The sequence below is a fragment of the Podarcis muralis genome, chromosome 8 (assembly GCF_964188315.1).
Source record: "Podarcis muralis chromosome 8, rPodMur119.hap1.1, whole genome shotgun sequence".
Classification (NCBI taxonomy): Eukaryota; Metazoa; Chordata; class Lepidosauria; order Squamata; family Lacertidae; genus Podarcis; species Podarcis muralis.
The window spans coordinates 43,179,432-43,323,610 of NC_135662.1; the positions used below are offsets into that span (position 1 = coordinate 43,179,432).

Sequence of the window (144,179 nt, forward strand, 5' to 3'; positions counted from 1 at the left end):
AGGCTACACAAGAGCCTGTGACAACATACCTAGACAGTGCTCTAGCCATGTCCACCTCTGATTTTGTAATAACTATGGCATTCAACTCTTCAAAATTATCTAAAAATGTAATGCAAATTGGTCACAGTGAACATCCAAGTGTTCTACAATTGTTCCATTGGGCCTGCATAAAAAGGCCTTCGGCCACTTCAAAAATCTCCACTGGACAACATCCAGATGCAATGGTGGAAAGGTTTTCTGTGAGCCATCTCAGCCACAGCAGGCCCTACAATAGAACCTCATCAGTATTTGGTTGCATTTGCCAAAAGTCTTGTGCTATCAGTTGGCCATCTATTTCACTCCCCTCAGCTCCTCAGAATATGAAGCAGCTAACATGATGAAGTGGTTAAATTGCGGTCATTTGGGAGTGATCATCTGAATGGCCAAAAATCACCCCCATATTCTAAGCAGAGATCTGGACCTTGGCAGGGTCATTGGCCAAATCTACAAGAAAACCCTCTGAATCCATCAGCCTCTGGTAGTGTACCACTGAAAATGGTGTATTCAAAGCCACCAGTCCACCATCTGCACATGTAATTACCTTCTGGAATCCATCAGAACATGTTTTGATGTCACCCACCTTAAATAACTCTCCTCAAGGGCACAAGGGAGTAACGAAACACTGTGTGTAAGGAAGATTGCAGTTACTACTTCCATGTGGGGCAATTGTTAAAAGATTGTGGTTTACCATTCAGAGAATTTACAGCTGAGTTGAAGCTTGATCTATGCAATTCCTCTTCATACCGCAAGTTCAGCACACACTACACTACAGCTCTTGGGGAACATCTCAGGACTATCCATTTAGGATTTTCTTTTAGGGCTAAGTGAGTGAGTGAATGATTTATTAGGGTTGAATGGAATGGAAGGATGGTGAAGTTTGTGGGAGCAGTATATCACACATAAAATCTCCCCCTTTTGGTGACAATCTGAGAGACTTAAAAACATGATGCAACAATTATCCTGTTCAATGTGGGAGCAGGAACCACTGCCCTAAATTCACTTTGGCTTTGTGATGATGCCACATAGGTGGGGATTTGACCTTTACACTAGGTACATGATCTGTAATTGGTTGGATCATGCAGCCAACATAAGGAGGAATTCACCAGAATAGCAGCTAAAAAAAGCAGTGAGCAAGAATGAAAAGGAGCAAAATTATATCCCCCCCCCCAAAAAAAAGGGAGAAAGGTATGAGGGGGAGAGATATATTTCAGACAATATTTGGTGTTTGTGTGGAGAATCCTTTTTTCCCTTTTCTGAACTGAAAATGTTCACCCACCTAAATGCGGCTCAGCCCTAGAATTTATTTTTGATGGAAGAGTGGAGGAGAAGTGAGATAATCATGCAAATGTTGGCTCCATAACTTTATTATACCAGACCTCTGCATTGCATTTTAGAAACTTTTCCAGGGCAAATTATTAACCTTTCTGGCTATCTGAAAAATGAGTTTAATAGCATTTTTCTACCTCAAAGGGATATTGTGTCGCTAAATTAATTAGACTCAGCCAGGATCTTATTTTGCATCTGTAGTAAGAATAGTGCATCAGCTCTAGGGGGTTTCCCTCCTACAAACACCCCACACACCCCAATAAGAAGAATGGAAGAAGAAGAAAAAATAGCCTCCAAATGCCATGTCCAAATGACCACAATATGGAAACATCCCCTACAAATTATAATATTAGAAATGAAATGAATCCTGTTTGGCTTTGTCTGCAAAAATGCAACCATCCTCATGCGAATTACATTTTTAAAAGTCACAATTACATCTGTAAGGCACATAAACATTTTTTTAAAAGCTCTTTAGAGGAAGAGCATTAGATAAGTATTGATTTATGACCCCAACTATATGTGTTTTGTGTGTGAGAGAGAATGGTTTATATGTGGGATTTTATGGGTCATTGTAAATAGCTGTCTCTACCAGTGTGGAAAGATAATAAAAAATGAAAAATGATTTTTAAAATACCTAATTCCACGGAGACTGTAAAAAGGAGTGAAACTTCTTCACCTGTTTGACCTTTAAACTATGTAGATGTTTCATCCTGTGGCATAAAAGCTCTTTGTAATTTAAAAACAGGAAAAGGACGAATGGAGCAAGCTCAGACTTTCTCTCTTCTCTCTCTGCTTCTTTTCTTTCAACTCATTGTGGGCAGTTAAAATGAGGTTGCTGGTTTAGTTCAAAATACACCCACTGAGATCAAGACTCTGTCCTGCTGCTAGACTATGAGCAAAAGCAAAATAGGATTAAACTGGATAAAGCACCTTTCTAATTTATTAGCCTCAGACTTCAGGTCTGAGAGTTTAGGTGAGAGACCAATGGAACATTGCTCTTATTCTCCCCATTGGTTGCTGGTTTCTTCCACTGTTCCATTGCAGAATATGATCCATTCCCTCCCTTGCAGAGGTTCATTTCACCTGAATGCTTTCATAACAGCATAGCAAGAAACTGCTGTATCACTCCAGTGGCCTATCCTGTTCTCAGCATCCTGGGCATTTAGAGGAGAGCTTGTAGCACCCTGCTTGTGGTTAACGCTTAGCTGGAATGAAATATTCAACGCAGCAATAGAGAAATTAAAATAATAATTTATTTGTCAGACAAATAAATGAGAGGCACAGTGGTATATGGTTACCAAGCTCTGGCCTGGCCTCCTGCCATTATGGCCAGCACTTATATTCCCTTAATCCAGCCCCCTTTGCTCCTCCTTGGGCTGCATCTGTCCAATCAGCCTGGTTGGATTTCCTATTGGCTGCCTGCTATAACCAATCCTAAAAGATACACCCACATCCTCCTGTCCTTATATGGAGCACAAAGAGCTATATATTGTTACATCTATAAATGACAAATAAGTAGTAATATATCTTACATGTGTCTCAACAAGGAATATTAATTACCAGCTCACCTCTTGCCCTATTGCCCTATTGCCTTCTAAAACAAATGGTTAATCTTAAATTTTTATCTTAAACATATGTCAAGGATCTTGAGTTTCACATCAACATTGAAAGATCTCCTTCATTTTGAAGGTTTCTAAACAAATGTCTGACAACTATATATCAGGAGCGCCCAGATGGCGTCTTCTTGTCTGACAGGGGGGGGGCTAGACTGGTGGCTGACTTAATTTCAGGATAAATACAACTCTTACAACTATATGAAATAAGAATCTAGCATTTCTTAAATCCTTTGCATAATTACATTTAAGCCAATATATTTAAGCTAATATATTTCATACATTATCATAGGTAACCTTTTAAAAGAATAAAGCTTCTCAAAGTAGAAAGGAAGGAACTCAGTAAAAAATAGCTTTTAAAAGGAACCTCTTCAGTTCACCCCCCCTTCAGCCATCTGCTCTCCTCTTTAGCTGTTCCCAATATTTATTGCTCTTTTAACTCTCTCAGTTTAAGAAAGAAACTGCCTTTAAAAAAGACTTCCCAGAAATGCTCTTTTTCTGCCAGCTAGATGCTTCTCCATTGCTCTTGGCCTTAGAAAATACAGCTCAAGGTTTAAGAGAGGCTCATGGTATCATTTTACTCATTCCTAATTATGTTTATCTGAGTAACCTTGTTCTCAGCCTGTAATTGACTTTGAAAGTTGTTTTCTGCTATAAATCAAGGGGGCCCCTTGTCTTAGGAGAATGGCCAAGGTTTTCTCTAAGCAGCTGGTCTCCTGCCTGGCATGAAACATTTGTGAATTCAAGCCCTTTTTAGACTTTATGAACCTGATCAAGATATAAGCCAATATAAGTCTTGATTAAATGCAGTCTATATTCAGATGCCACATTCCCCCCTTTCAAGCTCAAGGACCTTCATACCAAGTGTCCTTGATAGCTTGACCTTCATCATATTCCTGAGGTAAAGCTCTGTATAGGGCCATGATATGAGGTAGAGTTTCATTTGAAACCATCTTGCTAATTGTACTTCTAAAACATGAAATGATACATGGCATCATACATAAAACCATTACCACTACTGTCAAGAAAAACAAGCAAGACAATAGTATCCCTTTGAGTCCTGCGACATTAGGTAACCAATTGGTGAGCCATCCCATATCCCATCCTTCCCATGTTTGTACTGGGACATGTGCTATATTCTCCATCTTTGTAGCCAACACACGGATTGCCTCACCATTATCAGAAATGTTAAAGCAACAGGCATTCCCTGTCAAGTTCAAGACTCCACATAGGCCTCCCTGCCTGGCAAGTACATAATCCATTCCCATTTTCAGCTGCAAAATGGCGGCTCTACTTTCATCCAACTGTTGTGCAATAAGTCTCAAACTCTGGGCCGTTGCATTGGTTACCAATTCCACTACTGCTTGCAATCGAATTATTCTGTTTAGATTATAAATAGGATCCCGTGCCCCTTGTATGAGCTCACCAGGATTCCAGGAGGCAGGATCATAATAAGCTATAATGCGCTCTGGTGGCCAATCATCAGTACCGCTCCAACTTTGGGTACTTCCTCCTGCTATACGAGAAATATCAGCATTCCTTCGTGTTCGCTTGGCCGAACTAGTGGGCATAATCCACATTGGTGGTAATACCCATCCCAGGAAACAAGTCCCACTCCATTTGGAAGGGAGTTTCTTGTATGCCCATTCTCCACATATCCACCACAACCATCGGGTCTGAGGTTTTTGGTACGTGGAGTACAGAAGGAGAAATATCAAAAGAGGTAGAGAGTTCACAGTGCAGTATGTTAGATTGCCTTTTTCTGTCACAGTTATGTTCCATACCACTTTCCATGCATGAATAAAAGGAGGTGCACAGGGCAAGGTATTCCGAGTTCGATAGGTAGTACCGTGTGCCCAGGTATGACTATTCTTAAAATAATCCCAAGTATAGTGACAATGAGAAGAGCCTATCATGGTAGAATCAGCTGCATCTGATGATTTATGTACACAGAATTCCCCTTGTACAGGTATAACTCGTAATGGTTTAGTTGAGTTCCATCCGGGGAAATTCTGTATTTCTGTTTGGTGTGGCATTTCGCTTACCATACCAATGGCATCTAATGGTATCGGTAATAAGGGCATACCTCCCTCTGAATCATCTGGCCCAAGAGAGCAAACAAGGCAATTGGTCCTATTTGCAACATTGGCTACCATTTCAGCTAAACCTACCCACATATTGTGGTCATGGCTGAATCCATATTTAGCAAATTTGGTCAGATTCAAGGACCCTTCCCCTTCCCAAGGGATCAGGATTAATAATAAAATCATGTTGATGTCTAGCATATGCATTCCTTCCACAAAAGATTACCTTATTGTGATAGCATAAAACTATTAGTCCCAATATAATTCCCCCAGTGACAGAAATGGGGAACCACCAAGACCAAAACATATATCCCGAGGATCCCCAGTGAGTAATATCTCTGATAATTGTTCCACAAGGGGGGGGGCAGTCAATCAATTGTATTAGAGAATCTTCCCTTTCACAATCGCTGGTTCAGATGCTCCTCAAGCTTCAGGCGTGCGCAGGTCAGCCAGCTTCCAGGTTGTGGCTGCAGCAGGCCGGTCGTCTAATGTTGCCCGTGACCTAGCCCGTTCCCGGTAGGGCTAGATACAGGGGTTTTTGGAGAGAGTCAGTTTTAAAGGATTAGAGGGGTCACCTTTGCACGTCCAACTGCCTTCGGACTTCTTCAAACGGGAGTGATGAATCCAGGGGGTCACCTCAGCTACCTTCACCGCTGTTGGAGTAGAGAGCAAGATGGTGTAAGGTCCACGCCACTTAGGTGCGAGTGGATCACGTTTCCACTCTTTCACCCATACGCTATCGCCAGCCTGGAACTGATGAATCGGCTCGGCAATGCTGCACGGCGTGCGCTCGAGGACCCACCTGTTAAGAGAAACAAAAACACGGGAGAGAGATTGCACTTGTCCCTGTGTCACATGGTCTCCTATTTGTTTAAGGTCAGCTGGAATATCCTGAACAAAGGAGGGCGGTCTCCCATACAGGAGCTCAAAAGGTGACAACTTAAGTCTTTTTGTGGGTGCACACCGAACACGAAACAGTGTTATGGGTAACACATCTACCCATCCCAATCCCGTTTCCTGGGTTAATTTTGCCAATTGGGTTTTCAGAGTCCGATTCATTCTTTCAGTTTTCCCCGAACTCTGAGGCCTATATGCTGCATGCAGTCTCCATTTCACTTGTAGGACTCGACATACTTCTTGTACTACTTGATCAATGAACGCTGGCCCATTATCACTTCCAATGCATCTAGGTAATCCAAACCTCGGGATCAATTCAGTGAGGAGTCTCTTAGTTACCTCTCGTGCCTTTTCAGTCCGGGTGGGAAAGGCTTCAACCCATCCGGTAAGAGTGTCTACAAACACAAGGAGATACTTGAATCCCTTAGAAGGGACCAGCTCTGTGAAGTCCACAATTAGACTTTCCATGGGGACATATCCCACATGTTGGATTCCAGGAGGTTGTACCGGTCCCTGCCTGGGATTGTTTTTAGCACAAAGAACACATTTCTGTGAAATGCAAGTTGCTAATTGTGATAGGTTAATAATATACAACTTCCGACTGAGACTCTCTCTGGTTGCAGTACCGCCAAGGTGAGTAGATTCATGATAATTTCTTACAATTGTGCCTGCTAGATGATGAGGTACATAAATCCTATTGTCCGGCAGGATCATCCAACCGTCCTTCACAACTGCTCCTTCCTGTTCAGCCCACTTCCTCTCTTCTGGGGTATAGTGAGGTTTAACTTCTTCTGGAACTACCTCTGGTATGAGGGCTGCTATAAATCCTCCCACAGGCTTTTGGGCTGCCTCTCGGGCTGCTTTGTCAGCCGCATGATTTCCTCTGGTTATTGGATCCCTTCCACGTCCATGACCTTTGCAATGCATTACAGCAATCTGTTCTGGAGCCCATACTGCTTCTAACAGGATTTCTACTTCAGGTCCATATTTCAAGGCCTTCCCGTGGGCTCCTATTAGACCTCTTTCTTTCCATAGAGCTCCATGTGCATGCAGGGTTAAGAAGGCATATTTAGAATCAGTATAGATGTTTGCCTTACATCCGGCTGCCAATTGCAGAGCTCTAGTTAAACCTATAAGTTCAGCTTTTTGTGCTGAGGTGCCGGCAGGCAAAGCTTCAGCTTCCACAACTTCCTCATTGGTGACCACAGCATATCCTGCTCGTCTGGCACCTTCATGCAGGTAACTGCTACCATCAGTATAATATACAACATCTGGATTTTTCAATGGTTCATCTTTCAGATCGGGTCTACTGGAATAAACTTCATCCATTACTTGGAGACAATCATGTGATTCTTCATCATCTACCTCTGGTAGGGGCAGCAAAGTCGCTGGATTGAGCATATTCACTACTCGTAGATGAATCCTGGGATTTTCACACAATAGGCCTTGGTATCTAGCCATCCTTGGGTTCGTTAGCCAATAACTACCCTTATATTCCATGAGTGTCAGAACAGCATGAGGTACATTCACATACATCGTCTGGCCGAAGGTAAATTTATCAGCTTCTTTGACAAGGCTTGCAGTGGCCGCTACTGCCCTTAGGCATGGAGGCCATCCTTTTGCTACTGAGTCCAATTGTTTTGACAAATAAGCTACTGGACGGTTCCAACTTCCTAATCTCTGGGTCAGGACTGCCGCTGCAATCCCATTCTGTTCATGTACATACAGCTGAAAGGGTTTTTCCGAATTAGGCAGTCCAAGGGCTGGGGCCTCCATAAGTCGTTGTTTGATAACTAAAAAGGCTTGTTGCTGCTCAGGTCCCCATACGAATGGGTCCTTTTCTGCACCTCGAGTGCTTTCATGTAAGGGCTTGGCCAGACTGCTGAAATCAGGTATCCATAGTCTACAAAACCCTGCTGTTCCCAGGAATCCTCTAAGTTGTTTCCTTGTGGTAGGTTCCTTGATAAGGCAAATAGCTTCTTTCCTCTCTGGTCTCAATGCTCGTTGTTGGTGTGAGATGTCAAAGCCCAAATATTTGACCTTTTCCAAACATAACTGTGCCTTTTTCTGGGAAACTCGGTAGCCAGCTTGCCAGAGCAAGTGGAGCAGTTCCTCTGTCCCTTCTTTACAGGTATCAAAATCCTTTGCTGCTAGTATAAGGTCATCTACATATTGCAGAACCACCTTTTCTCCAGGTATTGAGGGATAACTTGTTAGATCCTTCGCCAAGGCAGTGCCAAATAAAGTTGGGGAATTTTTGAATCCCTGGGGCAATCTTGTCCAGGTTAGCTGGCCTTTTGTTCCTGTTAAAGGGTCTTCCCACTGGAAGGCAAATATAGGTTGGCTCTGTGGTGCCAGCCGGCAACAGAAGAATGCATCTTTCAAGTCCAATACAGTAAAAAATGTTGCTTCTGGTGGGATCAAACTCAGCAGGGTATATGGGTTTGGTACATTTGGGTGCAAGGTCTCGATAGCCTGGTTTACGAGCCTCAAGTCCTGCACCGGCCTGTATTCATCTGTCCCAGGTTTCCGAACAGGCAAAAGGGGTGTGTTCCATTCTGATTGGCAGGGCTTAAGCAGACCATATTTTAATAGGCGGTCCAAATGTTTCTGGATGCCCTCTGCTGCTCGCCGGGGTAAAGGATATTGCTTTACAGATACAGGGGTAGCCATAGGTTTTAAGGTTACTACAATTGGAGCTATATTCTTGGCCATTCCTGGTGGGCTATTTTCGGCCCATACTCCTGGTGGCACCTGTAGGGTTCGGAGGAGCTTGTTTAATTCTGTATCCAATGTGGGTTGGACTTGCAAGGCTGACATTAGGCGCCATGATTGTTCCTTAGGTACTGAGAGGGTAATTATTCCTGCTGCCTTTGATGGCAGTTTCATTTCTGGACCTCGAGGAGTGAAGGTGATTTGGGCCTGCAGTTTGGACAGCATATCTCTACCTAAGAGAGGTATTGGACACTCAGGTATATACAAAAACTGATGGGTTAAACGATGTCCCCCAATCTGGCATTCCAAAGGTTGGAGGAAAGACCTCTTAGCTGACTGACCAGTGGCACTTTTAATGACTACACTTTTGGATGCCTTTTTCTGCAATAGTTCTGGGAGTACTGAGTATTCAGCCCCAGTATCAATCATAAAGTCTATTAAATGGCTCCCTAATTGAATCGTGACCGTGGGCTCCTGGAAGCCTAACTTTATGGAGTCCGGTCGTTCCTAGTCTTGGGTAAAATCCTCCTCTGCCAGTCCAATGAAATTGTCTCTACTCTGTCCTTGTCCAGGTCTCTGATATCTTCCATTTCGGATCATTCCCCGTCCCCGTCCCTGGTTTCTTGGGCCGGAGCCTGGGCCTGGGCCTGGGCCTGGGCGTACTTCTTCCAACCTCAGGGGTTCAGGACACTCCCGCTTCCAATGACCCTCCTTCTTGCAATTCGCACATTGATTCCTTCCCAGTGGTGGATTCCTTCCCCGCCCTCTTCCTCCATTTAAGGGGCGGTAGTCTTGCTTCACTGCTGTGGCTAGCATTACCATCTTTTCCTTCTGCCACTTCTTCTTCTCTTGCTTCTCAGCCTCATCCCTATTCCGATAAACTCGGCGTGCAATGGCCATAATTTGGCTCATCAGCATCCCTTCCCATCCTTCTGATTTCTGAATTTTCTTACGAATGTCAGAAGCGCACTGGGCCACAAATGTAGCAGTAATCATTCTACTGTTTTCAGGGGCTTCAGGGTCAAAAGGAGTCCATATACGATAGGCTTCCTGCAGCCTCTCTAAAAAGTCTCCCGGACTCTCATTTGGTTTCTGTTCTACTTCTGAGACTTTAGACATATTAGTGGGCTTCTGGCATGCCCTGCGAATACCTTGCACAAGCGTCTGGCGGTAAGTGGTAAGTCTGGCCAGATGAATTGCATTGTTTGGATCCCAATTAGGATCTTCCAAGGGAAAGTTATCTTGGAGATGACGGTCAATATTAAAAATATTTCCCACTCTGGCCTGCTCACGCAAATATATCTGTGCCTTTTCAATTATGTCTCTTCTTTCCTCAGTGGTGAACAGAGTATTCAGAAGCTGGCGACAATCTGTCCAAGTAGGACTATGAGTATTTACTATTGAAGTCACCAAGTCCATCATAGCCTGAGGTTTTTCTGCAAAAGATGGGGTGTGTGTTTTCCAATTCATCAGATCCGTAGTTGTGAATGGAATGTACTGAAGGGTCGAAGTTCGAGGTGGCCTTGGTCCGAGTTGCCCGTTAACCAGCACAGGCTCCTCAAGTGCATCAAATACTCTTCTGAGAGGGGCTACTACGTGATCTTTCTCTTCGCTTTGCTCTAGGGGCCTCAAATCATAGGGGATGGTATTTGTCCCAAGGCGTTCTTTTAGCAGCTTAATACGCCTGGCTGTATTGCTTGCTGACCGATTAAGGTCTCCCTGTAACTTCTGTAATAATTCTCTAGGACTTGGATGTACAGGGGTTTGGGGTAGGCAATCAGTTGTTCCACTAAAAGAGACTGTAGATGGAGTTCTACTGGGACTCACAGATGGAATAACCACTTCTGCTTGGGCTTCGTTATAGGACTCCAATGCCTCCTGAATATATTTATCATAATCTATCAAGGAGTCAAGTTCTGTGTCTCTACCCCCATTATTCGTTCCACTTTCTTGCCTTGGGGTTACAACTGGTGGAGGGTTTGGATTAGGCTCCCTTCGATGTGGAGCATAGGGTGGAGGTGGAAGCACCTCTTCCTCTGGTCCCTCAAAAATGGGTTTGAGTTTATTTGGCAAGATTCCTTTCCTAGCTTCGGCTTTTACAGCCAATAATTTGCATCATTGGACTTTGCATTCCCTTATCCATGGAGGATTTTTATTTAATGTGCTCAGCCAGGAATCTATATATGAAAATTGTTCTGGGCACCCTCCAGTTTCTTTGGTGATGTTAGACCAAAGTTTGCTTACTAAATTTATATCAAAAGTTCCCTGAGATGGCCATCCAGTATTTTGTTTTGGCCATTCTAGTTCACATAACGTTCTCAAGCGCTCTGGCGTCATTTTGACTCCATATGCCCCTGAGAAGGCTTTCTTAAAATTATTTAACATACATTCAAGAGGTGTATTTCCCCCCTTTGAACCCCCAACTCCCATTGTATGGCCCTGTGAAGTATCCACTCAGTCACTCACACACACGCTTCGTGGGTTTCCTTGCCCAGATGGAGTCGCCTCACTGGGAACCGAAGTACTACCCACTCCACACTCAGGTCAGCTACAGATTGCTCTGTACTTTCTCACACATACAATGCGCAAGATACTTCACCACACTCTACCTCCCAATTTCCCTTTTCCCCCACCAGACCACCATCTGATATACCCAACCACCTAGCGTACTCAGTTCCCACTTACTGAGACGCAGAAGTTTGATCAAGACTTCTCTTCCTCCCAATTAATTGGAGGGCCAAAAATCCCTTTGTGCACTTACCCCTTGGTTGGTTCCGTTTCCCCCCGGTCCGTCGCCGCCAGTGAGCAGGGTATCAGACAGACGAGACTTCTGCGTTCCCCCTGGAAAAATTTATCCAGTGCGCGCTGGGTAGCAGTTTAGAAATCCTCTCTCTTGTACCCTGCTCAGTAGAGCGAAGGGGCTGCGTTCCAGCAGACCACTTATCCGAGTCACGGCACCATAAAATGTAGCACCCTGCTTGTGGTTAACGCTTAGCTGGAATGAAATATTCAACGCAGCAATAGAGAAATTAAAATAATAATTTATTTGTCAGACAAATAAATGAGAGGCACAGTGGTATATGGTTACCAAGCTCTGGCCTGGCCTCCTGCCATTATGGCCAGCACTTATATTCCCTTAATCCAGCCCCCTTTGCTCCTCCTTGGGCTGCATCTGTCCAATCAGCCTGGTTGGATTTCCTATTGGCTGCCTGCTATAACCAATCCTAAAAGATACACCCACATCCTCCTGTCCTTATATGGAGCACAAAGAGCTATATATTGTTACATCTATAAATGACAAATAAGTAGTAATATATCTTACATGTGTCTCAACAAGGAATATTAATTACCAGCTCACCTCTTGCCCTATTGCCCTATTGCCTTCTAAAACAAATGGTTAATCTTAAATTTTTATCTTAAACATATGTCAAGGATCTTGAGTTTCACATCAACATTGAAAGATCTCCTTCATTTTGAAGGTTTCTAAACAAATGTCTGACAACTATATATCAGGAGCGCCCAGATGGCGTCTTCTTGTCTGACAGGGGGGGGGGGGCTAGACTGGTGGCTGACTTAATTTCAGGATAAATACAACTCTTACAACTATATGAAATAAGAATCTAGCATTTCTTAAATCCTTTGCATAATTACATTTAAGCCAATATATTTAAGCTAATATATTTCATACATTATCATAGGTAACCTTTTAAAAGAATAAAGCTTCTCAAAGTAGAAAGGAAGGAACTCAGTAAAAAATAGCTTTTAAAAGGAACCTCTTCAGTTCACCCCCCCTTCAGCCATCTGCTCTCCTCTTTAGCTGTTCCCAATATTTATTGCTCTTTTAACTCTCTCAGTTTAAGAAAGAAACTGCCTTTAAAAAAGACTTCCCAGAAATGCTCTTTTTCTGCCAGCTAGATGCTTCTCCATTGCTCTTGGCCTTAGAAAATACAGCTCAAGGTTTAAGAGAGGCTCATGGTATCATTTTACTCATTCCTAATTATGTTTATCTGAGTAACCTTGTTCTCAGCCTGTAATTGACTTTGAAAGTTGTTTTCTGCTATAAATCAAGGGGGCCCCTTGTCTTAGGAGAATGGCCAAGGTTTTCTCTAAGCAGCTGGTCTCCTGCCTGGCATGAAACATTTGTGAATTCAAGCCCTTTTTAGACTTTATGAACCTGATCAAGATATAAGCCAATATAAGTCTTGATTAAATGCAGTCTATATTCAGATGCCACAAGCTAAACAAATAAATAGTAATGCATCATTCCTTGTTTCTTTTTATCACCATAACAGAATAATGAACTATGGGTTGCAGCCAATGTTACTTCTACTCTGAGTAGACCCATTGAAAATAAAGGGTCATAGTCCATACGTCCATTAATTTCAATGGCTCTGCGACTAACATTGGATAAAACACTACATCCCAACTTTAATCTAGCAGTTTTGTACCGAAGGCACTGCAAAATATATGAACTTAATGCATTGTGCTTCCCCTAAAACATGTGTAGCTTGCACTTGCACAGAAATTGTAAGAATCCAAATTTTCAATCAAGCAGAAATATCTTCTGTGTGTTCCTTTTGAAATTTGTTAAAAGCTGTGACCTCAGGTGATACTAGTAAATAAAGTACAAAAAAAAAACAAAAAAAAAAACAAAAAACAGCAAGAGACGAAGGCATCATTTTCAAACCTGAATGATATTTTCCATTCCATTGTTTTATTTTAGGTTACATCTGCCATGTCACATTTGTATCATGGCGTCTCTGAAGACTACAACCAAAGATCTCCTGGCAGAGGCTATGAAGAGATGTGTTTTAATTACTGAATTCCTTCTCTGCTGTTAGGAGACAGCAACCCACTCAGTTGTGTGGGTAACAAGGGCTGTGATGAGGTTACTCAGGACTTCTGACTCAGTGGCAATTGACCCTGTGACTGAAACCAATTTGAGTTTATTGCTCATTTACAGTGTTTTCGTCTGGTCCCAGATGGGCAATTTTCACATTCTGTGATCAGTGGCTGCCCCACTGTAGGTCATGCATGACAGGCGGCACACAGACAGAGTCCACTTTGCATCCTCCCGCTAAGAATTCCACTGTAGCTGCATAGTGCTTAATGCCTGACTCACAGCGTGGGACCATGGCTTGGCAACTTCAAGTGCTATTATCTCGCTTTTCTTCAACAAAACAGAAGCACACCTCTCCTGAGATACAATGGGAACAAAGCAAATCTCCTGCTGCTTTGTTCTGATACTGGTAAGATTGCCAAACTATTGCTGCAGGTAAAAAAAACAAAACACCCAGCAAAACTTTATCTGGAATGAAGTCCAAATTAGCTAGGTTACCCATTAACTTCATTCATAATGCTATTCCAATAATTTTCTCACAACCATCACCACTAAAAACAAAAATTTCAAACTTAAGGTCCAACTAAGATGACCACAGCAATGCCAGAGCTTACACCAGTATATTTAGTTGATATGCTATGCTCAGCAGAGAGTTGTAGCATCTTTGAGGATGAACAGAAGCATGGGGCTCCTTTTATCGGGGAGGGGGGGGACAGTTTGAAGAGGAATGGGTTGACCTTTTCCTGTGCTGCAGTTCTAGTTTAGGCCCCTGCAACCATGTAGAGTTGTATAGTTCCATCTTTCTGCTGTGCAGATTCATGTGGCAGCAAACTAGTTAAATAACGCTTCCAGATCCACTGTTTCCAACTCATGTTCCGGCAATCTGAAAAAAGAGGTGAGCATAATTCCTTGCATAGAGTGGGATAATATCTTTAATTTTGTCTGAAACTGTCATTCAGAAATATTGTATATTTGGACAAGACACAAATGAAGGCACAAAGTCTCCCTATTTCTGAAAACAGAGAAAACAAAGCATGTCCAAGAGATCTGACAAATGCACGACAAGGAACCCCTGCTTCTGAGTTCTGCTGAATGAGTGGGGTGGATGGCTAGTGCCAAGTAGCCCTGAGGGGTTAGCATTCTCTGTATGTCAGGTGCCAAGAACACTTGGCCATCTATATGTTGTTGGGCTCCCACTCCCATCAGCCTCTAATGGGCAGGGATGGTTAGTGTTGTGGTTCAGCAACATCTGGAGACCCTGCTCATTTCCTCAATGTCCCGTTGAGTGCATTCTATCATTTCGTATCTGTTTCCTTAAAATAAGAGCAAAGCCAATCATGGGGAAGGATGGTGCTAGATCTGAGCATGGTTGAAAGATGAGAGGGCAGCCTACAGAAAGAAGGTCATGAAGATATGTAAGATACGTTTCCGAGCACAATTCAAAGTGTTGGTGCTGACCTTTAAAGCCCTAAACGGCCTCGGTCCAGTATATCTGAAGGAGCGTCTCCACCCCCATCGTTCAGCCCGGACACTGAGATCCAGCGCCGAGGGCCTTCTGGCGGTTCCCTCATTGCGAGAAGTAAGGTTACAGGGAACCAGGCAGAGGGCCTTCTCGGTAGTGGCTCCTCCTGCCCTGTGGAACGCCCTCCCAGCAGATGTCAAAGCAATAAACAACTATTTTACTTTTAAAAGTCATCTGAAGGCAGCCCTCTTTAGGGAAGTTTTTAATGTTTGATGCTGTACTGTTTTTAATATTCAGTTGGAAGCCGCCCAGAGTGGCTGGGGAAACCCAGCCAGATGGGCGGGGTATAAATAATAAATTATTATTATTATTATTATTATTATTATTATTATTATTATTATTATTATATGCCTCTTTCATCCCAGATTACAGTGCTATGTCACCAAGCAACTCAAGGGGTGGATAAATCATTTTCTTTACCTGACCACTGGAAGACAGAGGTCAGGTAAATTAGAATATCCAATGCTATTTTGTTATTTAGGCAAAATCATTTATTCAGAGAAAGAGGCTCACCCTGGTTGTCCTGTTTGATGGAGGTACACAAAGCCGATTCAGGTAATTCTTATTGACAGCAGAGGGTCATAGCACTTGGAGCTGAGATGAAGCTGACTGATTTAACTCAGCCAACAGGCCACATGAGATTCCACTTGAGCACTGACTCTGTTATTTTGTTGTTGGGATGAGGGAGGAAAAGGAGTCTTTCTTTCCTTCCCTCTCCATAAAACACTATGTCCAACTTTCTTCTTATGTGACAGTGGATGTTTCTATGAAGAATGAACTCTAGATGGAATCATTGGGGTTGTGTCTTTTTTAAAATAAAGCACAACAACACTGTTGTTGTTTTTAATGGGAAAGCTGTCAAATATTTATCAAGGAAAGAAATCCAGAGGTGAATTTAAACCGATTGAAATACATCAAATAAATGGGCAGACTTTACCTTGCATTATTGGGATCATTTGTTTCAATAGCAGTTGGTTTCAGTCTTGTAAACAAGCTATCTGTAATGGAATGACCTCTGGGAAGCAAAACACACACACACACACACACACACACACACACACACACACTTCATTCTTTAGTTTCATTCTTTTTCATTCCAGAATCTAGCTCTCTTTCATGATACAAAGTGTTCCCATCCTGTTTGATATCTTTAAAAATGATACCGGGTACCAGATTAAAGAACAAGGAATGTTGTACTCAGAGCTTGGAGAGTTTGTTTTAAACAGAAATCAGTTCCTACCTTAAGCTCAGTATGTCCAAATAGGAACTAATTCCAGTTCATGTTCATTTCTTTACAAAACAAACCAGTTTGGATCATGTTCAATTCAAGTTCATCTATATAGATCCTCAGCAATTTCCCCCCAGCATCTGAATATTACAAGCTGTTGTGCTAAAGTATAAAATATAGTTAAGAAGACAAAGGAAACAGCAAAATACACTCAGTGGAATTTGAATTGTTTAATTTATTTCCCCCAGCAATTATGATCTTTAAGTTTAAATTTCTGAAGAGTATAAAGAGTAAAAAAAAAAAATGTGTAAGAGAATAAACTTGAAGATGAACTAAAAATCATTAAGAGTTCTAGCTTACCATTCAGCAAACCCAACAACTGTGGGAACTGCTTTCAGGTGTAGCTCAGAGATTTTTGAACTTTATTCCATGATCTTCATTAAACTGAAAAGCCAGGGTAAAGAGGTGTATCTTCTATTCAGGCTTTTATAGTAGCTCCATTGTAACAGTTTCAACCATTATATTGTAATTATTTTTCTACAATTTACTGTTTATTTTGTAACATTCTTTCATGGTTGTGAATGAACATTTCCATTTTTTCACCGATTATCACTTATTTTTAATGCAGTTTAAATTGACTTTCTTTTTGGTGCAGTTCTGGCTGTCTACCCATATGCTCACTGGAGCAATGTATATAGATTGAATTGAGAACCCTTCACCACCCCCAACAGAGAACACAGTGCATGAGGAGGGGAGATTTAACCCATATGTCTACAGTTATGAAGACAACTGCAATATTTGATGTGACTTCAAGGAAAGGTATAGATAGTTTTTGAGAATTGTGCAACAGTAATCATTAAGTGGGACATGGGTGGCGCTGTGGTTAAACCACAGAGCCTAGTGCTTGCCAATCAGAAGGTCGGCGGTTCGAATCCCCGTGACGGGGTGAGCTCTCATTGCTCGGTCCCTGCTCCTGCCAACCTAGCAGTTTGAAAGCATGTCAAAGTGCAAGTAGATAAATAGGTACCACTCCGGCGGGAAGGTAAACGGCGTTTCCGTGCGCTGTTCTGGTTTACCAGAAGCAGCTTAGTCATGCTGGCCACATGACCCGGAAGCTGTACACCGACTCCCTAGGCCAGTAAAGCGAGATGAGCGCCGCAACCCTAGAGTTGGGTGCTTCTGAAAGCACATAACTGAGGTCTTGTGTTGACTGTGGGGATATTTTTTCCAATATGTTTATTTAAACATTTGAATTTTGCTTCGCTATGTGAACAATAAAAAGATCCCTAAGCATCCAGATTCAGCAAACACTATCATACATTAAAAGCAATTTTAAAATAAACTATTTAAAGAAACAACAGCTATAAAAGTATAAATAAATTGATAGCCCAAATTCAATACCCAAGCATCTTTTGATCATCTTTCCAGAAATCATGCACTATCCATGTGCAGAACACATCTAGACATATCGAGCCTATTTGGATCTCTGAACCTTGGCTCTAGAAGAGTTATATTGTTCTTATGATGTTTAAGTTGATATATGAACTTTTCACCAAGGTATCATTTTTAGAAAGATGATGCATTTACAGAATACAATGCAATATTGATGTTATCAGCCATGTATTAAAACTTGTGATAGTCTGTACTTATATCATGATGAAATACGTTCAAATACCATACCTTTTCAAGACAGCTTGGAAAAACAAAATATACGGTAATCTTTGCAATCCTCTGCCAAAATGGATTGAGAAGTGAATGTTAATAGGTGCTGCTTAATTCTGGGCTATCCAAAACAAGTTTGAAATCATTTGTTAAAGATAAATTGGAGTTTTTGATGTTCAAAAAATTGATCATGCAAATAAAGGCACTGAAGCCTTTAAAGACAACCTCTTTTGTGATCTCGACAAGAGATACTCTAACAGTCATAAATTCATCAGGGAGACTGCATCTCTAGCATAAGCCATTTGGTTTTTATAGGGAGCACATTGTAGGCACATTGTTGGCCCATCAATTTTATTTGCTGTGAGTAAAGGAAAGTCTAAACAGAACAAACTAAAGGGAGACTGTGCTTCTGAAAACAGCCTTTACACTGTTTAAATGAAAACATTACTTTACTTCTTGTGGCACAAAACAAATAAAGAAGAACAAAAGTAAACCCAAGAGGGACATCAAGAGATTTTAGAAGTGACCTCTATGGTGACATCTTTTATTTTCAAGGATCAAGATATGGTACTTGAATACTTCATGGAATGCTAAGTGGGGGGAAAAGGAGATAGTATATACAGAGGAATGATAAGGAAATAACTCAAGCAAAATACTGACAGTTGTATATCTAGATGAAACCAATTAAAACAAGCATTCATCACTTCAGTCACAAGAATGTGCAGTTTAGATTTAATGCTTGCAGAAGCCGCTGATATTTCAACAGATAATAAACAAATCTAAAGGGTGAGCATAATTTTCTGTTTACATTTCAGCACCATGAACAATCACACATGTGATTCTCAATTAAATCTGTCCCACAAAACTATGCATACAGATTCAAACTCTCTCTCATCAAATAAAACAGTCCAAATAAAAATGTTCTGTGCTGCATGATCACAAAAGCTTTCATGATAGTCAGGCAGTGTGAGTTAGGCAAAGTAAGAACACTTCCATTGGCCTTCTTTTCACTGATGGATGAGAATGTAAACTTTGGAAGATCTTAATGTCTATGGAGGTTCATATGGCAGCAGCTGGTCCTTCAGCTACACAAGTTACAGGCTATTTAGTGATTGGACCCTTCTAATAGTGACAAGAGACAGCACTGCAATAGTAATACAGCACTATATTAGTTAATGAACACTAGCATCCAGGACAAGATGACAGCCTTATAGGGTCAAATCATGTCATTGGTTCAGGAGCTCAGGCATATTATTTTTTATGTTGTTCATTGTCTTTCTGAGATACTTCTGCTAATATAACTATTATAAATGTGCTGAGGAAGGCATTGCTCCCCTCAGTCATAACATCCTCTCTCAGCATCTTAATGGAAGATAACCTCAGCATAGACTTTTTTGGCAGATAAGGAACCATGTGTAATTATTTCCTCTAAACCTTCCCAGGCTTATTTTGAGGACTGGGTTCAGAGCCTTGCCATTCAATTAAAAACCACAACTGGAGACTCTAGTAGGTTTGTAAATTTAATTGTAAACAATGAAGAACATCTAATTAACCCCATTCAGTTTTTGTGCAATAATGGCTACATACGTTAATATGGACAGTTAACTCAGTTGGTTAAAGCAATGCCAAGGTTGCAGGTTTGATTCCCATATGAGACAGCTGCATGTTTCTGTATTGCAGGGGATTGGACCAGATGATCCTCAGGGTCCCTTCCAACTCTCCAATTCTATGATTCTGTCACTTTTACCTTTCTTTTACCTTTCCCCCCTCCTGAATACAGAATCTACTGTAAAATTGGGAACCCACTGAAGCTAAAGCTGTCCAAAAGAGTGTTTTTCACTCAGGGGACTGAAAAGCTTATTCTTATTTCTAGAATATTGTTATTGTTATTATTTATATACTACTTATCTACCCAAAGGCCACCGAAGAGAAAAAGAAGAAGAGTTTGGCTTTGATATCTCGCCTTTCACTCCCTTTAAGGAGTCTCAAAGCAGCTAACATTCTCCTTTCCCTTCCTCCCCCACAACAAACACTCTGTGAGGTGAGTGGGGCTGAGAGACTTCAGAGAAATGTGACTAGCCCAAGGTCACCCAACAGCTGCATGTGGAGGAGCGGGGAAGCAAAAAGGTGAGGAACTTATTTATATGACAGAAGATGCAGTAAAAATATGATAAAATCCAATGAAGAATCAACCAAACAAACATTACAAGACATCAACACTGCAATATAAGAGGATACGAATAAAAGGAAGCCTTCCCAAGCATTTGTGGTGTTGTAAGAATGCTGCTGCTTAGGCTTCTGCCAACTGTGGCAGCTGCTTCATCTTGCCTCATGGGTGGGCCGGCCCTGGCTTTTAGAACAAGCATTTACCACGCAAAAGTCCCACAATAGTTAGAAGTCCCACTATGGTGACTTTACAAGGTCAAAATCAATGCAAGAATTATTCCTAAGGTTTATAGATGCTGAAGCAAGATATAGTGATATCAACACAACATAGTTTTGCTAGTTTGGGGATGGAGTTAAATCTTCCCATTTGTCTGGCATACAGTGTTTATGTGATTGTTCAAAATGGCTGTATAACAATAGAAAAGCTGTTTCAAATTGGTTCATGGCCAAACCGAGCTACAGCCCTATTTAAAAGTTCATAAACCAAAATGGCTTTCAGGGTCAAGTAGGCTTGACTTTTCCTAATCTTTTGGGTGAATGATTAACTAAAGATCAATTCTGTTTCTTTGTTAGAAGCAGCTTGCTCACAAATGCTGCTTTCCCACAGCTATTTCTTCCATTTTCACCTTTCCTTACCTGGTTATTTTTGTGTTTTACATGATCTTTCACATGATGTAAAAGCCATTCCTGGAAATCTAGTGGGAGTCTGGTTTCATTTTCATGTTAACAGCTTCCTGGGGGGGGGGGTGCTTTGCAACCCTGTTATCCCAGAAGATCTTAGGGCAAAATTTGGGGTAGCATCCTGGCATATAGTTCCCCACTCCTTAATTTTAGCAGAATATGCAAGTATATTGATCAAGAAGCTACAATTTCATAATGACACTATGACAAAAGTGCCAGAATTATAATCAGGAAAACTAATGCAATAAGATCCAAGTCTGAATGCACCCTGGGAGGCTTTGATGCACAATACTGTTATTCAGAAGTCAAATGTGGAATTCAGCATAGTACTAAGCAGATAACTCCATCAGCAGAAAGATTTCCGCTTGCCTGGTGGAAGAATCTGTTCTCTCCTCCCCCTGCATGTTGTTCTAGATGTTCTCCCACCCCAACCTCCTGAGTTAGAATGGCGAGAGGGTGCAAAGACAAGGGGGGGGAGCATTCTGAGTGCACTTTAAACCTTTTTACCATATGAATACCCAAGGGGTATTATTTAATATGCTTGAATGTATGATGCATTTTGTTACCATTCAGAACAGATGCCAAGGGTAGCAGGCCTGCTTAGCACAACATTGTGAAAAAGATTCTGTTACTTGGTTACCCAAGTTTATCATTCGAATGCATCATGCTGCCATTTACAATGGTTCGAATATTTCTTGTAAAATGTATAAGAAGTAATTTGCTTGAAATTTCAAAGAAGCGCACACTGATGTTCACAGAGATTCAACAAACTACGCTGATGAAAGAAATCCTGTTTTCTTACATAAAAAGAACCCTATGGGAGAAAGAGAGGCAGTTTATTTACACAAAAATCAAAGCAATTTTGGCATGCACTGAGGCTGAATATATAGCTCTTGGGGAACTAAAAAAGAGGACTCTGGATTTCTAGATGGAGAAAAATAAAGCAGAATAAGCATAAATTCATTTGACCAGCAGGCCTTTTAGAAAGTATATTTATATTAGTATATGTGGATCAGGTCACCATTTTACAGGAATGAGTACTACCTGCTCTAGACATGGTTGCCTTCTCCCTTTAAAAAACTTGGAAGCATTCCTACAGCTAGCTTTGTCTCTAGAGGTTCAAGTGGTCTCAATGGCTTGGTGTACTTTTGGCCAACTTTCTTGGTTCATCATGTACCATATGTCACTAGTAGTCATGTGAATATTATGGAAATTGTCAGTGCTATTTTTCTGAAGACAGAGGTACCAGAACTCACCATGAACACCTCCCTTGTTCTGTTATAATGTCAATGGTGCCCACTTGAGAAGTGCCAGAACTGAATTTCAGTGTGTTCTGGCTGAAAAAAAGGCCCTGGATGTTGTAAATAGAAGGTGTTGGTGGGAGAATTGACCCTTTCTTCCTTCACCATGGTCTTCACAAAAATCCACAGTCCCTCAAAACTGCTATGAGCCTCAGGAGGGAAGTTTCTGTTGTCAACAATGGAAGCTTTCCTCCCAAGCAGTAGCAGCCAGTAGGAGGGGTCAGGTGGGGCTGCTTTGCTGACCTGCCTTCCCAGTGCTGCACATCTGTTGCTTACCAAAAGGGGGAGAGGAAAGGCAGCAGGAGCCTATTGTGGTCCTTGTCCAGCAGAGTAGCCAATCTGATGTTCGCTCACTGTGCCAACACCATGTCCACACCACACTGGCTTTCTACTGACTTACCCCTCTCCTTCTCCTTCTCAGGAAGTGGCAGCACTGCACAGCACTGGCAAAGCAGGTCAGTTTACACAGACCCACGCACACTGTCCAACTGGCTGCTACTTCTCCCAAGGCTAAGAAAACTCAGTGTGTGATATTTGGCAGGAACATAGTGCAGGGGACCATGTGCCACAGTCTTGATTGCCACCACTTCCTTCATGGTGCTTTGTAAGTTTGAGAAGGCTCACACATCTACAAGTTTAGCATTTTGTAAACTGCGACTCAGCTGCCTTGCTCTCCTAAGAAACTCCATCTGTTCTCCCACGCTTGCCCTGCATACCTGGAATAGCTCGAGGAGTCACCTTGCTTCACCTTCAAATCCTAGCTCAAAAACTGCCTTTTACAGCAAAGCCTTTGGCTTAACCTCTTCGTTCTCATCTCCAGCTGAAGCAAAGCCTGAGCACACCAGACTGCACCTGCTCTTTTACATCCCTGGTTCCAGCTGACTCTCCTTTCCTTACCATTTCTCTGTCCCCTTGTTGAAATAGAAATTGTAAGGTTTTGGGGGCTGGGACCTACCTTTATGAAATTCTCATAAAAAGAACCATATAGACTGATGACACCATAATGATAAAAATTATTAATACTGGGCCCACTGAAAGGAGGAACACATTGCAGACGTGTCTTTGCTACTCTAATGGTGCACTCGCTCATACACTCTGTTGGGTGTTTCTCTCTTTCTTACCGAGTGTTCGCCTGACAAGAAAAATATACCTTAAACTTGTTGTTCTGTAGCTCACAGGTGAAGATGAAATCAACTTGAAATATATAGAAGATGCTCTGAAAAGAAAACAATTTCACCAGTACAGGGAAGGGAAAGAATGTTAATAGTCCCTAGAAACATTTGGAACGATAAATAGAGGAGGAGAACAGATAAGGGTAGCTGGGAAAGTGTTTCTATTTTAGAAAAAAAAAGTTGCACATTCTTATCAACCACCCACCACATACTATAATTTAAAAGTTGTTGACTACACAGTATTTCTTTTACAGGCTTAAAACACTGTTGTGTGTTGTCCCAAAATACCTTGATTAGCAGTTGGCAGTTGAGCCAGGGGAGGGACCCCTGCATTTAGACAGGCAATTTACAAACTCCCCAAAGTCACTCCGAAGAGACAAGGACAAGAGGATTAACAGAGCAATTTTGTCTACTCAGAAGTAGGTGCCACTGAGTTCGATGGATATCCAGGTAAGTGGATATAGGATTGCATCTTTAGCAAAAGAAAGGGAGGATTAACCTTCAGGGGAAAAGGCTGTTGAAACAGTGAATGTGGTCTCCATCGCCACTGATCTCCTCAGCCCCTTTTAGGATTTTGATACGGTGTGTCAAATTTAGCCATTTAGGTGGCAGGAGATTTCTCAAGACACTTGTATCGTGTGTTCCGCCAGTGCACTTCAGTGAGAAAGTGACAGCTACAGCTGGAGAGAAGATGATGGCTTAATATTGTGTGTGTGCAACAGACTTCCCCTTCCCTAATTTGAAAACATATTGTATAAAAAGAAAAAGAAGGTGCACGCTTGTACTATGTAGCTGCACCAGGCAACACCCATCCATCTGGAGCCACACAATCTGATTTGATATAATTAAGAAAAGAAGATCTGGGGATATGCCTGCAAAATATGCACAGTTATTTTAGCAGAGTGACTAAAAGACAGAGCTTAAAAATAGGGAGCTTCTCTGGCCAAATCTTGCCTCTGCAGCTAGAGATGGGCAAATCTCTAGCTGTCATTTTCTGTTTCTCTCCCCCGCCCCCCAATTCTTAAATTCACTTCTTGCATTCCCCGCCCCCTTGTAGAAATAGAGCTTGCTGGAACAAGTGCAGAAAAGGGGAAGGAACATGAGCATGGAGTTGGACCAACTTCTCTACGAGAAAAAGTTACAGCATTTGAAGTTTTTCAGTTTAAAAAGACAAATAAAGGGGAACGTTATTTGGCAGAATGAGTTTTTGGTGGAAGGAGAAGTTCAGCAGAATGGAAAGAGTGCTGCCTGCAACAGACACAGAGCAGGCAGGAAATGAGTCCCTAACACACACACCCCAGTATCTCATGTAACTTTGCAAGCAGGATGCTGCACTAGAGAGGGCTTTCAGCTGATCCACCAGGGCTTCTTATTTGGGATTGTCCTGCCTCACTGCTCATGATTTTGGTTCTGCTTTTGAATATTAATTAAAAAGAGAAAGGCAGGAAGTGAGCTTTCCCACTCTCTCCATTTCTTTCTTTGTTTTGTCTGTCTGTCGTCTCTTTTGATTTGTCTGTTCATGTGCAGAATTTTAAGAAGTCATAATATATTATCACTGATTAGACAAAGAAGTTGCAGTGAATGTAGGTCTGTTTGATCAAGCATCTGTACTTTGATCGCCTAGTTAAACATAAAAGAAATCTAGCCTACAATTTACATAACATCATTATAAAAAAAGACACAATCATTGGATGCAACTAAGGAACAAACATTGCCTCTTGTATGAATCTGGCATCTGAAGGTGGTATTAATGGATTATTTCCACCCATGCGTGACTTTCTTTAACCCCTTTGTCAATGGTCAGTTGTACCAGGAGCTTCCTTCCGCAATATTGCTCTTATTACACTACTGCCAGAGAAAGGGACCAATGGGGCTTAGGGATGACAGAGGATTCAGATGAAAATGAAAAGGGTAGCAAAAATTGCTGTGGTTTGCATGTTTGTCTGTGGTCAGGATCAGGAACAGAAACAAGTCAAGCGGATATGATTGGTGTTCATTCACATTTTTGTGGGGTTTTTTAAAACTCCACAAATGATATGTAATTAATGACCTTTTTACATTGCTTTGATATTTCCTTTATATTTAAATGAGTATTATGTAACTTGCATAAATAGTTATGTAATTTATGTATGGATGTAAGGTTAAAGGTAAAGGACCCGTGGGTGGTTAAGTCCAAGCAAAGGCAACTATGGGGTGCGGTGCTCATCTCACTTTTCAGGCCGAGGGAGTCGGCATTTGTCCACAGACAGCTTTCCAGGTCATGTGGCCAGCATGACGAAACCGCTTCTGGTGCAATGGAAACATTCTGTATGTAGCTTAAGCTAAATAACAGGGAGACAAATAATGCAGTATTTGATGAACTACAGACTGCAATGGAAATCACTGCCTTCTTACATCCTTAGTGGAGTCATATGCTGTGTACAATTTTTTAAAGATACCAGAGATATAAAATGAAGTAACTATGTCCTGGAGGTATCAGAAATTCATATTGGAAAAGTAAAGTTGCTGGGTTTTTTCTTCGCCTGGCCTGGCACCTTTAATAGTTATAAGTCAAGCTGAAATTCAGCAGGTGTCTCCCTATGTTTGGAAAGAATCACCTCAGTTTTGGGCTGTCAGGCAGTCCCTCTTAGCTTCAGATTGGTCCCCTTGTCCTAGTTTGAATAGTTGGAGAGAGTTTTGTATTCACAACAATGGAGATTATTGGGTGACTTTGGGCCCATCACAATCTCTTTGTCAAATCTGCCTCATAAGACTGTTATTGTGAGGATAAAGGAAGGGGGAGAACCATGTATACCATACCAATCTCCTTGGATGAAGGGTGATATATACCTTATTTTTCGCCCTATAGGACGCACCTAGTTTTTTTGCTGCTCCAGGCAGCAGGCTGCTATCCGCAGCCTAGGGAGCCCTGCAGGAACTCCCGCGGGCTCCCTAGGCTTGCGGATATGTGCCCGAAGTGCGGGGCGCTCTGTTTCAGCGCGCCCCGTGCTCCAGGCAGCAGGCTGCTATCCACAGCCTAGGGAGCCCTGCGGGAACTCCCGCGGGCTCCCCAGGCTTGCTGATAGCTTCCTGAAGCCTGGAGAGTGAGAGGGATCGGTGCGCACCGACCCCTCTCGCTCTCCAAGCTTCAGCGAAAGCCTGCATTCGCCCCATAGGACGCACACAGATTTCCCCTTCATTTTTGGAGGGGGAAAAGTGTGTCCTATAGGGCGAAAAATACGGTAAATGTAATAAATGAATCAACAAACAGCCTTTGCATTTACCTCTCTTGATATATCTCTGACACCAAAAGGGGTTCAGTTGGTGAGCAAGAAAAGCCTTTTCTGTAGCAGCATCCTGGTTGTGGAATGTGAGACTAGCCTATCCCTGATGATGTTGGCAACCAATGAAAACATATTTATTCCACATAACTTTTAAAATATATAAATAAAAGATTTAACTCTGTTCCTTTTGAATTTAAGATTTTAGTTGTTGTTTTTTAATTTGAGGGTAATTTTCTTGGTTTTGCTCTTATATGTAAACCTCTTTGAGCTAAGGCTGTTAACAAGCTATAATAATTTATAAAATATAAATAATACAAACTGTCTTTCGCTTGTGGTATTCCTTTTGCAGTCAGACAATGGCCTTTTACAGTGGAAACTCAAGGAACACAAAAGTGGAAACTCACTGATACAAAAGAATAAGAACACATTGAAATCTGGGATGGGAACAACCATTTGCCTGCAATAAAACTTTTTCGAAATGACTAACATTTCATTTCCATGTATTTTCCCCACCACCTCCCCTTTTAGTTTTTACAAAGAGTTTTACAGGAAAGGTCCTAATGAAAATGCAATAAAGAAGAGGCCACTGCTATCTAAAAGATTTCATATGGGGCCAGCTTGCGAGATTAATGTACCCGCCTGCAGCTAATGCATTACTCTCACTAGCTTGCCAGAGATGAAACGTCATGTACGGCAACTCGTATTTTATTGCTTTTAATTTGTATCCCATTTTTGGAGCGAACAGTGAATCAATGTCCCTACTTTAGGCCCTTATGGTTGTGATTCTTCACTAGCATAGTTCCATCTTCAACAGACAAGCCCAATTACATCTCTGAGAGTGAAGGAATGGCTGCTGCAGGAAGGAGTGATGAAAGGTATGCCTTAATGTAAAGAAACCCCCAATTTCCTTGGCCTATTGTAAGTGGGCTTTTGACCCAGAATTCTGGGTACAGGTTACAGTGAAGGGGAAAGTCCCATTAATTGGTTTCATCTTTCCACCTGGCAGTGTCTGAAGCAAAATGGCATCATAGCCATGATGACTGTGCATAAGTTAAATGAATGACTGCATGGTCAACCAGCATCGCTCTAGTGCTGAGAAGCAGGCCCCTATGTCCTGTTTGCCTAACTATGTCTGCCCTTCTGTATCCACGCCTTTTTGGGTAAAAATGGTCCTTGTCTTTTGTCTGACGGCCCCTACTTTGATGGAGATTGTGGATGCAGTGTGCTGGTAGTAGTAGTAATAGTAGTAGTAATTTAGATACTGCTCTTTACCCAAAGATCCCAGGGTGGTATGCAAGACCAAAAAACAACAACAACATAATTTGCATAGCATAATAATAAAAGACAATAAATCATGGGGAGGATCATAATAGCAGGCTCCTCGCATTTAAAAGGCCATAGTTTGTTTAATGGTTGAAGGCCATTTTTGGAGTGAACAGTGAATCAATGGGTTAGTGTATTAATGGGGGAGGAAATTACTGGGGTCCATGAGTCTAGTGGTGTAGCAATAAAACTGCTAGCACCTTTGCAAAGGTAAGCAGAGTCTGGCATGGTTTCAAATTGGATGGGAAACAGTGTATTGTGATTCCTGCATTGGACTAGACACTCAGAGTATCTTCCAACTCTACAATTCTATGATTTTATAATTAGGATGAGGCAAGGTGTACAATGATTTCCACAAAGAAATGGTTCCTCAGCCCCTTAGCATTTTTCAGTGCCATTAGGATATTGGGAGCAAATGAGCTCCTGTCTTCCTTAAGTTTTGGTGATGCCATTTACTATTTGGTTGGACAGGTGGTTTGTTGGCAAGATTTGACTCAATTTTACAACCATCTTTACAGTATGCTCTACAAAAGAAAATAACAGTGGATTAATTTTTTTTACATTTATACTTCTTCTACAATGGAATTCAAGGCAGCGTATGCAGACTTCCCAAACAGCCACCCTAATGCTCTAGACCTGCTTAGCTTCAGCACTGTGGGGGCCTCAGACCATACCCCAGGACCCCATTTATTCTAATATGCAAATTACAAAGAGCTTCCAAATGAAAACGGTCCAGGAGAAAGCTATAATACAGATAAGTAAGGAAGCTCCTCTTTTGTTCTAGTGTGGATTATTAATTTTCAGTAAGCTCTGAATTAGGAGTCGTTCCCCAGTGCCTTCCCTGCTATTTCTCAGAGTGATACTTATTAGGAAAGGCAATTTATCAGATGCTTTCAAAATCTGCTGCTCTTGGATTCTGTCTGAAGTAAGGATAATTTGTGAAAAGTACTGCATGGCTCTGACTCTAGGTATGCTGTGTGTATGTGCACACTGAATTGGTCCCATTGGTTGTATTAGAATTTATTCAGAATAGAACTCATCATTATTTCCTTTCTCTGCAACATTGTTTCTGGGCCCAAAAAGTGTGACAATTGTTTCTTATGCTTAAGTGTGTGTGGTGTGTGTGTGGAATTCAGTTTTATAATTCTTATTCATGTATTTCCATTCCTGGAAATGAACCTTTGCAGTGGAAGTGAGAACTACTGGTAAATATTATGTGTATATTTAGTTCCATCGGTAAATCTTATCTTGCAACATGAAATGAAATGTCTGCAACTCTGCCATAAGTATCATATGCCTTCACTGGCACTCCTCTATCTAGCTCAGCATCATCTACAGTGTAGATTCTACATTAACTGCCAGCAGCTATCCAGGGTTTCAAGCAGAAGTTTCTCCCAGTCCTAGGTGGAGATGCTGGGGACTGAACAAGAGACCTTCTGCATGCAAAGCAGATGTTCTGCCACTGAGCTATGGCCCTTCACTACAAAGGTACAAGGCATGTTTTGTTGATTTATCAGTATTCTCTCTATTGTTATTACTATGTTGTTGTTGCTGCTACTGCTGTTGCCGTTGCCCTCCCTTCACAATGATGCCCCAGAGCAGGTTACAACAATTTAAAAATAGAACAGTAAAACAGTAAAAGTGGATTACTATCAAGAGAATGAGGTGTTTCCTAAAACATGTGTTTCCAATGTCAAAGGGCAGGCAGGGTAAAGCCATGTGTCTTCATCATATGGTGAAAAGTACAAACCCAGCCAGTAAGCTGACTGCTGCACTTTGGGCTAGCTGAAGTTTCTGAGCCATCTTCAAAGGCAGCTCTCTGTACAGTGTGTTGCAATAATCCACTCTGGAAATTAGCAGGTCTTGGAGTACCGTGGCCAAGTCTTCTATGTTCAAAAAAGGCCATAGCTGATCAGTGCTGAGCTGAAGCCCCATTGAGATTGGCTGCAGTCTTCCTTTGCAGCACAGTTTGAGTTCAAGCCTTCCAAGAGGGTGAAAGGAGCCAAGGCCTTAAAAGCCCTCACTTTGGGGTCATTTTGTCCCACTGGTCCACCCTTGGGTTAGAGCTTCACTGAGCTATTAGGGTTGCTGAGTGACAGGATCAAAAATGTATTTTTTTCTTCTTCTTATCGGCCTTAATTGGTACCTTGGTTGGTGAGGTTTTTTTTGCCTTTCTGTCTGTGAACTTATGTCAGGCATTGACAGTCTTTCTAAACTGTGAGTGGAAATGGCACAGGACAGGATCAGCATAGCAAAGGAGGGCTCCCTAAAAGGGGCCTGGGAGGAGAATTGGCCATGGCATGCCCAAAGTTCAGGTTAGGGACTCTGTCTAGCTAAAGTCTCTTATTGTGGTTGCTCAGTTAAACCCTGGATGCTTGGCTTGCAGCACACCAGGGTTCAAAGTTGAGCTACTCCCAGGAAAGGGGTTGGGCAGTTCCCAATGGTGACAAAATGTAATTATGTCAGCAGGGGCTGAATGAAATGAGAAAAATGAAAAATGACCACAAAACGCATGTGCTTGGACAATTTGCCAGCACCTACTTCCCATTGAAATCAATGGGACATGTTAGCCATGCCGTCTGACTAATTTCAGTGGAATGTAAGTACAGTGATGTTTCTGTGGATATGGGTCAACATATTTGGTGTTCAACAACTAACACAAAACATTTGTGAAGATAATGCTAAACTTCAGATATGAACAGATGGCTTAAAGTGTGATGATTTGATCCTTACATCAAATTTAGGAGGCAGAAAGACTGTCATGGGTTCTCTCCATAGATTCAGAGCTCCTATGCCAGATGTTTTAATAACATCCTCCAAATAAAGCCTTTTAAATGGGTCTGGATGAAAGAAATTGATTCACCGAGGTTTAAAAGGTTGAAGACACAAAAAAAGTTAAAGCCTTTTAAAGCAAGAGGATTAAGAAGGCTGCTTGTTGACTCTTTGGAAGATGATGGGGGAAATGATTTTACACCGTGCTTCATCTGGAATCGCAGAGAAAATATAATGAAGCTTTATTAATGCAATGCAGATTCTAAGAATGAATTGAGAAGTTTAAGAAGTAGCTTGTTGACATTAGCAGGCAAAACTTAGGAAGAGCTTTTACAGTAGGTGAACAAAACACATTTTGTATGCTGAAGTCTATAGCAGTCTTCACTAACCTAGTGTCCCTCAAATGTTTTGGTCTACAACTCCCATCCAGCCAAAGCTACTGTGAGGAGTTTGACTCAAGGACCAAATGCTTGCATTCTGCTCATGAGTGAATTAAAGCATGTCATAAAACAATGACTTACAAACTATGGTCTAAGAAACTCTTGTCTTTTGTTGGAGGCTTCTCGGAGTTCCTCAGTGAGAACATTTCCTGAAAGATAGCCAGCCCACCACTAGTAATTTTTTCCCTACAATGTATAGCCACAAGAGAAGCCCTGTCCACCCATAGACCAGTTTCTAATGCTGTCTGCCTCCCAAACAGCTCTCTTGTTGCTTGACCCCTTTTTCTCTGGCCTTGTGTTGCTGGTCAGCTTCTTCACAGAGCCTTCCCAGCTCTGATGGACTACTCTATTCCTCAGCCAGAAGACTGGGAATGAGGCACCACAGAGCATGGAGAACCAATGTGGTATCTACCAGAGGCCACTGAACTACACCTCCTAGCATCCCTTAGCCATGTCATTAGTGGCTTATGGGAGTTGTATTCTAACAGTCTCTGGAGGGCACTATGTTGGCTACTATTATCTTTAAGTTTCTGGTTGGATGTGGGTTTCTGACAGACTTAGTTTGTCATTGATAGGTGGGAAGAATAGTAATTGACAATAATACTTAATATTTACATAGCACTTTTCCTATAAATTATTGAATAAATCCTTAACAACAAAAGTTTTCTGGGGGGTGACAGAGAACCAGATGCAAGACAGATGTACATGTGACTTGACATGTGCAGTAGCAACATCCATATTCATGCCTAAGTGTTGTTGATGTATCATCTAAAGATCATGGAACTCAAAAATGTGTGTCACTAAAATGCAGTGCTAGGAACAGCCCAGAGAGCATATCTGTGTGACAGTAATTGTGTTCCTATCTTGCTTCTTATGCTGGATTGTATTAAAATTCTCCACAGCTTCAAACATGGTGTCTGTTCTCTTATCATAGTGTCAAGGGAGAAGGGCCCTGTTACTATATCTGGAGAAAAATAGAATATTAGCAACCTTCCCAGCAAGGAGAGGAAAAAGAAGTGAAATTAACAAGACTGAAGAGTGGTGCTAGCTGCTGGGTATCAATATGGCTGCTTAAGCATCCCTTTGAGGCTCTTGGCAAAGCAGATCATGAGGCACATGGGGTATAGCTATGTGGGTACTCAGAATAAGCATCATTCCATATATATTAATATATTGATTGTGTTGCATAGCCCTGCTTCAAAATGATGCCTGTTAATTCCTTAGTAGGTACTGTTCGCAAACTGGGTAGTCTTGAAGTGAATATGCCCTGTTCAGGAAAAATATGCTTTTAAAAATCTAAGCCAAGATTGTTTTGAATTTAGTCTCTGCTCCTAAATAAGCTCAGGCCATTCCAAGATGTCCCTGCTACCTTTCTTTTCCCTTTCTTTTCCCTAGAAACTACTTTCAAGCAGCAGTGGTGAGTAGGTGGCAAGGAGGCAAGCTGTTTCTTTTGTCTTCATTGGGTCTGAAAAACATACCAGCCATAGGCCTTGAGCACAAAGATTAATGGGAAATATAATTTGCTAGCATTTAAGACTGGGGACGCAAACATGACAGGCTACAATCCATAATGAATTGCTCTTCCTACCCAATTCCTATTCAATTCCTGTTTGCACTGGCTTGACTTCTCTTACGCTGAACCTGCCCCCTCAGGAATGCCCCAGCCTCATTGGATAGCAGGATTTAACGCCCATGCTTCTTCACATTTTGAACAGAGGAAAGGCACAATGGTGACTCTGCTCTGGCCAAATCCCGGGTGTACCCAAATTGGCCTGATTTGGTTTGGCGTTTGGGATTTGGTGGGCCAGTCCTGGTTAGTAGACTCCCTCTCAGTCCTCAGATGTTTCAACCACCAATCAGCTGTAGAATCTCTGGGATACTACATGTTTCCTCAGAAATAATTCCAGCCCTGACTTGGCTGCCCAAGCAGCTGTATTCTTAAGGATACTATCAGTGTGATTCAGAGTCCTCTTTGCTAGGCAGGCATGATTTAAATGGATGCCCCTTTCAAACTGTAGGCAGTGCATGGAGGACAGCTAACTCACTGCCCAGCTGCTTCTCTTGCATGTCATTTGAGGCAGGAAGAAAAAGTCCTGCCCTTGCCAGAAGGGTTATCACTTGGTGCTGGCAGGGGCACAGATGGACTGGGGTTGCACCTTGCTGCATCCTACAGCCTCTGACACCAGGATGTGCATTCAGCCTCTGCATTAAGCATCCCCCTCCCCATTATGTGTTGAATGCCCTCCCTGGTGAGATGTGTCTGTCTCAGCTTTTAATTTCAAAACATTCCTGCACACCCAGGCATTTGCAGACTGAAAGGCTGTTGCTAGCAACCTTGAAATTATTATATTACTTTCTTGTTTGCTGCCCTGGGCTCCTTTGGGATAAAAGGCAGGATAGAAATTTAATTAATAATAGTTTTTAATAATACTGTGGTTTCAAGCCACCTCATTATTTGGGTTCAGGGATTTTTTTTCCCAATTTAAAGACACCACCTCCAAATTAGGCAGTGGCATTCAAACCAAAATACATTATACATACTAAGGTCTCATACCATTAATAGCTTCCAAAAGATGATATTCAGATACATTGATAGCTACTGTGTTGATGATGAGAGGCCTGCAGCCAGTGCTTAAGTTTCATCCTGCCTCTCTATGAGCATATGCCAGAACGCTAGCTTGAGGCTTGATCCTGTGCATATTTGCAGTCATTCTACTGAGACAAGTGGGGTTTTCTTCCATGTGCCCAGGAACACAGCATTACTCTCCTGGGAAGGGGAAAGGAAAAGTCACAGAAGAACCCTACCCCCACATCCCATCCTTGGCATTGTGGCTAGCTTTGCAAATAAGACCATGTCTCATTTCATTTTCATTTACGTATTGATTTCACAATCGGGGGGGCAAGGCAGTTTGGACCCCCCAAAGTTCTTAAAGGAGTGGTAACATCGTTTGCAATGTCACACATGCCATGCCAGCACGTCATGTGGCTCCAGCCCCCTCAAAAGCAGGGGCTAGCCAGTGCCTCTGTTTCACATCTATATACCGATTATTGCAAACAATAAAACTTCAATGTGGTTTCCAATTTTTTTCCCAAAAAACAATAAAAAGTCTAAAAGCAAATCAAAAATAAATAAAACCAACAGCAAGCTAATACCAGGTTAAAACACATGACAGCTTCTGCATGTCTCGATAGGCTTGCCTATACAAAAGTATTTTTAGTGAGTGCCAGAAAATATACCACTTTAACAGTCATGGGACCCCTCCAAAAAGAACCTTGAGAATGGTAGTTTGTCCCAGAGCTACTATTCCCTGCACCCTTAACAAGCTACAGTTTCCAGGATTCATTGGGTGGGGGGAACACAAGACTATTTTAAGTGCTACAACAGTCCTTTAAGTATATGGTGAAGGTGTGACCTAAGTTGTTTGTCATTTACTTTAGTATCAGCTGCTCTCAAGTGAGAGCAAACCATAAAGTCTTGATGCATAAGAGTGTGCAACAAAGCTTCTTCTCCCTTTGCTTTCTGGAGAGAGCATGAGGTGTGCAAAGGTTGCCATCATGGGTGCAGGCAGGCCTTGCTAAACTGAGTGTTTCCTGCTTCTCTGTAAAGGATCAGGCTGAAATTGAGACTTGCTCTTTTTGGCTCTTGCACATATGCACATATCACACTCCAAGTTGCCTCCTAGGGAATGAGATGTGCACTGTTCACAGCAAAGTTTCTCCACTACAAGCACAATGCAACACAAGAGTGCTGTCTGCTCTTGGGCATTTACTTCTGCTTGTGCAGCAGCAAACAAATGGTTAACACTCTGAGTGGAAAAACACTGAAGTTATTAAAAGATTTTCTTATAAGAATTATTCAAAAATGAGATCTATTGTAAAATGTAAGGATTAATTTATTAATCAGAGCTTTCTGAACTCTCGCATTAAGCAGCTTTGTTATGCTAATTCCCTTATAAATGAATAATGGACTTATCCTCCCATTATTGCCTATCATTTAAAAAGACCCCATTTAGAAAATGAAGATGTCCTTTTCGCTTGCAAATTATTATACGTTTTAGGGCACAAGTTTGTTTTAAAATGAATACTAGAAAATACTCCCTGCCTGCCTTCCCCATCATTCATATTCATCAATCATTGTTCTAATCAGATTTGTCTGATCTTGAGCATTTATCAGAGACAAACCTTCTATGCTAATTAAACACAAGAGAAGGAAGAACTGTGTCTTAGCCAAGTTCTTTCTGATAAATTCCCTTCAAGTAAAAGGTTGCCTAGGCAGACATGCAACGGTGGGAAAAGATTGACAGCCTGCTCTGTTCCAAAGACTAGCTGTACCGGCATGCAAGAGTATACAATGATGCATGCTGAAAGCTTCACCACATCATGATTTGACATTTATATTAATTAATTAATTAATTTGGTGTTGTTGCTTTTTTTGTTTTAAGCCATGCTTCATCCTGACAGATTCAAGTGTGCTGTACAATAATGCAATGCTATGGCCCCATCTGCACTATACATTTGAAGTAGTATTATAACACTTTAAATAGTCATGGCTTTCCTCAAAGGATCCCGAGAAAGGTTTTTTGTTAAGGGTGCTGGGACTTTTCTAGGAACCCCTGTATTTCCTAAATTCCCAGCGTTCCCTGGCACTGAGGGATTGATCATTAAACCAACCTGGAAATTGTAGCTCTGTGACGAGCTGTTAAGTACCCTTAACAGGCTGTGGTTGCCAGAATTCTTTGAGGGAGCCATGACTGGACTTCTTGTAAGTAGGAAGGTATGTTAAGTATAATTTTTTAATTGACACTGAAATGGAGACTGACAGTGTATATTGCTGAAAAGGTTTAACAAGGGGAAATTCCACTGTATACTACGTGGTTTTTGAGCTCCTTGATGGGTTGATAATAATTGTTATTGTTCTCTGCTAGCTAACATGTGAGTGATTAACCTTAGATCACTTGGGCGGCTATTGAAGTAGAATTTGCCATCTTGGAAGTGTGGTGGCTTGGGTCCTTTGTTCCCAGGCTCTGTGGGAGTAAGGATGTAATGAAGCTCTCCTCGAGCACATAGCTTCAGGCTGTAAGGAGAGAGAAAAAAATATCTTTTCTTATAGATCTGTTTGGAATTATATTTTATTTCTAAGATGCTGAGCATGCACTGGACAGCACAAGATCTTGTATGGAATTATTTGGATTTATCTTTAATGTTTTTGTTCTGTTTTGAAGTAAGTTCTGCAAGTCAAGTTTTGAACAATCTTATGGGTCTAATGGCCAATATAGTGTACAATGCTTCATTTCAGAAAGGAGTCAGTTTTTCTGCATCCAGTCACTTCAAGTTGCACGATATTAATATCTGCAGTAAGGCAGGCAGGTCGGGGCTGGCTGAGGATACTGGAACAAGACTCTTATTTGTCCTAATGAACCAGCTTCCACTACAGCGACACCTGTAAAAGTACCTCTGGGCTTGTAACTTGGCTGTTCTACCAGACACAACATTTTTGTCAGCCAGCAGTTCAGTGGGGGAGCAATATATATGGTTGGTGTGATTTGTGCAATTTTGACTGCTTCAAAAAGTGCTACCCCACTGTGGGGCATTGCAGCAGCTAAGCAGACAACCCCTACATGGAGGTCCAGTTCATGCAGATGACATCTCTGCAAGGCTGTAGCTCAGTTGTCATTAGCACCCTATTTGTGGTCCTGAAATACACCTATGGGAGCCATTGGTAAGGATGAACCACTACCCTGTGTAATTGACAGTGGTTTTTCTTAAGCTGAGCATTAAATTCTGAACCATTCCCAGTGGATATTGTTCCAACATGTAAAAATAACAAACAAAAACCCTGCAAGAAACAATGTCCCAAAGCATATTGATTCTCTTTCCTACCCCCCCCCCCCAGTTCTGTATATCTAAAGATACGTGTAGTTTTATTTATGCATTTTCTGAGTGACAGTTTTGTTTGATTTTGCTTTCCACCTAGCTGTATTTCCACCTGCAGGACGCAGAGCGTTGGCACTGTTTGAGTGTCTGACCTCTTTCTGGCTGATGCAGCAGAAAACTGATTTAAGCTGGCAAAGCAATAAAGGCAAACAAAATAAACTCGCATTCTTGGCCTGTTTTGCAAGAATTCAAACTTAACTAGTATTTTAAACGGGCCGTTCTTTTAAAAAAACAAAACAAAACTCTGTCTTCTTCTGAAAAATGAAGCAGTAGCAGTTGTCACCGCTTTTCATGATTTCTGTCTTGCAATACTTTAAGCTTAACTGGTATTTTACACTGACCCTTCTTTAAAAAAGCTAAGCAAAACTCTGGCTTCTTCTGATAAATGAAACAGCAGCAGTTGTCGCCACTTTTCATGACTTTTGTCAGAAGAAGTAAAACTGCACTGTGCTTTAATACTACCAATATTATCCCCCCCCCGCCCCACCATTACAAATGATGCCTGACCTGCATTGTATTTCAAGCCTTTCACTCACATAGTTCATCTCATTTTTATTTCTCTCAGTGGAGTGAAATCACAGTATTTTAGGGGAGACAAGACAGCATAATTATCATGCTATGAAAACAGTTCATTTGTCGAGACAGAGATGAAAGATGAGATGGACAAACCCGAGGAAAGATTCTTTGCACACATTAGTGGTGTCAGCTGCTAACTGCTATTCCACTCATAAATGAATTTTCAATGGCACTGAGGGTTTTTTTTATTAAGTAATGCTGTCAAAGGTTTTTTTCAGAGTGTGAAAGGTGCTTTTTAAATAAATGTGTTCATTTTGGCCTATCTTTGGGTTGTAAATCAAACACTCTATTAAATTTTACTCACTACCTGCTGAAGAGCACCAACTGAAGATGAATCTTCACTTCCAATATGCTTTGTCTACTATCACACTCAACATTTTTAATAAGCAAATCATGCACTGCAACCTATTGGGTAGGCTGCTGTCTGAAAATACATCCTAATGCCAAGCATTAGACTTCAAAACTCAAAATGTTTGGGTTCTTAATGCACTTTAAAAAAAAGTTATTAGCTTGATTATTCCAAGACAATATAAGGATTTAAAAAACATAAGAAGAGCCCTAATGGATCAGACTAAAGGTCCCCTAGACCAGGGAGGAAGAACCTGTGGCCCTACAGATGTCATTGGATTACAATTCCCATTGGCCCCAACCATCAGGGGCAGTGTTCAGGGATGAAGGGAGTTGTTGTCCAACAACATCTAGAGGATTATAGGTTGTCTTCCCTGTCCAAGATCTTGCTTCGAACAGAGGGCAGCCACATACCTCTGGGAAACCTAGAAGCAGGACATAAAGGCAATAGATCTCCATCACTGTTTATCTTATACCAGCTTGGTAAACTTATCCTCCATGAATTTGCCTAATCCTCTTTTAAAGCCATTGTGCCATCACCGCATCCTGACAGGAAATTCCATATTTTAAGGCTGAATGTACCATTACACACTTAAAAAGCATGCCCATCATTCTTTTGCACAATTTGGATTGAAGATTGGGGTGAATGTATCAAAACACAATATTTCATAATAAACTATGGGATAAATATGGACACTGTGTCTTCAACAGGCCAACTAAACCAGGTGAGAGTAACCAATGGGCCTAGAACCCTCTGTGAGTTAGGGATTTCCCCTGCATGTGAAGACAGGTTCTGAGCGGATTAGACTAATAGTGGGTCCAACGGCGAAGAAGGTGTTTTCTGCACATGGTGCAGAGGGAAGTGAAGGGCAGATGGGGCTCATCAACCTGTGAAGGTAACTCATCCAGGAGAAGGAAAACTTTGATCCTAAACCTCTTGTGCTTTATAGGATATCTTCAGAAGAAGAAAAGACTAAGGAGTAAATGCTACACAAATCTGGAGCGGAGTCACTAAGATGGTTGGATGGCAACTCCTGCAGCCAAGCTGGTGCCAAACATATTGCTCTGCTTTCCTTTGGGCCACATCAGCAAGGCCGAGAGTGGGGGCTTGTCATCTGGGCAGCCCAGGACCTTCACACATACAGAGCTCAGGCTTGTGCCCCACGGAGGTCACTTCAGTGCTACTAATGCAGCAGTTTGACTTCAACCCTGGAAGCACATTCCATTGTCTTTCGAGAGAGATATATGTCAGCAGCACAACTACTTGCAGTTGGAGTAGACTGGATGCAGAGTAAACAAAAGTGTGGACTTCCGGGTTGACGCGATCGGCTAATGGCGGATTCCCTCCGAGCTCCGGAGGGAATCGGCTCTGCTGAGGACGGGTCTTACCGTGCCGGCGACGCGGGGACCCTCAGAAACCACAGGCGCGGATGCCTGTGGACTTGGTGACTCGGTGGGCACCTTAAACGCCCTCCTTGACAGTCGAAGAGCCTTTTTAAAGGCTGCGGAGAAGGTACGAGGAGTGGCGTGGTGCTGAGAGTAGACCGCTACCTCAGCGGAGCGAAGCCGCAAGCCATTGCCGGAGAGCGTCAACTTTTTTCCCGACAATTGGACTGGAAACAAATACCCCGTAAGTAGAACGAAATTCGGACTTTAGAAGAAATTAATATCCTTAATCTGGAACGAACGGGGGGGTAGTGCTAAAGGGAAGTCCGCACCCCCCCTTTTTCATGCAGATAATTGGAAGCAAGGAACGAAAACCTAAGATCGGATTAAAAAATCTTTTTGTGCCTTTTTGGACTGACAAGAGATTCCATAAATTTGTGAGAATAAGCTTTTACTTTTTATTTCAAAGCGGTGCTGGAGAGAAGAGGTGTTTTTTTTCTTTTTTGGAAAGTTTTTACGGACCCCCCCCCCCTCCGGGACCCTGGTGTGTCCTGTATTAACTTAGCGTGAAAGAACGGGAGTTTGACAGCTGTCAACTGAGCTGTCAAACGGCTAGATCAAGATAAGAACTGTATCCTTATATCTCTCTGACACAGAGGTGTTACATTTAACTAGAAGGGATTGGAAATAAAGTAACAACAAGTAACAATAAAGTACAGGACTGTTGGTGAGGAACTTTGAAAAATGGAAATCCCCCTAGGGGAAACCAGTGATATTACAATGGTTGCGGAAGGAAAACTACTAGCAGAAATAGAAAGAACTCTTTGTCTTGTGGGAACTCTACAAGAGCAAGAGATGGTTATGGAAAAGCAGCTGATGACCTTGATCTCTAAAATAAACAACCCTGCGGATGGGAGTGAGGACTTGACCTTGAAAGATTTTACAACTGAACCAGAAAAAACATCTTTGGAGTTGGTGGAAAAGGAGTCTGGAGGGGAAAAAGTGCAGGAATACGAACTTGTGCAGCCAGGGAACAGAGAACTCTTTTGGATTACAAGTTACAAGAGAAGAAAAGCAAAGGAGAAAGCCCACGGACATCATGGAGTTAAAGTCAAAGAAATAAAGAAACACAACTGGGACTTTCTCCTCTTTTCTGGCCTTGTTGACTGTGATTTCGAGGAACTTTTGTTAGAACTCTGGCAGCAAACCCGATTGGAAGGTGATTGGAGAGAAGGTGAAGAGACTGTGTTTAACATCCCTCGAGACTTGGATACCTACAAGAAGGACTACCAACAGAACAGGCGGAGAGAGACTCAAAGGGACTTAAAAGCCTCTGATGTGAGAAATCCGGGCTAAGAGTGCTACAAGAGGACAGGGATCTGGGAAGGGACAGATACCAGGGCGGGGAGGAGGGGGGGGAAATCTCACTTCATCTTATGATTTTTGGTTTTATTATCTTAATTTAGATTCTAATATGAAAAAGTGGAATTTATGGTATAAGAACCTGGATCGATCTTAGAAAATGGATTTAATGTATATAAGAGAACTAGATAATTAAATTGGGCCTAGCAAAGGGAATTAAGTTTAAGTATAACAAGAACAGGTTGAAGGAGTGAAATAAGAACTTGCTGAATTATACAGGAGAATTGGGATGCATGGGGTGGGGTGGGGGGAAGTCAAGAAAGAGGGTGATGAAAGAATCTATTTGTATTCTTCTTATTTTTTTTCTCTTTTCTTTTTTGTTCTTTTTGTTTTTGTTTTGTTCTTTTTGTTGTTATAAAACTCTGAAAACTCAATAAAAATTTATATATAAAAAAAAACAGAGTAAACAAAAGTGTGTATGCAGCTCTAGACTGTGTTCTGTGAAAGTGTTTGTCCATTTCCCTGCCTTGAATTTCATTGGAAGAACCAAAATTCACAGAATATGGGAGACAGGAAGAGAAATTTGGCCCTTTTACTGCCATCACATACTGAGAGCATGAACAGAAAACCATTCAATTCATTCTGTTTCCTGGTACAGTGGTACCTCTGGTTATGGATTTAATTCATTTCAGGGTGCCGTGCGCACCCCCAAAAATCCATAACTAGAGGCACCGGTTCTGCGCACACACGCGGCATGATAGAGTTCTTCTGCGCATGCATGCAGCACACAGAGACCTTCTGCGCATGCGCAAGCAGTGAAATATGGAAGTATACACTTCCGGGTTTGCCGCAGCTGTAACCCAAAGATTCCGTAACCCGGAGATTACGCAACACGAGACACCACTGTACATGATCCTGGTGCTGCATTTTATTTTATTTTACAGCAAGAAACTCTGCTCTTCCAAATTCTTACAAACTGTCTCTGGCTGTTGTAGACTTGTTGTGTACCTTTCTCCCTCTTGATGGTTAGAAAGCTTGTCAAAATCTTTCTGTTCTGCCAGGTTTTTATCTGCTGCTGGTTTTTAAACTGATGCCCTGATGCTGTTTTTACAGCTAGTGTACTCTTATGTTGTTTAGTTAACAAAAGCTGGGGAATCTAGTATGTGTTTTTATCTTGATTCCTGACTGCTAGATTGAGCCACTTTGATTGTCTAGTTATATGCACACTGTGTATGTGTGTGTGTGTGTGTGTGTGAGAGAGAGAGAGAGAGAGAGAGATTATTTACTCTATTGCTTTATATGCTTGATGCCCTTCAATGCCCTCAGAATACACCTTGCTTAAAAGGTAGAGGGACCCCTGACCATTAGGTCCAGTCGTGACCGACTCTGGGGTTGCAGCGCTCATCTCGCTTTATTGGCCGAGGCAGCTGGCGTAAAGCTCCTAGGTCATGTGGCCAGCATGACTAAGCCGCTTCTGGCAAAGCAGAGCAGCGCACAGAAACGCCGTTTACCTTCCCGCCGGAGCGGTACCTATTTATCTACTTGCACTTTGTCATGCTTTCGAACTGCTAGGTTGGCAGGAGCTGGGACCAAGCAACGGGAGCTCACCCCGTCACAGGGATTCAAACCACCGACCTTCTGATCGGCAAGTCCTAGGCTCTGTGGTTTAACCCACAGCACCCCCTTGCTTTTGTTGTTGTTGTTTAGTCGTTTAGTCGTGTCCGACTCTTCGTGACCCCATGGACCAGAGCACGCCAGGCACTCCTGTCTTCCACTGCCTCCCGCAGTTTGGTCAGACTCATGCTGGTAGCTACGAGAACACTATCCAACCATCTCGTCCTCTGTTGCCCCCTTCTCCTTGTGCCCTCCATCTTTCCCAGCATCAGAGTCTTTTCCAGGGAGTTTTCTCTTCTCATGAGGTGGCCAAAGTATTGGAGCCTCATCTTCATGATCTGTCCTTCCAGTGAGCACTCAGGGCTGATTTCCTTAAGAATGGATAGGTTTGATCTTCTTGCAGTCCAACACCTTGCTTAGGGGGTTAGAATACATAAAACAGAGGGAGCCACTATGGTGCCTACCTGTCAGGGGCAGGCTGGATGATGAAGAGTGGTGGGAGGCTCCTGCCCAAGAGAAGAAAAAGACACAGGCGAAGAAGACTTAGATCCTAGGTCATGGTGGTGGGATACTGAAGAGCAGTCTGGGATGAGCAGGGAGGTGCAAGAAGCAGGAGGTTTGAGCAATCAAGTGGGGGTGGGGAAACATCTGCAGAAGGAAGGCCTTCCAGGACAGGGTTCGAGGCTGAGAGTCACAGTGCGAGTGCGGACAGAGAGGAGTCAGCAGTTGCCCTTGCTACCCAGCAGCAGGACAGGACAGCAGGCTCTCCCCCCTCTGTCCTGACACCCCACTCAAGGAGAGTCCTGCACATTGCTTGGCTAGAAAGGCCCAGAGGAAGATCCCAGTCCCTTAACACAGCCTTTGCCTGCTTGGGAGTGATTCAGAGTGAGAGACTAGAGAGGAAAGGACAAACTAGAGGGCTCTGCTATGTCATTATTTTCTGTTAATAAAAAGCTAATTGCATTCCATGCCTCCTGTGCTTCCCTGTCCTGTTGTTGACCTGGACATGCTTCAGAGCTCCTTGACCCTTCCAGAGGTTTGCTGGACTACAACTCCCACCACCCCCAACTATGGACTATACTGGCTAGGGCTGATGGGAGTTGCAGTATAGCAATATCTGCAGGGCACTGCCTTGGTTACCCCTGAGTTCACACCTATGGTAGACCCTTTCTGAGCATCTCAGGAGTGAGCATGTGCTGCTACTATCCTTGCAATGGGGTACTACTCTTCTGGAAATACTGTTTTAGAAGATGTTCTTCTGCATGGGGCTTGTCTACATGGTGCAATCTGAAACCTCACAAATCATGACTGCTGTGCATATACACCTCACAAGGAGGTACCGCTATCCACATGGAATCTGCACATGAGCACTCGCCATAAATGTGAGCCTCTTCATAGTATTTTCAGGATGTTACCAGTTAAGAGAAGCAGGATGTTACTCACTCTCAGTTCCTTTATTTTTGCGGGATCCATGTGATAGCGTTGAAAGTCCGGCCAAGAAAAAAAATGTCTTCAGCTAGCCAATAAAACTGAGATGCTAGTTCCTTCTATTCATTCTGTTGAATAGCAAGCTTTTGATTTTCAGTTTCAAGCTGTTACTCCTTGCTGTTAAAATGTTAGGTATTTTGTCTTCACGAACACTAAAATTAGGGTATGCCGTGTAGAATCTGCAGAGAAACCATCAGATATATTTGTAAATACTTCAAATGAAATTCAGTGTTGCAAATATTTTGAAACGGATTCAAACAGATCACCACTAGGTTATGTTACGGCAGATGAAATTCTTTTAATTACATGGTCTACTGTTGGGATTTGAAAAGTATTAGGAATATCAAGCTTGCCGTAAATAATCCATTGCATGTCTATAGTGTCTCACACCTTTTAAGTGCTGAACAAATTAGCTAATTAATACAACAGCCCTTCTAACTCTAGTTTGGTGTGAAAGGCCACAATGAAAGACTCTGCCAACACATAGGCTAAATCCATCAGGCATATGCTTTGTACTGGTGTTAACTAGATGCTAGACAACAGATACCAAGGAAATGACTGGGAAATTTGCGAGTGTGGATAACAGAAGCGGCTTAAGCAATAAATGGGTTAGAAAGCAAAATTTCTGCAAAATGTCCATTATTGCTCACTGTTCTAGTCTAAATACCCCACTAGCTGGTTAACCTATATGGGCAGGTTATGGGCAGGTGTTAACCACTGTCAGTGGTTATTGTTTTATCCACTACGACCATTGGACTCACTATTGGTCTCATCCACTCAATCTGCTGGAACCTGTCTTTGTACACAGAGGAAGACCCTAACTCACTAAGGCTTTAAGACCCTTGGCTTGCCAACCAAAGTCATTCCTGGAGTGTGGCTCCTGTCACATACTGTCAGCTTCTAGGGGCCTTTGGTGAAGAAGAAGAGGAGGAGGAGTTTGGATTTGATATCCCGCTTTATCACTAACGCAGGTGGCACTGTGGTCTAAACCACTGAGCCTAGGGCTTGCCGATCAGAAGGTTGGCAGTTCAAATCCCCTCAATGGGGTGAGCTCCCATTGCTCGGCCCCAGCTCCTGCCAACATAGCAGTTCGAAAGGACATCAAACTGCAAGTAGATAAATAGGTACCGCTCCAGGAGGAAGGTAAACGGTGTTTCTATGCACTGCTCTAGTTTCGCCAGAAGCAGCTTAGTCATGCTGGCCACATGACCCAGAAAAACTGTCTGTGGACAAACGTCAGCTCCCTTGGCCAGTAAAACAAGATGAGCGCCGCAACCCCAGAGTCATTTGCGATTGGGCTTAACTGTCAGGGGTCCTTTACCTTTACCTTTACATTTATCACTACCCTAAGGAGTCTCAAAGCGGCTAACAATCTCCTTTCCCTTCCTCCCCCACAACAAACACTCTGTGAGGTGAGTGAGGCTGAGAGAAATGTGACTAGCCCAAGGTCACCCAGCAGCTGCATGTGGAGGAGCGGGGCCACAAACCTGGTTCACCAGATTACGAGTCTACCGCTCTTAACCACCACACCACACTGGTTCTGAGAACTGAGTGCAGGGTGTGGACCAAAGGTGGACAAAAAGAAGGAGCACAACATGTCCCCCACAAATTACTGCCCTTCCCCTAACACCCCATGCACCTCATGTGTCTTTCATTTCTACTTAAAAACAGGGGGGTAGGTTGCATAACGCTGACTAAAAATAAGCGCTAGATATTTTGTTCACAATCTACAGAAAAAGGTACTCTACAACTAAAATAAGAAAAAAGTTTATTTTGTTTTATTTTTAAAAGAACCAAATGGAATAGCAAACATTTATTTGACCTGCTGAAATCACATGCAGCTGAAGACTGCAAGTTATGCTAATAGAATATTCCTTGTAGCTGGAAAGAAGAAAGTGCACTTACCTGACCCCTGGATTTTTACATTTTTCCATTATGTAGATTGACTGTTTTGATGGGCTCAGGTGAATGTTGATATCTGGGTCTCAAGGTGGGAATGAATCTGATTGTCTGTGAATTGGTAGAGAAATGAATATGAGCAATTGCCGGTTACAGTATTGGCACTACATTAGCTGCAGATCAAATAAAGCTTTGAAGCAGCTAATCATTTTCGGAGTGGCCATCGAATGACAATATTGACAAAGCCGAAATACTCAAGAGCCAAAAGGAGAAAAAGTGAGATAGAAAAGCAATAATAAAAAGGCCTCTCTGATCAGTATCATTTTTTATTGTTCTGCTCAGAGATGAAATGAAATAAACTGTGCAGCAGAACAGACAAAAGGAAGAGCCACTCACACATCATCAGCAAACTCAGGTTCCTTGAAAGGTAAACTGTGTCCAATTTTATAAGAAGATCTTCCACATTCTTATTATTACCAGCACCAATGATATATAGGAAGCTTTGATTTTAACAACCCATGTTTCTATGGTCTCTCACGCAGCGCTGGATCGGGCACAAGGGTCCTTGTTCAAGGGGCTGTTACCTCAGTGAACTGTAGAAATGGGGCCACTTAAGCTTGGTTTGAGGAACTTCAATGGATGAAACTGCCAGTCTATAAGTGTGCCGGAAAATTACAGTGCATGCACAATTCTTCACTGTGGCAAATTACAGCTGCATCTCTGGCTTCATGTGTGTGCTTGACACATGCCCACTTAAGGCAAAGCTGGAGAGCTCCAAACTGAGGTAAGATTGAAGTGTGCAGGAGACTAATAGACAGAAACAGTCTGCAGCTGGCTCCCCAACAGGTTCCAGTGACAAGATACACTATGGGGTGCCAGGAGGGCTCTTCACAGGATTGTCTGGAGGAATGGACTTTACAGGATCCATTCTAGAGGGCAACAGCTGTGTTTCATCTGGGATATAAGGTTTCAGGCGGTGCTGAAGGTACCCTGAGCCTAAGTCATTCAGGACTTAGTAAATTAGGACAAGGACCTTCAGCCTGGCTCAGAAATAGATAGGCAACCAGTGCAAATGTTTTAAACAGTGGTGCCACATGCTGTTTACAGTATATTGTAATTATTTGTATGGTTTAAATAGATTTTATATAGAGAGAGTTTTACTTCTAACAATGTTTAACTGTTTTAAAATTATTCTTTTTTCTATGTTTTTAGCAGTTCTGTGTAAGCCACCTTGAGTCTCATCAGGGAAAAATGTGGTGTGTGTGTGTGTGTGTGTGTGTGTGTGTGTGTGTGTGTCTCATAATAATGTGCCCTCATCAGCAATCTGGCTGCTCCAGTTGGAGCTTCTGAACTAGGCCCAAGGGCAACTCCACATAGAACAGATTGGTTTTTAAATGTTTCCTCATCCCCCTTACCTGTTTTATGTAACAACTTGCCTGATAAGGAGTTCTGGAAGATCACATCATTGTGAGATTTTGGTTGCTCCCAGTAAAGGTATCACCAAGCTATGGATTTTTTTAAAAATTATCTTTAATGTGTCTCAGATTTGATCAAGGAGGAAAAGTGTGACGACTACCCTAAGTCTGGGAAATACAGACATATTTCCTGAATATGGAATAATGTAATGTAATGGTAATGAATTGCTGTGCGCTGGAGCACCTTCCAAGCTTTGTATCTTTCATCACATCCCTTTCTGTGCTCAGTAATCCCTAAACTTACATAATGCAGAGAAAATGGCATTCAAAGTGGTCTTTATGAACGTTTTTTTGTGTTTCATGGCTTGAAGATAAGAGTTTCTGTCTGCTGTAGAAAATCTCTGTCAACAGAATCTGCTTGATCAAAGCATCCGTTGTCAGTTATTAGTAGAAGGAGTGAAAATCCACGATACTGTGATGATCTTCAGCATTTTTCAGCTTGCCATTTTATTTTATTTCCCCCACCCTATTTTTATGCTTTCCAAATTGTAACAATAGTTTAACATTTCAGCTCATGATTTTGTCATATATCTGGAGGAGAGCAGGGAAAGGAAATGTTTTTCTTTCTCGCCTTTGGAGAATAATTGAGTCTTTTCTCCTGCAACACATTTTGACTTGCTTGCACAGTTCTTCATCAGTCCTGGTCTCCTAACTCCGATTTGTATGAATCATTAGCCATTATAGTTAAATGGGCTTCCATTGAGCCTCTCTGGTGAGTAAAACCACTGTCGTGTGCAGGACAATAGCTAATACATGATAAGGAAAGCTTCCCAATCTACTAAAAAGAGGAAACTAATCCACACTTTAATTGTATAAGGAAATAGCTCCTTGAAGGTATAATTGACAGTATGCAGAGGAATAGCCTTGCATTTCCCTTCCCTTCAGCTAATCCCCAACAGTGTTTCTTATATCCTTCATGAATTCTCTCATTTTAGAGTGAACTGTGTGATGCTTCCCCTTTGGCATGACCCACCTCCAGAGTTGGAGATGCCCCAAAGGAGTGAGGTGCCATGGCCATATCCAAAGGATTGTGGGACAAGCACTCCGTTGAACTTCCAATATGTGGAAGCTCCTCCCTCCTGTGCCAAAAGCAGCAGCAGCAGGAGCTCAACAACAAGAACAACAACAACTGACCTTTTCACTCCACTTTGGTCATTTTCAGGTGCAGTTTCTGTTTTCACTGATAAATGGAGACTGGTCATGAAATTTTCAGCACAGCACTAGTCTGATCTATTAGCAAAGCCATGTTTTGCTCATGCATTTCTTCTTTCCTTACCTTCTACAATTTCTGGTGTTATAACAACATGCTCGTGTACAACAATCTTTCCTTCTCCCTCCCCTCCTCCAGATTCTGCAGCTATATAAGCTTTGCCAGAACCAACTATTCCCTAGACACACTGATGCAGGATCCAAGGATGTCTGTTTGTCCCTGTCAATATGGCTCTTATGGCTCCAAGAGAAATGTGTGGCCTTCTCCAAGTGCTCTGGCTGGGCTGAAACAGGCACCCATGCTCAGTCTGTGATGCTGTCGGCAAGTATCTATGCCCTCATGTCTGGCAGTGGCACTTTGATGAGTGTCAATGCTTTGAAGTTCTTCATTTTAGAAATGGCTGTTGTTATTGTTGCTCCTAGTCCTGTTCCCCACTCTATGCAGATGCTACATTTGAACAGAACAGGCCTCAGAGGCCAGTTGCCCTTAGGATATGATACATTGACTGTAACACAAGCAGGAGAGATGGGATGAGATGGGAAATGTGAAACTAATGGTGACATAGTAAACTCCTGTCAGATCAAAGTTGGCGGGTGGTTGCCCTTAGGAAAAGGTTGCATGCTAGCAAATGGTGCGTTTTGCAAAAGTGTTGGTTGAAAAATAGTGTGAAGCAAGCAAGTGTAAAACAGTGTATTTTGCAAACGTGTTGAGTACAAAAAAATAGCATGAATCAAAAAAATGGCAAAATTAGGGATGCTGGATAATTAATACAGGAGCTCTGCTTAAAGAAGGGAAATCAGCTATCTTTGCATTCAGCCTTTTCCAGGTGAATGGAAACATAAACATTAACAACCTAATTCATAGCCATAAATATAGTGCACTTTACATTAGTATACACTTCTTTTTTCCTTTTCCTTTTTCCCTTTTTGCATATTACCTGGTTGGAGAACTGCATTACAAAATCCAGATAATGTGGTGTTTGAGGGATAGCTGTGTTTCGGTTCATATTCAAGTGAATGAGGTAAGTTCCTCTTCGGATGTGAACTGACTCAAATTTATCCCCCATTCCTATTCTCACCATTTCCCCTCTTCCGGGGAGTAACATTCAAGGACGGTGTGAGCATGCAAACCATCTGGTAAACATTAGGGGCACATGGACCAGCATGGCCCCACCCTGCCTGTTCCACTCCTGACCTTCCAAAGTTGAGAGGGCAAGTGTGAAGGGGATTTCTAACTGCATTCAGCTGAATGGGCTGAGAAGGTCCTGCAGTCCTTTACACTCAACCAGGAAAGTCAGGGGTGGCACAGACAGGCCGATGGATGCGCACCCCTACACACTTTGTGCCATTGTGCCTTTCTTTAAAAAAAATGCCTGAACAGGGTTGTTGCCTTCCTTAATGTTCTGACTAAATAATGATTCTGACTAAACATCAGGAAGAACTTTCTGACACTAAGAGCTGCTCAACAGTGGAACAGACTTCCATGAGAAGTGGTGGCCTATCCTTCCTTGGACGTTTTTAAGCAGACAGTGGATGGCCATCTATCATGGATGCTTTAGTTGGGATTCCAACATTGCATTGGGTTGGACTCAGGGTCACTTCCAACTGTACAATTCTATGATTCTAGGAATGGTTTGTGGATTGTTGTTGTTGTTTGTGGTGACTTCCCAGTAGCTGAAATGTCTTTGGCACGTATCTCCAATAAAATAAAATAATAAAATAAAATAAAATGAAGACTAGTCCTAGTCATTGCCTGTACGGGCTTTATCAGCTGCTTGCAAACATAATCAAAATTAGGCAGCAGGGAAGACTCCCACACCCTCCCCTCTAATATAATCTATGAGTTGAATAAACAGCCAGTGTGCTGACAAAACCTGTTTCTTTCTAACCTTTAAATGCTGATAAGTATTTTATATTCTGAAAAGTATAGAACTACCAAAAGAGATTAAATCAGAAAGAATATAAATAAATGTTCTGTACAGTGTTTTCAGTGTGCTGGGAAATTGGCAAATATACTCGGAGAAATGGTTGCATCAAATGAAAAATGGCATTTGTTAAAAAGGTTCGTGCCACAAAATAAAAGAGGGGAAATGCTGACAGCATTAGTCTGAAGCTAAATTTATTATTTCCACAGATATAAGATATACTTCTAGCCCCTTGAGTCTGACCAGTGCTGAACCTTATCAGACATACTAGAGATAGATGAATTACCTCATAAACACACCAGCATTTGTAATCGAAATAAAAATTCCAGACATCTGAACTTTTCTGTATTTACTGGATAGGCTTAACATTAATACATTGCTTCTCACTTCTACCACAAATCTCCAGAGCAAATCAGCTTGAAATTAATGGAACTTGTACAAATACCAAAGTTGCTTCAACCCCTTAGCACCCCAATTAATTCTGGCACAGTTTCACCTGCCTTCTACCACTGACCCTCTAGCTTCTTGGCTGGGCCAGCTGTTTTCTACCTCCCAGTCTTGTCCCACAGGTTCCTGTTTTGTTCTATTATATGGAGCTATTTGATTTCACCTTTTCCACAGAGCAGCTTGGTTCCCAGTAGCCCATCAACTTGAGGTGGTGGCTCACTTCAAATAGTAGTTTCAGTAATGAAGCAATTTGCTGGTCCTTTACTATCCATTATGTGCAGTTGCTGGTCCTTTATTATCCATTATGTGCAGTTGGATTATTATTCTTCCTGACAGATTCCTGCCCCCCCATCCCCAACATATTTCCGCACCATTTTGCACTCCCCCCCCCCCCAGTATTGCTTCTCTTGAAAATTGATAGCTAATTTCTCTTAAGAGACGGTGGAGTCTTGAATTCACATTGGTCATTGGTCACTATGGTCTTCTATTTTGGGCAATATAATTGCTGTGCCTCTGACTGTAATCCTATATCCGGCTTCTGAGGAATCAGTCCCATGGAAATCAGTGGTGCTTCCCTCTGAAAGTGAAGGAATGCACTGCACATTTATGTATACAAACACTGTAAAAACAGGAACTGTGAGTATACTAAACTTTAAGGAGAAATGACCCCTCTGCTCAGGAGAAACGACTCAAGGCTTCTCAAAGAGGTGTGTGTGTGGCAAACTCACCCCACCCCCAAGAGAGACAGCCACAATTGGGAAGGGGGGGGGGAGCACAGGCAGAGATAAAAATGTGTTTAACAATGACCAATAATTCAGAGCTCAAGCAACACATATAGCGTGATAAAAATCCAATTCGCTAATTCAGTCCACAAGTGATAGAATGGAACCTCTTGGTGTAATGTATCTGATGAAGTAGACCACATTTTGCAAAGACTTATTAAATTTGTTCGTCTTTAAGATGTCATAAGACTGTTGTTTTCGCTGCAGGAGACTAGCATGACTACCCCTGTGGAAATTAATGAGATAGTAGCAATTAATATTCATTTTAAAATAAAACTGGGTTTTACATCATCCACCTCTATAAATATATGATGGGATGTCGGTATGAGTTGCTAATGCAGTCTGCTATGTATCTTATAGACCTTTTCAATAACAGCCTATGGATATTAACCAAGTCCTCTACATCTATTGATTGAGGTGTTTATAAAATGCTAAATCATTATGTTACCTAACTAACATCAGCATAAATTTATTGGCCTAGCCAGACAATGTTTCTTCATTAAATAAATGTGCATTTTAACTACCACTAGGACCATATTGACATATTTACTGGACTTGAAACACCTATCTTAGATCCAGCATTCTCACTCTCTTTCCATAGCACAATGCATTTGTTTTTGTGAGTAAGAAGGCTTTGGGGAGGAGAGTCACAATTCCTTCCACTGCATTAAATTCACTCCTACTATGTAAAGATATTCATTCCCAAGACTGCCAGTAGCCAGGGGATTTACTTATGCAATCAAATGGCTATTTTTTTTTTTTGGGGGGGGGGGGGGTTACAATCATATTTCCATGAACTACAGTATTCAAAATGTCTGAAAAGTTTCCACCTCTCAGTAAAATGTTGCCTTGAGAGATGGTGAGCGCCATTTGCCAGATCTGATTATACTCATTAGGCATCTAGGGTGGTTGGGAAAATATATTTGCAAAGATGGTGATTCCCAAGTTTAAACCTGCAAGGGAACAGCTGGTTTTTATGTGATGACTTCCTTTGCCCTGCTGTGCTGCAGATTTTCCTGCTATGACAGGGCTTGTTATGGCCTGTAAATGAGATGCAACTTGCAGCAGGATTCTGTTAATATGATATCTGCAGGAGCAGTGGGGAAGTCCTGGGATTTTGAATTTAGAGACCGTTAAGTGTTGCAAGGATCTGGAATGAGCCATCCTGTTTTGAATTACAGTCTGAAATTCAACAGTGGTAGGTTTTGAGTTGTTAGCACTGTGCCATTTCCTCAACAGTAGCTGGCTTTGAATTTATTTATTTTTGAAACAAATGTTGCTCTATTTTCCATCCCTTGAATCCCATCTTCCATGTGACTAATATTTATTTATTTATTTAAAAGATTTCTCCGCTGCCCTTCATCAGAGGATTCCAAGGAGGTGTACAAAAGTGTCAATTAAGCTATTAACTCAAAGTATACGTACTCACTCAGGCTCACTTGCTTACCACCCCCACCTACTGCTGAAAAGCCACCCTCTCCCTTTGTTCCTTGTCAAAACCACTCTACCCCTTCACTTCATCCAAAGCTACACACACCTCCACACACATTACGGCTCACAAACCCCTTTCCCCTTACATCTCAACAAACCTCCTTGACCACCCTGAGGGAAGGCCAAGAAAGAATTCAGGCTTCTTCCTTGAAAAATTCAGTAGCAGCAGTGGATATGTGTGAGAGAGAAAGGGAGAGGTTTTCTCCCATTCATTCTCTTTCCAGCAGCAGAAACATTCTGACAGTAAGAGTTGTTTGACAGGGAGGTTTTTAAGCAGGAGTTGGATGGCCATCTGCCATGGATGCTTTAGCTGAGATTCCTGCATTGCAGGAGTTTGGACTAGATTGCCCTTGGGATCCCTTTCAACTTATGATTCTATGATTCCATGATTCTATGTACTTGATAGTATTGTGGTTCACAGAGCAGGCAGGTCTTGGCGATGTTAGAAGTAAATCTCAGTCTGGTAATGTTGACTGCTCTTTTCTTTGTGGTATCCAACATTTCCCAATTTTGCTGCTGCTGCTGCTGATTGTATCCATTGCATAAGCTTCCCCCCACCCTACCACTTCCATTATGGATTTATCTGTATAATATGCATTGCCAAATATATCCCTTTCCATTTGGACTGAGTGGTATTTGGCTGCTGAATAGAAATGTTTCACGTTAGATAAATGGTTTTCACAAATTGATATTTTTATTTGTGATACATATCATTTTCAATGCTATTGTTCCAGCCAGACATTATTTCTATCAACCACTCAGGACTTTGAAAAATGAATCTGTCAGTGCTAGCATCAATGTCAACTGATTCCTTACTAAGATGCATAAATATGCAGCAATAATCAATGTGTGCTGCTGTGGCAGCAAACACTCTAACTGGAAAGAAGGTTGCTAATTATGGACATTAACCTTTGGCACTAGTAAAGGTTATAGCTGAGCTGAATCACCAGGGAAGGTTTTCTCTAATGCAGAGCAGAATGCTCCTTGGAGCCTTGAAAGGAACATTCACAAAACCACTAAATTTAGACTCGTTACCCTGTGACACATTGTAACTAACCTTTTTTCGCATAAGGTCCAAACAGCTGAAATGTAATCAAAAGAATAGATTTCCCACCACATACACTTTAGGAAGAAAATCAGGGTGCAAGCCTACATGTGCTCACTAGCGAATAAGACCCTCTGAATACTATGGGAATTCTTTCTGAGTAAGCATGCACAGGATTTCACCGTTAACCAGTAAAGTGTTCCTAAGAAAGGAAAGCATTGTGGGTTGTGGGTGGCGCTGTGGTCTAAACCACTGAGCCCAGGGCTTGCCGATCAGAAGGTCAGCGGTTCGAATCCCCGCGACGGGGTGAGCTCCTGTTGCTCGGTCCCTGCTCCTGCCAACATAGCAGTTCAAAAGCGTGTCAAAGTGCCAGTAGATAAATAGGTACCGCTCCAGCGGCTTAGTCATGCTGGCCACATGACCCAGAAAAACTGTCTGTGGACAAACGTTGGCTCCTTCAGCCAGTAAAGCGAGATGAGCATCGCAACTCCAGAGTCGTTCACGACTGGACTTAACTGTCAGGGGTCCTTTACCAAACCTTTTCAAGAAAGGAAAGCATTGTGACCTCAAACATGGATCCCTTTGATTGACTTGCATTTGTTAGTCCAATGCTCTGTTCTCACATTGGCTAAGCAGATAACTATGGGAAGCCCAGAAGCAGAAGCTGGATGCAACAGTACTCTCCCTACTTTCAGTTCCTAGCATTTCCAACAGTGGAGGTAGAGCATAACTTTAGTCTCCATCAATTTGTCTGATTATCTTTTAAAGCCAAGTTGGTTGCCATCACTATCTTTTCTTGGATTCAGATTTCATCATTCTCATGGGCTCATTGAGTGACCTCTGTGGCAGGTCTCTCTCTCTCACCCTCCCATCTGTAATATCAAACTAATAGTGGCATACTTCATTTGGTGGTGATATGGACCAATTAGATAAGAAAATATTCACCCTGAAGAGCAGAGACAGCATGAGCTTTAAATCTAAACAAGAAGTAATTGGTTGTAAAACCAGAGTTAATTCATGCCGCATTATTTTTATTTTTAATTGAGCTTAATATTAGGTCTTAATAACATTTTTAGAAAATAGGATTTAGCATTTAAATAGGGTCTTAATATTCTCTTCACAATCCTCATAAATGCTCTAGAATTGACTAACCTTTTAAAAGTTTGAGCAAATTACCATGACCAAACAGCCATTACATTTGTGAATTGACTTGGGGCATTTGGCATGCTTGTAGGTGTCTTGAACCATTGTTTTAGCAACATGGCAAGACTCCATCTGTTTTTGGAAGCTTGGCAGTGATTGGACAACTGTGGGTTGAACTGCAAGGGAGATGGGTGTCAACTATTCCAAAGAAAGTGATCCACTCAAGCAACATTCTTAGTACATCAGTCTGACTGACCACCAGAATAGTTAAATGCACTTTAGTTTCATAAACTGGGCCTTAGGAAATTTGCTCTTTGGTTTAGAAATGAGGTTTTGATGTGACTTTTCATGGTTCAGCTACCTACAGGATCTTCTTATGTACAATAAAGGTTGAAAGGGATAGCTTTGCTTGTAAACAACATGTCATTTTTCAAGTTCTCAGATGAAAGCATGTAATGAGTTCAGCCAAATGATTTATATCTCCATAATGAAGCCAAACAATTCTTTCAAATTACCAACAGAAAATAATATACTTGGTTACATGATAAGTGTTGCTTGAAGGTCCATACACTGAATTCTTAAAATTGTTGAACTTTTTGCAGGATCAGAAAGAATGGGCCAGCAAGTGTACATAAGAAACTGTCTGTGATGCAGAGATTATGGCTGCAATTCTTTGTTGTCTTGCAGAACAAATGAAATGCATTATCGTGCTGTCTGTTTTAGATTATACACACATTTGTTTATTTTGGAACATTCAGAATTTTTTCTCCAAGCATTGACAAATGACTGTTTTTAGGAGACACTCCATTGTCCATGCACATGCAATTCATTGGTATCTATAAACTAGTTTTTGAGAATGAGTGTGTACATTAAAATGTCACTAGCTTTTAGCTGGTAGCCAACCTAGGTCTTTGGGTTCATTTCACCAGGACATGTGAACTTAAGTGACAATCTCACCAGGAAATGATGTGTAGACACAACTCTCAGCCACAGTGCCTTATCAAGCATGTGTTTGCTATTTAATCTTTACAGAAAATGTGTGTGATAGGTTGGCTGTGGAAACAGGGAGTCATCTTTCATTATAAGATGTGATATGGCCCTGACTTCATGAAGTTCTACTGTACAGCTAGCAAGTCCAGATTGTGAGGTCCTATCTGAATTACTGAACTAATATTTTAGATTCACATATTCGTTATCTTGCACTGCAACGTGCCTGAAAGCTTGGTGTTGCCCTTTGTTCTTGTGGTACCTCTATTGTTGTGAAGAAAATCATAGGGCCTGAGCTGTCCAGAAATCCCATGTTCCCCTATGCTGAATAGGAAAGATTCATTTTTTGATCCCCATAACTGTGTTTGGCTTTAAAATGGGAATTTCTGACTTTGTTAAGGTTTGCCAAGAAGAGGCTGAACTGTCATGAATTGTGCTCTGGGTTTTTGGTAATGAACTTTTCCTGCAGCTTTGCTAAATAGCTCTGCTCCTGTCACAGTGGGCAAAACTCTGTGGGTGAGAACATGGTTTTTGTGATTCACATGAAAGGTGGATACTGTAGTGAGTATGCTTTTGTCTCTGACAAAAAAAGTGAAATGTCAGATTCCTCTTGATTTTTGCTCTTTCTCACAAAGAAAATGAATATAAACATGTTCCCCTGACTCACAGCGTATGAATCAATGTCTTACATGTTCTCTCCATAATTGACACCACTCTAGCTTTCCAGTGCCCAGAAATTAGCATAGGGACTTGGGAGCAAAAGGGAAGAGAAGTCTACAATAAGCAACGTTCTATGGTAAAGGTCACTGGTGTTAAAATGGCTCTGAGTAATACAAATTGACTTGATATTAGCAACCAAGGAAATAAAGGTGGTCTAATAAATAAATGTGCTAGAGTAGCCTGGTTTACAAACATCGTTCTAGTGACATGATGAAGCAAGGCTAATGCCTCCATGGTTGTATCCCCAATATAGATCATTCTTAAATAAAATGCAGCAGTTGGTTCTTGGAGCATATATTTAGATATGTCATCCCCATCAAAAATCACAGTAGCTCAGAGCAAGACTATCCCAGTTTCAATTTGATAGCAAGAGTCCATTAATACAGTGTGTCATTCTATTCATTCCTAATAGTTCCCCTGTGAACTACTTGCTCTGCCAGGCTACAATACAGAACATCTTGATTCAGGCGATTGCAGCTTTTGAATGGACTTTTGACAGATGCTCATGAAAGCATTTATGACCAGAGTCTATCTTTTAAAAGACTGGGATTAGCAGCAGCAGCCTTCCCCATTCAGGTGCCCTCCAGATTCTTTTGAACTGCAACTCCCAACAGCTGGCTGGGGCTGATGGGAGTTGTAGTCATCAGAACATAGTTGCATTATGCTGATTTAGATCCTGGGTCTGCCTAGCTCAGTATTGTCTAAACCAGTGTTTCCCAACCTTGGGCCTCCAGCTGTTTTTGAACTACAATTCCCATCATCCCTGACCACTGGTCTTGCTAGCTAGGGATGATGGGAGTTGTAGTCCAAAAACAGCTGGAGGCCCAAGGTTGGGAAACACTGGTCTAAACCATGGGTAGGCAAGCTAAGGCCCAGGGGCCAGATCCGGCCCAATCACCTTCTAAATCCGGCCCGCAGATGGTGCAGGAATCAGCGTGTTTTTACATGAGTAGAATGTGTCCTTTTATTTAAAATGCATCTCTGGGTTATTTGTGGGGCACAGGAATTCGTTCCTTTTTTTCTTTTTTTTCCAAAATACAGTCCGGCTCCCCACAAGATCTGAGGAACTGTGTACTGGCCCCCTGCTGAAAAAGTCTGCTGACCCCTGGTAAACTGACCACTAGGGCCTCATCCTAGCCTTACCTGGAAGTGTCAGGGATTAAACCTGGGACCTGTATCTAATGCAGATGCCCTGCCGCTGTGACGGCCTCACCTCAAAACAGCTGGAGGGAAGCAGGTTGAGAACAGCTGTCCAAGAGCTTGTGCACAGCAGACACCCTAATTCCATGTCACAGTAGAATGCTTTAAAATCTCATTTGTGTTCATGCATGTGTGTGTATATACATGCACACCTGCTTTGCTCCCTCCATAAATGAGTTGTTTAATTTGATAAGTTCAAAAAACATGTTGCCAGTAACACATTTGTTACATCTCAACAACAAATTTACAATATGCCCTCACCTAGAAGCACTCATTATCCTCCTAAAAAGTGGTCATCTGTAGCTGTGTGAGGATTTGTACCCATACCTCCACATTTCATCTACTGCGCCGCATTGGCTCTCCGGTAAACAAGGTTAGGTGTTCTGTAGACCCACCCAGAAATCAAGGTTAAATCCAAACACTTTTATTGCAATATATCACCATAGCAAATAATGGGACCTTTCCTAGATGGCTGCACAATGAAATGCTACTATATAAGCAAAGCACTCCCAAAGTGCCTATAATACCTGAGAAATATGTTGTTTCACTGTAAATCCAGCCTGTTGCCTAGAACAAAAGTTTATGTGGATGCACTCTCAGTTCCTCTGCAAAGGGCTTTGACTTTTGGATCTGCATTGTTCTCCTTACCAGGCCTGCAGTTTGGGGGAGCCCCTGGACCTGGCATTGCTCCTGGATTCTCAGACAGGACTGTAACCAGGTGCTCCCTTCCCTAGCTTAGAATGGTGTGCTAAGCACACCCATTTTTCCAGAGGGCAGATCTGGTCATATTAGTTGCTGTGAGATTTGGCTGTTTGAAAAAAGGATAAACACAGTAGAAAGGGAGGGGTAGTATTACATGTAAAGAATGTGTACATACCTGCACAGAAATAATTGGATCAGAAAATAGTTCTATTGGAAGCACCTAGGTGAGGATAGGAGAGAGACAAGAAAAAGTAATGATATTGTGGCAGTAGGCTACAGATCTGGAACTGCTGAGAAGTGGAATCAGAGGGTACTGATGTACAGTGGTACCTCGGGTTAAGAACTTAATTCATTCTGTAGGTCCATTCTTAACCTGAAACTGTACTTAACCTGAGGTACCACTTTAGCTAATGGGGCCTCCTGCTGAAACCGCCATGCGATTTCTGTTCTCATCCTGAAGCAAAGTTCTTAACCCGAGGTACTATTTCTGGGTTAGCGGAACATTTGTACATGGCAAATTTAAATAACATGGATAAAACTCATGATTGTGGCATTTAAGAACAGGAGTTGGGGAGTATTCAACCCAGAAAAGCTCTGCCCAAACGTTTTCCTTTCGTCAGGTGAATGTCTGGAGTTCCCCCACTTCTCTTTTCAAAACTACATATAGGTATGTCAGCTTCTCCGATTTACTTTGGTTTATGCAAATAACTACATTCGTAATTAAATGTATGCTTATCTCCTCCTTGTTACATCAGTTTACAGGATTCAATATGACCCAGGTTTGCATTGATTCATAGCTTTGGTTACACCATCATCCCCAACACACACACACACACACACACACACACACACACACACCCCTATGAAATCAATGTGAGATGACAGAATGTGGGCTTTAGGAGAAGGATGAGTTGGTTGTGGGAGGCAGCATTCTAGGAAGCTGTGCATTACGTAGAGTGATTCTGATCTGACCTTTTTTGCCTTATTCTCAAGTGTCAAATGCAATACAGGGCTGTCAAGCCGTCCTTCCCACAGTTATTAAAGAGGTGGACCATTTCTATCTCTGTCCAAATGTGAGTCCCTCTTGCAATTCTTGTGACAGGCTGTCTCCCTTTCCCCCAGTCTACACAGATACATAGTTAAAAGTTAGTCATGCAGCGACTGCAGTGCTTAACTGTCCACAGAAATGACTTTATCCAAACTTCTGCAGTCTCTTCTTAACATTTTATGAGTGAAGGGGTGAGGGCATAGCAATTATATTTTAGTTATTTATGTTCATGGATAAAAACAGAGTTATTTATTCTCATCCTCACTGGTCTGCAGCTGTGGTAGTAGAAAATGGGTGTAGGCTGTTTGTGGCGGCAATTTCCTCCACTTTGAAGGCATGCAGGTATGCTTCAGTGATTTTCAAAGGTGTTCTGGGAAAGATCTATTTCTTAGACTGTTTTCTTTTTTTAATGCTCCTTAGTGGTTCCAGTGTTTAGAAATGACACACAAGCAGTATTCTCTTAATGCTGTGGAAAAGAGCCGTGAGCACAGAGCATGGAGGAAGCTTTTATAGGACTCTATTACAGGAACAGGTTTCAAACCTGCCCTGTAAAAGTGAGGTAGAAATGTACTCAAACACACCATTTCCCCAACCGCTAATGCAATAGGATAGTGAGTGAGACGGATCAGGTTCAGTGGGGAAGGCATTACCAAACCATTCTCAAATGAGAGCCAGATTAGCTTGGTCAACTCTTTTCATCAGATCCCTAAAAGGAAACTGGTTTGCAATAAAACTCTTTGACTCAAATGATGAGTCAGGGAAAATGTACAGAGGAAACAAAGGCAGACTCTTCAGTTGTATCTGAAGAGTGACATATCTCTCTATACTATATTTTTGCAAGAAAAATTGTCATCATGCTGTAGTTTGCATAGCTGCCAGTAGGCGGCCACTCCAACTGCAGTATGACGACAGAACAACAAGCAGGTGAGCAAGCAAGTGTCATAGGTGGCAGGCAGTGCAAGTGAGCTGATGAGGAATGAGTGATGCTCAAAGAAGAGTAGAAAGTGTTTCAGACAGCAGATTGGCAAACCACTCTCTGAGAAACATCCCCCCCCCCATTAAATGTTGCTGGAGCACATTTTGAGGAGGGTGTGAGGCACTTCAGAGATCAGTTTGGCACTCTCTGAAGCATCCCTCACATTAAACATTACTGGAGCAGTTTGGGATCACCCCTCCATTGAACATATTAACATGCTGTGAGGGATGGGGTGCCATATTTGGGGTGAGCTTCACAGGGGAGGGGTAGAAGGCAAGCTAAGTGAGGTGGGGTGAGCTGTGGGGAACAGGGTAGTAAGGAGTGCAGGTTTGGTCAGGTGTAAAGGGAGGGATGCCCAGGGGTGTGTGAGTGAGTGGGGTTGGTGAGTGGAGCAAGCAGGGGTGGGAACCCTCAGTTGTATATGAAATCTTAAACATGACAGATATTGGCAGCTGGCTAATTATCTTATACAGTGGTACCTTGGTACCCAAACGCCTTGGTTCCCAAATGCCAAAAACCCAGAAGTAAGTGTTCCTGTTTTCAAATGTTTTCCAGAAGCTGAACGTCCGATGCGGTTGTCAGCAATTGCTTCCAGGCACCTGTACCAATCAGAAGCTACGCCTTGGTTTTCGAACATTTCAGAAGTCAAGCGGACTTCCAGAATGGATTAAGTTTGGTGCTTTTGTTTTTGTGGCTTTCTCGGTTAATTTGTTTTTGTGACTGTGTGGGACCCAGTTCAGCTACTGATTGACTAATTGTGTGACTGCGGAAATGGATAAAAGCCCCCCCCCACCCACCCAAACAATGTCTATCATCAGTGCAGGTAAGGAAAAAAATTAATTTTTATTTTTATCATCTACAATACTGTCTTATTTATTTTATAATATGGTACATTGATTTTTGCTTTCATTTTATGGATCAATGGTCTCGTTAGATAGTATAATTCATGTTAAATTGCTGTTTTAGGGGTTGTTTTTAAAAGTCTGGAATGGATTAATCCCTTTTGCATTACTTTTTATGGGAAAGCGCACCTTGGTTTGGGAACACATTGGTTTTGGAATGGACTTCTGGAATGGATTAAGTTTGAGAACCAAGGTACCACTGTACAAGGTTTCCTGCTTTATTGCACAATTACCCAAAAGAGATAATTGTGCAATTGAATAGATGGCACCGTTCCTGTAAGAACCATGGAACCTACTTCCAAGGAGGGCTGCCCAAGCATCCACCTCAAATGGGTTGTGCTTTTTCATTTTTACAAGAAAGAAGATTCCACCTAAACATTAGGAAGAACTTCATGACAGTAAGAGCTGTTCGACAGTGGAATTTGCTGTCAAGGAGTGTGGTGGAGTCTCCTTCTTTGGAGGTCTTTAAGCAGAGGCTTGACAACCATATGTCAGGAGTGCTCTGATGGTGTTTCCTGCTTGGTGGGGGTTGGACTCGATGGCCCTTGTGGTCTCTTCCAACTCTATGATTCTATGATTCTATGATTTGCCTGAGAAACTCAGTGCACAGTTTAAGCACCAACAAAATGTGGAAGGTCATTCACAGAGTCCACTTCTGCTGCCTCACCTACCCACTTTCCCTTCCCTCTGAGGGCCCAGCAACTTACTGGGAGATGAAAGGAAAGGCAATGGAGCTGATATGCATGTTTCTGCTCCCCAGCAAAGCATATGTTCTCAACAAGGACAGGAGTAGGGCCCTGTCCCCAGAATCCCCTGGGGAAGGAAATGGTGCTATTCACATCCATTTCTGCTTGGGAGAAAGCTCTCTTCAATCTTTCTTTGTGTGTGTCCCATTCAAGGGTGGCAAAATGGGGAGACACTTTTCTTTGAGGATTTTTTTTGGGGGGGAAGGGACACAAATATAATGAACTTCTTGCTGTCAGCTTCAGCAGCGGCCAGGGAAGAAAAGAGAGATCATTGTAGTGAACTACTGCTTTTATTTTCCTCTGTTTCCAGGATGCTACATCTTCCTGTAGGAGACTCTTTCATTGCTGCCTCCACCACAGGTTAAAGTGAAGAGAAAGCTCTTTGCTGCATCAATTACTGCTGTGATTCTCCCACTAGAACAGGGCTGGGCAACCTGTGGCTCTGCATATGTTGTTGGACTCCAGCTTCTTCTGGCCCCAGACAACATGGCCAATGGTCCGGGATGATGGGAGTTGGAGTACATCAACATAATGAGTGGGAGGGATAGGTTCCCCAACCCTTCCTTAGAGCATTAATATGTAAAGACATAGTGACATTCCAGGGGAGGATAATCAGAAGGGGTTCTCTTGGTGCTACCGCTAAAGGTGGCAAAGTGTAAAAAATAACCAAATTGGTTTGTTACATTCATGTACCCTCCTTTCTCCATCAAAAGCTACCTCTCCAATTTGGGCAGTCCTTTCTGCACCCAGAAACATTCCACCCATGGACCAAAAGTGTGTCTGCATACTTTTCACTCTGATCAAAACGCCACAGTTTTATCAAAAAGCAGAAATAAACAAACATTCCTATGTTAGCAAAGCTTGGGAAGAACAGTTCTTCCATCGCTTCTCTGACATTTTTTTCTTTCCATTTGTAGAAAAATTCCTCATGAACAGTAGGCATTCTGTACACAGAGAATCCAATAGCTTGAAGAATTTTGTTTGCATTTTCTTAAGGACAGGCTTTCACACACATACCTCGCAGGTTTTGAAAGGAAAGAAAACAGCACCCTGGAACCCATTTATTTAAAAGCAATTCACTTAGCTAGAAGTGTGCTTTATTTCAGCTGATGTTATTAAAGATGCTAGTTTTTGAAGAGCTTTTTCTTTGAAAACCTGCACTTGCTTTCTGCTGAGGGAAGTCATAACCCTCCTGTTTATGGCACATCATTCTAGTGCTGCAGAAATAATTGCATTGCCAACAATGCTGAAGGGATCAGGAAGAGGATGACCTTTTTAATGCACCGAATACCCATTTGTAGAACAAGGGCAGGCTGTCAAAGTAGAGCCATTAGAATCTGCTCGTTGCACCAGTGTGCTTCATCCTGTTTTCTAATTCAGTGCGCTCAAAGCTGCATTTTGGAAAGCCCACTTTGAGGCTCCCATGTGCCTGAGCTCTCAAAAGTATGAAAACAAAGCAATTATACTATTAGAATGGGGATGGAAATTTCAGATAAGCCCCCTTTAGTCTTTCATTTTGTGAAGTTTCTCTACTGTATTTCAAAGACATTCAACACTAGCTGTGGATTGAAATCTTGGACATCAGCCATCAAAGGATGAAGTGTATATATGAATTAACCACAAATCTCTATATTATATGTTGCTGCTGCTGCTGCTATTATTATTGTTCTTGTGTATTCATCACCTTAATGGCCAGATAGCAACTCACAGCAAAAATAGCAAACAGGTACAAAATATTCCATTAACATTAAAACAAAGCAAAACTAATTATATCTTTTTAAAAAAAAAAAAAAGTTCTAAAACCTCATGAACCCCATAGCATCAGAGGATCATCTTAAAGCATACAGCCAGCAGATACCCCCAGAAAAATTAACAATGAAAGTACAAAGCATCACAAAGATAACCTCAGTGCAAGAGAGATCTCCTTCAGAAGAGCATTTAGAGGGCTACTGAAAAGTCTCTCTCACTCTCTCCCCCTCTACACTTCTGCTAGAAGGGGGAATTTGATGAAGGGTCTTCAGGCAGGCATCCCATGAGGTTTTGGGGTCCCAATCTCCAAATTATTTTTACTGTAAACATATGCAACCCAGTACAGCTGAGTCAGAATGGGCATGATATGTTCAGCATGGCTGATGCCACTCAAGAGTATGGCTGCTAACTCCTATACCAGCTGCAGTTTCAAGACCACATTTAAAAGAAACCCAATGCTTAGTGCACTGCAGTAATCTAACCTCAAAGTCATCAGAGCACAGACAACATCCACATTCAGATAGAAAGTAGCTGTCCCACCAGCTGAAATTGGCAGACGACACTCTGTACCAAAAAGGTCACTTATGTCTCCAGTGACACTAATGGATCCAGGAGCACCCCCAAGCTATGAACCTGCTCCTTCATGAGGAGTGTGATCCTAACTGGAATTGACTGAGCATCACCTTTCAAAAAAAAATAAAAATCAAGCCGTCTCTGCACTCCAAATTCTTCCATTGCAGCTTAAGCTTGAATTTTCCCACACCTGCCTTTATAGGACATCAGGCACGGGAAAGGTAAGCATAGTTAAATCCAAACAACCTGGCAGGCTTATGTGGTATAGGTTCCTCACCTCTGACATATCCAAGCAGAGGAAACATTCATCCATCCAGTCTGGGTTTACCTTTTCTTTATTGACCCTTATCCAGTCCATCACCATGGTTAGTTCATAGTTCAGCAGGTCCACCACCCCACTTGCTTTCAATGCAAAGGACATGTTAGTACTATGCTGAACCCCACCTACCATTCTCATTAAAGTTTTCCATTCTCAGTAGAAAGTCTTTGCTCTTGACAGAGTCAAGTGCCTGAATTTTTCCTGCATCTTTCACAAGAAAGATGTCTGCACAATTATTTCAATTCTGAAAAAAATAAAAAGTTATTGGTCGTTGATTTTCCATTACATTCAACTGGGAAAGCAATCCAAGACTTCAGAAAATGAACTCTGATGAGGCTACACTTTCTTAGTCAGCTGCCTATTTTGTATCTATTTCTTAGCTCCTTATCTCTCAGCTTTCCTGTATCCCAGGATGTCTCCACAGTTTCAGTAGTTCTGCGTGAGTTTTTAATCCCAGCCAAACTGATAGTTTTCTCTTTCCTTACAGAATTTGGATGACAAACAGTCTATGAGCAGCAGAACATTTGGAGACATCATGCGAGTCCCTGTCAGATACTTTACTCCCATAGGTACAATACAGTAAAGGTAGACAAACATTTGCTACTTCAGGATCTCTCTCTTTGTTTTTATTCACACACACACAATAATCACACTATCTATGTGAGGGAGAGGACACTGGACTACAGCAGTTTCCATCCTTGACTATTGGTCATGTTGGCCTTGGTTGATAAAAGCCAGAAGTCTAAGAACGTTTGGAGGCCTACACCCTGATGTTTCCCACCCCTGATCTATCTACTAAACTATCTGTTGACCTCTTGCCCAAATGCACCTGGCCATTAGGTGTGGAGACGTGCATTAGCCAAATCTGTGCAAAGAGGATTCTCCTCTGAACTTGTTTCAACAAACTGTTAGGATGTTACATCTCCTACAGTGCTCCACATTGACTGCCTGCATCTCAAAATGGTGCTATTGTGCTTTGCATCCACTAATCACCGCTGGACAGCTGCTTCTCCCAGCATGTCAGCCACCTTTAGGCTGATCTGGCGCATGGATAAAGAAAGAGCACCACATGCTGGCCCCTGTAGTCTCCACAGGTAGCACCTCCACATTAAAGATGAATGTTCCTGCAATCTGCTCTGTTTTATGCTACGCTGATGTGGCAATGGAGGTGGGCAAATTGCCAAAATAGCTTCCATCAGAGCCCCAATTTGGAGGGAGCAAGTTGCTTGATTGACTTCCTTTTCTCTAGTACAATAAAGGAAAAGCCAATGAAACAGAATACCTTCGGCTATTTTCGCCAGTTGGTTTTTGCATTTCCCACATCTGTAAATCGAATGAGAAAACTACAATGACTCGAAAGTACATTCAAGTTAAAAATAGCTCCCTTCTTCTTTCTGTCAGGCTTTAACAGCATTTAGAAGTGCTAGACAGGCACAAGACATCTGCAACGTATTCATATAGTGTAACTTGAGAAAATGCCCTTAGATTTGGCCCCATATATTGAGAATCAAGCTAGATTCAGTCATTGTATTTTTTGAAAATGCAAGAACAATTCTAAGGCTCATACACAAGGGTAAAACAAACTTAGAGAATTAATGGTTTGCCACTAAAGTCAATATATCTGGATATCTTTACAGTTGGACGTATTATTTATTATGTGGATGCTTGCATCAACAGAGGCCAATACAGCAAGACTGTCAGAGATGCAACCTTTGGGGGAAAGGAACTTACATTCCCTTCCAGGTAAAGAAAAGAAACTATCTTTCTCATCTTCAGCAATTGAAGATTCTTTTGCCAATATAATATCAATATTTTAAAATCATTTTTTGAACTGGTCATCTTTCAACAGGAGCAAATCTGTGGCCCATGTGCTGGATCCTTACAAGTGGACTTCATGGGGCTTGTCATGTCTTGAAATCTAGAAATACAAGATCATATATTGGTCATGATCCAAAAGAAAAATAATCCATGCACTGGGTCCCTGAATGCCTGCCTGATCACTCTCCACTATATATGCCCTGGAATGAATAGATAAATACAGTTACGTTTACCCATTGAATGATATCTATATTTGCAAAACATGATGCCTAAATAAGACCTCAATGTATTATTGAAAGTGGAAATTAATTTTGGGGATGCCATAAGTCTGGATTTTCCTGGACATATCCAAAATACTGCAGTCGGCAGCAGTGTGTGGGCGAAATTCGGTTAAATGTCCAGGAAAATCCAGGTTTATGGCAGCCCATCAGCCCATGTCAAGCAACAGTTCTATAATCCTTTGTTTGCAATTAACCAATTTATACTCTAGGAATAAGATGGAACCTTGGGAGAGTTTCCTTCTGAAAAATCTTGGTAGAGGGGACAGAGTGCAGAACAAATGAATAAACAGTGCCATTTTCACACGATGCTTAGTTCGGCTTCACAAAATGTCTCACGTTAAAAATAAGCCATAGTTTTCAGTCTTAGATATTGAACTTGAAGTTGTCCTCAGCAGCCTGCCTTAGGTCTTTTTTTAATACAACTTCTTAGCAGCTTCAAAAGTTGCTGAAAAAGAACCACCAGCTATGTACATTCTGTGTATGTCAATCATTGTGTGTGAAGAATGTGAGAGATTCTTTTGCATCCAGCAGACAGCCTTGCTATAACCATACTGGGAAATTGCAACAAATGCTCCAGACTCAAGTACAGTGGTACCTTGGTTTAAGAACAGCTTAGTTTATGAACAACTTGAATTAAGAACGCTGCAAACCTGGAAGTAAGTGTTTTGGTTTGTGAACTTTACCTTGGAAGCAGAACATGTTTCGCTTCCTGTTGAGTGTGTTCCATTTGTAAATTGAGTCCCCCACTGCTTTGGGAAAGCACGCCTTGGTTTAAGAACGCTTTGGTTTAAGAACGGACTTCAGGAACGGATTAAGTTCGTAAACCAAGGTATTTGCTTCTTAGACAGCCTTTTCAGACAACATCCATCCTCAAGTAGAGGGACCATCTGAATACAATTCACCAACTATCCCTTTAACATTTGCAGAAGTGTTGCCCCAACACTTTCCAGAGCAATACTTCCGTTAATTTGAAAAGTAAAAGCGACCAACTTTCAAGGCCTTTGCCTTGTAAAGACTGAATGATTGGAACTTGGAATAGGGACTTCTCAATGGCAACACCTGAACTGTGGAACCCTCTTCTCCAGGAGAATGGCATCACCAATGAGCTAGGCAAAATTGTTTCTTTTTTTCTAGGCCTTTTCAAGTACGGATTGTTTTAAAAGAGCTATTATGACAGATGGAGGGAAATGTGAATTCATTTTTCCATTTGATTTTGATGTACAGTATCTGAATGTGTAAGATTACTTTTATGTAATATGTTTGTGGTAACTTTACATGACTTGCCCTGTGAGCATTTTATGGCGAAGGGCAGAATATAACCCAATCAATCAATAAATTTGACAAGTTACACTTGTATTTTTTATGTTGGCATCTAAACAGTAATCTGAAGAGAAATTATTGCACGAGACCCATTAACTTCCAGGCACTGCTGCTCAAGGTGTAGCTTGAATTCAATGGACACATATATTAGGGTTTGCTATTGTATTGCTATTTAAACAATAACTTATGTATAACAAAAAAGTGAAGATTTGCAGAAATATGAATATAAAGAGAACTTCCCATGAAACAGTTATATCAGCTAGACAACCATTCTCAGAGTCACAGTCAAATACATTTCAAGCATTTTGTGTTCAAGTGCTCAAAAAGAAAATTAAATCTCCAGATCATCTGTAGCATTTTCATGAAGGTAAGTGTTATTTTGGTATACAAAACAAAAACTTTAAGCATCTGAAGGTATCGAGACAAACATTTTGTATCACTTAAGTATTTCCCCCTCGTATTATAAACCAAACACATTTTATTGTGAGGGAAGGATTAAATAAAACCTGAAAAGTGCAGCTACGTTATTAACTCAGTGTAATCCAAGCTACAGAGAACCAATTTGTTGGAATGACAAGCTAAACGTTTGGCAACAAATGGATTTGTATTTCAACGTAGGGGAAATTAAGGAGATTTTGTTCCTTTAGAGTATGGGGCTAATGCAAGCAGGATAGCCATTCTTTTGAGACAGTGAAATGCCTTTGTGGTGACATGAAACCTCATATAGAAACATTGTATATGTATTTCTTATGCCCCAGGGATTCAATTTCTACTTTAGTGGGATCAAGATTTGAAATCACTAAAAACTGAAGTTTCAATTTTGTTTATCCAACCTGCAGGGTATAAAAGTGCTTACAAAGGAAACATATAGCCAAGATTTTGAGTTATGATTATTTCTTTCTTTTCTGCACGGACAACCTTTACTTTAAATAGGGCTTTAAAAATATACAGTAAACTCGGAGTCTTAAAAAAAAAAATATTACAGCAGTAAGTGAGAATTTCACTTTCTTCACCCTTGTAAGGAGGATTAAAAATAATAATTCTCAGTCTAAAGATCTGTCCTTGGCCCTTCTGGCGATCTTATCTGAGTCTTCATCATCATTAACAGTCCTTGGAAAGAGGTGTTAAATTTGCTAAAACAGAGAAGTGTGGAATGAAGGCAGCTCAATAACACTTCATATCTGGTGGCTTCATATATAGGCTAATGGGTACGGTAAATCCTTTTTTAAAAAAAACCACCCAGAATTTGACATGCAATGTTCAAAAATAAATAGAGAAAAATAAAAAACACATTTTTCGTTAAGAAATATATTTGTGCCAACATCAGTTCAGCACCAGTAGAGCGAACCATTATTTCTGTGTAATGGAAGGTGGACAGTTCCTTATGGCAGGGAAAGTGAGGCATGTCATAGACAATATCCAGTAGATGCCTGTGTAACTCATACAATCAAATTATACCAGATTCCGCTCACAGTCACAAGAAATGCTCAACTATGTGGGGGTCCAGCAACAAAGGATTGGTTGTTGAGGTATACATTGCCTTCACAACATAAGCCCTGCGCAGGCCTTATGCTCATGGGAAAAGCCAGCATTTGAGCTATGCCACACCAATTAGCCTCAGCCCCAGGGCCACACAGACACCAGTCCTTCCCCACAGTATCTGCATATACAGCGTGAATTTCTGCAGAGAGCAAGCATTTGTGTATTTGTCTGTACATGTGAAATCCCATCCCTGCACACATTTGTGCTGTATGCACAAACTCCAGAGAATGAGACAAGTTGACATATGCTTTCAGTGCAGCCTAGCTCATGCTCTGATCTTACCTATTCCTAACACCTGAAGTGGTCTATTAATGTTCATGTGTGTATCTCCTGAAATAGTTAAATAGCTGTGTGTATAATATTTTCAAATCATCTAAATAGGGTGAGGCAGACTCTGGAACCATCCGCAGCTTTTTCATCAGCAAAATTGCCAGTCTGTTGTTGCCAACCACTGCCAATCCAACTGTTCCTTTTTCTCACAGCCATCATACTGCCCCCTGCACTTAGTTGCCCTCCATCCTTGGAGGCTGGGCTAAAGTGGCTTCAAGATGTGTCAGACATGAACACTACATGTAGACTTTCTAGTTCTAGACTTCTAGAAGACAATGTCACTTGGGGAAAGTGGTCTGCCCTAGCCTAGAGCATCTACTTTAGAGGCCTATGGGCAATGCACAAACCCAGCAACATTTTAGAGGAGATTTGTGCTTTCATGACTGCAGGAGGAGGCTGGAGATGGATAAATGCCTAGAGGAAGCATAGTTGCCATTCAAGATGGGCACTTCAGCCTACACCAAGATCAGGTTAACCTTGATTTTCATGAATTTAAGCAGTTTTAATACTTTGGCTTACATTTGTGGGTCTCAGGTTCTTAGCTTGAGGGATAAAGTTTGAATCCTACAGATCCTATTGTCATCTCTTTCACTTCAGTGTGTGATCTTCTACAGGTGACATTCATTGTTCAGAAGGGATTTTTTCCCCTCGCACTGATCTAAAAAAACATCTCTCTTATCCTTTGAAACCTGCAGTTTGACTTCCAATATGTAGCTGCAATGCACCTGAATACTTATATTTTCTGATTCTCAAATATGCTTTCCCTACAAATCCTGATTTCCCACAGTCCTTTAGCATTGTGAACCCCACCAAAAAATCAAACTTATGAGTTGCATCATCATCGTCATTTTACATTGGTTACCCAATAACATAGTTTGCTGGGTGGCTTATAAAGATAAATCAAATAAAATATAATTAAAAATTAAAGTCTTAAAACAATGGCAAAGGTATATGTGTGATTAACTAATCTGATAAGGTATGTTATAAAGCTACCACCATACATTATGGAGGTGACCATGTTGTACCATGAGAAACATGTCTGGGTATCACACCAATATCCCAAACCAATATAGAGTCCCAATCTGTGAGTTTGATTCAGGGTTATGTTGCCACCACCACCATGTGACTTTTACATACAATTGACCCTTATCATCTGGTAATACAGCATTATTGATACCAGAAACTATGGACAACCCAGAGAACATGTACATTATCTACATAATTAATGCTGTCTTGGAAGTCTGCACTCTTGTGTCTTAACCCTAACCCTAATGCTTGTCCATGACACAAGGGCAACTAAGCTGAAATTGCATTTGTAGAAGAAAGTAACATATAATATTTATATCAAATATGAGATATTCTCTAAAGTGAAGCCAGAGTAGGCAGATATTACATCTGAAGGAGGGGAAACACAGATAACTTGCATTTTTGATTGGGTTCCTCACAGTTCCTTTCAAGATTGTGTTCTTAATGTGTGTTTCTTTCTAGGAGCACATTTCTTCCAGGCCAATGATTTGCTGTTAAGGATCAAACTCCGTACATTCCTTCACACCCTTGTTCCTATTGGTCCTTCAGAAGCACAGTAGCTCTCAAATTCCTCTAGTCTGAACCCGACTCAATTTGCTTTTCTCTAATAATGTCAAGCTCGATGGCTAGGATTTATCCCAGGATTCAGTTCATCACTTTGTTCAATGAATCAGATAATTATGTGCTTCTGGTAAACAGAGCAACAAACACACTTATAAAAGAATCCCCCCCCCCTCGCCTTGACAGGGTTAAGGGATTAGATATTCCTCTTGGGGATCCTCTTAGAAAACTAATGAAATGAACAGGGGAAAGTATTGCATTGATTTGAAAACAAAAGGGCTGAGAGTGAGATGCACTTGGCTCTTATTATTCTAGCCATCTTCAATGAAATTCTGGACAACATCCCATGTAAGTAAGGAAGTGTACAAGCCACAGTGGGGGCTGTTATCTAACAAAATAAAACCTCCTTGCAAATCTTCAGTTTGCACATTCCTAATTCCTAAGTAGTTATATTATGTATCACACCCAGTTTCCAATATTTTTAAAAAACGTTTTGGCTAACATTTGCTTTCAGCATAATGTGGCATTTGCTATCCCATCAACTAGGAACTGGAGGTCTAATGTTTGTATGATTGTGACCTGCACAGGCACCATGGGAATGTAAAGTTTGACTGAAGCCTGGAAAATATGAGATCTGCATTATGCTTTAGAAGAATGAAAGAAAACACATACACAAATGGGGGGAAAAAACTGAATTAAAAATTAAATATTGATGTATGACATACTTTATGAATGATCCCAAACCTGCCATTGCTGTTTTAACTTGGCACACAAAGTCATCCTCCTGGAGTTATAATGCCCAATAATATAGCAATGTTACACAGACAATACAAGAACACTACACTCCAATGCACAGGTGAAATAATGGGATGCGATGCATGGATGAAATAACACTACCCTTTAAAGACCTGGTCATAATTTGTTTTTTGAATAATGTCATTTGCTTTCCTAGGCAATACTGATTATTTCAAAGAGAGAATTCTAGATACCCAGGGGTGGGTGGGTATGAAATGATCCAGACTTTCTTTTGTAGGATGCCTTTCTCACTATAGGTACAGTGGTACCTCGGGTTACATACGCTTCAGGTTACATACGCTCCAGGTTACAGACTCCGCTAACCCAGAAATAGTACCTCGGGTTAAGAACTTTGCTTCAGGATGAGAACAGAAATTGTGCTCCGGCGGTGCAGCAGCAGCAGGAGGCCCCATTAGCTAAAGTGGTGCTTCAGGTTAAGAACAGTTTCATGTTAAGAACGGACCTCCGGAACAAATTAAGTGCTTAAGCTGAGGTACCACTGTACTTCACTAGTTCACCAGCACCTGTCTTTTTTTAATTGACAGGTGGCTTCTATATTATTTATTTTACTACTTTTTAATTAATTAGTCATGTGCTCAATAGCCCATCTCTCTCTCACACACGCACATTTGAATGGCAGAGATGGAGAGGATTCTGAGAAAATACTGCACATATAAAATCTCTCGTAGGGAGGTGTCCTGTTTAGAGGCATAGGCAGAAGCAGGCACACACACAGCTCCATTCCCTCTGGCACCAATTAGCATCGCTTTTGATTTTCTGAGCTGAAAGGAAGTGGCTTAAATGAGTCATAGAGACTGAACTTCCCCATTACCCTTTGAGGTAGTCCCACAGGGTTGGAACATTGACTTGCATTTCTACAGTTCAGTGTATGTTTTGTGGACAAAAAGGGGATTTAGCTTTCTTGGACGTGAAATCAACCATTTGCTGTATGTGTGTGTCCTTGCAGGCCAAGAGAAAGGTATTATTAGCAAAACAGATAAATAAATAATCTAAATTAAGGTTGTAAATAAAATAGATTTCTAGGTTTAGCCCACTGGGTGTAGCTAATCCAGCTGGGCCCTGATTCACAGTGACAGAGGCTAATGCCAGCAGTGTGGAGAAATTGAATCAATATGAGCAGATGCCAAATATTGACTCTTTCCAAGCACAATTATGCTTCTCACCAAGTCTCCTGTGGGATGCATCCAAAACACCCAGGGACACCAGGTCTACTGGCAGTCCCTACCAACCCATAGCTTTAATTGTATTCTCTCCTGCTGTCATAGCAGCATTTTAATTCCCAGTAATATAGCATACCTTCCAACATTTCTCCAATGGAAATAGGGACATCTTATTCCATAATAACAATTTTACTATTTATACTCTGCCCATCTGACTGTGTTGCTTCAGCCACTCTGGGCAGCTTCCAACATATATAAAAACATAATAAAATATTAAACATTTTTTTAAAAAACCCTTCCCTATACAGGGATGCCTTCAGATGGCTTGGCGGTCGGATAACTCCATACCCTCCAACATTTCTCTGATGAAAATAGGGGCATCCTAAGGAAAAGCGGAACATTCTGGGATAAAAATCAGAAACTGGGATGACTTTGGTAAATCCAGGACTGGAAAATAGGGACACTTGGAGGGTCTGATATAGAAGCTACAAAACATGTTTGCTTATGGACCTGTCACCCTTTGAAAACTAGCACACTGAGCAAATATTTACACTTGGGGTTGTCAGCCTCCAGACTCTCAGCCTGTTTCCATCTGGGTGGTGAGGAGGAGGGAAAGGGGGGAAGCAGGTGGCAAAGGGGGTGATTTCCAACCCACTTTTGGCCCTGGCCCTACCCATTACAGGGTCCATTACAGAGAGCCAGTGTGGTGTAGTGGTTAAGAGCGGTGGACTCTGAAGTCTCTCAGCCCCACTCACCTCACAGAGTGTTTGTTGTGGGGGAGGAAGGGAAAGGAGAATGTTAGCCGCTTTGAGACTCCTTCGGGTAGTGATAAAGCAGGATACCAAACCCAAACTACTACTACTACTCTTCTTCTTCTTCTTCTTCTTCTTCTTCTTCTTCTTCTTCTTCTTCTTCTTCTTCTTCTTCCATCCTTACCCACAACCAGCATGTGGCCTTTGACAGATTACCGCTGAAGCATCCATTATCTTTCTGGCATCCAGAAATATAAATATGAAAATAGGGCAAGTCATGTGGGGGACTTTCTGAGGCTGGCTTCAGGTTTGAAGTGGCCCTTGTCTCCCCAGACCCACCCCCAGATGCAGTTTAACTGGTGGCACATAATTAGGAATTGGCCATTTTAAATTTTGCATAATGCTGTGGAGAGATGCTGCTCTTGAGACCCAGCCACCCAGCGTGAGGGGCCGACGACAGGGGTCAGTGGATTCTGCCCAAGGGCATAGATACCAAGATTCAGGCAGTTGCCAAAGGTTTTTGGGTGCTGATAGTGGCCCTACAACTTATTCCTTCTTATCACAATATTCCATTGGGATTCAGGAAATTTTAGGTTCAGCCTAGAGCAGATTGATGCTTGTCCAGTGTGATGCTTGACTTTTTTCACTTCCAGATCACAAACTGCTTCTGGTAGTCTATTCAATTTTGACAGCAGTTTGCCCTGTGGCATTGAAAGTTTGAGAAATGCAAACCCAATGTCCCTTTATGGGCACAGACTTCAGTCTGCAGTCCCTGAAATCCCAGCCTAGGAAACTGTAGTGCCTCCATTTTTCCTTTCATTTGATCCCAGTGGCGACCTAAATAAAGTGCATGACTCACTCTAATTGAAAGAGCCTAACGTATGCTAATTGGCTGAGACCGAAGATGAGTTCTCCCCCTCCCCCCCATTCTCAGAACTCTGAACATTTTCAATTTACAATGTTTAATAGAAGCTTTTCCTATTGTGAGGTGTTACAAATCACACTATCATCCACAATTAACTAAAGCGATGTTATTGGCTCAGTTTTTGGTCAAAACAGAAGAGTAAACGAATACATTCCAATTAAACCTCTATTTTATTAATGTCTCCCACTGACTAAGTGAGAGGTATGCACATTTCCAAACAGCATTTAATTTGGAAGGCAGGGTGTCTCTGATTCATTCTCTGGCAGTTATTCCATTATAAATGCCGCTCTCATTTTGGGCTCTTTTGTGGATTTCCCATTATTTTTGTTGTGTGAGATTTCCTTCTCTTCACGGCTCCCCCCACCCCCACCTCTTCTATTTAAGGAAGAAAGTAGCCTTTGTTACCAAACCTACCCAAACCTTCAGGGTCAAAAACTGGGAGACGTGATTCAGCGGCTTAATCACAAGAGTTTTTACAAGGTTGAAATCCAAGTAAAAAGTGAAAAAGGCTCTGCTCCAATCATAAATTAACATGAATAGGGGCTAAAGCATCCCCTCCCCACCTCTTTACTCTGAGGGGCTGGCTTTAATTTTTTTGCATTTCACATGAAAAGTATATGCCTCATTCAAGAAAAAAGGGGGGGCTGTGTTTTATTTCATTGTTTTGCAACAGGGAAAGTGCTCTCATGGTTGGCCTCCAAATGATCCTAGTTCAGTCTAAATGTCAGTGCTCATGAATGTGCCTGTCTGGATTTTCTGTCATCCCTGCTAATTGTGCATAACAGGGTCAGTATTTGGCACCAGGATGAGAAAATGTGGCCAGCACCATTTTGTGCAGCTGTCAGATGTTCTTTAGCTGACTAGTATAAGGACTGGGGGAAAGAGGGTGGGGGTGGGGTGGGGATGGAAGCTCAAAGATCTGTGGAATTCCTAACAACATAATTTAACTACCTGTCAACTTCTTCTCACTATAGTAGAGATACTGCTGGAACCAATGAAATGGTTTTCACACACATAGCTCTTTCTGCACACGACAAAATAGGACTTGCAGGGAAAACAAGGAGCCTTGCTATACATTCCTCTTAATGCCATGATGAGCAATTGGCACCAATAAGACCTTTTCTTCTGAATACTAATATACACTTGGGGATGGGCAATTCCCCCCCCCCCACCAATACCACAGCTAAATAGGGAAGGCTTAACACCTGCCCCCTCACATGCTGTGTAGCTGAAGACAATCACCACTTTCCCATGCTTGCTTTTTAAATTTTTTCATAACGTGATTCCTAATCATGTTGTTAATGTAATGTATATTTAGCTCATCTTTCTGCCCACCACTACTTCTACTTCTTCTTCTTCTTCTTCTTCTTCTTCTTCTTCTTCTTCTTCTTCTTCTCTCTGTGTGTATTTCAAAGCCCACCTGGAATTTGAATGAAACATTTTTCATGTGCATATATCCGTGAAGGAAATGACAGTATGTTGGAAAGAGTCCTACTGCCTGCTTTTGCCTGTGAAATGCTACAGATAGTTAACTTCCAGATGGGTAGCTATCTTTGTCTGTTGCACCAAAACCAGCAAAGAGTCTCAAGCACCTTAAGGACTAACACATGTCTTAGGCAAGCATTAGAGGCCACTTCATGATACGCAGGAAGCATTGTCCTCAGCTGGCAAGGGGTATAGAGGAGAAAAATGGTAAAAGGTAGGGTTAGATTTAACTCGTATTCTCTAAATATCCCATAGGGTTGGGTGTGTTTGTGTGTGCTTCTTTCTCTGACTTTTTCTAAGCCTCATGAGCTCAGAGAAGAAAATATGATATGGCCTAAAATTGGCCGCTGTTTCTTTAATACAAAAGGAACTGAGTCAGCGGCCTACAATGAATTGGCAACGCTTGCATGACTCATGTAACCTTTCACCTGCATATGCCTGTATATATAGAGTGGTCATTGATTGTGTGAGTGTGGGTTGGTTGGATGGTAGAAAGTTGGCTGAGTTTGGTGTGTGTAAAAGCTGTCGGTTTTGGTTAGATAAGAAGACTTTTTAAGAATAAAAGCAGCAATACTCTGCAAAAATACTCTTTCTCAAGGACTCTTTTGTGCCAACTAGGGTCCAAGGACCAGGCAAAGGAGTCAAAGGAGGTCAGAACCTTTTCTTTTTCAAACACTGACAAAATATTCCACTGAATATTTTGTCCAGTTTATGCCTTTTTTACACGTAATACTTATGATTCCTCTTTGTCTCCCTATAGGTGGAGGTCTACAGTTGACGATTTCCTTCCTGGTTCTCTAGTCACAATTCTCTGCTCACCTGGCGAGGCATCACTGTTCTGCTCCCAGATCATTCAGGTCTGAGGATGTGGTCTTACTGACTCCCTCCAGCTTTCCCTGAATGAGTCCTAACAAACACTGTTTACTGTGAGCTCTCCATGGTGCTGACAAAATGCTTTTTGCCCTGCCTTGATCTACTGGACATGACTGGAGTAATGTACTTGCCTTGCCATGACTCTGCTCTTCAGTATACAACCTCCACCCCACCTGTGAATGCCCCAATATAAATCTAGCCTCCCCTGATACCCTAAGGTGGGAGAAGACAGAACACCATCCTATCAAAATCCCTACTCCAAATCCCCCCAAAATGTAATTCAGTGAAGTCTTCTAATTCAGTGAAGTCTTCTCATTTAGCTCTGAAACAGATCTTTGTTAGGTTTCAAACTGCTCTTACTGGCAAGCAAAATTAATTCAGTGACAAAACTGTCTCTAGTGCTGGCTTTTATCAGGAAGTAGCCCTCTTTATGATTTACACCCTGTCTTTAAAAATCCTTTCAATATCATTTTCTGTTCACTTTAAGGAGCTATCTGTGGATTCTGCTGAATTAAAATTGAATCCTCTTCCCCTTTGTGGTCTATTCATATCTGCCCTGAAAGCAGAGTAGGACAGTTGCAACCAGCAATGTCAATAGGACCCTATAAAGATTAATGGGGTACCTGCCAAGCAACAAGGACTCTGAGTGATTTCAAGGATTCCAAAGACTCAAAAAATCAATTTTGCTGAAAACGTCCTTGCTTAATTTAATACCTGATAGCATTTGACATCCCTCTGGTCTAGTGTGAACAGCAAATGAGCATGAGGATGTGGTTTTTCTCTATGTTACTGCCATACTTACAAAGTAAAATAAATACACAGAGCAGTCAGGTGCTGAATTTCCATGTTTCAAAACAAAATTAAGATTTTCTTCATGACTATTTTTAAAAATGTTCCAAACAAATGGAGATAATCTAATTATTGAAGCTTATTGAAGATGAATAGAGAACTGAGTAGCTTAGTAAATCTTGCATATATTGTACTGGTTTGTCTACTGATCTTCTATAACATTCAAGAACTAATTGAAGTGGCTGAAAATTTGGATCTAAAATGAATTTGGGTGCTAGCAGACATGATTCTATCTTTGTTACACTGTTGTTGTTTTTTACAATAAATTCTAGCTCATGCTTGAGGCTCAAATAGGATAAGACAAAATCTTTCTTCTGATGATGTCAGAGGTATTAAAATTCTGTTTTTAGTGAAGATTTCTGCATGTCCTAATTACAAGTTGGAAATAACTACTGCCACTTCTATCACCCTGAAAAGGCCATAATGATGGCATGCATGCTTGAATTGAATTTTTAAGCCGAGCTAATACAAAAAGAGACACAATTAAATAGATTTAAAGATTACTTGATCTAAGCACAGGGATTTAGTGATGCCTTTCCAAATATTTAAAAAACCTCTCTGACATGGAGCAAGAGAATGGAAACTTGGAAAAGGAAAAAGAGAAGAATGAGCATGGAATCTAAGTAGATTGGTGAATTGAACTAATGTTTTAATAAATAGATGGTTTTCTGTAGTTGGCAATCACTTAAGTGAAAGATAAAGTCTCTGAATTGCTAGGTAATGCACTGAGTATAGAACAGGAAACCCTGAGTTTCCTTCCAGCCAATGTTCTGGACAAAGAATCATAATGGCATGGATTCTAACTAGGCTGAAGGGTTCCTTCCATTCACTGATGGGTTGAAGATCCAGCTGAGGACTCTGTTGGCAGAATGAGCAAGGCAATTTTTGGCAATTCCCACTCCCACTACAGTTTTCTCCACTGTTCCAAAGAATCTCCTAGTTCTCCAAATCAGATTTTCAGGAGGCAAAAGGTTCTGTAGGAAGGGAGGGGTGATCAGTGAAAGCTGTCTCCTCCCTCCTCTTCACCCAATGTATTTTGTTGCCAGTGGAATCCCAGCTAATAAAAATGGCTGTGGAAGGGTTAGGCATTAGGATTATATAGTGAAGACAAGTATTTTGATTACTCACTGGTCCTAACACTTCTTTCAACATAAAAAGTAGAGATTTATTGTGAACATTTTGCAACGTACCTTTTGGACAGCTGAATGGGGTAAGATTGCTGAATGGGCTAATGAAGACTGAATCCATTTGTACCAATCATCATCATCCTCAGAAGTGCTGGTTTTGACTTAAGGAGGCAGGAATCCTGATTAATGGATTTTCCAAAACACATTGTTTTGCTCCACAATACTTAGTCTGTGGCAGCATAAATTACAATACATGTTAGTCTAAATAGTCAGAATTTATTCAGTGTGGCCTTGAAGGCTTCGTCCCACTGCCTGCATATAAATAAGGTTATTTTTATTTTTATTTTTTCTGCTTTGTTTTATTCCTAGCATGCATTCATTTGTCTCATGGTAGAATTTTCACAGCTCCATGTCGAAAACAGATATCCTACACTGAAACATCACACTGACACACAAAATTAATTCGTGAAATTTTCACAGAAAGGTTACATCATCAAACACTATATATTTCTGGAAGAAGAAAGAAAGTGGCATATTTTCTCAAAGCCTGGTTTCTCTAAAGTGGATTGCTTGGACTGTGTGAAAATGTACTTTGGTTTAATATGGTAAAGGGAAGATATTTTGTCTTTGCTTAAAAATTAATATGTCACCTTCCAGGACAAAGCTCTCACAAAGCAGCTTATAAACATAATGTAAATAATTTTTACTAAAATGCTGTTGCACTCAGGTTCTGCTTTCGGGCTTTCCCTAGGCATTTGGTTGATCACTGTGAAAAAAGAATGCTAGACTTAATGGGCTATTGGCCTGATGAACCAACCTCTTCTTATATTCTTAAGTACATTTAAGTTATTTGTCTATTTGTACAACAAAAGTATACCGTTTGCTCAAATGGAACCCCTTTCACAAAGCCTTTCATGCATTCACTAAATAAGGAGGAGCAGGACATTCATAGAAGCTTCTATCATGCACTCAAATCAACACATGGGTGCACCTATCTTATAACTTGTTTGTAAGAAGAAGTGTTCATTGTTGGTTCAAACTGGAATCTGACAAAGACCCCCCCCACCCAAAAAAAAAAAAGAAAAAAGAAGCCGTCATTTTTGTAGAAACTTTGTAGAAAGACAAACTTCTTATAGGTGATCTATTGTTGTTTGGAGTTTATAGTTGCATGTTGAAGTTCGTCAGAACGAGCAGCCTAGGAGCAGTGGTGGAGCTCCATGCTCTGGCACCAGGGGGCAGAGAGCAGGAGGGGGTGGGGCTGGCACGTGTCCTGGGGGTGGGACACGTCACCCGCAGGGGCGTGGCGCCCATCACTGCTGCTCCCCACCCACGCTTCAAGTCTGCCCTGATGCTGCACCCAGTACATAGGTGACCTACTCTGCTCACACATCCAGGTCTTGGAAAACCACAATTCCCCAGGTTGAATGAGAGGCTGGCACACAGAGCAGTTCCTAACTGCCTCTGCCATGTTCCCCTTACCCAGCTTGCCCATGCTGCATACCTTGTCTTGCCCAGAATCACTGCAATTGTAGTCCACCCCTGCTCTCCTCTCTTTCCAGGCACATCATATATCCCTTAATTTATAAAACAATAAAAAACCCAAATTTAAAATGCACAAGTTAAAAAGTTTTTTTAAAAAAACATTTTAAACAATTAGAGCAATAATAACAGCAACAGAAGCCACCAACCTGCTCCTGCCAAAGAGTCTGTTCAGCCACCATACACCCGGAATTTCCCGAACATTTCATTTTTCAACAGCATTTCTGTCCAGATTTTCACTTTTTGAAATATGGCTACCCATATTTCAACCATAGCTGCAGTCAGTCCGGGTCCTGCCCTCCCCTCCAGGCCAGGTGTCATGGGAGTGTCATGCAAGCCACACCTAAAATCATAGAATCATAGAGTTGGAATAGACCACAAGGGCCATCGAGTCCAACCCCCTGCCAAGCAGGAAACACCATCAGAGCACTCCTGACATATGGATGTCAAGCCTCTGCTTAAAGACCTCCAAAGAAGGAGACTCCACCACACTCCTTGGCAGCAAATTCCACTGTCGATCAGCTCTTACTGTCAGGAAGTTCTTCCTAATGTTTAGGTGGAATCTTCTTTCTTGTAGTTTGGATCCATTGCTCCGTGTCCGCTTCTCTGGAGCAGCAGAAAACAACCTTTCTCCCTTCTACCTGAAGTGTCTTCTACTAATAAACTATTAGAGATGCCCTATCCTCTTTTTCATCTGGCCCTAGTTAAAGGAGCTTTGCATCTGGGATGAGAAACCTTTGACTCTCCAGATGTTTTTGAACTGCAACTCCCATCAGTCCCAGCCAACATAGTTAATGTTCAAGGATTTTTGAAGTTGTAGTCCAACAATGTCTGAAAAGCCTCCTGGTGTTCATGGATATCAGAACCCTTTTATGCTCAGGGCCTGGCAAGCACAACCATTCCCTGATGTTTGAAATTTACCCTGGCCCATTCTCTTTACATAGGGTGAGGGGGCACTTGGCTTGAAAGGGAAGCCATTAGTTTGAGCTCTATGCCACTTGGTGCCCTTCAAATTATTTTTGCTATTTTTTTATTTCTGTGTCACACAGGGATGAGCAAAATATGTGCAGACAACTGAAAGAATGAGAGGCAGCAGGGAGGGAACATGACAGCTTTAAAAGGATTAGAAACAAAGCACTGCAAATATGGAAACATAAAGAGTCTGAAATGGGGGTGGGAGTACAGAGAGAACACACATTCCACATTAAATTTGAATCTGCTTTGCAGAAGGATTAAATGCTCACTGTGGACTAGGAGAGAATCCATTTCTAATGGTGAATTTATATCAGTCCACAGGGAACCCTATCAAGGCACAGCTGACTAATGAGTATCATTTTCAGTTGATTTCATTAGTATTTAAGTTATAGCATGAAGCACATTCCCTTGGGTGCCTGAAAGTTAGTGATTTACATATATTCACTGAGAAGATTTTGGTTCTGCTAATGTAAAAGTGATTTGTTAGCTGAGTGAAGATTTTCTTTTCATCTGCCTCACCTAAGTCCACCGATTCAGAAAAATAAATATTAACTATTCATATATGTTCTATCCCATTATAGCTGTGAATTAAAGTTAAAGTCAAAATTATGCTACCAGACATGGCATTCCCTTGTGTATGATTCACAGCTTCTGTGCAAAGGGAGGTTTGCAACACTGTATTTATTGCAGAAAGCCTCAATGCAATAGATCTTTTTAAACAGAGTGTCCTTAAAGCACTATGTTATAAAACCACCTACAGAGGGAATTGTCAGTGTATAAAATAACCAAGGGAAAAACAGGGGTTGGACGCTGCAAATTAGCATTTGTGTTACAAAGAAAGAGTTTGGTATTCAGTTAGCACAGCTTTATTTTAAATCTGGCCAAGCCGATCAAAACCAACAATACAAGTGTCACATCAAATGCAAGCATGTGTTGCCTACCCATCTTCTTCAGTGCTAACCATCAAATTAAAACTGCTTTCTCTTTACCTGGAGGGTGTTTTTCCTGTTACATTTTCAAGCCAAAGAAATGCTCTTGGAAATCATTTCTCCCAAAGGGGGAGCTATGGATATGGCTGCTTCTAACGAAGACTTTGTATGCATGGTATATGTAGTACTTCAGCTATGCCCACTTCTTGCTTGGAAACAAAAATATGCATATCTCTCTCTTTCTTTTGACTACTTGGTGTATTACTTACACAAAGGAGGCCTCAACCTCCCAGGGAGGTGAGACTGTAGAAGAGCAAGTTAAGAGCAAGAGGGTTTTGGTTTTTTCCTCTTTCTGCACTCAAGCACCAAGGAAGGCTGCCAGACAGAAAACTGTTGGACTTGGTACCAATGTGCTTTTGAGTGGGGCAACTGGCTGACTCTTCAGAGGGTGATAGTCCTAAATCCTAATCTAGGGAAGGTGCCTTAACACTCAGGGAGATGTTTCTGTTGGGTGTTAGATGTTGTAGCCCTTACATCCTAGTGATTGTGGCCATTTGTGTGAGACAAGAAAGTTGTGGGAAATGGACACATGGCGCTGGCAGGCAAAAGGTGCCAGGTTCAATCCCTGTCATCTCTGGATAGGGCTCGTAAAGGTAAAGGGACACCTGACCGTTAGGTCCAATCACAGACGACTCTGGGGTTGTGGCGCTCATCTCGCTTTACTGGCTGAGAGAGCCGGCGTACATGACTAAGCCACTTCTGGCGAACCAGAGCAGCGCATAGAAACACCGTTTACCTTCCTGCTGGAGCGCTACCTATTTATCTACTTGCACTTTGATGTGCTTTCGAACTGCTAGGTGGGCAGGAGCAGGGACCCAACAATGGGAGCTCACCCTGTCGTGAGGATTCAAACCGCCGACCTTCTGATCGGCAAGCCCTAGGCTCTGTGGTTTAGACCACAGCACCACTCGTGTCCTAGGGCTGGTAAAGGGTGCCTAAAATCCTGGAAAGTGACTGTCATTCAGTGCAGCTCATGATGAGATAGATGGACCAATGGTCAAACTTCATATAAGGAAGCTTCCTATGATGGAAAAGTATTGATGCATGTTAGGCCAACCATGAAACAAGCATTTCTCCCCAACTTCATAGGTTTATTTCTTCTTTTCCGTACTCTTAGCTTCCTGCTGCTCAAAATGGTATGCATTCTGTTGACATCGGGCCACACACAGAGAGAAATATTTTGTACATTACTAAATGAGTAACAGTGAAGCAAATAAGATTCATTTACACTGTAATTTACAATAAGCCTTTGCCTCCCCCCCCCCCTTGAAGTGAACAAAAGCTTGATTGTCATTGTATGCACCACTCGGGTTTGTCATTGTTTGTTTTACTCCTTACTTCGAACCTTACAATGTCGTTCTCCTCGATGCTGGAGAAGTACATGTTGCGGTACATTTTACAGATAATTCTCTTTTATGAAGACCTTTGTTCGTTTATTGTTAAATGAATATGCAATAAAGGCCATTCAGCTTACAACACAGTGAGTGGTTGGTCTTTGCACATGGAAAAATTATAACAAAGCTGGGTTGAATTATTTTTTCATCAAAAAACCCCCACAAAAAACGTACTGTATATAACATAGCAGGTGCAGTTTGAGAAAACTTTGTTCAGCTTTCTACAGATTTTTTTCTTTTCATATAGGCAAACCACAATAATATTAGAGCAGCTTATTAATAGCTCCATCCAAACCACCACACACATCCACTTTATGCCAGGAATTGAGAATTTGTAGCTCTCCATTTGTTGTAGGATTCAAACACACATCAGCCCCAGGCAACATGGTCAATGGCCACGGACAGTGGGAGTTAATAGCCCATCAACATGTGTCTTGTATGCCTCTTTACAGCAATTCCTGCAGCCAAGCTGGTGCCCACCATATTGCTCTGCTTTCCTTTGTACCACATCAGGGAGGCTGAGATAGGGGTTTTGTCGTCTGGGCAGCCCAGGACCTCCATACACACTGCCCAAGCATATGGCCCAGGGAGGACACTTCAGTGTTGCTAATGCAGCAAAAACTACATGGGAGGGAGCAATTATGAGTGATTCTCCAGCAGTTTGACTACCCCCAGAGGCACACACCATTGTCTCTGGGGACAATCGGATGCCAGCAACTAATATTGGCCTGCCTCAGTCCTGTTACACAGGTATATAATGATCAAGGCTGCATTTAGATGGCACTTTATCCTGTCTTCCTGACATTTCCTTACATATAAATTTCCATATTTTCCAGTGTAATATCCACTTCTGGAAACCTAGTGGTATGTCAGGGAGAAGTCGGAGGAGCAGGTGATAGAAGAGGCGGAGCAGGGGCTCAGGGAAAGACTGTGGAGCCTTTCAACCACCCAGAGACAGAGGAAAAAGAAGAGAGGGTGGAGATTAGCCAGGAGGAGGAAGGGCTCAGGGACGCTGCAAAGCCCTTCAACTGCCCAGAGGCTTGAGAAGGGAGCGCAGACTCTGGAAGAGATGGGGCTTTCAAATCAGCACAGACAAGGAGGGAAATGAAACATAAGGATCAAAGATGTCTCACGCGATTCTCATGCGAATCAAAGGAAGCCACTCCCCGAATCTGACTCAATGGGTTCGGATGCGTAATCCTGAACTGTACCTGTCTCTTGTTCACATTTAATAAAGACTTTAAATACAGAGCTGACTGTGCCCGGGTGTTAATGCAAAGGGGAGACACCACCTTTACATGGTATCTACTAGAAGTTTATAACTCATTTCCATGTTAATCATTTCCAGAAAATAATCCATTTCCAACCCTGGAAACCTGGAACATTGTGGGTGTTGTGTGTTGTAAGTTTCCAGTAGCTTATTTAATTATTTGATGTATTTATATCCCACCTTTCTTTCAAGTTGTCATGGATTGCACCTCTACTACTCACATAGTTTTGGGCGGGATTTTGGCATGTTACTGTGTGATCAACAGAAGAAGCATGCATGTGCAGAAAGGGTGGGGGAGTGGTGACATGTACAAACACATTCCTCATTGTGTCACACCACAGCCACTAGTGTGAATGAATTTTAGTGCAGCATGCTGCTATATAAATCAAAAGGCTAGAGTTCCATAATGCAAAGGGTACTGCTGTGTAAAACAAATGTTAGAAATTGACACAAAAGTGATAGCATTGTAAACAATAAAGTTAAAAGAAGAAACTCCATGTCTGTATGCAGTCCTGGGGATGCTTGAGGGATGCAATTTTTGAGAATGCTAAAATAGATTGACCTGATCTGCAGCCCTGGGACTAATATGTGGATTGAAAAACAGTTGTCCGCTGGCTTCTGCACTTTTGAATGTTCCAGTGAAGTTCTTGGCTTTAAATGTGTATGTGAAAGAAATTACATTTTGAAAAGTGCATTTTGAGAGAAAAGATATTTAAAATATGTGTTTAAATGAATAGTTTTCATTAAGTTTGTCTTTGGGAAAAATAGGTTAATTCAGAAACAGAATGCAATGAACATATGCGAAACTAATATAGACTGGAAATGGACTGATTTGCCCATTCCTAAAATGACCACAGGAAATGAAGAAGAAGAAGTAATAGGCAGGTAGCTTTCATTCAGGTAATTGACATTAGGCACGGAACACAGAATCTAGAACTCCTTAATTTTTTTGGATAATCAATTCAAGACAGTACATAGGATTTTTCTTATCATTCCAGTGGGATTCAAATTGCATCTAATGTGGGCAGAAGTTCTTTTCATGCGCTTTTCTCTTCATTTAGGTTTGTGGCATCTCTTGCTGAGACTGCAATCCGGACAACTTCTAAGTGAGAAAAACAACATACTTTTTTCATTTTTTCTTTCTTTCTTATTTTAAGTGCTAGGGGATCTAATGCTAAGACAAACAATCTGGCTGACAATATACATCACTGTCACATGCCTTTTGTTATCAACATTTTTGATAAATTCCAATTGGTGTGAATTCTTGCTTCCAAATATAAATAAATGGCCTGAATCCATTGTCTATTAGCCACTTCAAAAATAAGTTTTAAGTGTTTCCAAAACAAAAGGTCCTTCTAAATTATCAAAGGCCTTTTCTGTATCTATAACTATCAACAAGGTCTCCTCTAAAATTCTGAATTTATAATTTGTGGTATGTAACACTTTTCTTCTATCATCTCTTTTTCTCCTTTATAATAAACCCATGTTTGATCTTGGTATATCTCTTTATTCAAGACACTGTTTAACTTCCTTGTTAAGACACTAGTAAAAATATTGTAACAAGTATTTAAAAGTGATATGGGTTTACAAGAAGATGCTAATGTCGAATCTCCACCTCCTTTAAGGATCAGTACTATTGTTGCCTCCTGCCATGATTGCAGCAACTATTTTTCACTCTGGATCTCACTAACTTTCATTGAAGGGAGTTACTAAAAAGTCTGAAGTTTATATAGTGCATTGATGCTAAGCCATCAGGACCTGGTGCATAGTTTTCCATTAAAGCCTAAATAGCTTCCAGGATTTGATTGCCTGAAACAAGTTTTTCCAATAATTGCTTGCCTTCCTCAGTTTCAGAATTTTCATTTCATATAAATGCTTTGTTATTTTTTCTATTTGTGGGTTGATTTATATAATTTAGAATAGGGTTTTTTAAAGTCTTCCGTAATCTCCTCAGGAAATTTAGAAATATCTCTCTCACACACACATACACACACCCTCATTATTGGGGAATTTGCTTCATCTATTCTGTTTCTTTTATTGGTATACAATTCAAATGTCCTTTGTCTATTTAAGTTAATTGACGGGCATAATTTGTGTGTTTCTAAAACTTCTAATTATGGGGGTTTTTTTTGCAAATGTTATTTTTATTATCATTGATGTTACTTTGTTTTGTTGTATTTTATTAATTTCCAGGGTAACTTCAGTTTTCTGTTTTTCCCATTATTATTTCCATGATGTTCTTATCAAGAGTTTACAGAGTTTACCCCTCTTTACACTTAAGACAAACATAGATTGATTTTCTTAGATACATTCATTTTAACATCTATTTTATACTCGTTATTTATTTTCTTGTAGTGTTTCTGAACAAGATTGTTTACAAATGGACTCAGGCAATCTTCAAATAATAATAAATTGCAATCTTCTAGCACCAGTTACCTCTCTCTTTTTTTACACCTATTGCAAGAAAGTCATATGAGTTCTGAGTGGCTTCATCAGCAAAAATCCATGCAAAATCACCACAGGAACCTCTAGAGGTCTCATCCTTCAGTGGATCTCCACTGGACACATGAACTACACAGCTAGATGCAATTCAAGCCATGGTGATCATGTAAGGCATTTACAATGAACAGTAGTGAGCAGGGATGTCAGAGAACTCTGATGGAAATGAGAGCATAAATTGCCAATGTTGGTTTATTTATCCAATATCCAGAACAGAAATCAATCCAGTAAATATGATCAGCATTCATTGCTGCCATTTTCAGTCCACAAACAATATATAATTGACGAACTTCCCATGCCATTAGAATTGCATTTCATCTGCGTTGAAATGAATGGTGTGGAATAACACAATAATTTATTTAATTATGTCAAATTCTGCCATAGCAGGCAGCAAGTCAAAGAACATAGTTTTGATGCAGGCCAGAGTGTGGTGGAATGGACACAGTGCTAAATGCAATGAACACAAACCAATGCCTTTCTACACGAATCGTAGCATGACTGTGATGCAAAGGTGGCTGATATGATAATCAAACAACAGTGTAAAGTATTATAATATTTAACAGATTTGGGTAAAGAAATATTTACATGCTTTTATGCTTTTTCATTGAATGCATTCCACAGCTTGAACGAAATAGCAGCTGTGCCTCCTTCACGGACCGCTAGCAAATATTAGTAAATGATACTCAATCTGAGGCTTTCACTTTAAATCATTGGTAATAGTGTTCTGCAGTCTTTTCTTCACAGTAGCAAGTGACTTTTTTTAAAAAAAGGTGCTATATTTTATATTGTGAAAGGAGGATTTGAAATGAAGAGCTCTTCTCTGTCTTCTGTGCTCAGAAACAGCCTTTTAAAGTGCTGGCCACAGACATGATGGATTATTAGCTAAGTGCAAAGAAATGCCTTACTGTAGACTGTGGTGACCTTTGCCAGTGCTCTGGATTTGGTACCAATCATCTGCAATTAAAAAGAGCGTATGAGAAGAAAAGAAAGATTCACAGTTGTACAATGACCATTCTTTACTACCAAGAAGCTGTGGGAATCATTCATGTCAGAGCCAAGAAGGCCAAAGAGCCTGCCTCTTCCCCCCACCCACAAAATATATAATATTTCCTAAAGTGTTTTTTTTTTTTGCAAACAACATTGAATGTGTTGACCCTAACCCTTCACCCCCAATCCATTCTGCAGGTGTTATAATGTAGGGCTCTGAGGGAGCCACTTCCCCCCCATTGTTGGGTGATGATTAGTAGCTGGAATATTTCCTGCCACAAGAACAGAAGAAAAGCCCTGTTGGATTAGGCCAAAGGCCTATCTCAGAATTCCCTGAGCCGATGCTCTCTGCATGTTGTGCACCACAGCTCACATCAGCCCCAGAAAGCATGGCCACTGGTGAGGGTGGCTATGGTTCAAAACATCTGGAGGATACAGGTTGAGGAAGGTGGACTCATCTAGTCCAGCATTCTGTTCCCATAGTGGCCAACTAGATGCCTATGAGATGCCCCCAAACAGGACAAGAGCACAAGAGCACTCAAGTTTCTATGGGGTTGTAGGTAAGTTGTATGTAAGCAAAGAAGCCCCAGAGATCTCTGGATCACAGATTTAAAGAAAAACAGTGCTTGTCCTGCCTATAGGGATCCAAGCTTTTCACTCCAAAAGAACCACAGTTAGTGCACCAAACATAATATACACATAGAGAAAAGATTGTAAGGAAAGCAGATGCAAAAGAAACAAGTTCAGGAAAGAGCAGTGGAATGCTAATAGGAAAGTATTTTTTGTCAGTCATCCTTATTAGCTGAAATCTCTGGGTTTCTCTCGCATTTCATCATCTATTTCTATACTTAATATTAAATTTGAGTTGAAATTTGAAATGAAAAAGAGGGGAGATGGTTTTTCCCATTATTTTCCTATCAGAGAGTTATTTGAAATGCCAATGTATGTGCATAAGTGATGTGTGAAGGTAGCCGCTAGGGAAAATGCCATCCAAGGAAACAGGTTTCCCCCCATAATATTCCCCCCACCCCCGCTGCATTTGAAAGTCAAAACAGTGGCTTGGCTTCAACAATGTGTACTGGCACTCCCTCCCCGCACCCAGCACATACCAGTGCCGATTCCACTGGCACAATTCTTATTATTATTTGGAGGCTGATGAACAGTACAGCATGTCCTTAAAAAATTGGGAAGAAAGGCTATCTGTTTCTGCATAGCATGGGTTGTAAAGGCCTAGTGATTAACTGAGTAATGTATTTATTTGCCTGGTGAGATCTCTAAATGGGAAGCTCTCCCCCAAATATAAAAATAAGTGGAGCTAGATTTTCCTATCCCTTCTCATACAAAGCAATACATCTGTCTCTGACCTCCCGAAATTCATCACAGCCTGATGCAGCTAGGACTCTAGGCTACCTACACAAGGCCTGGCAATGTGAAGGGGGACTAAGAGACGGCAGCTTGCTCAAGGCTGTCCACTATGCTCATGGCTGATGGCTATTTCAAAACTACCATCCTACCTGTGCAGCTGGGCTCAATTTTACTAAAATAGCATCTAGCTGTCAGTAGGTAAACTGCTTGTTTAATGAGGAGCACCACATTGATCTCCCAAGTGCCATCAGATATCCAGTTGCTGCCAAGAACAAATTCATGGATTTTAGCATCTATACAGCTATTGTTCAAAGAGACAAATATCCTTGGACTTTTGTCAGCTCCGACAATACCTCATAGTATACACATTTTGTGCAGTGCTTTATCTTGCCAGACACCAATAAGCATGCCCATTATATTGTAATTATAAGCTAATCGCTCATTGGCATCTAGTGAAGACATTTTTCATTTTAATGGTAATTCCAAGGATGACTACCATGTAATTTGTAGGCAAGAAACAACCACGCAATTACTCTGTTATTAACACAATAATTACCAAATGTGTCCAGGCTTTTTTTATTTTTGCATGCATGCATCTTATGAAATTAAGACGCCCACACCTGCACACTGCACGGCAATTTTGTAGCTAGTCAGCCCATGTTTTTCAATACAATGACAGCCACTAATATTTCAGAGACAAGGTATCGTTCGGTACTCGGTGCCAGAGAGCACAGAATCTAGCCATATGTCTCAAACAATATCATGTTTTAAAAAGGGATTAGCAGCTGCAAAACCAGCATAAACTGAATGTAATAGCTTTATGAAAGAAGCCAAACATGATTGTTCAGTTTGATTGATTTGATATACTTTATTGATGGGACCGTATCTCTGAAATTGCAAGATTAATTTCTTTACAAAAACTTCTTTTACACTTATGGCCCCACACCATGTATATAAAAGTACAGAGCCAGTGCTTTTTGAGACTCAATTATTCTTCAAAAATTGGAGTATCTGTTCATGTGATGGCCAAGGAGCCAAACAGGGCATAGAACACCTTTATGGAACTCTGCTCTACATGAATTGCACCATAGAGGAGTGAAATAACGACAACATTTGGAGGGAGGGGGGAGCTGCCATGTGATTCATCATATAGTCAAGTGAACTTTTGCTTTACTGCTCACCACCTACATCATTCAGAGAAAGAAGTGGGGAAGATACCAAGGCCTTGGATCTTCAAAATAAAAGCCTTGGGTGAAGTCATCTGTTCCAGGAATGAATTACTGCAGAGATGGGTGAGCTTTCTGAGACAGTTTCAAAGTCTCTAGCTGTCTTGCACTACAGATTTGTATCATATTGTGGCTGAGGCAAAGAATAATTGCCGTGCAACTATGACTCAGTTTCAGGTGTGGTATGTATGTGTGTGTGTGTGTGTGTGTGTGTGTATCACACAAAAGAAAAGAAATCAGATACTGTTATTTTCAGAGTCCACAAGTTCTACAAATTAAAATTGCACAGGCAGGATCATCTGTCCAACACTGAGGATGCTGAGGGAATTGGATATTTGCAGATTCCAATATAAGTGGACCTGGTCTGCATCTTCTGGACTATCACGCAGATCTGTTCATAGCCGTCTGCCAGCTTTTGCAGTAACAGAATGTTCCAACACAGTTCTTGGCTGGGAAAAAACATATCACATATGTTTAGAAATGTTAATTTTGAGATAAAAAAAATACATTTAAGATATGTGTTTGAATACTATTGAAATTCAGTGGGCGATATCCAACAAAGTTGTTGCTTTGGCTCGAGAATGGCTGCACAATGTAACTTTCCTTTCCTCTCATCTCCCTGTGGATATGTGTCCCTTAAAAAGGGGTTCTGCCAGCCCTCTGAAATCTGGGGCGGGCAGGACAGATCGACTACTGTAATGTTTAAAAGATTGCAGCCATGTGAGAGGAGCAATTTACTCAGGTCCTTACTATAAAATCAGTGGATGCTAAATTTTATGTTTGGAAGCCCCAGGGCCTCCAAGACATATGGTGGGAATACAGAGCCAGCAGAGGGCTCTAACCCAGTTTAAAAAAAAAGTTATGAAACAAAATGTGCAGGCATCCTTCTAGCCAATTGCATTGTGAGAAATGAGCCCACGTCCACCATTCTGTGTGTTTAGCTAATGAGTGAAGTCACAGCTACTGCTGAGGAGTGTACTAGAGAAAGCCGGAGTCACGTGTGGCCCCATTTTCTGCACCACACATTTAAAGCAGTATCATGCCACTTTAAACACTACCCCCAAAGAATTCTGGGAAGTGTAGCTTGCTAAGGATACTGAGAGGTGTTAAGAAACCCATATTCCCCTCAGAGAGCTACAATTTGTAGAGTGGTTTAACAATCCAACCCCTCTTCCCAGGGAACTAGTTTAAATGGTGCCTTAGTAGCACCGTAGTAGAAGAGAAAGTTACTTGGAACCATGAGAGATATTTAAAATATATGTCGGAGAGTCTTTAGAGCCAAGTCCCTTGCTGCTTCCCCATTTAAATTATATTCTAAGCCCAGACCCTTTCTATAGATATCTAGTGAGTCATAGACAGAGAGAACGGGCACAGCTTCACAAAATCCAGCCTCAAAATGCTATCTCAAATAGGAAGCACCAGTATCTCTGAATAAGTCCTTTTGGAAATGCAGCATAGTACTTCTGCATCTAAAAGCTGTCACCTACTTCCCTAATAGACTGCAAAACTCACATTTATTTGGAAGGGAAAGTATTAGGGATTCCCATAAAACTAATTTCCCTCTCAATCGGGTTTAAAAACTCATATTCAGTCCAAGGATGATTGGCTATTAGATTGTAGCTGAAGTTTCAAGGGAGAAATAGAATTTTAACTGTGCATCTGGGTGGGTATTTGGAACTTTCACCTCTCCGTTTTTAATGCTCCCTTATTAGAAAGATGGGAAAGGCTTTTCCATTGCTCTAATCTGGTAAACAGGAAGTGGCGGGAATAAATGGAAGAGAGAAGCTTGACGAGAAAGCTGACATAGGAGGTGAGGGAAGTGTCACATTGTGCAAAGCAAATGACAAAAATGAACAGACCAACAACATTGCTGCTACAGCAGCATTCACAAACAAAAATTGGACCTTTCAAAGATTATTCACTAGAGAGGCAGAGTCCTCTGAAGTCTCCCAAGGCCACCCCAAACCATTTTGCTGTTGTAATTTACAGTTACCGACCCACACTTGCATGCATGAAAGGGTTAACCTGAGCTCAAGTTACAGCAGCATCTTTTCCCACTTTTTCCCACTTTCTTTTTTGTGCTTCCTGGAACAAGAAAAGGAAGGCATGTACATTAGCCAAAACTGGATGGGAAAATACATAATTACATACATAATTTTATTTGTATGCTGCCTTTCCATAGTTAAAACCATGCTCAAGGCAGCTTACAACATAAAAATACATAATTACAAGCACAGCAAATGTAGTCATAAACAATAAACAAAGCATCAAAAAGCATACAACCAAATTAAACCATTTCCACATAAATCATAATTGTTGTTGTTGTTTAGTCGTTTAGTCATGTCCGACTCTTCGTGACCCCATGGACCAGAGCACACCAGGCACTTCTGTCTTCCACTGCCTCCCGCAGTTTGGTCAAACTCATGTTGGTAGCTTCGAGAACACTATCCAACCATCTCGTCCTCTGTCGTCCCCTTCTCCTTGTGCCCTCAATCTTTCCCAACATCAGGGTCTTTTCCAGGGAGTCTTCTCTTCTCATGAGGTGGCCAAAGTATTGGAAAATCATAATAAGATATAAAACAAAGATACAAAAACGTAATATCAATAACAGTAGCGACCCCTGCACCAACAAAGCCCCCTGAACAATACCCCAACCTAAGAGTTTGTTCAGCAGCCTCACCTTTTGGTGCTGGAGTCAGTCAGGGCCCCACCCTCTCAGGCCAGGTGGTAAAAGGCCTGCAGGGCAGAGAACAGATGTTTCCAGACTCTCAGCCAAGAGAGTTATTAGGAGAAATTCATACTAAAATGCTGATGAATTTTGCAAATTGCTACAGAAATGGGAACTGAATTTTAGATTGGGGAAATGAGCAACTGGACCGAAATTGGCAGATCCTTCCAGCCACAGCGCTCTGTTTTTCTTTTTTCTTTTTAACATTTTTTTTTAATTAAAAATCTCTTGGTTTACTAAAGTATGTGCAATGTCTCTTTTTTCAAGTTACATTTTCTACAGATCAGTTTCATTTGTTGAGACATTAGTGTTACTTTAGGAAGAAAAGAGGGAAAGAGGTGGAGTGGGTGGGGGTGGGGTCGGGTGGCAATGCTTCTATTCTACTTAATGTATGTGGGGGGTTTTGTGTCAGCATCACTTGTGCGGGTTCTCTTTACTATTAGCTTGTGTTCCTTTGATGGTGAGAGAGGTTGGGGTTGGCTTAGGGTGTGGTTGTTTGTTTGTGATTGGCTGTGGTGAACTTTGTTTTCATGTGCGAGTGGGGGGTGTGTGTTTTTGAATCAGGTTAGCCATATTGATTTGTATGCTGTTGGTGGATTCTTGTCGTTGTCTTGTTGGGCTGTGTATGTAACAAAGGGGAGAAGGCGTCTTGTTCTATTTGTCCCTGTGTTAGTTTCAGACACATTGAGAGATGCCAACCAGGCAAGAAATGAGTCAGGCTAGGTCAGAAATGAGGAGGAATTTCAGCTACCCTGGAACCAACTCAGGAAGATGGGCATGGGCAGTGGCAGCAGCCTCAAGGGGAATAGCCAGGGCAAGGAGATGCCTTTGGTCCCCACAGAATCTGCCATTTGAGCAGTCACCTCACCCTGCCCAATAATATGGCTGGCACTGAGAAATTACTCCTCACCTCAAACTCTCTCCTGAAGAGATCCTTGCATAAGCTTTCCAGAAACTGAAATGCCCCCCAAAAATTCGCTTGGGGGGGTCAAGAGAACCCCCAGAACAGCACATGGGGGAAGGAGAGGGGGAACTGTTCCATCTAGCAAGTGGCAATGCTCATGCAGACAGAACATTGACTTTGAATTCCACCCATTTTCCTACACAATGCACTCAACCATTTTTCCACATTCCCACAATTTCAGACAATTCTGTCCACCCAGCCAATTTCAACCATTTTGAATTTATGGAAATGGGTGGAAGGTTGTGTCCACTGGCAAGATTGATACCAACACCTCCTGCAGAAGATTGGATCCTATTAACTGGGACAGAATACTATTGATTAAATAGAAATGAGCTGGGGGGAAAGAGTATGAGGCCCCTCCTATTTCAGATCTGGGTCATTTAATAGTATCCTTTTGCAAGGGGGGGGGGAAATATTCCAGACGAACTGCTCCTTTCACATCACCTATAATTCAGAGTGGCATGGATAACAACAGGTCTGCTTGGTGGTTTTGCAGCTAGCAGATTGCCTACCCATATGTCCAGAATGAGATATTTCAGGGTGATTAATTGTTAGCTGGCAAATGTCAATACCCCCTGAAGCATATGTTGCAGACATACAGTCATTCCAAAGGTACCCATTAATTTCAGCTTAGTCGTGCTTAGAAAATTGCACAAATACTGGTGTTCATATTTTATAACATATCCAGAGGGTTTCACTGGAGCAGTAACTTAAATGCTAGCTGCTGGCAGCTTTTATTAAACATGTGAATTAGGGAAAGAGAGGAGACGGGTTGAATGCTCCACTGGAGGCTCTTGTTCACCAACAATCCAATGTACAAATCAGTTAAGGTGGAGTAGTTTGCTGAATTAGTCCCCAGTGGCCAACACTTAATTTCTAAATGGAGAAGCCTGCAAGTCATCGCCTGGTTCATGCTGCCCAATTTCTCTATGCAGTCACGGCCAGAGGCACACAGCCTCCTGGAAAAAAGATTAGTATAAACGAGGCTGTCCATGTGGGGAGGCAGCAGCCATTTGCATGAACGGGGCTGCACATTTGTCAGACATTGCAATCCCAGAGATCCACAGTAAGGATGAATAGATGTCCTTTCTTTTCTTGCTTTGTTCTGTGAATTTACTCTCCTCTGCGTTTTACCCTTCCTGAGTTCTGGTTGAACTAACAGTTTTTTAAAAAAACAAGTTCTGGCATTGGAGCATGCATGGATTGCCACAGCTTTCCCATTCTTTTGGTCTGTGGGCATGTTTCCTCCCCCTTCCCACTCTGTATACGACCAATTCACACGTGCACTTTTATGAAACACTGCAAAAAAGCAATCTTCATGTGATTGTGTGTGTGGTTGCATCAAATTCCTGCTGTGTAACGTTTTACAATGGTGGAATATGGTGTAGAAAGTGGGGAATTATGTGAGGAAGAGATAGCATAGAAACATAGGAAGTTGCCTTATACAGAGTCAGATCATTTGGTCCATCTAGCTCAACATTGTCTTCACTAACTAACAAAGGCTCTCCAGGGTTTCAGGCAGAGATCATCACTTTACTTTTTTTGGTGCCTGCTAAAAACATTTTTGTTTAAGTAACCCTACCAGGATATAGTGGTGTGCTTTAATCAGGTTTATAGCTTATTGTTGATTTTACTTCTTTTTGTTTTTAACTGTTTTTACTAATAATTTCATTGCTTCATTCTTTTTGTAAACTGATTTGAGGTTATTAAAATAAAATAGAGAAAGTGGAGAAATGGAAGGGTTTTTTTTTCCTTTCTTACAATCTTGCAATACTACAACTCAAGAAGTCCTGTGAAATTGGCTGACAGGAGATTCAGGAAAGAGAGAGAAAAGTACTTTCCCATACAACCAGTACTTTTTTTCTGGGGGTACGCAGGGGTACGCATACCCCTAAACATTTTGTGCATCTAAGTTTGGCCTCATTGAGGGGCAGTATTTCAATATAAGTAGGAGAATGAGAGTACTCCTAAACATTTTTTTTAGAAAAAAAGCACTGCATATAACACAAAATTAACTCTGCATCCTTATGCCCACTTTCCAGGAAAGTAATCCAACTGAACTCTGTAGGACTTACGTGTTCAGACCCAGAGACCTCCCCCCTAAATTCACACGTGACTCAAATTTTAGTTTTGGTTTTTTTGCAAAATTAAGGCCACAACTTTATTGATTACAGAAGGTGGGTGGTTGCATAGGCTCTGGTTCGACTAGCTCCCTGCACTCTTGCAGGCAGCGCTGACCCAGGGCACCAGCATAGGTCAGCCAAGGGTGAACACCTGGGAAGGTGAAAAGCCGGGAACAGACTATGTTCACCACCCAGATGCCCCCCTGGACTCAGGTACGGGCACAACCCCCTCTCAGGGGTTGACCAAACCAGCTGAGTCCCTGGATTCCTTTAACGGAATAGCCTCCATATAGGGATGGCAAGACCGCTCCCCCATCCCTATCACCTGAACCAGTGCCTATCCGCAACCTTACAAGTTGTGGCGATTTGCTACACGGCAGGCGAAACCCAAATAGCAACAGCCAATCAGCCAAGTGGGGAAATTCCTACCATGCCCCTGTTCCAACAACAGACAACACACGACGGCATAGCAAGGTCAATCTCACAAAGCCCTAAAATTAGGCAGAGGTGGGCGGGTGTTCCACATGCACAAGGTGAAAGAAGAAACTCTGGGTCACGTGCATGGATATAAATAGGTCCCTCAATCCATTTGGACTGTACCCTATTGGTCAGATTGAACCCAACATCGAGGGACCTACCAATTGAGTGTTGTGGCAAACCAATCCAACCCACCCACAACACAGGAGGGCAGTCTCCAGGTCTCACTGCAACACGTTCCCTCTTTTAGGGAGGACATGATTTCTGAGTAAACTTGCATAGGATTGTGCTGCATGTTAATGAAGCCACAAGCTGGCGTTGAATGGCTACTAGATTGTTGTTGTTGTTTAGTCATTTAGTCATGTCCGACTCTTCGTGACCCCATGGACCAGAGCACGCCGGGCACTCCTGTCTTCCACTGCCTCCTGCAGTTTGGTCAAACTCATACTGGTAGCTTCGAGAACACTATCCAACCATCTCATCCTCTGTCATCCCCTTCTCCTTGTGCCCTCCATCTTTCCCAACATCAGGGTCTTTTCCAGGGAGTCTTCTCTTCTCATGAGGTGGCCAAAGTATTGGAGCCTCATCTTCATGATCTGTCCTTCCAGTGAGCACTCAGGGCTGATTTCCTTAAGAATGGATAGGTTTGATCATCTTGCGGTCCATGGGACTCTCAAGAGTCTCCTCCAGCACCATAATTCAAAAGCAGCAATTACAAGATTAGATGCCTTTAAAGGGGGAATAGAGTCACAGAGGATGCATCTATTAATATTTGCACACCATAATGGCTGGATGGAAACTCCAGATCAAACACAGTTCCCCACAGAAGGCCAGGTGGCAAAGGCAACAATAGGAGAGTTGCTGCTTTCATGGCCTGTTTGTGGTGGTTGTTCTTTTGACTGGGGCTCACTCTTAGAAATAGGATGCTGGACTAGACTGACCTTTCCTTGTTGTGGTCCAGCTTCTGTTCTTAGTTGAGGGCAGCCTTGATGAAAGCCTGGCTGCAAAGAAGTAATTAAAGCTAGCTATTTACTGTCCAGGTAGCAATCTTTCAGAGTGTGATTTTATTTCTTTAACTGCAAAAGTTTTGCTTCTTAACAGTGACCTTTTGCATTTTACCTAGAGTGTATCATTCGCTCTTTATGGAAGGCTGATATCTCTGATATTTTTAAGGCTATTATTATTATTTTCGAAAATGCCAAGGCCTTTAGCTTTAAAAAGCACCTGCTGTGCATCTCCAGTAATAATGTTTCACATACTTTCTACTTGAATGCTGGAAATTCATGTTATGAGCTACAGGAAAATGGGAAACTACCGAATTTCTGAGAGTGGCCGTCGCTTGTCCTGTGATCATACCTGAGCCAGACTTCTGGAAGAACCCAGGTACATCTGTCTCTCCCCTTGAGCAAAGAGTTTGATCACTGTTGCTGCTTGCACATGCTCTAATTGCTGATATGGCAGCCAGCCTTTACAGGGTAAGTAAATAAAAGAACCTTGTGATGAAACAGACATTGTGATGCCTCTACTAAGCAACATGTGTAGAACAGACTGCCTCAGACTCTCCTTCATTGGAGGTTTTTAAACAGAGGTTAGATGGTCATCTCTCAAGGATTCTTTAGCTGTGACTCCTGCATTGCAGGGGGATAGATTAGATGACCCTTGGGCTCCCTTCTAACCTTCCAGTTCTATGATTCTATACATCTAGAAATGAACTCTGATGACTCAACTCGCTACTCAAATCCCTTTAAATAGGATTTCGCAGCTCGTGATCCACTAAGCCAGATGCTGTGGCCATCTAAGTTCTGGGCAAACTCCCCTCTCCATTTTGCTTTACCCATCAGGTAGCTAAACTCATGAGGACATTGAGTTGCCTGATAGGTTTTTACCACGCACTTGTGGCTAGATGTGTTCAGCTTGGCAGATCACAAGCTGTACAGGCTTGCTATATAGAAAGATATATTGATGGCTCCTTAATCACCGGGGTTACAAACATTTTCTTTTTCTTTTCTTTTCTTTTCTACAGCATTGATGGCTGCTAGGCCAACTGATAATAACATGACCGAGCTGCACAGAGTCCAGAATCTTATTTTAGAAACCACCCAACCATTTCAACCCACTTCCTTTAAATGGTCAGCGTGTCAGCAGAAACTGCACCCAAACCAGGAGAGCTGGTCCAGATACCAAAATAGCTTATCCTTTCCTAGAAAGGCTGTGGTATTTCCTAACTGAATTTCCCCCCATTTCCTCCTTTGAACTTGTATTTACCAAATAATATTCAAGCCCGTGTTTGAATATTCTCTTAACAATTTGCAAAAAGGGAGAAGCTTCTGTTGAAATCAATGGGTCTGGGCTCTACATATAAATGTGGGCAGGGAGACACTCATGAGCTAGGGCAATATTCCTTTTTGCCCCTCCTCTGCAACCCTATCTCCTATTCCCCTAGCTCCCATTCTGTCTGGGAAGACCCCAAACATCTCAGAGGATTTCAGGACTCAGGGGTGGGGAATGATAAGTCCTGTTTAGTCTGACTGGCTTGGAAGGCTGCTTGATTTGGTACTCTTTGGTCCTGGCGTGGGCTACTTGCTGAACAGAAGGGTGTCTGGCACCATTCAGGTCACACACACACACAGAGCTTCCCTTCATGGGAATGTGGTATTTGCCTTCCATCATACCAACCTGAGTGATGGAGTTGGCCTATAGCAGCAGGCAAGCGATATTCTACCTGCCTGTGCAGGTTATACATGCCCACACTTGATATGTGAAACTGGTGCAAGTTCTTCCTTGTTATATTTTAATAAATATAGTCTTTTACCAATTCTATCTTGTCTCCATTCTGGGCAATGGGCCTAGTAAATACATGGTTTTTGTTGAGGGAAAAAGTCATTGTACTCAACAGCAAACAGGAGATGTGACCAAACTGTTCTCACAGGATCTTCTTACTAGGACACATTCTAAGGAATGTCAGGAGCTTTGACTGCAAGCTTTGTGTTGCACAGGGGTGGACAGAACCGCCTGCTTCCCATCTTGCATGTGTTCATATGTCAATGCTGTCCCATTGCTGCATGAATCTGCAATTGGTTTAAAGAACAGTATGAACATTTACATTTAAATATGTATTTCATCTCAAAATACATATTGAAATACATTTTTTTTATCTCAATGTATCTCATTTTGGTACTTTTTTGTTTTGAGAACTGTGTTGCAAAATTTGGAGAAGTGCAAAACCTCAAGTACATTTGCATTCTGATTTGTATTTCAGTCCAGGAGGTGCAAATTGGATCAGTTCACTTAAAACTGCAGACCGAACAAAACTGCCCTCCATCCTTAGTTGCACCATGACTGAGAAAACACATTTTATTGCACCTTTGAAAACGGTTTTTCAGCATACCACAGATATTCAGTGCCCTGATACTACAATTTCAAATTTTTCAAGAACAGAAAATATTAACTTATATTTTAGTCCTAGTATCAAAGAATAGCTATGACATTGTACTTTGAATTGCCATAAAGAGGCTTTTTGATGGATGTCCGCCAGTATTATTAGATGCAAATCCAGACACATCTAATAAACCAAATATAGGTACTATGTCTATTAAAAAGTTACAGATGGAGAAAAAAAGTCAAGTATGGCTTTAGTTCTTCATTTAATGCCGATTTCCTTTCTGTGTGCTAAAAGGCTTATCCCAAACTGGCTGTGCAATTGTCATCTGCAATTACTTTAGCGAACAGTCTAGAATAGATAGTGACATTGCTAGTAGGAGTACAATGCACCACAAAAAACTTAAGTCTCTACCCGTTGTTCTAATTCATTTCTACCCGGTTATTATTTGTGCGTTACAATAAAATGTAAATCACTTAATGCAATTAAAGCTATATCCCACATCAGCGATCATGATGAAAAACGAAAGCGAACAGTCTATGAGTTAGTATAATCCATGTGTTGTTTTGAGGATTCATGGACATCTAGGATTATCATGAATACCCCTGAGGTCTCCGAGTATTAATTTCCACATTTATCTCTGGTTGAGCTCACAAATATGCCATGTTGGGAGGAGGCAGAGAGTTATTTGCATCTTAATGTACCAATCATATTTATTTCAGAGTATGGAAGTCAGGAAATATATTGCACTTGTGCAGCATGGCTGGCTTCATATATTCATCCCCTGATAATATCCAGGTTAGATTCTGTAGTCTATACAGAAATTTCAACTGCTTCTGAATACAGCTGCTAGGCTTTTGGCTGGTACAAATGGGGTGGGGAAATGAGTATCTCATAAATCAGGGTTGCTGTGACTATAACATGATTGGAGCATTATCAGTGCATGCCAGGTCACATCACACTAACACTGTGGGCATTATCAGAACATGGCCAGAACATGAGCAAAAGCTGTTCCTTCACATCACACTAACTTAATGTTTCTGCACATGGTCTTCACTCTGAGATGTGCACATATATTGGAATTGTTCAGCCTCCAATGTGTCTCTTTGGGAACTCTTCCTGAGAATGTGATATCTTATCACACAACTTATAACTGAAGATCATTTGGAATATCCTGCTTTCAGAACCCTAGAGAACAAAACTGCCAGTGAGCAAAGGCAACACAGAGCAAGTTGGAGAATGCCGCTGAGCTCGTTTCCTGTTTGCAAGCTTCCCATAGGCATCTTGTTGGCCACTGTGAGAAGTCCGCTTACCTTATTTGGTAGGTAGCATTGAAGCTGGGCCCCGGGCCCTGCATGACCCGACTGAGGGTCAGAGAACGGTGCCCTCCCCGCCATCGCTTCCCTACGGCGTCAGCGCTGGGCGGGGCCCTGCTCAAGGGGCGGGCCTTGCTGACCAATCAGTGCCAATAGAATTTAAACTCCGGCATGGCGGGGAGGCCGTGGGTTCAAATGGTGGTCAGGCATTGGGTAAGCCTTCATTTGGATGGAGGGGAGGTTGTAGCCTCCACGTGCGCCTCCTCATTAAGGATATCCTATTAAAGGGATCTGGGGGTTTGGATTCTGTCTCATGCCCAGACATGGGCCAGGGCCATACCCTACCTCAACGGGCACCCCTCAGGGTGCCCCTATTTGATGTAATTCATAGGGCTCCCCCTACTGGTGGTTTACTCTTAGTTGGACTCACTGCAGATGGACGGGAGTCAAGATGCCTAAGCCAAACTGCTCACATCTGTAACCAATAAAGTTGTGGCCTATTTGAACCCATAAACCAAAATCCACTTGTTCATGTGCTTTATTTTTCCGCTAGAGGACCACAGGTCATGGAGCCTTGGCACACAACATGGTCTAGATAGGCCTTTGGTCTACATTTCAATTTATTTTTATGTAGGTAAGCAGCCTGTGTGTGTGTGTGTGTGTGTGTGTGTGTGTGTGTGTGTGTGTGTTAGGACCTGTGTTATTCCTCTGGTTGCAAATTGTTTTACATGATTTTAAGCTTGGATTCAATATTGTTGTAGCTTGCCATGGAACCTTATGGTGATAGGCAGGTAAGAAATCAAACAAGAAATCAAAGCAGGTCATTGGGATGCTGCAGCTGTCTGCTTTAAACTAAAGTTGAAGAAAGGGGGAAGTTAGCTCAAGCGGTATAAGCGCCTGGATCTTTTTTTAAAAAACAACAGCAACCTGACACTGATGTGCCACCACTATTGGGGACTTGAGCCGCTCGAGGCCTTTCTTTTGCAGTGTGGAGCAGAAGTGGGGGAAAAACCTGACAAAAGCAAGAAGAAAAACTGCATTAATGTTTACACCTCCTGCATTCCCATGAATTGCTCAGTTCGAAAGAATAACTCTTAAGGTGCTTGAAAATTATTATCATTACCATCATTATTTAGATTATGCTGTCAAGGTACATAGTGCTTTAGAGGATATAAAACTACAAAAAGGCAGGTCTTTGCCCTTTAATTCAGCTGCATTTAGGTTTGATTTCAATGAGGGAAGAGGATGGGGGAAATAAAACCTAAGGCTTCATAGAAAAGTCACGGGGGTTGAAGACAGATGAAGACAGATTTTTCTTGATGCATTAAATCTGGACTAAAATAAATAGTGTACTTTGTGAACTGTTGCTTTATTTCATGACTCTAGAAGTGTAAAGAATGAAAAAAAAACTGAATGTTGCCCATTCCATTCCCTTTTCATTAATTAATTCCAAAATGTGCAACAAATGGAGGCTATTGTGGTTTCCCCACTTATATCTGTTCATTATTGGGATGCGGGTGGCATTGCGGTCTAAACCACTGAGCCTCTTGGGCTTGCTGATCGGAATGTCAGCGATTCGAGCTGAGCGATTCGATGTGAGCTCCCATCACTCTGTCCCAGCTCCTGCCAACCTAGCAGTTTGAAAGCACACCAGTGCAAGTAGATAAATAGGTGCCGCTGCAGAGGGAAGGTGAGTGGCATTTCCATGTGCTCTGGCACTCGTCACGGTCCTCCGTGCGCCAGTAGCGGTTTAGTCATGCTGGCCACATGACCCGGAAAACTGTCTGTGGACAAACGGCGGCTCCCTTGGCCTGAAAGCGAGATGAGCGCCCCAACCCCATAGTTGCCTTTGACTGGATTTAACCGTCACGGGGTCCTTTACTTTACTTTTTTACTTTACTTTTACTATCTGTTCATTACTCTTTTAGGAGTGGGAGGACTTGCCTTTCTGCAGTGGCCGTGATGGTGGCTGTCCTGCAGTGAGCACTGACCTCAGAGGCAAAGCAAGGCAAGACTCTACTATGCAGGGCTAATGCTGAAAGCTATAAGAGGAGAGACCTCTGACACACAGTCAACCTCAGATTGGAGCAGCAGTTATGTTCCGATTACTAGCTTCACCTTCACAGAAAGGGTCCCACCCTCCCCCAGCAGCCTTTTACTCTCACAAAGTGGGGAAAAATTTGGCTCCACTGAGGCTTCGTAAATGCTGTCCTGGGCTGAAGAAGAAGAAGAAGCCATCATCATGAAGCACAGGCAGTATGGCTGATTTATCTGCTTGTGGATCTGAGCTGGCTGCTCTTAGCGGGGCAGCAAAGGATTCTCTTGCGATGTAGATACTGGAAACTCTCTCCATCTAGGCACAGGTTGTAAATATGTTCAAACAAACCATATTTCATAAATTTTCCAGAAGGAAACTTAATCATGGGACCCTCTGGAATCTTGCTACCACTTAGCAGAGATTGGGGGTGGTTTGTAACAATATGAAGGCCATGCCAACTGATAATGCCATAACTAAAGAATAAAAGCATGAGAATCAATACAGATATTTTTTTAAAGCAAAGTTAGAATTAAGATGCTACAAGTGGGGCTATTCCAAGCATCTGGTCACACTTCAGGATACAGGTATTGGCTGTTAGATAGTCTCAGGTTGCCTGCTATCATCCCAATGTAATGCAACCATTAATTGCAGGACACTGCCACATCTACTCTCTCTCTCTCTAAAAACAAAATATCTGCATTTGGGAAGCTTTTACAAAACATAATAATCCTTTTTTATGCCAGTGTGCCTTCTTTGTGTTTTTTTTAAATGCTGGTGCCAGTTATTGTGATTTCAGATAAATGCAGAAGTTAAGACCCTACAGAGAACACTAGAAATAAAAAGAGAGAAAGAATTAGATGAGCCAAAATAGGTTTTCATTGTTTGCTTGTTTTCATTTTGTGTTGCTACAGTGTTGGAATACTCCTCAAGAAAAATAATAATAAAATGCATTCCAAATCAAATGCACATTAATGATCCCTTAAAAATGTAGTGATCATAGGTGAAAACATCCAATGTGAGAATAAAAATCTATTTCACAGAGGTAAAAGGCAGCAACAAGGCAGCTGTTTGTCTTGGCTTATCCATCAGATAAATGAATGCAAAATTCTATTAGTCTACACTTGTACAATGGTACCTCTTGTTACGAACTGAATTCATTCCAGAGGTCCGTTCTTAACCTGAAACTGTTCTTAACCAGAGGCATGCTTTCGCTAATAGGGCCTCTTGCTGCCACTGCACCACCAGTACACAATTTCTGTTCTCATCCTGGGGCAAAGTTTTCAACTCAAGGGAACTCTTCCAGGTTAGCGGAGTTTGTAACCTGAAGCATTTGTAACCTGAGGCGTTTGTAACTCAAGGTACCACTGTAATGTTTTATTGTACTCACACTTCCCCCACCTCTCCAGCCCCATCTTTGGGCTACTGATACTCCCCAGCAATGACAAATAATATTGGAAGAAAGATTTCATCACCTTTCTACCTTCTGGGGATAGGTTGGCAGATAAAAAGTTTTTGAGAGTCCCTGGTACCAGCTTTCCTCTGTTTTCATGGCCTGAAGTCTTTATCAGTTAATTGGAGTCATTCTACTAAAATGCACTCTTACTAGACAACATCTCATTATTTTGCGCAATTAGTTTGCAAAACCTGAAAAATGGTGTCCTATCTTTGAGGGAAATTGTTTTCTTGATAGCTCATTTGGCCCTCATCAGCTGAAAATGGCTGAGGTTCAAGACAGGCTTCAGAAGACTGATAATGGCTGGGTAACACCTTGCCCCAAATGAGGTGGTGTGTCTGAGTTCTCAAAGACAAGGCTGTCAAAGATGACAGTGCACAGTATCTACTTAGAGCTGCCTACCAGTGGTGAGTGGTCATGATGGCTATATACTACCTGTAGGAACAGAGGTCACGTGTCCACATGCTTCTGAATATCAGTCACTAAGAAATAACAAAGGCAGAAAGGTATTGCCCTCATGTCCTGCTTGTGGGCTTTCCATAGGCATCTGGATGGCCATTCCAGGAAGCAGCAGGCTGGACTAGACAAACCTTTTGTGTGGTCCAACAAAACTCTCATTTTGTTCTTATGTTCTTATATACTGCCTAAGTAATTTCGTTGTCCCCGAGAGGGGGCAATGACAATAAAGATATTATTATTATTATTATTATTATTATTATTATTATTATTATTATTATTTTGTTGCTTTCAGCTGGGTAGCTCACTGCTTCCAGGGAGGCTGTAGCTCCACGTTAGAGTACCTGTTAAGTTGTTGTTGTTTAGTCGTGTCCGACTCTTCGTGACCCCATGGACCAGAGCACGCCAGGCACTCCTGTCTTCCACTGCCTCCCACAGTTTGGTCAAACTCATGTTAGTAGCTTCGAGAACACTGTCCAACCAGCTCATCCTCTGTCGTCCCCTTCTCCTTGTGCCCTCCATCTTTCCCAACATCAGGGGCTTTTCCAGGGAGTCTTATCTTCTCATGAGGAGACCAAAGTATTGGAGCCTCAGCTTCAGGATCTGTCCTTCCAGTGAGCACTCGGGGCTGATTTCCTTAAGAATGGATAGGTTTCATCTTCTTGCAGTCCATGGGACTCTCAAGCGTCTCCTCCAGCACCTGTTAAGTATACTTATTTAATTGACACTGAAATGAAGAATACCTATGTGTATTGCTGAAAGGGTTTAACTGGGAGATTCCATTGATGCTAAATAACAGCAGGAAGTGGTCTCTGAGCTCCTTGATGGGTTGATAATTAACTGTTGTTGTTTTTCTGCTAGCTAACATGTGACAAAGGTAAAGGTAAAGGGACCCCTGACCATTAGGTCCTGTCGCAGACGACTCTGGGGTTGCAGCACTCATCTTGCTTTATTGGCCGAGCGTACAGCTTCCGGGTCATGTGGCCAGCATGACTAAGCCGCTTCTGGCGAACCAGAGCAGCACACGGAAACACTGTTTATCTTCCCGCCGGAGCAGTACCTATTTATCTACTTGCACTTTGATGTGCTTTCGAACTGCTAGGTTGGCAGGTGCAGGGACCGAGCAATGGGAGCTCACCCTGTTGTGGGGATTCGAACCACCGACCTTGTGATCGGTAAGCCCTAGGCTCTGTGGTTTAACCCACAGCACCACCCATGTCTTTGGCTGCAAATCTCCATTTTGAAAGGGAGTTGGCTTTGGTCTTCCAGTTACAGGCTCAGTGAAAGTAATGTAGCATCCTGCTTGTGGTTAACGCTTAGCTGGAATGAAATATTCAACGCAGCAACAGAGAAATTAAAATAATAATTTATTTGTCAGACAAATAAATGTGAGGCACAGTGGTATATGATTACCAAGCTCTGGCCTGGCCTCCTGCCATTATGGCCAGCACTTATATTTCCTTAATCCAGCCCCCTATGCTCCTCCTGTGGCTGCATCTGTCCAACCAGCCTGGTTGGATTTCCTATTGGCTGATTGCTATAACTAATCACAAAAAGATACACCCATTTCCTATTGCCTTTTATGGGAGACAAAGAGCTATATTTCCTTCCATTTATAATTGACAAACAAGTATTAATATATCTTTACATGTGTCTCAACAAGGAATCTTAATTACCAGCTCACCTCCTGCCCTCCTTGCCCTACTGCCTTCTAAAACAAATGGTTAATCTTAAATTTTTATCTTAAACATATGTCAAGGATCTTGAGTTTCACATCAACATTGAAAGATCTACTTCATATGAAGGTTTCTAAACAAATGTCTGACAACCATATATATCAGAACTGCTCGGATGGCGTCTCATTTCTGGCAGGGGGGCTGACTTAAATACAACTCTTACAACTATATGAAATAAGAATTTAGCATTTCTTAAATCCTTTGCATAATTACATTTAAGCCAGCATATTTCATACATAACATATATAGCTTTTTAGAAGGATAAATCTCCTCAAAGTAAAAGGAAGGAACAGTTTACAGCCTCAAAATAAAATAGGAAATAAAAAGCCTCTTCCCCTGTTCATACTCCAGCTAGTTGTTTTCTCTTCCATGTGCTCTTGACCTTTTGTCCTGTGGCTCAAGTTTAAGGCACATGGTTTTATTTTACTGTTTACCTACCACTTTTAATTATGTAGGGTCTGTGTAACCTTGGTCTTCAGCCTGTAATTTCAGCTTTTACGACTTTGAGAATTGTTTTCTGCTATAAATCAAGGGGGCCCCTTGTCTAGGAGGAAAACATTGCCAGTGTTTTCTTAAGCAGCTGGTCTGCCTGGCATGAAACTTTTATGAATTCAAGCCCTTTTTAGACTTTTTGAACCTGATCAAAATATAAGTCAATATAGACCTTGATTAAAAATGCAGTCTATATTCAGATGCCACATTCCCCCCTTTCAAGCTCAAGGACCTTGCTTACCAAGCGTCCTTGATAGCTTGATCTTAAAACATGAGATGATACATGGCACCATACATAAAACCATTATTACTACCGTCAAGAAAAACAAGCAAGACAATAGTATCCCTTTGAGTCCTGTGACATTAGGTAACCAATTGGTGAGCCATCCCATATCCCATCCTTCCTTGTTGCCAACACACGGATTGCCTCACCATTATCAGAAATGTTAAAGCAACAGGCATTCCCTGTCAAGTTCAAGACTCCACATAGGCCCCCCTGCCTGGCAAGTACATAATCCATTCCCATTTTCAGCTGCAAAATGGGGCTCTACTTTCATCCAACTGTTGTGCAATAAGTCTCAAACTCTGGGCCGTTGCATTGGTTACAAGTTCCACTACTGCTTGTAATTGAATTATTCTGTTTAGATTATAAATAGGATCCCGTGCCCCTTGTATGAGCTCACCAGGATTCCAGGAGGCAGGATCATAATAGGCTATAATGCGCTCTGGCGGCCAATCATCAGTACCGCTCCAACTTTGGGTACTTCCTCCTGCTATACGAGAAATATCAGCATTCCTTCGTGTTCGCTTAGCTGAACTAGTGGGCAAAATCCACATTAGTGGTAATACCCATCCCAGGAAACAAGTCCCACTCCATTTGGAAGGGAGTTTCTTGTATGCCCATTCTCCACATATCCACCACAACCATCGGGTCTGAGGTTTTTGGTACGTGGAGTACAGAAGGCGAAAATATCAAAAGAGGCAGAGAGTTCACAGTGCAGTATGTTAGATTGCCCTTTTCTGTCACAGTTGTGTTCCATACCACTTTCCATGCATGAATAAAAGGAGGTGCACAGGGCAAGGTATTCCGAGTTCGATAGGTAGTACCGTGTGCCCAGGTATGACTATTCTTAATATAATCCCAAGTATAGTGACAATGAGAAGAGCCTATCATGGTAGAATCAGCTGCATCTGATGATTTATGTACACAGAATTCCCCTTGTACAGGTGTAACTCGTAATGGTTTAGTTGAGTTCCATCCGGGGAAATTCTGTATTTCTGTTTGGTGTGGCATTTCGCTTACCATACCAATGGCATCTAATGGTATCGGTAATAAGGGCATACCTCCCTCTGAATCATCTGGCCCAAGAGAGCAAACAAGGCAATTGGTCCTATTTGCAACATTGGCTACCATTTCAGCTAAACCTACCCACATATTGTGGTCATAGCTGAATCCATATTTAGCAAATTTGGTCAGATTCAAGGACCCTTCCCCTTACCAAGGGATCAGGATTAATAATAAAATCATGTTGATGTCTAGCATATGCATTCCTTCCACAAAAGATTACCTTATTGTGATAGCATAAAACTATTAGTCCCAATATAATTCCCCCAGTGACAGAAATGGGGAACCACCAAGACCAAAACATATATCCCAAGGATCCCCAATGTGTAATATCTCTGATAATTGTTCCACAAGGGGGCAGTCAATCAATTGTATAAGAGAATCTTCCCTTTCACAATCGCTGGTTCAGATGCTCCTCAAGCTTCAGGCGTGCGCAGGTCAGCCAGCTTCCAGATTGTGGCTGCAGCAGGCCGGTCGTCTAATGTTGCCCGTGACCTAGCCCGTTCCCCGTAGGGCTAGATACAGGGGTTTTTGGAGAGAGTCAGTTTTAAAGGATCAGAGGGGTCACCTTTGCACGTCCAACTGCCTTCGGACTTCTTCAAACGGGAGTGATGAATCCAGGGGGTCACCTCAGCTACCTTCACCGCTGTTGGAGTAGAGAGCAAGACGGTGTAAGGTCCACGCCACTTAGGTGCAAGTGGATCACGTCTCCACTCTTTCACCCATATGCTATGCCAGCCTGGAGCTGATGAATCTGCTCAGCAATGCTGCACGGCGTGTGCTTGAGGGCCCACCTGTTAAGATAAAAAAACAAACAAACACAGGAGAGAGACAAAAACACGGGAGAGAGATTGCACTTGTCCCTGTGTCACATGGTCTCCTATTTGTTTGAGGTCAGTTGGAATATCCTGAACAAAGGAGGGCGGCCTCCCATACAGGAGCTCAAAAGGTGACAACTTAAGTCTTTTTGTGGGTGCGCACCGAACACGAAACAGTGTTATGGGTAACACATCTACCCTCCTGAAACTTTAGACATATTAGTGGGCTTCTGGCATGCCCTGCAGATACCTTGCACAAGCGTCTGGCGGTAGGTGGTAAGCCTGGCCAGGTGAATTGCATTGTTTGGATCCCAATTAGGATCTTCCAAGGGAAAGTTGTCTTGGAGATGACGGTCAATATTATAAATATTTCCCACTCTGGCCTGCTCACGCAAATATATCTGTGCCTTTTCAATTATGTCTCTCCTTTCCTCAGTGGTGAAGAGAGTATTACTATTGAAGTCACCAAGTCCATCATAGCCTGAGGTTTTTCTGCGAAAGATGGGGCGTTTTCCAATTCATCAGACTGTAGTCGTGAATGGAATGTACTGGAGGATCGAACTTCGAGGTGGCCTTGGTCCAGGTTGCCCATTAACCAGCACAGGCTCCTCAAGTGCATCAAATACTCTTCTGAGAGGGGCTACTATGTGACCTTTTTCTTCACTTTGCTCTAGGGGCCTCAAATCATAGGGGATGGTATTTGTCCCAAGGCGTTCTTTTAGCAGCTTAATACGCCTGGCTGTATTGCTTGCTGACCGATTAAGGTCTCCCTGTAACTTCTGTAATAATTCTCTAGGACTTGGATGTACAGGGGTTTGGGGTAGGCAATCAGTTGTTCCACTAAAAGAGACTGTAGATGGAGTTCTACTGGGACTCACAGATGGAATAACCACTTCTGCTTGGGCTTCATTATAGGACTCCAATGCCTCCTGAAGATATTTATCATAATCTATCAAGGAATCAAGTTCTATGACTCCACCCCCATTATTCATTCCACTTTCTTGCCTTGGGGTTACAACTGGTGGAGGGTTTGAATTTATTTGGCAAGATTCCTTTCCTAGCTTTGGCTTTTACAGCCAATAATTTGCATCGTTGGACTTTGCATTCCCTTATCCATGGAGGATTTTTATTTAATGTGCTCAGCCAGGAATCTATATATGAAAATTGTTCTGGGCACCCTCCAGTTTCTTTGGTGATGTTAGACCAAAGTTTGCTTACTAAATTTATATCAAAGGTTCCTTGAGATGGCCATTCAGTATTTTGTTTTGGCCATTCTAGTTCACATAACGTTCTCAAGCGCCCTGGCGTCATTTTGACTCCATATGCCCCTGAGAAGGCTTTCTTAAAATTATTTAACATACATTCAAGAGGTGTATTTCCCCCCTTTGAACCCCCAACTCCCATTGTATGGCCCTGTGAAGTATCCACTCAGTCACTCACACACACACCTTACTGGGAAACGAAGTAGTACTCACTCCACACTTAGGTCAGTTACACATTGTACTTTCTCACACATGCAATGCGCTAGATACTTCAACCACACTCTACCTCCCAATCTTCCCTTTTGCCCTACACCAGATCACCATCTGATGTACCCAGCCACCTAGCGTACTCAGTTCCCCTTTACTGAGACGCAGAAGTTTGATCAGGACTTCTCTTCCTCCCAATTAATTGGAGGGCCAAAACCCTTTAGTGCACTTACCCTTAGCTGGTTCCGTTTCCCCCCGGTCCGTCGCCGCCAGTGAGCAGGGTATCAGACAGACGAGACTTCTGCGTTCCCCTGGAAAAATTTATCCAGTGCGCGCTGGAAAAGCAGTTTAGAGATCCTCTCTCTTGTACCCTGCTCAATAGGGCGAAGGGGCTGCGTTCCAGCAGACCACTTATCCGAGTCACGGCACCATAAAATGTAGCATCCTGCTTGTGGTTAACGCTTAGCTGGAATGAAATATTCAACGCAGCAACAGAGAAATTAAAATAATAATTTATTTGTCAGACAAATAAATGTGAGGCACAGTGGTATATGATTACCAAGCTCTGGCCTGGCCTCCTGCCATTATGGCCAGCACTTATATTTCCTTAATCCAGCCCCCTATGCTCCTCCTGTGGCTGCATCTGTCCAACCAGCCTGGTTGGATTTCCTATTGGCTGATTGCTATAACTAATCACAAAAAGATACACCCATTTCCTATTGCCTTTTATGGGAGACAAAGAGCTATATTTCCTTCCATTTATAATTGACAAACAAGTATTAATATATCTTTACATGTGTCTCAACAAGGAATCTTAATTACCAGCTCACCTCCTGCCCTCCTTGCCCTACTGCCTTCTAAAACAAATGGTTAATCTTAAATTTTTATCTTAAACATATGTCAAGGATCTTGAGTTTCACATCAACATTGAAAGATCTACTTCATATGAAGGTTTCTAAACAAATGTCTGACAACCATATATATCAGAACTGCTCGGATGGCGTCTCATTTCTGGCAGGGGGGCTGACTTAAATACAACTCTTACAACTATATGAAATAAGAATTTAGCATTTCTTAAATCCTTTGCATAATTACATTTAAGCCAGCATATTTCATACATAACATATATAGCTTTTTAGAAGGATAAATCTCCTCAAAGTAAAAGGAAGGAACAGTTTACAGCCTCAAAATAAAATAGGAAATAAAAAGCCTCTTCCCCTGTTCATACTCCAGCTAGTTGTTTTCTCTTCCATGTGCTCTTGACCTTTTGTCCTGTGGCTCAAGTTTAAGGCACATGGTTTTATTTTACTGTTTACCTACCACTTTTAATTATGTAGGGTCTGTGTAACCTTGGTCTTCAGCCTGTAATTTCAGCTTTTACGACTTTGAGAATTGTTTTCTGCTATAAATCAAGGGGGCCCCTTGTCTAGGAGGAAAACATTGCCAGTGTTTTCTTAAGCAGCTGGTCTGCCTGGCATGAAACTTTTATGAATTCAAGCCCTTTTTAGACTTTTTGAACCTGATCAAAATATAAGTCAATATAGACCTTGATTAAAAATGCAGTCTATATTCAGATGCCACAGTAAGGATGTGTAAATGGCTCTCCAGGAAAACAGCTCCAGGCTATAATGGAGGCTGGAATGGGTGTGCATGTGTGTGCCAGACTGAAGACTGAAAGCTAAAGGTCAAGGCAGCCAAAGAAATGAAAGATGCATCAACTGTGGGGACGGCTGCTCTTTTCATGTAAATTATTATTCTGTCAACTTTAAGTTTTATTTTTATTTTAAAAAAGGACAGAGTAAAGCAAAGACATTTTCAGCTATTTAACCAAGTAAATATTTAGTTTTTAAAAGAGAGTGTATACTTAAAATATAATAATGTATATTTGTTAGACACGGTACAAATTTACTTAACTTTGTTTATTTAATACGTAACCAAATTGAAAATAGCCCATATTCAATATAAGCTGTTGTTTTGAATCCAGATAAGCAGCTTTGAATTTTCCTAATTTGTTTACACTTGACGCCTTGCTGGACTGACATGATATTACATTACTCAGCTCAGAGCAATCTCCACACCTCCCTGGTATTAATGAGCCAGAGAACATTAATATATAGCTTGGGAAAAAGTCACATTGCTTTGCCATCATGCTATTTACTAAGAGGCTTTTTAACTATTAATGCTCTAGCATTTTGTTCTGTCCTCCAGTGCCCACTGTAAACCTTAAAAAAGAGTCAAAAACTGTTCTTCCCACTCTTGAACGGGAAGTGGCTAATTTTAGCTAAAAGGCTGCCAGCCTGCGGAGTCAGAGAATCCAAGGCAAACACTGATTTGCATTGCGAGGTAGAACTGTTTATGCTCTTGCTATTTACACAGGCAGACAACACGCACACACACAAATGAGGAAACCGCATGGTCACAGCAGGAGTCAAATAAAACCTGCTGACTTAAACATACGGAGCAGACAGGGCCTAAATATATACAGGCTGCTGCTCTCCTTGGATTGTAGTAGCTTCAACAAGACATAAATATTTGAAGAAGCAAAAGGTGAGATGTTTTCTTCGCAAACTTCTCTATCCTGTGAACAGAGGCAGATTTAAGAGAGCACGACCCATTTGGTTGCACTGGGTGCAGAGCCTTTGGGGAGCTGCAGGGGGCACCTCAGCTATGCTGTAAAATGGAAGTTGAGAGTTGGGGTGCAAAATTTTGGTGCTGCACAAGGCGCCGCGGAAATTTGAGACCCCAAGGTCCACTGCTGTGGTGAGACCTCCGAAATATCTGCTTTCTATCCAATTGATTTGATGTCAGTTTTCACATCTCCCAACATCTTTGAGTCACCCAAAGGTGTCTTGGATGGGCAGAAAAAACACTCTGGGTTATGGGAGGTGGGGGCCACTGCAAATTCTGAATATTCTCTCTTTCCTGCTGCATTTCTTACACACCATCCATCCCATGCTGTTCTATATTTACTGATAATTTAAGAGCTTTGCATGCAGGGTAAAACCTTCCTAAAGCAGCTAACAATAGTAGTTGAAACATCATCAAATAAACAATCTCTCTCTCTCTCTCTCTCTCTCTCACACACACACACACACACACACACACCTGAGAGCAGATTTTCAAGAAGTTTCACACTCTAAACCTGTCCCACCTCTTTGCTAGCTCAAATACCTTTACTGAATCTGTGACAGCTCACAGTGAGACATGGCAAAATATCAATGGCTGTCCTGATAACTGCAAGGCTTGAATGAGAGATATCTTGATCTACAGCTGGAACCTAGCCAAGAGAGCTACTGGGGACTTAAGAGTGTTTTGGCCTCAAAGGAAAGAATTAAGGAATAGGAGTATGCAACTTTAGCTCCTACTTTCTGCAGGCACTCTGGCCCCTGCATTGGCCTCTGGTCAGCACAGCAATGCATTCTGCTTGGTATATTTCAGGCACCAGCTACTCTTTTCATTTTTTTTATTCCAACAATCCTGGGTTAGGGAACACACCCTCTTAGTCTGTATTTGACAATGGCTGCCTACCATCTCACAGAATTCAGCTTATTATATCTTTCCCTTGACTTACAATTGATGTGTGCTTCCTAAGCTTACTCCCTCATACCACGAAGCAGCAATTTTTTCCTTAGTCTTTTCAGGTTGGTTAAGAGATTGCACAAGTTCCACACACTAAATTTTTGAGGGTAAAACTGTTTTGCACAATTTGCCAACAGCTTCATTGCAAGAACATGCTCCATAAAAGTGTACATCTTGATGCAAATGTATGTGTACATACACAAAAACATTCCACACAGCCCTAAATAATAAATACATTGCAATTCAAATGGAGCTAACAGTGACAAAGCATACCCTAGTTGTATAAAAAACAGGCAAGTTCAGACAGAGGACTAGACGTGTAGAGTCACTGCATTATTAAGTGCTAGATGATAGAAGATGCTCTGTTGCACTCTTTGGCAGTTTTTTGCAGTGTAATAGGTGCTAATTACGAGGCTAACAGGGTGTTTATCATATTCTATCCAAAGACTGCTCCCACTTGAATAGGTGACTTTTCATGAGTTGGAGCTTTTTTAAAGCAGATGTTCAGGATGTTTTTAATATAGAGTTTTATCTGGAGGAATTTAACAGTCCTGACTGTAATAAATAAATATATTGAAAGAATTCCCTGTGCCTCCAGCGGAGCCAGAATTTTATCTAATATAAATGAAGAGGGATTAACATCTCTCGCCTGTTCTCATGGTTGATTGAACAACGCAGAGTCATTCATCTTTGTATACCCTTTTTTTCCAAAGTAGAATTATCTCCAGGTATTTACCTTGACTTCTACTTTTTGTCATGGCAAGACATCTTTATGAATACCAGGCCTGCTTCAAGTCAGTTATGAGAGAGCCACAAGAGGTATTTGCTCAAGAAAGGCACTCTGAAGATGTTGCCACACGGCACAAAACATAAATCTTGATTTATTGTGTTGAGATCTTCTGCCAGTCAGGCTGCTTACTTGACCACCGTGATTGTTTCAGTTTATCAGTGAATACATGGCATCAGCCAAATTTTTGGCCTTGGATGTGTAGACCTCAAAATCTGCAGTGCAAAGGTGTCCTTAAAACAGTTATTGCCCCTATAGTGTGCCTTTCCTTGGTTATATTTCCACATTAATTTCTGTAAAAGTAAAAGTAAAAAGACTTCCCTTTAAAAAACCCCCCAACAATGTGGGTTTTGAAGAAGCGCAGCATCCATGAAGGCTGCAGAATTCAGAACACTGATCATATGAAAGGAGAGTTGTAAATCTTCAGCTACCTCAAAAGTAAGGTGAGTGCAACAACAACAAAACCCACACCATAGCCAGAAGAATTTCACAAAAAAGGCTCTCCCTTATGATAATTTTCAAATGCAATTTCTTTTCTCATTAATTAACATAACATGGTCAAATACATACAGGAGAAATTTTCAACACAGCTCTAGTACAAATATCAAAAGCTACGAATGTGCTCTAACCTTTGGATTCCCATTAGTTGTTTGTCCCATTTGTCCTGACCCAGTTGGCATCTGTCTGTCTTGGGAAACAAATCCTAAATGGCAGTACATATGAATTCAACAACATATTGAATTCAACAACATGCAAAACATTCTTTCCCTTGTCTCCACAATCTTACTGCTTTTAATCTTTCATCTGGGGAGTCAAAAAGACTGACTAGAACCATAGCTGTCAACTTACAGATTTGAAAATAAGGGACCAGCAGCCTTGAAAATAAGGGACCAGCAGCCAAAATAAGGGACCTGCAGCCTCACCTGTTCCAGGCACTCCAGTCTTCCTGTCCTCATGCAGTCTGGTCAAACTCATGCTGGTAGCTTCAAGAACACTGTCCAACCAACTTTGTAACCAGAGGTTCAACTGAATAGAATCTGAATCACATGCACCACAAGGCCTATGCAGCCTCAACTTAAGATGGCTCCCTGGCCTGGCTTTGCACTGCAAAGTTTGCAGCAGCACGTGCAACAAAATGGCGTCCAGCATTCAAAAAACCCCTCAGCTTGCATTAGCTAGCCACACACAAGGCATGCAAGCTCCACCCCCCAGTCGTTCTTAGACTTCTTATTGGGTGAGCAACACAGCCAAGCAACACAGCTGGAGCCTCCCTCCTCCCTGGCCGGCAGGGAGGGAGGGAGAGGAGCTGCTTCCTTTGAAATTTAAGGGACATCATTTAAGGAACATTTAAGGGACATCCATCAATAAGGGACAGCAGCAGGACCTGACGCTGGAATAAGGGACTGTCCCTTCAAATAAGGGACACTTGACAGCTATGACTAGAACATATACAATGAAGAAGAGGAGCAGAGTCTAAGCACTTTACAGTACTTTTTGAAAATCTTATTTTTAAGGAATCTGCCAAGTCTGCTTTTTTGGTGTCTGCTTGGAGAGTGGGGGGTATGTGTTCAGTCTCCATGAATCATAGTCTGCTAAAGTATTGATTTCTATTTATGAAATGTCTAGCAACAGCTGCAGCAATATCACCTCCCCTAAATGTAGATTTATGTTCAGTAGTTCCTCATTCCAAAGGTATGTTGGTGTCTCCCACATGTGACAAAACCTGGGCCATTTGAGCATATCAAATGTTATCACGCACCAACAGAGATTGCCCATCAGTTAATGGATGATTAAAGCAGACACTTTTAATTGTATTTTTACAGTGGGAGCTTTTAAAGGGCACGCTTGGGAGTTAAGTATGAAGTGCTCATTTATGCGGAATTGTTCTTTGTGCTTTTACCCTTCCCAAAGCTCTCGGTCACAGGACAGATATGGAAAATCCCAGCATCTCAAGCACATCACATTTCTTCTGATTACATAAACCAAGAGAATCGATAATTTATGAAAATCCTTCTTTGCCTCCACAGAAACCACTATCAATTCCCTAAGTAAATCAGATTGTCTACTCTACTTTTCTGTCGTCGCAGAGTCTGATGGGGTGGGGTTCTTTATGTTATTCCGTTGAAAAAGAAGTGGTACACATTTATTGGAAAAGGGCCTTCTTGGTGAACAAAACTTGACACTATAAGAAAGCTAAAGCATGCATCTTGCAAAGAATTAGGGACATGGATTTTTAAGAGTAGAAGGCCTATTCTGCAGGATCTTGTTCACTGATATACAGTTTGGATAATTGGAAATGTTATCAGATGAGCAAGTATTTAAAGTATCTTATATTTTCCAAACTTCAAAGAGCTTTGATGTTGGTGCTCCATAATTCTCTAATCTCTTCCAGCAATATTAATGGAGGGTCAATTTAACCAAGTTCCATTGGAATCAAGAGTGTGTCTTGTGAAGAGGGCTACCAGCAATGGGGAAGGAGGAGCACTCCATTAAACTCAGATTCCAGAGCAGACTCACTTGATTCAATTTGGGTGACTCATGAATATTTTCATGGGGTTAAGAAGGACCCACTTTTAAAGCATATACCCAGGTGTGATGTTAGAATTTTTTAAGAGAGTGGGGAGAATGAGTATATTACTAGAAGTGTTGCCTTTAAAAAATGATAATCAAGATAAGAACTCAGATGATCTTAGAATGAATTTTGGATAAATGTGAAGTTGTTTGCATTATTTTCCAGCTCCGCGCTCTGTTCTACCTCCACTTTCAGAGGCATTGTGCCTCTGAATTCTAGTTGATAGACTCTGAAGGTGAGCAGAGTGTTATTGCAGTTATGTCCAGCTTGCAGGCTTTGCACAGGCATCTGGTTGGCCACTGTGAGAACAGGATGCTGCACATGATATGCCTAATTCAGAAGGTGCATCTGGCGGTTCCCTCACTGCGAGAAGCCAAGTTACAGGGAACCAGGAAGAGGGCCTTCTTGGTAGTGCCACCCGCCCTGTGGAACGCCCTCCCACCAGATGTCAAAGAGAACAACAACTACCAGACTTTTAGACGATATCTGAAGGCAGCCCTGTTTAGGTAAGCTTTTAATGTTTGACAGACGATTGTATTTTAATATTTTGTTGGAAGCCGCCCAGAGTGGCTGGGGAAACCCAGCCAGATGGACGGGGTATAAATAAATTATTATTATTATTATTATTATTATTATTATTATTATTATCATCATCATCATCATCATCATCATCATCATTATCATGCTTGATTATGCACGTAACACTGTATTCTACAATGGGTCCATGACAGCATTAAAACTGTTCTGATGTTAGACAAAAAACAACAATAAAACAAATAACATGGGGGCTGAGGATGTCAAATCTATATACATAAATAAAGGCCTTGCAAAATCTGCCTTTTCTGTTTCTGTTGAAAGACCTGCAACCTTCACATATTTGTCTAATTTCCTTTCAAAGCAATCTAACTTCAAGTGGTCATCACCCCACCTCTTCTGGCTGGGAATTTCATAAATTGATTATGTACTGTGTGAAGAAGTACTTTCTTTTCTTTTCCCTGAATTGACTGCCCACCAGTTTCATTGGCTGACCTGGGGTTCTATTATTACTGGAAAGAGAGAAAAGTATTACCGATAATATTTGGAGAGAAAAACAATTTGAGAATAATTCAGTTTGAGCTCTGTGGGTATATATCTTAGAATATATGCCCTGGCTGGTGGTGTAATTGCCACATTTAAAACTGTGCTGGCTCTAAAAATAATTGGCTTTCCAAAAAGAGTAATAGGAGAAAACATTTTAAACATAAAGTCATTTTTATTCAGAAACCTTTTTATTAATTGAGCCAAGAACGGAGGAGTAAAGATATCAAATTACTTATTTAAAATGATGGATCGTCCTTGTAATATATTGAGGTATGAAGAATAATCTAGTTGATCACTTGCTGGGAATCTGAGTACCATACATATTTTTAAAGCTGTTGAGCTCCTAAGAAGATGGAGAAATTTGCTCTGGTTGCAGTTTTTGAAAAGCTGAACAATCAACCAGCATCAACTTGAATTGAATACTATAGGACTTCTCAGATGCTAGTCTAATGGCATTTCCTTCTGTGTAATATAGAGTGAAATATCATCTCCTGTTATCTGTCTCTGTATTAAAGGAATCCACTTGCTTAAGATGTAATGATGGCTATCAGCTTGGATGGTTTCAAAAAAGGATTAGACAGATTAATGGCAGATAAGGTTATAAATGGCTACTAGCCACAAAGACTATCTCCACTATCAAAGATAGTATGCCAGGTTCTGGGGATCACAAGTGAGGAGAGCAATGTTGCATTTTGGTCTTGCTTGCAGGCATCTCATGGCCATCTGATGGACTAAATGGACCAGTGGCCTGATCCAACAATGCTTTTTCTATATTCTTGGAGAGCAATCAGTTTAATTGGATGCATGAATATAACAGGGCATCCTAAATGCTGATCCAGAAGGAAGTATGTGTCTTAATAAGTTGGGGCATGATCCATACCCATGCAGGTACAGATGTGTGCAACAACACAGACAGTTCAATAGAAGGTCCATCTACACACCTTCCAGTCAGACAGTCGCTTCTGCAGGCCCACAAATGCAACTTTAAATGGCTAGCCAGATAAAAGGAATGAGGACTCTATTCAGAGCCCCTTCTGTCCAACAAGGTGCACCCATGAAGGGGTGAATTACACCCTGACTTCTTAAAAGAGCAGCAAACTGTTAAACGGCCATATGAAACACAGCCCAGCCAAATGGCAAAATGAAATGACATCAAGGAGCACATTGAATAAGAATAATACAGTCATGAGTATCCAATCACATTGTTTTCATTATTTTACTTACCAAATATGGGATTGCAAAGCATGTTTCTAACATTTTCCTATATGACAACTTCACTTTTTAGAGTGGATGTGACAAACAAAATCACAAGATCTTGCCATTTAACTGTTCTTTGCTGTCTCCAGAAGTCTCTCCTGCTCTCATTCGGAAGCACTGTAGCACATGCTTCATATGAATCATGTCCCAGGTTCACTCCCTGGTATCTCCTGATACAACTGGGAGAAAAACGTGCCTGAAACCCTGGAGAGCTGCTGGCAGTGAGGCTGGATCTACACTGATTGTAAAAATGCTTTAAAAAGTAATGTAATTCAATGGAATTTTACACTGACGACTTTACATTGCTCTATAGCACCCTCTGTTGTCACATGCTTATAAAGTGTTTATAGCATTTTAAATTGACCAGTATAGATTAGTCCTGTGTAAACAATATTGAGATAGATGGACCAACCACCTGACTTGGTATAATGAGCTTCCTATGTTCATCAAACACTAAACAGATGTCTATCTGAACTTTGGACATATTACACACAGAGAGAGATGGTCAGATTCTATCCACAATATATTTCCTACATATCATGAACAGACCTCCCAAAATATGAGCAATCGATAAAACTTATGATTGGGAGGCACCTCTAGGATGCAGTAAGGAACAATATTTTTCCTATGATCTTATGATGACATCACATGGAAGTGCTGGTTATTTCTCACTAAGAAACCTCAAACATACTTATATTTGAGAGTGGGGACATGCAGCATTTCAAACAACATCCCTCGTCATTTTATTCTTGAAAAAGCTTATCTATTTATCCACGGGTTTAGTTATAATTGCTACTGAGGAAATGGGCATATAGTTTCCCAATTATTGAGAGCAGGCTAATAGGCCTATAATTGGAAGGTACATTTGGGTGGCCTCTCTTAAAGATTGGGACTACTATAGCATGTTTCCAGCTATATGGTACCTTACCAGAGTTATTTACTACCGTAAAGAGTGCTGCCAGAAGCGGGGCCCACCAGTGCTGGTTTGATGTAATCACCTCAGCTGGGATAAAGTCTTTCCCCGGAGCCTTTCCGCTCTTCAGCTTCCCAATTAATGTATGGACTTCCTCCACAGTTACCGGCCTCCAATTAGGGAGCAGTGACAATTGTACCCTGTCATCCTCCTGTGAACTGGAAGGGAGGTTTGGACTTTCCATAAATATATTTCTGAAGTGGTTCTCCCAAACCTGAGCTGGAATGACACAGCTGGGGGCTGAGGAGCTATTTCTCATTGAGTCGGAGACCAGTTGCCAAAAGAGTTTAGTTTCATTGTTTAGTGAGGCCTTCAATAGTAGGGACCAGGAATTTTGTTCGGACTGCCTTTTTTTTGAGGCCAAAAGGGCTTTGTACTCTTTTTTGATTTTGAAATAAGATTGAGGTAAGTAGCTTAATCCAGCGTTTCTATAGGCCAAATAGGCGTTCCTTAGGGCTTCCTTCTTTGTGTGGCACTCTTGGTCAAACCAACTGTGCCCTTTCGCAGTGCGTGGCTTGCCGGCTGAGTTTATGTTAACCAAGACCACATCCTGCAAGGACTCAATGAGATTTTCGTAGGCTGTCAGGGAGGAGTCTATTGATAAATTGTTTATTATAATTGATCTTAACTTAAATGCAGTTTGTGAATTCAATCTGTTCTCAACTGCAATTGCTATCTCAGGTGTCCATTTTTTCCTACGCAATGCTGGATCATTTGCTTTGTCTATGTCCTCATGTTCTATGTGAGAGTGCTGAATTGAATTTTGGCCGGTAATGGAGATGATAAGAGGTAAGTGGTCACTTTCAGTCCTATTATCTATTATCTATTCGTGGCCTTTATGGACCTGAAATCAGCATTTGACTCCATCCCCAGATCCCAGCTATGGTCCAAATTGAGTCTGATCTTGCAGGACAAACGACTTCTCTTTCTTATAAAAGCCCTGTACAATGGAACCAAACTGCAGGTCCGATGCGGTCGACAGGGACAGCTATCGAACAGCATCGAGATGACTAGGGGGGTGAGACAGGGTTGTATTTTGGCCCCCACATTGTTCTGCCTATTCCTAAATGACCTAGAAGAGAACTTAATGGACCCAGATGGACACATTCCAAAAATAGGAATGAGAAGGACCCCTTTGTTGTTGTATGCTGATGACGCAGCCATCATCTCGCGTTCCAGGCCGGGCTTAAATTATCTGTTGAGGAAATTTTCTGATTACTGTTCTGGAAATGGTTTATCCATTAATTATGAAAAATCTAAAATCTTAGTCTTCGAAAGAAGATTCTCCCAGTCTAAATGGGTGCTGGATGGCCATAACCTCGAACAGGTAAAATACTTCAGCTACCTAGGGCTCACATTCCATCATACAAGATCTTGGAAGCACCATTGGCTAACCTCCCTTCAAAAGGCGGAGATTACAAAGCTAGCCATACATAAATTCTTCTTCACAAAGGGCGGCAAATATGTTCCAGCAGCCTTAAGGGTTTTCAACGCAAAGCCCGTTTCCCAACTCCTGTATGCAGCAAATGTCTGGCATAATGGGGACCTGCCAAAGCTAGATGGCTTTCAGGCAAAATTTATACGATCTCTGCTGCAGGTACCTAACTGCGTCCCCAACTCCGTACTTCTGTTGGAAGCTGGTGAATGCCCAATTTCAGCTAGAGCATGGTGGGCTGCCCTAAGACATTGGCTCAGGATTTCAGTGTTTAATCTAGGGAAGGGTCTGTACCAACATATCACCAATGAGGAATTTGTCAGCAAATGGCAGAAAACCATGGCTAAAAAAGCCACCTCTATTGGTCTGTCTCCCCCCCAACTGTATTACCTGGGCTATGAAGGCGCCCAAAAGGCTTTAAAGCAAAGATTATGGGACAATGCACACAGTGACTTGCGATCTCGGTCACACGCAGTCTGTAGTCCACTGGCAGCAGGAGTTCAATATGGGTATGTCTTTGAGTTAACACCTTACATCAAAAACCTGACAGTACCTAACTATCGAAGCCTTTTCACCAAGGCCAGACTGAATGTCTTCCTCTCTGCAGTGCTGGATGGTAGGTTGAGAGGAGTTCCCTACCAGGACAGACTTTGCTCGTGTGCTCAAGACATCGAGTCCATAAATCATATTTTGTTACATTGTGCGAAGTATGAGCAGGCCAGGGCTGAACTGATACTACCCTTGCTGGTGCCTTTCCCGGGAAAGTCAGAGGCTCACTATGTCAGGTTCCTACTGGAAGACCGGACAAAAGCTAGAACTTTGGCAGTGGCAAAGTTTTTATCGGTGGTTGAAAGAACAAATGAGCCCTATATTCCAAACAAAGCGCTTGATTAACCTGGGGGTAGGCTGTATTAATTCTGTATTGATTTGTAATGTTTTGTTGGTCTCTGGACCGTAATAAAGATTGTTGTTGTTGTATAATTGCCTTCCTTTTAGAAGGATTCAGTAGGATACACTTTTTCTCTGAACTAATATTATTAGATATTCTGTTACTGAATCTCGTTTTTACAAAGAACTTTGTACTAATTTAATGTAAAATGCTACCAAATAACTGGAAGGAGAATGAATACATTTATATCAGCTGAACTATTTTATATTCATTATTTTCAATAGACCTATTCACATAAATCTGTCAGCCTCTTCACAAGACAAATTCTTTACTGGTGGCTGTTTCCTTCATTTTAATTTTCCAAACTTATATATCCATTCAGAAAGTGGAAGAAGAAAATTGATTTAGCAGTAAGGTCATGGATAGTTGTTCAGGTGCCAAATGCATTCCTACAGTGCACACAAGATGCAACATATTTAACACAGTTTACTGTGTTCATCCCTGGTTGATATTTCATTCTCCAAATAGCAATACAAGCAAACCACACAAAGGAACCATAATCCAGATAATATGGTTCCAAACATTGTTGCAGAAGCAGTAGATACTAGCCTGAGAAATGTGGGATGGTCATCTTTCATTCCCCCTGATACAAAGACCCAAACAGTCCATGCCACTCAGTGAAATACAGAAGAGTAAACAAAACAAAACATGTAACTTCCAATGCTATTTTTCTTTTTAAAAAGAGGTGCCAGAACTCACCATGAATACCTTCCTTGTGCTCTTATAATGGCAATGGTGCCCACCTGAGTGGTGCCAGAACTGAGTTCTGGTGAGTTCCAGCCAAAAAACAGAGCCCTGGTAAGTTCCAGGATGAAAGGTTGAGCACTGCGGGTTCTGTCCTTACACAAGAAGCACAAGAATCATTCCCCATTCCCCAGAAGATGAAAGATGCTCACCCTCCATTTTCTCGTGTTACAGAAGCAGCACAAAAACAGAAAGTACAGCTCGCTCCTGCTTCCTGTTTCAGCACTTGCAACATGAAGAAAGCATTCAGAGTTGTATGCTCAAAGCAGCCATAGGTAAGCAACTCCTATGCTTTGAGATTTTCTTTATTCAAACGAGCTCAGAACAAGAAAATAGCAAAAGCAATTCCATTGCAACAGTTTTAAGACTGAAGTAGGAAGAAAATGTAGTGTGCGTGTGGGTGTGTGGGTGTGTTATACACACACACACACATTTAAAAAAATACATTGTGCAATTTCATCTTGCTTCAGTCATCATTAACCTTACAAGGTCTTTCATGCAAAATCTCCAATTTCAGTGGTGCAGAACTCAAGGGCCACATTCCTTTCTGGGCAACCTTCCAGGGGCCACGATCCAGTAGTGGTTGGGGCCAGAGGCAAAAATGGACAAAGCATTCAATATGAATTTCCCCTTTGTACTGAAGGCAAATTTCTTCATGCCCTAACATCCATCTCTATCCTCAATCCAGTTGAGCAAGAAGCATTATCTGAGTTTGAACCAAGCAACAGCACCCAAAGAGGATGCAAATCAGGGCTGGTGAGTGGTTTGGGTTGGGAAGATGTAGCTTGGAGTGAATCCCAAGAGCACAGAGAGGCCTGGAGACCTGCATTTGATCCCTGATCTATACAAATCTTGAAGGAGGTACTGGAAGTTAAAGAATCAGTGGTCATCATTCCCCCCCCCCCATGAGATCCTTTCATGCATTGAATTTAAACTGTATTGCAATTTAACTGGCACCCAGCTCTGACATTATAACCTCTCCATAGTGCAAAACAAACAACGAAAACCTTGTTTGAGCTTCTCAGGGACAACAGGAAAAACACAGGCTTAGGGTTAGGGTTCTGCTGGGGAAAGCATCCTGTTAATGGCATCCCACTAAGAGGATGGTCTAGCCAGCAAAAGCATTTTTAGTTTATCTCCCCATCTCCCAGCGGCCCTTTTGACCCTTGAAAATCTGTCTTTAAGGATTGGGAGACCCTCCTGAATAGTATGAGACATGTAAGGGAAAGGGGACAGACCACCAGAAATGTCCCCCTACCCTCCAACGTGTACTCCAGCTGGAGATCCCAGTTTCCTCAATTAATGAAAGAAGTCCTTCCATTTCTGGAGGGATAATTAGGATCCAAGGCACAAGTATCTAACATGGTTCTGAGAGCTTTGGAGATGATCTGTGAACCTTACTTTCCATCCCACAGTGTACCAGAACCAGAAGTCGGAAGAGCAGAATGAACGCCACTGATGTTTTTCCTTTCACTCACTGAAGCATCCATTTTACAGTCTTTGAACACTGGTGAAGAGGGTGAATACTTTTCATCTATTATTACTTCATGTGTTAATCAACTATGCACAACACTTCTGGTCTGAAAATATGCTGTTTACAATAAATATGCTGAAGCTGATACAATCCATTAGAAAAGAGGCATGTGGCAGGAAAAAAATTGATAAAGTTGACACACATACTAAGAAACAATCAAACACACATACAAACATACAAACATACTTTCCTGGCCTTCAGGAGTTATGCCAGGATGAATCCATCATTGTTTTCTTCACCTAATGTGCCATCTGGCTGGTATTGAATTAGGTGTTAGCCACTAGGATATTTCCTTCTGAATTCATGGCAAGCAAATTGCTTTCAGAGTGGCTTGTGTGGTTTAATCCATAAATCATTCAAATCATTAACATTAACATACATATAAATGGCAGATGAATCAATCATACAAATTCAGGAGAGGACAAAAAGTCAACTCTACCTACAACCTTTTAGCACACCTGGGCCAATCAAAGTGGCTTCAGCTGGCACCAGAAGGTTCAGCATCAGGTGATTCTCCCTCAGGAGAATGTTCCAAGGACAGAGTGCCAACACTGAGAAGGACTTCACCATCTGCTTCAGTTCTGAAGTCTGGGGTGAGGACATAGAAGAAGACCTCTAGTAAAGATCTTAATGAAGTTAGGTTAATGCAGGAGGGTACTCAGATCCCAAAGGTGGGCATAGGGGATCTCAGGCCTGGGACCCAAATGTGGCCCTTCAGGCATTTCTGTCTGGCCCTCAGTGCTCTTCCCAGGCCACACCCCTTTCCCCTGGCTGTGCTCCAGGCAGTCCTTGAGCATTTTTGCTGGAATGTGTCCTTGAATTGTGACAATGCCTCTTACTTGCCTGAATGTATGTGTGTTGATGTATCTGTTTTTTGCATGAGCGGAATGCAGCCTTCTGTACATACAGTTGCAACTGTTGTTCAGCCCTCGTTTCCCCCTGGCCTCACCCACCACTTGCATTCTGCCCCCTAAAAGGTTGAGCTTTGTATTGCACTGGATAGACATCCAGCTATTCCAAAAGTGGTTCGTTATGCTCCCTGTGATCAACCCCAGTCAAGCAGCAGGAACTGGAGTTTCTGAGAAGTCTCTAAAGAAAGCCATACATAAAACATACAACAAATGAGTTACTACTACAGTATGGACAACTGTGACCATTCTCTTTCTGTCCAGGAGATGACAGAACTTGTCACCTGCCTTAACTAGTGAAAGGTGCTTTGCATTGTGAAAGACAAAAGCCTCCAAAGAAGTAAGAGTATCCCAAAGTTGCAAACCTGATCCTTTTAGGAGGGGTGGATCTTTGTCCAAAAAAGGCTGAAGTGCTCCCCAAACCGCCATCCATTCAGACAAATCACCTACCAACAAAGAGAGGAATTCATTGTAGTAATCAGACAATTCTGCTTGCCTGAGGGAATAATCTACTGTCTTCGCTCCCCATGCCAGGGGCACCAACTCCTAGAAGTACAGCTCTTTTGCCCCCAATATTTTTTGAGAGACACCCCCCCATGTTCTGAACAATCAAGGATGGAGGAAGCTGAGTATGGAGAGAAAGCAGGAGAAAAGCAGCCCTGGCCAGGGGTGGCGGTTTGGGAAGCGCAAGAGAGGAGGAGCCACCAGCCATTGAAGCTGTGCTGCCACTGCATTTGGCTCTGCCCTCTGGCTCCTCCTAATGTCCTGACATCACACACATGTCATTGCTGCCCCCCACCCCCCACAAACTTTGGTGCAAGTTGGCTTCTCTACCTCATGCACTGTCCTGGGTAAAGCCCTATAGTGGTAGTGGAAGTCCTTGCATGGGTTTCCACTGACAGGGCACATTACTTGAATCCTGCCCTAAAACTCCATTATGCCTGGGCTTAACTTATGTTTATTGGCCCGCATCACATCCCTCATCACATCATATCCAGGCAATAAATTAGCACTGCCTTACCTGACAGCGCTGTAGGTTAAACCACAGAGCCTAGGACTTGCCGATCAGAAGGTCCGCCGTTCAAATCCCCGCGATGGGGTGAGCTCCTATTGCTCGGTCCCTGCTCCTGCCAACCAAGGAGTTCGAAAGCACGTCCAAGTGCAAGTAGATAAATAGGTACCGCTCCAGCGGGAAGGTAAACGGCGCTGCTCTGGTTCACCAGAAGCAGCTTAGTCATGCTGGCCACATGACCCGGAAGCTGTATGCCGGCTCCCTCGGCCAATAAAGCGAGATGAGCGCCGCAACCCCACAGTCGGTCACGACTGGACCTAATGGTCAGGGGTCCCTTTACCCTTTACCTGACTTTGATGAAAAGGAAAAATAGAGTTGTTTGTCATCTGTGTATTGATTGATGACTCACTCAAATCTCTGGATGACCCCACTCAACTATTTCATTTAAATATTAAACAAAGCAGAGCCCTGGAACACACATGCGCCATAATTGGCACGAGGCAGACTCATAGTCCTCTTCTAAAACAGCTGCTGAGATTGGAGAGGAACCTCTGGAATATGGTGATCCCAACTCTCATCCCTGGCATGTCTATAAGGACCCCATGAATTATGGAACTGAAGCTGCTGGTGTCTTGCTGTGTGTCCTTTCCCTTGCTCTCCTTTGCAGTCTTTGCACAGCTATCGCATCTCAGATATCTAAGTCAATCATTGTCGCTTGCCCTTTTTTGTGTAGTTGACGCCGAGAAATCAAATTTTACGATTATTTCTATGTGTGCCATTGGAAACCTTGTCTATGCACTTTATACAGTGGTACCTCTAGTTATGAATTTAATTCATTCCAGAGGTCCGTTCTTAACCTGAAACTGTTCTTACTTAGGGTGTGCTTTCGCTAATGGGGCCTCTTGCTACCGCTGCGCCACCAGCACACAATTTCCCTTCTCATCCTGGGGCAAAGTTCTCAACTCGAGGTAACTCTTCCAGGTCAGTGGAGTTTGTAACCTGAAGTGTTTGTAACCTGAGGCATTACCACCTCAGCGTAACCTGAGGAGGTACCACTGTAAAATGTTCATTCATAACGCTTATCTCATTATACATGACAAAGCCATTTTTCACCTTCTCACCCCTTGCTTTTTCCTGTAAGACCTATTGCAGTCGTTAAGAGTCGTCAACAGGCTCATCACAGCTATCTGCCAATCACCCATTCCCACCACCCTTCTGAGTAATACCCCTCCCCACCTTCTCACTATATAGAAGGATCTGGCAACTTCTGTTTCAGTGTATCTGAAGAAGTGTGCATGCACACAAAAGCTCATACCAAGAACTAACTTAGTTGGTCTTTAAGGTGCTACTGGAAGAATTTTTTTTTGTTTTGCTTATCACTAAAGTTACCTCAAAAGCAGCAGAGGTTTGTGGCACCTAGAGTCCAAGAAAGTTTGCTTTATGCCACAAGCCTCTTTCTCATTTTTTTTGTATGTGTGTGTTTTGCTGCTACAGCTTAAAATGGATTAACAACTTCTCTTGAAGTTGTTACTTGTAGAGTTAAATTGCTTTAAGAGTGTTAACTTTAATTTATCATTCCAAAGGTGAGATTAAGCCTGTTTATTAAAGGATTACACAATATAAAAGCTTTTTTGTGGGATTGTAGGTTGCAAAAGGCCATTAGGATTGTGACTGTGTAGGTGGTCTACAATTATATGGTATTCAGACACGACTAGCTGTCGGAAGAAGAGCTGCTACAGCTGTCTGGCTCCTACCAGGAGCATAAAGCTGCAACAGCCAATACCTTAAAAATAAGCATGTTGTCCCAAATAGGCTTAACCATAATCACCTGTGGGAGACTATGGGATATGCAATGCTTACATGAAATGGAATCCCATCATTGAGTACTCCAAGGGTTAAGAAGAAGATCCAATTGCTATAAAGTTTTTAAAACTTAAATGCCACTCTTTATACACTCACAACTGTATTAGCTTTATCAGCTACTCCAATAAGGAGGAAGTGGTTAGACAATTACATCCACATTTTAGAAGAACCTGGCCAAGGTATACAACTTTTAAAAAAACAACAACACCTCTTTCTTTCTTTCTTTCTTTCTTTCTTTCTTTCTTTCTTTCTTTCTTTCTCCTCTTCACTTTGTGTTTCCATGAAAAGCAGGATGTGCATTATAAGAGGCATCAGCTATTCTATCTTCTCTTTCTGTTGGCAACTGAATATTAGAGTGGAGCAATTGTCACTTTTTGGAGGAGCCCAGGGTAACTGAACCATCTGCTTCTAATGGCTAGACACAATGGGATCCCTAAAATGTGAGCAGACTATTAATAAACTTATAAGAATAAGTTAATGAAGTGTAAAAACTTACTAATGGCAAAATGATAGAGATCTTTTGCTACAGAAGCATAAAAACGGGGGAGGGGTGCACTCAGTCTATTGGCTTCAAGCCTAATTATGTGAGAAAACTTTCAATTACGTGAGAATTATGTGAGAAAAGTCCAGGAAACTTGGCTTCAACATGCAGGAATCTTTTATGCCATATAATATATATGCAAGTCATACATCTGTAAACATACATGTATGAGATGCACGTATGATGTAGCATCCATTACACTGTGCTTCTGGGACAGGAAAAGGGACAAGCCCCCTACCCTACAGATTCCCCCAGTTGCCAAATGCATGAGGTAGTTCCAGATTATATAGCATTTAAGAGCAAATGTACCTTCACACTCTCTGCATACTGGGGTCATTCCGGAAGTGATGGAGATGGTGCATCACCAAGAGACAAATGACAAGAGAATATTTTCCCTTTGTTCAGTGAAGTGGTAAAATAACTTGGATAATACTGAACAGGGCCAAAGTTCTGTTGGGAAAATCTCTGTATTTAAAAGGACTAGAAACCACTACCATAATTCACCAGAGGTGCTAAGTTGTTAAACTTCAAAACTTTATTTGAAGTGCCCATAAAACAATGCATGCTTCTAGCTTCCTATAAAATGGCACAAACTGGACAATCTTTGTAAGAATACAATTATTTAAAAGGGCACAGAAATAACACTTGGTATTGTGGCTGTTTCAAAGTTCCGCCCTGAGGTAAGTAAGTACATAGCAAAGTCATTTCCCTGCCTTCTGTCACATGAATGCACTTAGGCAAGGATTATGATCCAGGTCTCCAACAAAACGCAGACATGAGTTACAGTTCTAATGTACAGTCAATCATTCATACAGCAGAGTGCTGCAATGCAATCACCTTTCACCATTAAGAAAAACAATTGCAAAGTGATCAGTTAGCATAAAAAAAATGACTTATGTCACCTATTTTTTTAAAGAATCATGCTATTGTTCTCCCAATTTAGTTGCTTTAGTTGTTCAATCTATGATTTTTTTGTGATTTTCTTCTGTGCTATAAAACTTGACATCCTACAGCTCCTAGTAAACAAAAAGGCCCCTAGCAAACATAAAATGAATGAACTGTTTAAATAAATGTTCAAATCTGGGGGAATGAAACTGGATATGGTTTGTCATCAGGCTCCAAATGGATTTCAGAATGGGAACATTACAAAACTTTAGCTAGTAGCACTAATGCTTTAATGAAACACACACACAACCAATGCGAATAATTTCAATTTCCCTGTGGCTGGTTTTGTGTTGTTGTTTTTTAAAAAAAATCTTGCCTATAGTAACTTCCGTGTTTGCGATAATTCAAAATTCTAGCATGTCCTCATTCAATATGATAGATTGGTTTTGTCATCATCCAAATGCAGTGAGACAGGAAAACATCACCATTGTACTTTGCTTAATCTTGGGTTTGCGAGACCTATAACTCAGACCTTCTGGCCCCACTTTGTCCCAGTAGGGAAGGGAGAAGCTTTTTCCACGTAAGGATTGCATTCTTTTCTGGGCAACTTTCAGGGTGGGGGGCACATACCAGTGTTGGCCAGGGCCAGAGACAAAAGCAGGCAGAACAACAAATGTAAATTTTACCTTTGTACAGTAGGTAGAGGTGTATTATTAAGAATGGAGGGTGAGAGGTGGGGATGCTGAATTTTGGTGGCGCACAAGCATCAACTGAAATTTGAGACCCCAAGGTCCATCATGGCAGTAGTCTGCTTTATACACAGCCTCATACCTCTCCACACTCCATCTAGACAAACAAGAGGCCCTCTCAGATTTCAAGGACCCATTCCAGGAAGACAAAAAAAGGGCCAGGGATAGGTGTGGCCCAGGGAGAGTTTCAAAGGCCAGATGCAGAGGCCTGGAGGGCCACATATAAGGTTTCCCATCCCTGTAGTAATTGTTTAATTATTTCCTGATGCTGTGCACAAATGCAGTTGTACGCTAGTAGAACACTCATAAGTTGATGCCTGTACTTACACTGGTACTGCTTGCAGAGTTGACTCTACTTTTCTCCTTGGCAAGTCATAAATTCCAGGAAAAGATGCAGTACTATTTCCTGTGTGAGCAGGGGCTGCCGAAAGCTGCTATTGTGGATGCTTATCATCCAGAAAATAGGAATGTGCAATAATGAAGTCATACATTCTCCTTTTAGATTTACGAAGCTAACATCAAACACAATCACCACTCTTCTTTTTCTAAATAAAATGACGGAGAGGTCTGTTTGTACTTGCATAGAACTTCCCAGATCCATTCCCCATCATTTTTAAGAACTGGAGACAGCTGTGAATTGACAGAATTCACCTTCTATTATAAGTAATTCAATATGTCTCTAATGTTTTACGTACGGCAGCATATCTTCAGTACTTCTCATTGAGGTGACACATCTCCTGATGACGAAAAGCAGGGAGGCAAAAGCGCAGAGACTTGGCTGAACTTCACATATCAGCTTCTCTGAAAACATCAGTTCAAAGATGCTTCATTAAGTGAGTTAATTCATATAACATTGATTCACTTGTCGATATAGCCTAGCTAAGGAGTATTATTCTTTCTGAAGCTGCCTCCAAAGAATCTGCCTGACTTTGACGCTTTAGATGGTGGCAGGTGGGACATTTTCAATAATGTACATTGTTCAAATGTAGTTTCTAATGTCAGTGCATGTGTCTATTCAAACTGAGGATAAGGTGGCCTCCACATCAAGTGGACATTTTTACAGTGCTTACTGTGAAGTAGTTTTGTAAATTGCCTAGGCCACGTCTATAGGCTGGTTCAGTCTTCATGGACACTTGTGGACCTGCAAGGTCCAGCATGGGCAAAAGCACCTTATATGTGTGGTTGGATTATCGAAACCAGAAATCCCAAAAGTACAATGTAATACATAAGTAAACTCCAAAATCAAATATCCAATCTCTAGCCTCAGAATATATGGCAATAGATTAATTTTAAATAAGTTGTTTTGGCCCCAGTAAATGCAATAAAAGCAAGTGAACATAATTAATTTTGGGAGGTAGGAAGAAAAATAATAATTATTATTATTGTTTGTACCCCACCCATCAGGCTGGGTTTCCCCAGCCACTCTGGGTGGCTTCCAGCAAAATCTAAAAAATAATAAAATGTCAGACATTAAAAACTTCCCTGAACAAGTCATTTCTCATTGTCTGTGATATGAATTGTTTTCCCCCTGCATTCCCCTCCCCACTCAGAAATTAAATATGCAATTAGTAGCTGTCATTAACACCATAAATACAGAGGACCGACATGATTATACTGCAGTAATGTCTGTAATTTTGTTCAATAGACCTTCCTCTCTCTTTTTGAAGTGAAGGAACTATGTTCACCATGTGATTCCCTTAATAAAGGATTTATGGGGAGGTGGCTTAGCTGCAAATTATGAAAAACCTACACCTGCAGCATTAGCATGCCAGCTATCTATCCTCCTGGCAAAGAAAAGTGGGTGCAAGCTCAGAGAACTTTCACTCACATTATTCTTGAAACACAGATCGGTTCTGTAAAATGCTCCATTTTTTGCCATTGGCCTGACAGAGGCATTGGTTGTTTTTTCTCTACAGCCCTCCTAGGTCTTTTGGCACATAAGCTGCATGTGGCTGTGCCAATTGCTAAGCCAGTTGTGGTGCTTTTGTGCTTTGCTTTGCTCTGTGTGTGTGTGTGTGTGTGATTAGCCACGCTACTTAGCATTACAAAACGAATGCCCTTTGTGCCAAAGTTGAAGGAAGAGATATGCAGGATTCAGGCAATGTGATGCACATTTGAAAATGGATTTCTGGAGCAAAAGCCTTGCAACGATGCTCAGCCCCGCCCCTTTCGCAGACACCTGCCCCCGCCAACAAAAGCTTCTATTACTACCTTCATTGTGCCGGTAATAAAGAACTCAAGCAACCATACCCTTCAGGGCTGGACTTCTCATCACTTCTCTTGAACTCAGCCTTAGCATTCAGCCATGGCATGTGAAGTTAATTACTCTGGGCACTGGGGCTCTAAACAGAAGAATGACCCTATTTGCAGCTCCATGTAATGTGTGCCATGCTACAGTGAACTCTTTCACTGCCTACACATTGCACACTCAGTGACTCTGAATGGAGCAATAATTCTGGCACTCTAGAGGAAACCTTGACTATCATCTAATTTTCACAGGGACACTTGTCTTCCCGGGTATCCATTCAATAGATGCTGCTGACACCACTCCATATTCAGTCACTGTCACCCTTCCAGCTCAAAAAGCATCAGCATTCAGAGGTTGCGACTTTCAAGAAATGCATTCTCCCAGCAGCTTGCAAGCATGACTCGGCAACTGCAGCCCCCAGTGCAGCAGGCTAGAGTCAGGAAATCTTTGACAACTCGCTGGTGCTTGAGCACAACAATCCAGAGTCTGTCAAGACTTTCCTAGAGAGTCACCATTCTGACAAATCAGCACAGCATGCTACATGCACAACCAATTCCTCCTTGGTGCTATAACTTGTGTGGCATGGAAGCTGTCCCTCCATATGGCGAGACATACATCTGGAGCAACCTTCATGCAGAGAAGCTACCACACACAGAAGAAGTCAATCGTGGTGTCCACCTCTTTTGCTTTTCTCCAAGCAATTGAGATTCTTCGTGGTTTTAGCAGTTTATCTCCTATGTTTTCTTCCTCACCATGGAACTCTGAAGGTTTGTTTCAAGTAAAAGAATGGTAAAGGTAAAGGACCCCTGGACAGTTAAGTCCAGACAAAAGCGACTATGGGGTTGTGGCGCTCATCTCGCTTTCAGACTGAGGTAGCTGGCGTTTGTTTGCAGACAATTTTCCAGATCACATGGCCAGAATGACTAAACCACTTCTAGCACAACAGAACACCGTGATGGAAACCAGAGTGCACGGAAATGCCATTTACCTTCTCGCCACAGCGATACCTATTTATCTACTTGCACTGGTGTGCTTTCAAACTGCTAGGTTGGCAGAAGCTGGGACAGAGCAATGGAGCTCACCCTGCCACAGGGATTCAAACCGTCAACCTTCCAGTCGGCAAACCCAAGAGGCTCAGTGGTTTAGACCACAGCGCCACCCACGTCCCTACATTTCAAGTAACACATGCTTATTTGAATAAGGTGGAATAGGACAGCTGTACTAGTTCTTAGCCAGTTAAGGGGTGTTTTGCACACTGTAGCCATATGTATGAACACCATGTGACCCCCAAATTAGAAATGTCTATGGATGGCCACCTCATGATGTATTTTAATTGATTGTCTGATTTTATGTTAATGTGTTATACATTTGATGTTAGCCGCTCTGAGCTCGGCTTCAGCTGGGGAGGGTGGGGTATAAATAAATATTATTATTATTATTATTATTATTATTATTATTATGAGAAGAGAAGACTCTCTGGAAAAAACTCTGATGTTGGGTAAGATTGAGGGCACAAGGAGAAGGGGACGGCAGAGGACGAGATGGTTGGACAGTGTTCTCCAAGCTACCAACATGAGTTTGACTAAACTGCAGGAGGCAGTAGAAGACAGGAGTGCCTGGCGTGCTCTGGTCCATGGGGTCACAAAGACTTGGACACAACTAATCAACTAAGCAACAATGGATGTTTAAGCTAGGCCTCCATTGCTCAATATTCAGCCCATTGGATTACTATGGTTTATTGTACCACCTTCAACAGTCAACTGTGCTGAAAGAGTGGCACTTGCAGCCCTGAACAACTTAGGACCAGGTTACCTCAGGAGAAACACTCTTAATGGTGGTAGATGCTCCTGAGATTCATAGCATGTCTACAAAAATCAGGACATTCGGTCTGGTGGCACCTGCCTTTTGGACTGCATTCTCACTGAACATCCAGCAGACACCAATGCTATTTGCATTCAGGCACCTGTTTAAAACTCAACTGTTCAGACAGCTGATCCACCTATGTGTGGTGTATTGAGTTGATTTAGTGATTTGTGATGTATTTTATATTAGTTTTGTCATGGTTTTGTTTTATTTTTTGTTCATGATGATCTTGCACTATTTACAGCCATGATACCCTACCCCCCCTTTAACGCTGGTCTTAATTAAAATTAAATAAATAATGAGTTTAGGGAATAAAATTTTCATCCAGTTAATTCCATTTCAGTGAAGGTTGTTGTTGAGTGAGACATGAGACAATCTTTTCAAAACAAAACCTCTTTTAATCAATGATTCTAGGAGTTGAACAAACTAATGCAGTTTGAAAGCAAACAAGTTTTTTCCTTTATAACCTTGAGAATTGTCCCCACATATTCCTGTTAAGTATTCACAAGTATACATAATCCTGCCAAGATTCTCTCTCTCTCTCTCTCTCTCTGTGTGTGTGTGTGTGTGTGTGTGTGTGCGCGCACACACACACACACATGCATAGCATTTTTCTGAAGCTTTCACAGCTCTGAAAAGTAACTGTCAATTTCTCTGAAAAACACCATCACAGAGAAAGCCCTACATTTTTTTGAAAGCTCTCAGAGCTACTTGTTTCCCTACACACTCTTTAAGCAAAAAATTGTGAGGCTCAAAACAAACAACCATGAAGGTGACTCTTGTAGAAAAGTCCAGTAGGTGAGATCTGCAATATTTTGGCTTGAAAGGACAGTTTAATGCAATAAACTTTCATCTCACCCAGACTAAACACCAAATTTACCTGATACCATTGGCTAAGCTCCTGGCATGTTTATGCATAGTGAAATTTAGTAAATATGAAACATGGGATTAGGGGCTATAGATACTATTTAGCATTTCAGAAAGAAAGAAAAAACCTTCAAGACTTGCAAGCAAAAGTGCCATTGGTTATTTCACTGCCCCACCTAACAACAACAACAACAACAACAACAACAACAACAACAACAACAATAATAATGGTAATAATTTATTTATACCCCTGGCTGGGTTTCCTCAGCCACTTCCAACAAAATATTTAAAATATGATAAAACATCAGACATTAAAAACTTCCCTAAACAGGGCTGCCTTCAGATGTCTTCTAAAAGTCAGATAGTTGTTCATTTCCTTGACATCTGGTGGGAAGCCGTTCCACAGGGCGGGCACCACAACCGAGAAGGCCCTCTGCCTGGTTCCCTGTAACCTTACTTCTTGCAGTGAGGGAACCGCCAGAAGCCCCTTGGAACTGGATAATGGGGGTGGAGATGCTCCTTCAGGTATACTGGGTCAAGACCGTTTAGGGCTTTAAAAGTCAGTACCAACACTTTGAATTGTGCTCAGAAATGTACTGGGAGCCAATGTAGGTCTTTCAAGACTGGTGTTATGTGGTCTTGGCGGCTGCTCCCATTCACCAGTCTAGCTGCTGCATTATGGATTAGTTGTAGTTTCTTGGTCACCTTCAAAGGTACCCCATGTAGAGCACATTGCCGTAGTCCAAGCAGGAGATAACCAGAGCATGCACCACTCTTGTGAGACAATCTGCGGACAGGGAGGGTCTCAGCCTGCGTACCAGATGGAGCCTCCATGGCAACTGACCTGTGCCTCCATGGACAGCTGTGAGTCCAAAATGACTCCCAGGCTGTGCACCTGGTCCTTCAGGGGCACAGTTACCCCATTCAGGACCAGGGAGTCGTCCACACCCACCCGCCCCGTCCCCCCAAAACAGTACTTCTGTCTTGTCAGGATTCAACCTCAGTCTGTTTGCTGCTATCCATCCTCCAACCGCCTCCGGACACTCACACAGGACCTTCACTGCCTTCACTGGTTCCTATTTAAAAGATAGGTAGAGCTGGGTATCATCCACATACTGGTGAACACCTAGCTCAACCCCCCCAACCCCGATGATCTCTCCCAGCGGCTTCATATAGATGTTAGAAAGCGTGGGGGAGAGGACAGAACCCTGAGGTACCCCACTGTATAACAGTGCCCCCAGCTCCCAGCTCCTCTAGACGGTCCAGAAGGATGTCATGGTTGATGTTATCAGAGGCTACTGAGAGCAGAACTAGGAAACAGCTTTCAGCTTTGTCCATAGCCCACCGGAGATCATTGACCAGTGCGACCAAGGCAGTTTCAGTCCCATGATGAGGCCTGAATCCCAATTGCAAGGGATCCAAATGGTCCGCATCCTCCAGGCATACTTGGAGTTCTTCAGCAACCACCCACTTAATCACCTTGCCTAAGAATGGAAGATTTGAGACTGGGCGATAGTTGGCCATATTGGCCTGATCTAAAGACGGTTTAAAAAAAAAAAAAGCGGTTTAATAACCGCCGCTTTCAGTGGGTCTGGGAAGGCTCCCTCACAGAGGGAAGCATTCACCACCCCACAGAGCCCATCGCCCAGACCTTCCTGGCTTGCTTGTATTAGCCAGGATGGGCAAGGATCAAGGAGAGAGGTGGATGGTTTCACTCGTCCAAGCAGCCTGTCCACATCCTTGGAGGCAACAGACTGGAATTGATTCCATGCAACTCAACTAGACAGGACTCTGGCACTCTCCCGCCCCAGTCCTGCTCCCATGGTGGAGTCTACCTCCTTCCGAATCTGAGGAACTTTATCTGCAAAAAAACTTTGCATAATCATTGCAGGAGTTCTTGGAGTCTTTACCAGGCCCCGATGGCAAAGGTGGTTCCATTAAATTGTGAACCACCTGAAAGAGTCTCCTGCTGCTATTTTCTGCAGATGCAATAGAGGCGGTGAAGAAAGTCCTCTTCACCGTTGCTATTGCCACTTGGTAGGCTCAACGTTGAGCTCTAACCTGTGTCTGATAACCTCAGACCACTGAGTAGGAGAGCTGAAAATAATGCCAATATATTTTACATCTGAAAACCAATGTGGTTTCAGATAGTACATGGATGGAAGAGTCCAAAAAGCCCAGGACACAAATTTTCATGGCCCTCTAGTGGCTATGGTGTCTCATTTACCTGAGGTAATGTATTTAGCATTAACTCTGGAAGTATATACAGTGGTACCTTGGTTTTCGAACATACTGTAATCCATTCTAGAAGACTGTTTGAGTTCTGAAACATTTGAAAACCTAAAGCTCAATAGCCCAACAGCTAGGCCTCAGGATCTTGCACTCAGTGGAAGCCGTGTGGCATGTTCAACTTCCGAGGCATGTTTGAAAACCGAAGCATTTACTTCTGGGTTTACTGTGTTCGAAAACTGTGTTCTCCCAATGTCTAAAATTTGGTGGTATGTCACTTGGCCAGATGCAGTGCAATTTTGGGTCATGAGACCCTTGGAATAACCTTCCAAGGGATGCCCACCTAACTCCACCCCCATTAGTTTTTGCCATATGGTCAAAACATGACACTTCTGGAGGGTCTTTGCAGATTGGGCAACCTGATTGTTGGAGGCTTCACTTTCCTTATCTCTCTCTCTTTCTGTGTGTACTGTTTCTATTGGGTTTTAAACTTTGGTTTGATTAGGTTTTGCACTTTCTTTTCAGTTGATCATTTTTCTGACATTTTATGTTTCTTTTACATTTTTATTTGTTGCCTTAGATTTCTTTGTTGAAAAGTTAAATCACATTTAAGTAAATAAGTAATAAATGGATAAAAATATAGTTATTTCACCAGATGTGTTAGGGGGAATGCATCACTTTTTTTCAAGTACTGCAACTTCAGTGCCCAAAGAATGTGATATTCTCAAATAATAAATAATAAAATTTATTTATATCCCGCCCTCCCCAGCCGAAGTCGGGCTCAGGGCTCCTGGATCCTGTTATGCATAAAATAAAAGGTGCATAGATTACACACACAAAGAGATGAAATAGAAAGACTCTTAGTGATTATTACTAAGAGAAAAACCCTTCATTTCCCCAACAGGGGACCACTTTTGGTGAATTTCACGTTGTGTTTATTCGTAAAGGTCTTCCGGTTGTCTACCATTGGTGGCACTTGCAGCTGAGCCAATCCAGGGCTGATGTTGCCTTGTAAAAGTTCCATCCATGCCTTTAGCAATCTGGTGAAGGTATAAAGGGCATGAAAAGTGAACTGCAGAGGGATCAAAAGGGAAAACTTTTCAAATTATAAATGATCTGCAGTTCTGAGGTGTTCATTATTCTGAGATTCTACTCCAGCTCAATTGATGTCAATGGAGCCCCATCAATCTAAATTGTGGGCGGCCTATGTGGAGTGCAATGGCACTCATTTAAATTAACTTTGACACCTCATATTGGAGTTTACATGGTAGAACTCAATTTTTCCTCATTAAATCAAATCTAATAAAATGTGTTTTCTCCACTACAATAAATCAAATCATTTGCTTTAGCCATTTCATGCTTTTAATAATCCTATTATTAATATGTCGCTATTTGGAAAATACAAATGTGTTCAGGACATTTACATCAATTATTTTACCTTCTCACTGATCAGCAAAATTTTGAGTGAATGTCATCCCAGGGGATATAATTATATAGCAAATCATTCCCGGCACATTCATATGAAGTATTTGAAAACTGCTCAATAACCTGTGAAATTTAATTCAACTTATTTCACGGTTTACATGACAAGCTCACTGGATCTTTAAATCTGCAAAAGTTTGAGACAAGCCAGGAAGGTCAGCTTTTAAAGAAAACAGAGTTCCCACTGGAAGCTTCAATACCAATTAGTGAAAATCAAAGTTCCCCCTATTCACTATCGTTGCTGTAGATACAGTAAATTGGTAGTGGGCCAATTCTGACAATGACCCCTACCATGCACCTTGGGCCTCATTTCAGTTGCCTTCACACTGCTTGGCTACATCCCAGCTCTTTACCCCACAGAAGAGAAAATTTACTCAACACAGGAAATGCCCAACACAGTTCTCCTACTATGCACAGTCAAAGCGACATGAGAGAAAAAGAAGAGGAGGAGGAGGAGTTTGGACTTGATATTCTGCCTTTCACTCCCCTTAAGGAGTCTCAACGTGGCTAACGTTCTCCTTTCCCTTCCTTCCCCACGACAAACCCTCTGTGAGGTGAGTGAGGCTGAGAGACTTCAGAGAAGTGTGACTAGCCCAAGGTCACCCAGCAGCTGCATGTGGAGGAGTGGAGACACAAACCCAGTTCACCAGATTACGAGACTACCGCTCTTAACCACTACACCACGCTGGCCAACCAGAGAAATGAGGGTGGAGCTTCTCAAGGGAAGAGGCAGAGATTCCATTTTTAACAGAAGAACATAAAAATAGCTTACTGCATTAGGGCAGCAGCCATCTAGTCCAACATCCTGTTCTCACAGCAGAGGAGGTTTTAGGGTAGTGCAACAGGTGTAGTCCCACTGGGTGCTGTGCTGCAGGTGGTGCCAAAACAATGCTGCAGAATGGAGCAAGAGGCAGAGAGGGGCACCAAATTTTATCATTGTACAGAGCACTGCTGAAATTTGAGAGCCCCAAAATCTGCCACTGCTCACAGTGACTAACCAGATGCCTGTGGGAAATTCACAAGCAGGATTCAAAAGTGGAAATTGCATGTATAGTGCGTAAGGAAGGAAAAAGAGATAAAGAAGCATATGAAAATAAGGCCAATGCCCCCAAAACAAAATGATAAACTGCCTTCAATGTTAGGCCCATAATAGTATTCTGATTGCATTATAGTAGTCTGGTTGGAAGGTTAGCAGAGCATGCACCAGAGTAGCCACACACATCTTTCCTAGGAAGTGGTGTGGCTAGCAACTTGGACAAAGTTTATAAAATGTGCTTCTGACCAAACCTGAGCATGCAAGAGGAAGGCTTGGATACAGACACACACACAGAAAATGAACCTGTTCTTTCTGCGGGAGAATGGCACTCCTATCATACCACTGGCCCTTTGCTATGGACCAATCTAGATCACCCAGCAACTATAGCCCTCTTCAGCAGCTCTGTATGAATGGGCAAAGGATCCATCAGGAATGCGTGAGACAAACTCTGTACCCTCTATGAGTGTGCTGGCCAGGTGCACTACACAGTCAACTCATGATCGCCATTTATTTGAAGGGGGCTTCCTTACACATGCAACTGATTTCCAACACCAGACATGTTGGAAAGATAGCTCACCTCATGTGTTCCTACT

The 144,179-nt window shown here is 41.8% G+C and overlaps 1 long non-coding RNA gene across 3 annotated transcripts; it reads left to right on the forward strand.

Annotated features, from left to right (window-relative positions):
- Positions 1-23,452: 23,452 nt before the first annotated feature.
- Positions 23,453-88,553, forward strand: LOC144328710 (uncharacterized). 3 transcript variants are annotated; one of them, XR_013393944.1, is made up of 5 exons: positions 23,453-23,696; positions 66,728-66,833; positions 77,867-77,963; positions 86,201-86,254; positions 87,184-88,553. It is a non-coding gene; the product is annotated as an uncharacterized LOC144328710 (long non-coding RNA). The 3 variants fall into 3 exon arrangements; XR_013393943.1 differs by lacking the exon at positions 66,728-66,833 and adding an exon at positions 29,231-29,320 and having other exon boundaries at positions 23,455-23,696; XR_013393942.1 differs by lacking the exon at positions 66,728-66,833 and having other exon boundaries at positions 23,462-23,696.
- The last annotated feature ends 55,626 nt before the right edge of the window (positions 88,554-144,179 follow it).